This window comes from Acipenser ruthenus, chromosome 47 (genome assembly GCF_902713425.1).
Source record: "Acipenser ruthenus chromosome 47, fAciRut3.2 maternal haplotype, whole genome shotgun sequence".
NCBI classification, from domain to species: Eukaryota; Metazoa; Chordata; class Actinopteri; order Acipenseriformes; family Acipenseridae; genus Acipenser; species Acipenser ruthenus.
This window is the reverse complement of record NC_081235.1, coordinates 1,854,585-1,980,825: the sequence shown is the minus strand read 5'-3', so window position 1 is coordinate 1,980,825 and position 126,241 is coordinate 1,854,585. Positions and strand designations below refer to the sequence as shown.

Below are 126,241 nucleotides of genomic sequence, written 5' to 3'. Positions count from 1 at the left end.
ATAGGTCTCATATGTGAAGTCTGGAATGCATGATATCTGGTATTACATGCGCTTCAAGACGAAGTGCCTCTGTGATTCTTCATGGCTGGCTACAGCCCTGCTGGCTATTTAACCTAAATCAGAGATACCCCGAATATTACTCATTTCATTGAAAGCTGTATCAGTCTTGTAATGGCTTGGCATCTCAGCCCATTGAATTGAATAGCGAGATAAGGGCTGGATGTGAACTGCTAACCTCTGCTTCAACATCTTAATCAAAGAGCAAGCTCTGCGGTGGAGAGGTATCTGCAGCTCTTACACTCCTGTCGGTGTTATTAACTCACACATATTGATAGAATACCCTACAGCAGTACGAACAATAAACACTGTTTTAACATTTAGACACATACAGCATGATTTTCAAAAGTGTCAGAGGGAAAAACAGGTTGCTTTTTTGAAAATACACTCGCATTACAGCTTGTTAAGCAATTGAAATTCAAAATACACTTGCTAATTAAGACATGCCCCCTCTCGTGTCTTATTTAAACTGCGACCGCTGACAGGGCTACTGAGCTGTGATCTGCAATGAGGATATCGAAGCACTTCCAATTCTTCCACTGCAGCACGAGAGGGAAGACACGAGGAAAAAACAACCCTACACTAAACCCAGAATATTTCATCCTCGTCAGACATTTCTAGACCTAACTTTTTTCCAATTGTTGCGACTACATGTGCGCTGCTTCATTGTTTTCCAGTTAACTGCAAGTCCAGACTATTGAAATGTGACTAATTGGCTTGTTAATGAATGTGAAAATCAATTTAATCGTTTCAATTAAATCAGTCATAAGCAGGAGTTGCAAAGGGCGTTGTGAATAGGAGAAAAAAAACCTGCCCCTGTTGAAAATACAGATGTATAATTAGGTGGCAAAAAAACTTGCAGTGCAAATTTAATTAATTAATTTACATTTATATAGCCCCTTTCATCACAAGGACCTCAAGGCGGTTTACAACATTTTACAATATTATACAAAATTTAAAAGGCAAAAATAATTCCTATAAAACAGTTCAAAAGACTAAAACAATACACAGTCAGTGTATCGGTCTAAGTTTGGCTATATTCCTCAAATGATAAAAAGAAAATTTAGTAATTTTTTTAAATATGAGACTCGAATTATAAATTTGGATCAAAAGTGACCCCAAATTCCTCATTTCCAGTTTTAGATTTGGTGACAAACTGCTGAACACTAACTCCTGTAAGTCAATGCTTTTTATCTGGCTCAGACTGCCCAAAAACATAACCTCTGTTTTGTCTGAATTCAACATTAAAAAAATTGAGACATCCAACACTTTATATCAGCAAGGCATGTAAGTAATAGTGCCCCGGTAGAGGGGATGCCTGGATTTACAGACAAGTACAGTTGTGTGTCATCGGTGTAACAATGGAAGCTAACTCCATGTCGCCTAATGGGAACATATATAAAGAAAATAACAAGGGGCCAAAAATAGAACCCTGAGGAACACTGCAGATAGCTTCCGACATTATCCCCAATGGAGACATACTGGAATCTGTTGGAAAGATATGACCTAAACCATGAGAGGACACCACCTGAGAGACCTACCAAGCTTCCAAGACGATTCAATAAAATGAAGTGGTCAACAGTATAAAATGCAGCACTTAGATCAAGGATAATTAAAGTGGAGGAGTCACAGATTATCAACAGATGCATTGCGACCTCTAAAATGCGCCTTCTGAAAATCAGGCTGATAGTCTTTTGAGTGTATTTTGTGTTACCTTTAAGAAGCTGGTAAGAAATCTCCTTAAATGGATATCCAAAAAAAGTTAGCATTTTTCCCCTGGGTCCTCAATAAAATAAACACAAGTCACTGAAGCAATTAGACTGTGCTTTTAAACAGTGGACTGTGATCACAGCGTCATTCCTTGTTATACTAAATTACTTTCCTGTATGGAAATAGAAAGTAGACTTTAGAACAAGAGGCATTTTGGTCACTCAGATTGCATTTCCAGTTTTAGATGGTCTCTCCAGTCCAGGGCAGGCTTGAGGCATGGAGAGTGAACTGCTCCCTCACCCCCTAAGAGAAAGGGTGCTCCCTCCAGTCCAGGGCAGGCTTGAGGCATGGAGACAGAACTGCTCCCTCACCCCCTAAGAGAAAGGGTGCTCCCTCCAGTCCAGGGCAGGCTTGAGGCATGGAGACAGAACTGCTCCCTCACCCCCTAAGAGAAAGGGTGCTCCCTCCAGTCCAGGGCAGGCTTGAGGCATGGAGAGTGAACTGCTCCCTCACCCCCTAAGAGAAAGGGTGCTCCCTCCAGTCCAGGGCAGGCTTGAGGCATGGAGACAGAACTGCTCCCTCACCCCCTAAGAGAAAGGGTGCTCCCTCCAGGCCAGGGCAGGCTTGAGGCATGGAGACAGAACTGCTCCGTCACCTCCTAAGAGAAAGGGTGCTCCCTCCAGTCCAGGGCAGGCTTGAGGCATGGAGACAGAACTGCTCCCTCACCCCCTAAGAGAAAATCCCAAAAGCCCTGTCTTTAGATAAAAGAAGGCTGTTTTGATTTGCTCGTTAAAGTCGGATTATTAATTATTAAATTTCCCATGAAAGAGCATTAAGTGTGTCGTCTTGTATCGACCAGTATCCATTAAATCAGAATAATTGAATAACTGAAAAATATCTTGATGACATTCAGCACTGGGGATTGCTCTTGTCTATGTAAGAGTTTTTTTTTTTACAGATTAATACCCCGTTCAATTTGGAATGTCTCAGAACATAATGTGATTGTGATAAGGGTATGACATACATTTATACAGGCCATTTATACAGTAAACTAGTAATAACAAACATTATTTCAGCTGCCTTACAAATCGCAACATTGTAGGCCAGTCACTGTCCTTCCTCTTCTCTTACCCCCCTGTGAAGGTGATGAAGTGGACGCTCTTACCCCTGTGAAGGAGATGAAGTGGACGCTCTTACCCCTGTGAAGGTGATGAAGTGGACGCTCTTACCCCTGTGAAGGAGATGAAGTGGACGCTCTTACCCCTGTGAAGGTGATGAAGTGGATGCTCTTACCCCTGTGAAGGAGATGAAGTGGACGCTCTTACCCCTGTGAAGGAGATGAAGTGGACGCTCTTACCCCTGTGAAGGAGATGAAGTGGACGCTCTTACCCCTGTGAAGGAGATGAAGTGGATGCTCTTACCCCTGTGAAGGAGATGAAGTGAACGCTCTTACCCCCCTGTGAAGGAGATGAAGTGGACGCTCTTACCCCTGTGAAGGAGATGAAGTGGACGCTCTTACCCCTGTGAAGGTGATGAAGTGGACGCTCTTACCCCTGTGAAGGAGATGAAGTGAACGCTCTTACCCCCCTGTGAAGGAGATGAAGTGGATGCTCTTACCCCCCTGTGAAGGAGATGAAGTGGATGCTCTTACCCCCCTGTGAAGGAGATGAAGTGGACGCTCTTACCCCTGTGAAGGAGATGAAGTGAACGCTCTTACCCCCCTGTGAAGGTGATGAAGTGGACGCTCTTACCCCTGTGAAGGAGATGAAGTGGACGCTCTTACCCCTGTGAAGGAGATGAAGTGGATGCTCTTACCCCCCTGTGAAGGAGATGAAGTGGACGCTCTTACCCCTGTGAAGGTGATGAAGTGGACACTCTTACCCCTGTGAAGGAGATGAAGTGAACGCTCTTACCCCCCTGTGAAGGAGATGAAGTGGATGCTCTTACCCCTGTGAAGGAGATGAAGTGGACGCTCTTACCCCCCTGTGAAGGAGATGAAGTGGACGCTCTTACCCCTGTGAAGGAGATGAAGTGGACGCTCTTACCCCTGTGAAGGAGATGAAGTGGACGCTCTTACCCCTGTGAAGGAGATGAAGTGGACGCTCTTACCCCTGTGAAGGAGATGAAGTGAACGCTCTTACCCCTGTAAAGGAGATGAAGTGGACACTCTTACCCTGTGAAGGAGATGAAGTGGACGCTCTTACCCCTGTGAAGGAGATGAAGTGGACGCTCTTACCCCTGTGAAGGAGATGAAGTGGACGCTCTTACCCCTGTGAAGGAGATGAAGTGAACGCTCTTACCCCCCTGTGAAGGAGATGAAGTGGATGCTCTTACCCCCCTGTGAAGGAGATGAAGTGGATGCTCTTACCCCCCTGTGAAGGAGATGAAGTGGACGCTCTTACCCCTGTGAAGGAGATGAAGTGAACGCTCTTATCCCCCTGTGAAGGTGATGAAGTGGACGCTCTTACCCCTGTGAAGGAGATGAAGTAGACGCTCTTACCCCTGTGAAGGAGATGAAGTGGATGCTCTTACCCCCCTGTGAAGGAGATGAAGTGGACGCTCTTACCCCCCTGTGAAGGAGATGAAGTGGACGCTCTTACCCCTGTGAAGGAGATGAAGTGGACGCTCTTACCCCCCTGTGAAGGAGATGAAGTGGACGCTCTTACCCCCCTGTGAAGGAGATGAAGTGGACGCTCTTACCCCCCTGTGAAGGTGATGAAGTGGATGCTCTTACCCCCCTGTGAAGGAGATGAAGTGAACGCTCTTACCCCCCTGTGAAGGTGATGAAGTGGACACTCTTACCCCCCTGTGAAGGAGATGAAGTGGACGCTCTTACCCCCCTGTGAAGGAGATGAAGTGGACGCTCTTACCCCTGTGAAGGTGATGAAGTGGACGCTCTTACCCCCCTGTGAAGGAGATGAAGTGGACGCTCTTACCCCTGTGAAGGAGATGAAGTGGACGCTCTTACCTCTGTGAAGGAGATGAAGTGGACGCTCTTACCCCCCTGTGAAGGAGATGAAGTGGACGCTCTTACCCCCCTGTGAAGGTGATGAAGTGGATGCTCTTACCCCCCTGTGAAGGTGATGAAGTGGACGCTCTTACCCCCCTGTGAAGGTGATGAAGTGGACGCTCTTACCCCTGTGAAGGTGATGAAGTGGACGCTCTTACCCCCCTGTGAAGGAGATGAAGTGGGCGCTCTTACCCCCCTGTGAAGGTGATGAAGTGGACGCTCTTACCCCTGTGAAGGAGATGAAGTGGACGCGGTCGTACCATCTGTCTGTACTTAGGAACGATTGTCATATATGCAAAAATACTAATTATCTGAAGAACCTCTTAACCAGTTGTCATGTACCTGGTATTAACAGTTACATTAAAAAAGAAACAAGGACCAGGGGTCACAAATGGAGATTAGATAAAGGGGCATTCAGAACAGAAAATAGGAGGCACTTTTTTACACAGGGAATTGTGAGGGTCTGGAACCAACTCCCCAGTAATGTTGTTGAAGCTGACACCCTGGGATCCTTCAAGAAGCTGCTTGATGAGATTCTGGGATCGATAGGCTACTAACAACCAAACGCGCAAGATGATTGATCATCAATTATTCATCAATGCTCAGCCACATTTCCCATGTGGAACCTACATTAAAAATAATACATCTTTATTGAAACACTGCTCACCAAACTGGGACACCTGGCAGGTCTGCTTGACAATTACTGAAAATACCTTATTTGTAAGTATTTCTAAGCTATGTTTTAATTTAAATCTTATATTTGATTGAATTTTTTTCTAATCGGATTTATTGACAAAAACTGACATTAAAAACAGAAATAAATTAAAACTACAAACAAATCCAATCAAATTCTAACCTCCATGTGTGCTGAAAAATTATATTATAATTCATATAACATGGAAGTGAAGTTGAAACCATAACTATAGCAGAATAACGAAACATCAGGTCGCTGCATCACATCAATACCAGGGTCTGCTGTGTGATATAAAGAATGTACAGGTGGCTGCATCACATCAATACCAGGGTCTGCTGTGTGATATAAAGAATGTACAGGTGGCTGCATCACATCAATACCAGGGTCTGCTGTGTGATATAAAGAATGTACAGGTGGCTGCATCACATCAATACCAGGGTCTGCTGTGTGATATAAAGAATGTACAGGTGGCTGCATCACATCAATACCAGGGTCTAATATATTCTAAAGAAAGTTCATCTGGCTGTATTCCCTCGATATCAGGGTATGCTATATATTCTAAAGATATATTGTACCTGTCTGATTTGATACTGTTCTGGACTTTTAAAATGCTTAGGATTTGTATTCAAGCCAAGATAAATTGAGTTTCTAATTGAGTGAAGAAAAAATGATGAAAGATTGGGTTACTCGGTTTGAAGCTCGGTTTGTTTTTTGTTTACTGTACCTCCAGTCAGTCTGGCGTCTCCTCCAACTAATTAAAAGGAATTCAAACAAAAACTTTATTGGGTAACAAGAACAGCAGTAATCCAATCAAAAGCACTTAGCTTATAAAAATCCTCCAAAAAACAATATGTAAGTGAATCAGGCTTTGTGGGAGAAACTAGTTTTTATAGCAAGTTACATTCATCAGTTGCTCAATCATTTGTTGTTAATGGAGCTGCAATTGAATTTATTCTCATTAGAAAGTCCTACAAGTTAGGATTACTGATAGTTTGGAAAAGGAAAAAAAGAGATCAACTTACAGGATCTGTTGGTCTTCATTCGTAACATGCAATTCTAAATCTTAAGATGTGACTTGGGGTGGCAGGGGCTTAGAAACCTAATGTAATCATTTTCAATGTATTCTTTGCTTCTGACCAGCAGATGACCAAATGAGGCCAGGATAGCCAAGCTAAGAAAAATCAAGTGTCAAGCATACCTGATGCTTTCCTATTACTGGCTTTGGATACCAGCAGCTGAGCTGCTCAGAAACTGAAAGTGGGGAAACCGATGTGTAATGAAATAACCCCCAAAAAATACTCTAAAAGAAAAGTGATTTATTACGCTATCCCTGAAAAATAAACACTGAAAGAGCTGGCTTTAATGCAGACTGTGGCAAAGTGGCTTGCAGTGCGCAGGTGTCGAGGTGATGCAGTGCTCAAACAACGACAACAAACCGTGTTCACGGTCCAAACAGTTCTTTAATTGTTTTCATGGTTTGGCACTGTTAAATAATAATGCTAGCAACTACACAGCAATGTGTAGCAGCACAGCTAAGCAAAACAGGGTTTCAGTCCTGAAATAATAACACAAAGATACGGGCACGGCTCCGCGTCCTTTCTCGCGGTGCTCCAGTGCTGGTGGTGAACACAGTTATTTTGTGACTAGTGCAGTATTTGGAATCCGGGTTTTAATGCTGGCTGGAACAGCGACAGCTACCGGTTGTTAGCCGTCTACTAAATACAAATAAACAGTGATTAACAAAACAAATACAAACACTCACGGTTACTTTTGGTTTCGCTCGTCCTTTACAGGTCTTTCCATAACCATAACAAAGGAACAGATTGCTTTGTCACATCACCTGAAATACCCTTAGTCACGCTCCCTTCAATAGCTAGTGCAATCACGTATCCTCCAATCCATGACTGACACATCGCTTACCGTATTAAGGCGATGACTTCTGTATTGTGACTCCGCCCCCTTCCTGAATGGCCGGCTTTTGAATGATCCTGAAATGACCTGCCAAACCATCCAGTACGGGGAACACTCTTCCTGTTATACAGCGCCCTCACAGGTCAGGAGGGAGATTGTTGACTAGGATTAATTCGCTCTGTGTCACAAGACATATTCTCCTGTTAGGATGGACCGTAGACAATCCACTCCCCTCCTTTGGGAGGGTTATTCTGCCATGCTCTTTCATGGACTAACTACCCCATATTCTTGTGGTATATCAATTCAGGGGAGTTCTGAAAACCAGGAATGGTTGCCAGACTAATGTGATTTTCTTAACCTTATTTATTTTGTTTAAAATGCTTCAGAGAAGCTATAAAGAGTTTTTGGTTGAACCCACAAATACCATCCTAGTTGTGCCTAGACCCCACAGATTTGTGTTTTAATGATCCAGAGTACTGGATTGCTCTAATCTCATGCACTTTAATTGCATTTCTCGATTTCCTTATTGCCAGACCCCTTGAAGTGCTGAGCACATCTTCTTGGCAGAGAGCAGGCTTTCTGGCTCATACTATCATTAAGTATTTCCTTTATGAATAATAAATATCAATGCACTTGTGGGCTTCAGTCTACTTTCCATATTTACTCATGTAACTAATATCATTTAAAAGTCTTGTAATCCTGGATGACATATTCATGTGGGAAGCAACTGAAAAGGAGCAAACGGAGTGCTTGGTTATTTAGTCAAAAGTGTAGAGTACAGATCAAAAGAGGATATGAGGATATGTGTAACGTGCTGGGGACACTGCACTTGAAATACTGTGTTCAAATACAAGGACGCTGGGCATTGAAAGTCCAACAAAGAGCAACCAGACTAAGACCAGAGTTTAAATGAACAAGCTATGCAGATAGTTTGAGGGAATTAATTTTATTTAGCCTGGAACAAAGAAGAATTAGGAGGGACTTGATTGAAGTCTGTAAAATCTTAAAAAGATTGTGTTATCTACATCCAATACAGCATAGAAACCAGGACCAGAGGACACAGTTGGAAATTAAGTCAGGTCAGACTTGGGACAGAGAGAAGGAGACATTTCTTTACACAGAGAGTGTGAGAAATGGGTTACCTAGTCATGTTGTTGATGCTGAATCATTGTGCTACTTTAAGACCCAAATTGACAAAGATTTGAGATCAATCAGCTCCTATGATCTCATTCATAACATTTTAGATTCCAGAAGGAGATCTGGTAAAAGAAAATATTCACTCAGCAGCACTGAATATGAAATGTTATTTGATGCTAAATCTCAACACTCCTTGAATAAAAGAAATTACTGTATGAATAACATATCATGTCACTGTATATACCCTCCATCGACAGACACAGTTTCTGGCTGTCTCTAGGGCTTTCCAATCACATACTTGTGACATGCATTCTGGGAGTCTGTCTAATAACTAAACCCAGCTCTGTGTAGACAGGAGCACTCCCAGAGACCGCGGCCTCCCTGTGACTCCCAAAGCCTCCAGGCACTTCCTCAACTGAGCTGAACGAATGACATCACATGTGTCCTCCACACGTACCTATGACATCACTCCTTATATTACCAAGAAATCTGTTTAACCCCAAACCGGGAACTTGAGTCAAACGAGAAACAAGGCCAAGTTGTACTAGCGGTTACATTACAAGAAGTGGCTTCAACTACCTATAGTGGCTCTCCTAAAGATGCAGGGTGACCGCTTGGTCACAGCAGTATGAAGCATTTATAAATCCTATGCCACTGTTTGTTTAACATGGATTTATTTTTTATTTTTAATTCACAGTGTGTACACACATATATATTATATATATATGAGGGGCTTTTTATACTTCTGGGGCTGGAGCCTCATTAATCATCTCTTATTCAATGTACAGCTCGAGAACTCATTCCCATGTGTTTCTGCACTCCCCCACATTACACCGGCAGGGCTTCTGTCCTGCCACAAGGTCACTCAAACAAATACACTGCCAAGCCTGGTATTACACTGAATGTTGAACTGGTCTTCGCAGACGGAAACAAACATTTCCATGTAAAATGAAGAGCAGATGTTCTGAATTAGCCGGAAACGCATGTGGGTAAATGGGCTGAATGTCCCACCCAGACTCACCCATCATCCTAGACAATGGCTATACAGGGTGATTAGAAAGTAGGTTTACCACATCAACACACCATATCATTGATGTGGTAAACTTACTTTCTAATCACCCTGTATTTTGGGGCTCCACTGCACTTTGTCATTGAATCGTTTGTATTTGATGAGCAGATGATTCTTTTTGTAGGAGTACCTGATGTTTAGTAAGCAGTCTAAGTAAATCCCATAAGATTTTTAGGGTTCTCATTTATTATTATGAGGAGCCTCTGTATATGCACTTGTGGTCGGTATACATGTACCAAAAATGGATAATGTTTGTTTAATCATATATGAATGATCTACATTCCCACACACAAGGACAGAGGAGTCAGCAAAATTAGAAACAGATTACTGTACAACCGGATGTAAATGAGAAGTTACACTAATTTATAAAAATGATTTCTATACATTCACAAGGAAAGGTCAGAGCCCCTAGAATGAATCACTGATTACAGGAAACCACAATATGGTTTTAGAGAGGTCTGTGTCTCTGTGAAGGGGAGTCTGCTTCTGAGTGTGTCTCTATGTGGGCTGGGTCAGTCAGTGTGTGTGTGTTTGAGGGGCTGGGTCAGTCAGTGTGTGTGTGTGTGTGTGTGTGTGTGTATGAGGGGCTGGGTCAGTCAATGTGTGTGTGTGTGTGTGTGTATGAGGGGCTGGGTCAGTCAGTGTGTGTGTGTGTGTGTGTGTATGAGGAGCTGGGTCAGTCAGTGTGTGTGTGTGTGTGTGTGTGAGGGGCTGGGTCAGTCAGTGTGTGTGTGTATGAGGAGCTGGGTCAGTCAGTGTGTGTGTGATTGTGTGAGGGGCTGGGTCAGTCAATGTGTGTGTGTGTGTGTATGAGGGGCTGGGTCAGTCAGTGTGTGTGTGTGTGTGTGTGTGTGTGAGGGGTTGGGTCAGTCAATGTGTGTGTATGTGTGTATGTGTGTGTGAGGGGCTGGGTCAGTCAGTGTGTGTGTGTGTGTGTGTATGAGGAGCTGGGTCAGTCAGTTGTGTGTGTGTGTGTGTGTGTGTGTGTGTGAGGGGCTGGGTCAGTCAATGTGTGTGTGTGTGTGTGTGTGAGGGGCTGGGTCAGTCAGTGTGTGTGTGTGTGTGTATGAGGGGCTGGGTCAGTCAGTGTGTGTGTGTGTGTGTGTGAGGGGCTGGGTCAGTCAGTGTGTGTGTGTGTATGAGGAGCTGGGTCAGTCAGTGTGTGTGTGATTGTGTGAGGGGCTGGGTCAGTCAATGTGTGTGTGTGTGTGAGGGGCTGGGTCAGTCAGTGTGTGTATGTGTGTGTGTGAGGGGCTGGGTCAGTCAGTGTGTGTGTGTGTGGGGGGGGGGGGCTGGGTCAGTCAGTGTGTGTGTGTGTGTGTGTGAGGGGCTGGGTCAGTCAGTGTGTGTGTGTGTGTGTGTGTGTGAGGGGCTGGGTCAGTCAGTGTGTGTGTGTGTGTGTGAGGGGCTGGGTCAGTCAGTGTGTGTGTGTGTGTGTGAGGGGCTGGGTCAGTCAGTGTGTGTGTGTGTGTGTGTGAGGGGCTGGGTCAGTCAGTGTGTATGTGTGTGTGTGTGTGTGAGGGGCTAGGTCAGTCAGTGTGTGTGTGTGTGTGTGTGTGTGTGTGTGAGGGGCTGGGTCAGTCAGTGTGTATGTGTGTGTGTGAGGGGCTGGGTCAGTCAGTGTGTGTGTGTGTGTGTGTGTGTGAGGGGCTGGGTCAGTGTGTGTGTGTGTGTGAGGGGCTGGGTCAGTCAGTGTGTGTGTGTGTGTGTGTGTGTGTGAGGGGCTGGGTCAGTGTGTGTGTGTGTGTGAGGGGCTGGGTCAGTCAGTGTGTGTGTGTGTGTGTGTGTGTGTGTGTGAGGGGCTGGGTCAGTCAGGGTGTATCGAGCACTGCAACACGAATCCAGCTGTTTATGAAAGAGGGACACTCCAGAGGGATGGGAAACTCTTTTGGCAGGAGAGTTTCATGGAGTGGAATCTGTGTCCCTGAACTTCATTTCCCTACATGGGCTGCTTTTGTTCAGATGGGAAAATGTTAAACATGCAAATGCATTCAGCTCATCAATCCTCAATTTACTGAAGCTAACATAATACCAAAAGAGGTGTATACTTGGACATATAGTGTGAGCGAGTCCAGCATGCAGATACATGCAGGTATATGTATTTTTGGGACAATGGGTGTGACGTCAGGCCAGAAAATGAATGCATCACCACAATTGCAGACTGGGTTGCAGTTGCGCTGTGGCCTAATGGAGTTCCGTACAGAGTGTACAAGAGTGCTTCAGGAGTTCTACGAATTCTGTGGAAATTGATGAAAGTGGCATGGGAAAAACAGGTTGTACCAAGAGCATGGCGCCGAGCAGGTGGAGTCTTTATACCTAAAGAAAAAGATTCTACAAGCATCAGTCAGTTTCGTCCCATTTCCCTATTAAACGTAGAAGGCAAGATTTTCTTCAGCATTATTGCTCAGAGATTGTCAGCTTACCTATTAAAGAACTGCTTCATTGACACTTCAATACAAAAAGCGGGCATTCCAGGTTTCCCAGGTTGCTTAGAACACATCAATGTGATCTGGCAACAAATTCAATCAGCTAAAAAGGAGAGGAAGGAGCTCCATGTGACATTCCTGGATTTGGCTAATGCATATGGTTCAGTGCCACATGAACTACTTTGGGCAGCATTTGATTTTTTCAGTGTACCGATGACAATAACAAATTTAGTGAAAGCCTATTTTGGAGATTTACAATTCAGTTTTTCAACTTCAGAATTCAGCACTACATGGCAATGCCTAGAGGTTGGAATAATGGCAGGATGCACCATTTCTCCACTGGCTTTTACCATGGCAATGGAAGTAATCATTAGGGCATCAAAATGGGTAGTAGGAGGAGAGCGCTTGGCTTCTGGAATGCGACTACCACCAATTCGAGCATACATGGATGACATGACAACCATGACTACAACAGTAGCCTGCACTAATCGATTATTGGGCAAATTAACCAATAACATTGAATGGGCACGAATGCAATTCAAGCCCACTAAATCAAGGAGCATCTCTATAATTAAAGGCAAAGTAGTAGATAAAACATTCTTCATTAATGGTGAGGCAATACCAACAGTGTCTGAGAAGCCAGTGAAGAGTCTTGGGAGATGGTACGACGGGGATCTAAAGGACACAGTTCGTGTGGGAGAAGTTAGACAACAAGCAGTGGAAGGGTTGAAGAGCATAGACAGCTGCGCTCTACCAGGTAAACTAAAACTCTGGTGCTTTCAGTTTGGTCTACTGCCGAGGTTGCTGTGGCCACTGACTGTGTACGAGGTTTCTTTGACAACAGTAGAGAAGCTGGAAGCTTTAATCAGTTCATACATCAGGAAATGGTTGGGAGTTCCACGCTGCCTCAGCAGAGTGGGACTTTATGGTAAAGGAATACTGCAGCTACCAGTCTCTGCTCTAACCGAGGAGTTTAAGTGCGCCAAGGTCAGACTGGAAATGACATTAGTAGAGTCACGCGATAAATGCGTAAGGGAGGCAGCACCTGTGTTGAAAACTGGAAGAAAGTGGGCGGCAAAGAAAGCTGTGGAAGATGCAAAGGCTGCCCTTCGAATTGGTGATATCATGGGGCAAGTTCAGCATGGAAGAGGGGGTCTTGGTTTCAGTTCAACTCCTCCTACATGGCACAAGGCGGCCCCAGCTCAAAGGAGGAAGCTGGTAGTCAACGAGGTGCAAAAGCAGGAGGAGAGGATGAGGTGTATAAAGGCCATTTCCCAGGCCAAACAGGGAGAATGGATGAGATGGGAGAGTGTGGAACAACGCAAGATTGGCTGGCAAGACCTATGGTCAATGGAACAGAGCAGGATCAGTTTCCTCATCAGGTCAACATATGATGTTCTCCCATCACCACAGAACCTAAACCTCTGGGTAGGAGAGGATCCCTCATGTCCTTTGTGTTCATCACCTGCAACATTAAGGCACATTTTGACAGGATGTAAGGTGGCTCTTAGCCAAGGACGGTTTACTTGGCGCCATGACCAGGTGCTGCGATGTTTGGCCTTAGCATTGGAAGACAAGCGTAACATGACCAATAAGTTGCCACCTGTTCCATCAAAACATTACACACAAAAGACAACATTCCTCCGCCCAGGAGAGCAACCACCAAGAAAAGGTGTTAAAACCAATCCTCGCCCAGGACAATTGGAAGCTGCTAGAGACTGGAATATGCTGGCAGATGTTGGTCAACGGCTTATTTTTCCACCTGAGATTGCCACCACTAACCTTCGACCAGATATTGTCTTGTGGTCTGGATCAGCACGCCTTGTTCACCTGGTAGAGTTAACAGTGCCATGGGAGGATGCTGTAGATGAGGCGTATGAGAGGAAGAAACTGCGGTATGCTCAACTAGCCACTGAAGCGGAACAGCGAGGATGGAGAGTTCGGGTTTACCCAGTGGAAGTGGGTTGTCGAGGATTTGTGGCACGCTCTACAACCCGGTTTCTCAGAGACGTTGGATTCAGTGGCCAAGAGTTGCGTCGCACAGTGAAGAACTTATCTGAAGCAGCAGAGAGGAGCAGCAACTGGCTGTGGTTGAGACGGAAAGATTCTGGCTGGGGACAGGTAAGTAAGCTGGGCTGAGTTGAGTGGGGGACGGAGGGGGGTGATGCTGGGACGCCAGAATCACCGTCGAGCCCTCTTGAGGTGTCGTGGGCTAGTCGACGAAACACTGAGGATGGAAGGTGCCCACTTGAAAACCCCAGAGATGTACCCTACTTAGCTCAATCCAGACGGTTGTCATGCTGATGCGCTGGGGAGGCCGCACTTTGGTTGATCCCCGGAGCCAGCATCGCAGCCGTTGTGTGTGCTGATGCGCCAGGGAGGCAAAATAAGCTGATCCCTGGAGCCAGCATTACACTTCAGCCATTAACACCAGACAGAAGGATATCTACATCATCATATGGAAGGAAACGTAAATGGAGGGAGACACATATGGATCACATTAGTTTACTGTAAAGCTACGTCTTAGTTGGTGCTTATCTTGGCGAGAGCCGAGTTCAAATCAGCATGAAGTTTTAACATCTACTCTCGTGTAATGGAAATCATGAAGATCTGGATACGTCCAGTGACTGCTGTGAATAGTGCAGCTGGCAACAAGGGAAAGACCTTGTGACAGCCTGGAGAGACAGCTGACAGGAGGAAAGAGACCCCATTGGGGCTGGTAAGGGTTAGCTACCCTTGTCGGCAGTATCCAGCTCTGTGTTTACAGGATGCTGGAGACACCCGCCCAAGGCTTCTAAGAAATTAAAGAGAAAAATACCCCTAGAGTCTGCGAGAGCGGGGGCGGAAGATGACTCAACGTTGGACAACACGGTTAACGACTTAGGAACGGAAACGGATATGAGTATGGAGAGTACTTCACAAAAGACTAGTTCAAGATCTGCAGTTAACAAAGACATGGAACTCCAGGTTTGTGTCTGCGGCTGGAGCAAGGCGACAACGGTCAGGGGTTTGAAGATTCATCAAGGGAGAATGAAATGCTTGAGGGAGAAGGGACAAGGGCCTCGCATTGATCAGTACTTCTTACGAAGTCAGTCAAGTCAGTCGAATGAAATCCAGCGACAGGAAGCAAACCACAGTTCGCAGGATATCAGCACCCCTGTCATAGATGTGAGGAGGACTTGCATGGACACAGTTAGTGATGAACCTAATGATCCTTGTGAACCCGGTCAGACAAACCAGCATAAGAGAGAAAAGAACCTCAACGGGCACAAGCCTGGAGTTAAATGGCCAAGAGCTTGTGAGAAAACTGCATGGGACACAGTAAACACAGATCTCTGCGTTGCATTGGAAAGATTAAGTGGAACAGTTGAAAAGAAGCTGGATAAATTTGGGGACATCATCTACGCATATGGAAGTGAGAGGTTTGGAGTTGAAAAAAGGAAGGAAAAAGTACAAACTATTCCTGGAAAGTCTAGACGGCAGCAGGAGATTGAACGCTTAGTTAGAGAAAGGAGACAGCTGAGGAACCAATGGAGAAGAGCAGAACAAAGTCAGAAGGAGGGACTCAATCTCTTACAAAGGGTCATAAAAGATAAGCTTGCAACATTGCGCAGAGCTGAGCGCCTACGGAAACGCTACAAAAAGAAGGAGCGTGCGAGAGCTAACTTTTATAAAGACCCATTCAAATTTGTAAAGAAGTTATTCACCAGTGAGAAGAATGGCACACTAAAAGCATCTAAGGTTGAGCTGGAGAGATATTTGGAGGAAACACATACAGATTCAAAAAGGCAGGAGCCTATGTCAATTCCGTCAGACATCCCACCTATCAATCCACCAGAATACCAAATGGAGGACTGTGCACCTAAGTGGAAAGAAATAGAGCAAGCTGTGAAAAAAGCAAGGGCTTCATCATCTCCAGGGCCTAATGGAGTTCCGTACAGAGTGTACAAGAGTGCTTCAGGAGTTCTACGAATTCTGTGGAAATTGATGAAAGTGGCATGGGAAAAACAGGTTGTACCAAGAGCATGGCGCCGAGCAGGTGGAGTCTTTATACCTAAAGAAAAAGATTCTACAAGCATCAGTCAGTTTCGTCCCATTTCCCTATTAAACGTAGAAGGCAAGATTTTCTTCAGCATTATTGCTCAGAGATTGTCAGCTTACCTATTAAAGAACTGCTTCATTGACACTTCAATACAAAAAGCGGGCATTCCAGGTTTCCCAGGTTGCTTAGAACACATCAATGTGATCTGGCAACAAATTCAATCAGCTAAAAAGGAGAGGAAGGAGCTCCATGTGACATTCCTGGATTTGGCTAATGCATATGGTTCAGTGCCACATGAACTACTTTGGGCAGCATTTGATTTTTTCAGTGTACCGATGACAATAACAAATTTAGTGAAAGCCTATTTTGGAGATTTACAATTCAGTTTTTCAACTTCAGAATTCAGCACTACATGGCAATGCCTAGAGGTTGGAATAATGGCAGGATGCACCATTTCTCCACTGGCTTTTACCATGGCAATGGAAGTAATCATTAGGGCATCAAAATGGGTAGTAGGAGGAGAGCGCTTGGCTTCTGGAATGCGACTACCACCAATTCGAGCATACATGGATGACATGACAACCATGACTACAACAGTAGCCTGCACTAATCGATTATTGGGCAAATTAACCAATAACATTGAATGGGCACGAATGCAATTCAAGCCCACTAAATCAAGGAGCATCTCTATAATTAAAGGCAAAGTAGTAGATAAAACATTCTTCATTAATGGTGAGGCAATACCAACAGTGTCTGAGAAGCCAGTGAAGAGTCTTGGGAGATGGTACGACGGGGATCTAAAGGACACAGTTCGTGTGGGAGAAGTTAGACAACAAGCAGTGGAAGGGTTGAAGAGCATAGACAGCTGCGCTCTACCAGGTAAACTAAAACTCTGGTGCTTTCAGTTTGGTCTACTGCCGAGGTTGCTGTGGCCACTGACTGTGTACGAGGTTTCTTTGACAACAGTAGAGAAGCTGGAAGCTTTAATCAGTTCATACATCAGGAAATGGTTGGGAGTTCCACGCTGCCTCAGCAGAGTGGGACTTTATGGTAAAGGAATACTGCAGCTACCAGTCTCTGCTCTAACCGAGGAGTTTAAGTGCGCCAAGGTCAGACTGGAAATGACATTAGTAGAGTCACGCGATAAATGCGTAAGGGAGGCAGCACCTGTGTTGAAAACTGGAAGAAAGTGGGCGGCAAAGAAAGCTGTGGAAGATGCAAAGGCTGCCCTTCGAATTGGTGATATCATGGGGCAAGTTCAGCATGGAAGAGGGGGTCTTGGTTTCAGTTCAACTCCTCCTACATGGCACAAGGCGGCCCCAGCTCAAAGGAGGAAGCTGGTAGTCAACGAGGTGCAAAAGCAGGAGGAGAGGATGAGGTGTATAAAGGCCATTTCCCAGGCCAAACAGGGAGAATGGATGAGATGGGAGAGTGTGGAACAACGCAAGATTGGCTGGCAAGACCTATGGTCAATGGAACAGAGCAGGATCAGTTTCCTCATCAGGTCAACATATGATGTTCTCCCATCACCACAGAACCTAAACCTCTGGGTAGGAGAGGATCCCTCATGTCCTTTGTGTTCATCACCTGCAACATTAAGGCACATTTTGACAGGATGTAAGGTGGCTCTTAGCCAAGGACGGTTTACTTGGCGCCATGACCAGGTGCTGCGATGTTTGGCCTTAGCATTGGAAGACAAGCGTAACATGACCAATAAGTTGCCACCTGTTCCATCAAAACATTACACACAAAAGACAACATTCCTCCGCCCAGGAGAGCAACCACCAAGAAAAGGTGTTAAAACCAATCCTCGCCCAGGACAATTGGAAGCTGCTAGAGACTGGAATATGCTGGCAGATGTTGGTCAACGGCTTATTTTTCCACCTGAGATTGCCACCACTAACCTTCGACCAGATATTGTCTTGTGGTCTGGATCAGCACGCCTTGTTCACCTGGTAGAGTTAACAGTGCCATGGGAGGATGCTGTAGATGAGGCGTATGAGAGGAAGAAACTGCGGTATGCTCAACTAGCCACTGAAGCGGAACAGCGAGGATGGAGAGTTCGGGTTTACCCAGTGGAAGTGGGTTGTCGAGGATTTGTGGCACGCTCTACAACCCGGTTTCTCAGAGACGTTGGATTCAGTGGCCAAGAGTTGCGTCGCACAGTGAAGAACTTATCTGAAGCAGCAGAGAGGAGCAGCAACTGGCTGTGGTTGAGACGGAAAGATTCTGGCTGGGGACAGGTAAGTAAGCTGGGCTGAGTTGAGTGGGGGACGGAGGGGGGTGATGCTGGGACGCCAGAATCACCGTCGAGCCCTCTTGAGGTGTCGTGGGCTAGTCGACGAAACACTGAGGATGGAAGGTGCCCACTTGAAAACCCCAGAGATGTACCCTACTTAGCTCAATCCAGACGGTTGTCATGCTGATGCGCTGGGGAGGCCGCACTTTGGTTGATCCCCGGAGCCAGCATCGCAGCCGTTGTGTGTGCTGATGCGCCAGGGAGGCAAAATAAGCTGATCCCTGGAGCCAGCATTACACTTCAGCCATTAACACCAGACAGAAGGATATCTACATCATCATATGGAAGGAAACGTAAATGGAGGGAGACACATATGGATCACATTAGTTTACTGTAAAGCTACGTCTTAGTTGGTGCTTATCTTGGCGAGAGCCGAGTTCAAATCAGCATGAAGTTTTAACATCTACTCTCGTGTAATGGAAATCAAAATAAAAGTTTTAAACAAAACAAAACACTGATACAAAACAAAGGGCACGTGGGCCAACATAAACAAATAAAACACAAATACAAACAAGTATCGTGCTGGTATAAAGCCAGCATGAGTAGAAATTGTTTACTTTTTTTAGTTTTCCTTTCTTTACCTCCTCTCTACTCCCGTTCTCCACTCACCATCACTACAACCCCGTTGCAGCCAAAGCTGCAGGTCTTTATAGTGGTGACCGAGGGATCAACTAGCTATTAATTATCTTATTATCCCTCGGGCACGTTCTCACAGGTTTATTAATTCTGTGAAACCAAAACATAATGGCGGACGGCACCTCGCTCATCCTGCCAAAGGGCTTTTCACCGTTATATATACACACACACACACACACACACACACACACACACAGTACATCAATCATAATAAAATAATAAACAGATATGAAACATGCACAGGGGCGGGGAGTACCCTGTCACACACCCCTGCAACCCACCAGAGTCCATCACATAAGGTAAGTCCAGCCATATGTTTTACCGAAATGCATCTCTGGTACATGACATCACAATATAAGAATATTAAAAAACCAACGAACGAGAGGACAACATTCAGCCCATCTATGGTCATCTGGTTCCTAGCAGCTGGTTGATCTCAAAACATTGTCAAGGATCATAGTGATTCAGCATCAACAACATGGCTATGTATCCCTTAGCCATACCCTCACTCCTCTGTGTAAAGTGTCTCCTACTCTGTCCTTTAAGTCCACTTCATTTCCAGCTGTGTCCACTGGTCTTGGTTTTCATGCTTAAAGTATTGGTTAAGGATTGTCAACTCTTTTTAAGATGTTAAACTTCAATCAAGTCCCCCCTAATTCTTCTTTATTCTTGCTTTAAAGAGTAAGTAGCTTTAATTGTTTCTTTCACTGTCCCGTACCTTTTTTATAAGAACATAAGAAAGTTTACAAACGAGAGGAGGCCATTCAGCCCGTCTTGCTTGTTTGGTTGTTAGTAGCTTATTGATCCCAGAATCTCATCAAGAAGCTTCTTGAAGGATCCCAGGGTGTCAGCTTCAACAACATTACTGGGGAGTTGGTTCCAGACCCTCACAATTCTCTGTGTAAAAAAAGTGCCTCCTATTTTCTGTTCTGAATGCCCCTTTATCTAATCTCCATTTGTGACCCCTGGTCCTTGTTTCTTTTTTCAGGTCAAAAAAGTCTCCTGGGTTGACATTGTCTATACCTTTTAGGATTCTGAATGCTTGAATCAGATCACCGCGTAGTCTTCTTTGTTCAAGACTGAATAGATTCAATTATTTTAGCCTGTCTGCATAAGACATGCCTTTTAAACCCGGGATAATTCTGGTTGCTCTTCTTTGCACTCCATACCACTGTTTTCACATTGCACTACTAAAGCTTTCTCTCATTGACCAACCAATGAGCACTGACAATAAGTGAAATGAGCGGAGATTTGTGACGCATGCCAAAATGAAATCTGATCAGAATGAAAGCTTGTGTTCTACTTGTTCCTGTATTATGGCGTGCTGCCTAAAAAATACACTTGTTAGGGGACACAAATGCCCTGTGATAGCGCCGACCTTTCAATCTTGCGTATTAGCAATTTCAGCCAAAGGGCTGTCAATTGAAGAACTTAATTAAGATTAATCAGCTGCTAGGAACGAGCAGTGACGGTCTGAATGGCTTCCTCTTGTTTGCATTCGTAAATCCTAATATAATCATAGGTCGGCAGAAATATCTGTCTTTGTATTAAACAAGTCTTGTACTATTGGCTTTGAATTTATAATTCCTTTCAGAAAAGATGATGTGGGCAAACTCAAATGAAGTCAAAGCTAGGAGCTCAAAGTCTTGACCACTTGAAAGTGGCTCTTGAAAGTGAATTCTTTCAGATTCGTTGTTTAAATCTTCCATACATTACTCTATAAACAAATAGGAAGATGGGATCAGTGAAGTAATCCAGACTTAAACCATCTGTCATTCCCAAGCACAGCTTCTAATGGCATTTCAAAGGCGATGTCATAAAAAAATATGCGAAGCACATTAGGTTTACCTTTCACTGTTGTTCTTATAGCGTGTCCCTACCTAATGGTGTGGACATCATTTCCATTACAATTTCCTCCTGTTGTGTTTATTTGAATGTATACGAGTCGTCTCAAGCCAGTAACTGATGGGGCCTCTTTTCCATTTTAAGAGTTTAACAGAAACTGTTTCAAACACAGTGCTGTCCTTCCAGGCACTTTGCCCACTGAAATGGCTTCGTAGTTTTTTTTGGCTCACAGCGCAACACATGATAAATGATTTTTTTTTTTAATTAAGCAAAGCTAGTTGACAATATACCAAACTGATATAGTGAAGCTTTTCCATTACTAATCAAAATATGTGTTTATTTTTCAGGGGCTCAAATGAGTGTAATAAATCACATACTTTTAAGAGTACGTGCTTGGCTGGGGTTCTTTATTGCAACACCTTGAAATCTGTTAATCAAACAACAGCTTTCAGCACGTTCAGTGTACGAGTCGTTTCTGACCAGCTGAGCTGACGACACACAGGACTGAGTGGAGCAGAGAGATCCAATCTACAATAGGGAAGCGTCGGGTATGATTGACACCCGTTTCATTAGATTTTCCTTGGCTTGGATATCCAATCTACAATAGGGAAGCGTCAGGTATGATTGACCCCCGTTTCATTTGATTTTCCTTGGCTTGGATATCCAATCTACAATAGGGAAGCGTCAGGTATGATTGACACCCGTTTCATTAGATTTTCCTTGGCTTGGATATCCAATCTACAATAGGGAAGCGTCAGGTATGATTGACACCCGTTTCATTTGATTTTCCTCGGCTTGGATATCCAATCTACAATAGGGAAGCGTCAGGTATGATTGACACCCGTTTCATTTGATTTTCCTCGGCTTGGATATCCAATCTACAATAGGGAAGCGTTGGGTATGATTGACACCCGTTTCATTAGATTTTCCTCGGGTTGGATATCCAATCTACAATAGGGAAGCGTCAGGTATGATTGACACCCGTTTCATTTGATTTTCCTCGGCTTGGATATCCAATCTACAATAGGGAAGCGTCGGGTATGATTGACACCCGTTTCATTAGATTTTCCTCGGGTTGGATATCCAATCTACAATAGGGAAGCGTTGGGTATGATTGACACCCGTTTCATTTGATTTTCCTCGGGTTGGATATCCAATCTACAATAGGGAAGCGTTGGGTATGATTGACACCCGTTTCATTAGATTTTCCTCAGCTTGGATATCCAATCTACAATAGGGAAGCGTCAGGTATGATTGACACCCGTTTCATTAGATTTTCCTCGGCTTGGTCAGCTGCTGGTCAGAAGGACAGAATACATTGAAAATGATCACACTGAGAGCAGCAAAGCCCTGTAACCCGGTGCACATTAACAGGTTTCATGATGCTTCAATAAAGAACTTGGCTCAAAAAGAAATACTCTAAAAGGTGTGTGATTTATTACAGTATTTTATGAGCCCTTGAAAAATAAACATGGAAAAGGACCAGTCCTAGCTTTAATATCAATCTGTTTCACCTGTATGTGTTGTGGTTTTAACTTTTAAAATGTTTTGTCATTGACATTCTGAGAAATAATATGAATTAAAGAGAACCTACATTTTATAAAGTGTGATGAACTGAATGTATAAAAAGTGCTTGTTCTTTCAAATAAACATAGTGTTTGTTTTCATGACTTTTGTGTTGTTTCCTCCTCTCCTAAATACATGTGTAGGCTGGAGGCTGGGCGTGAAGCGGCGACCCTGCATGGTACAAGCGAGAGACTTAACCACAAAGGAGTCGGGCCCGTCTGAATCTGTGGTGTCTGAGTTTTAAACCTCATCTCACCAGCAGGGGGCGGGATTCGTAACAGCTTCACACAAGACTGCCCGTTACACACACACTATCCCTCAGCTATAAAGAACCTGTGTTTAATTTATTTACAGGGCATAGTCGATAAACCAGTGTTTCTCAACCTTTTTCGTAACAACGCCCCCTAAGGATCAGCTGAGCTTAGTCATCGCCCCCTTGCCACAGAAAATAAAAAAACAATTCAGAATTATTTCCGATTAACAATGCCGTTTAATTAACATCAATTATTAATTACATTTAATTCCACTAGTTCCAAGAATTACAGAGAAATAATTCATAAAACAAAAATAATTCAACCCCAGTCCCTGGTATAATCAACATGTAGATACATACATAAAATGCTTACTATTATGAAATACTGCCAACATACCTTCTTTCCTTTGAAATCGGGACCCGGTTCCTGCTTTGGAACCGATGAACTGGATACAAATATCAGGGATCCGGTTGCAGTGAGTACTGTTATGTTTTTAGTAAAACTGATTATTAAAACATTAATTTCTGTCAAAATACATTTGATAACTATAATTGACACGTTCACAAAATGCTTATTACTGCAATAACGGGGGGGTTCTTTTTTTTAATGTATTTCCTGGAGAATAATTCAGTCTCACTTTTACATGAAGTGATGAAAACGCTTTGGGTAAAGTGAATCTTCTGTACCTCGAAGGGATCATTCACAAGACAACCCCAAGCCGAACAAGACACGATTTCAGCTATCTAAAAAAGTAATTTAACCCCAAGCCGATGGGGTCGTATTTCAGCTTGGGATCCTAACATACACACTGACCTGTTTGCACAAACCATGTGGTTAAAGATTTTTTAAATTGTAAACTTTGTGAAATTTGCAGTTAACAAGGTTCATATACAAGCACACAATGGCTTTCGCTGTTGTAATAAAACTGTTAGTGTGCAAATTGGAGATTATTGATTATTTTGTTAACTTTAATTATACAGGGCGATTTCATAGATTGCTCAATACTGTCGTAACTCATGCTCACACATTAACAGGGCCCAAAGTTGGCCAAAATCCTTATGGGCATCTGGAACCTAACTTTAAAATCCTTATGGGCATCTGGCTCCTAGCTTTAAAATCCTTATGGGCATCTGGAACCTAACTTTAAAATCCTTATGGGCATCTGGAACCTAACTTTAAAATCCTTATGGGCATCTGGAACCTAGCTTTAAAATCCTTATGGGCATCTGGAACCTAACTTTAAAATCCTTATGGGCATCTGGAACCTAACTTTAAAATCCTTATGGGCATCTGGAACCTAACTTTAAAATCCTTATGGGCATCTGGCTCCTAGCTTTAAAATCCTTATGGGCATCTGGAACCTAACTTTAAAATCCTTATGGGCATCTGGAACCTAACTTTAAAATCCTTATGGGCATGTGGAACCTAACTTTAAAATCCTTATGGGCATCTGGAACCTAACTTTAAAATCCTTATGGGCATCTGGAACCTAGCTTTTAAATCCTTATGGGCATCTGGCTCCTAGCTTTTAAATTGGGCCAGGTAAAATACTATATAGTGACGTCACTGTTTGACGCCCCCCTAGGTCAATACGCGTGCCTTAATCCACTGTAAAACCAGCCAGAATATATTCTTGTTTAATCACCGTTACTAATCAATCTGCCCGAAAAACGTAAATACAGTATGAATTCGCTTGTGTAATTGACCTTTGTCTGCTATGTGAAAGTAAATCTCCGTTTCTGTACACATCCTATGAACGCTGTCAGTGTGGTGTATGAAACAACAAAAAAATCTGTTTGCAATCAGCAGCAATAGCAGCTACTCTGTGGTTTTAATGACAAGGTGTACAAATAAATTAAAATGGATGCTGACATTGAGCATCTTAATTTCAGTAGTTCATTATACAACAGCAGACTTTGAATAAACTTTATGAACACAATGAAAACTGAACAAACAGCACGATTAGCAACAACACGTTGGCTAATGATATTACTTTCGCTAATACATTTTAACACGTAGTACTAAATACAGTAAGTTAGGGTCTACTGAAATCTACACAACGAAGACGCACTGGAATTAAAAAAAAACCAAAAAAAAACAACCGATATTTTGATTGTTTAACATGCAGGCTAGTTAAAAATAAACAGTTGACAAACCAGGACCATTTTTACGGTACATACACTGCGTGTAAATTATTAAGCACATTTTTTCTTATGTGCCGCTGGGATGCTGAACCCAAGCCTGAACAGGGTCACCACGCAGGGAATTCAGAGAAAACCACCTATAATATTATGTGCAGTGAAAAAAAATGTTTTTTTTGGGCAATGTTTAAAGAATTCTTTTTAACGGTTGCAACCAGCTTGTCTGCTTTCGGAAAATTATTTGCCCAGATATTGCTGGCAAGGGCTATTCTGTTGGCATCAGTAACGTGCGGTGATGTCAGTGGTTGGGTAGGCACTGGGCAGTCTCACACCCCAATTTACATAGATTCGATTGGCAGGATTATAGAGATCAGAATTATAATTATGCACGGTTGGGAACGAGACTGTTATTGACGCAGCTCAACGAAAACCCCGATGCAATTACACGATTCAACCGACAGATGGCACTGAATTTCAATACCTACTTTATTATTATCTGACCTCAATGTCAAATTGATGGTGGTTATTGTCCACAAAATAATGTGCTGTAAAGCGTACACACTGATTTAATTCGTACTGTTAGTGTTTTTATATAAATGCCCAAATCTACAGTTAATCTATTACCGTTCTTTAAACATTAGCTCACCAATACCCAAAAATTAAAATGAAAATAAATACTTGCGCTTACATATCTACTTGTATATGAAGTCCATCCTTCTCTCCTTCTGGATGAAGATGTCCGTGACATCATTGTAGAATTGCTCTCTCTTGGCCTGAAGTTTTAAAAGTCTCTACTTTTCAATGGAAATAAGCGCCAGGGATGAGAGCCGCCCTTAATCGGTCCAATTGTGAGTGTGGGTTTTGATCCGTTTAAGTTAACATATAACGTTTTTCATTTTCAGATCGGTTGATGTTAGACTTGTTAGCATTGCTTGGTTGGTTTGCTAAAGAGCGGTAACAAAGACACACCCCCAAAGGCACAGAAGGTCTGTGCCTTTCCAACGGTTGTTCCCACAGCATTTTTTTCCCAAGAACGCATGCGTCAATATTAACTGTGCAGTGGAATTGGTGTAGTCAGGTGACACAGTTAAGGCAGTGACGCGCTGTGCTTTTTTCTCACTCATTGCTGAGACTATAAGGTTGGAACGCGCTTGCGCGACTGAGTAGAGCAGCTTACATTCAAGTTCAATGGTAGGGAAAGGCAGAGCGCAACGCTGCCTCTCGTCTTTTCATCGAATTTTGTATATTACCAAAAAAAATCCACAATGCAGAAATGACTCAGAAATGTCTTCATCTACACAATGTGGGGAAGCTATAAAAAAGGCCAACAAGATGCTCGGATATATTGTGAGAAGTGTTGAATTTAAATCAAGGGAAATAATGTTAAAACTTTACAATGCATTAGTAAGACCTCACCTAGAATATTGTGTTCAGTTCTGGTCACCTCGTTACAAAAACGATATTGCTGCTCTAGAAAGAGTGCAAAGAAGAGCAGCCATAATTATCCCGGGTTTAAAAGGCATGTCGTATGCAGACAGGCTAAAAGAATTGAATCTATTCAGTCTTGAACAAAGAAGACTACGCGGTGATCTGATTCAAGCATTCAAAATCCTAAAAGGTATAGACAATGTCGACCCAGGGGACTTTTTTGACCTGAAAAAATAAATAAGGACCAGGGGTCACAAATGGAGATTAGATAAAGGGGCATTCAGAACAGAAAATAGGAGGCACTTTTTTACACAGAGAATTGTGAGGGTCTGGAACTAACTCATCAGTAATGTTGTTGAAGCTGACACCCTGGGATCCTTTAAGAAGCTGCTTGATGAGATTCTGGGATCAATAAGCTACTAACAACAAAACAAGCAAGATGGGCTGAATGGCCTCCTCTCGTTTGTAAACTTTCTTATGTTCTTATGGCAATCTTTGGGACAGTGCCTGATGATATCCCTCTGTTCAAGGTTCAGTCGAGCTCCCTTTGGGACAGTGCCTGATGATATCCCTCTGTTCAAGGTTCAGTCGAGCTCCCTTTGGGACAGTGCCTGATGATATCCCTCTGTCCAAGCTTCACTGGAGCTCCCTTTGGGACAGTGTCTGATGATTCTCTGTCCAAGCTTCAGTGGAGCTCCCTTTGGGACAGTGTCTGATGATTCTCTGTCCAAGCTTCAGTGGAGCTCCCTTTGGGACAGTGCCTGATGATCCCTCTGCCCAATGTTCAGTCGAGTATCCTGGCTTTTGCGTCACTGTTGGCCCAGTGCCTTATTTTGTTAAATTGGAAGCAAGCTGCTCTCACCCTCATATAGGTTAGAGACATCATGCAATATCTCAAACTGGAGGAAATCGGATATACTCTCAGTGGGTCTAGCGACAAGTTTCATGCTGCATGGCAGCCCTTTTTTTCCTATGCTGACAACCTGAAACTCTCAGCCCTCCCTTAGGCTTTTCCTCTGTGCCTTTTGCAGTAATCTTTGAGACCCAATAACCCCTTTTCTGATTTAACTTGTTTTTATTTATTATTTGTTTTATTTATTTATTTATTTTCGTATGTTATTGTTTTGTTTTTTTGCATGTCTGTACAACAGCTGTGTATTTTGTATTGGATTTTTTTTTTTCGTGGTTTGGTGTGTTGAAACTTAATAAAAAAAATTGAAATAAAGGGTGTGCTTGCTGTCATGGATAGCTCGTATGGTGACGTCAGAACAGGAACTGAATGACAGAGTTGTGCAGTGAATGCGCTGCTTGCGCCGGTTTATTAAATTAACAAATAAAACGTTTAAACAAAACACAAAACACTGAACAAAACAAACGGCACGTTGGCCAAAATAAATAGACAAAACAGACAATGGACGAACCCCAAACAAGTATCATGCTGGTCCTTCCAGCACGAGTAGCAATTGTTATTTTAATTCTCTTCATTTTTATTTCTCCTCTCTCTCTCTCCCATTCTCCACTGTGAACACACCCAACCCATGTGCGTGAAGCACTCTCTTTTATGCAGCTGTGCCGTACTTCGATTGCTAATCAATCATTCACTTGAATCTCGGCACAGTCTGCACGTGGACTAATTGTGCACTTCCCATGCCCTCATACAAATAACCACTTTAATCTGCATGTGAAGTGACTGTGCAATCCCTGTACCTAAATAAAAATATACATTTTAAAATCACCTGTGCTACATAACGCACACTCCGTGCACCAATACATACATACAACATGCAACATAAAACACAAAAATACGCACAGGGGCAGAGCACCCCACCACATATGTCAAACACACAAAAGAAAGTGCAGGTGTGCTGGTTATTGAACATTTAAAGTGAGCAAAAAATACTTCCATTAATAGCTAGTTAACCCCTCGGCCAGAGTATAAAAGCCTGCAACTTTCTTTGTTTGAGGAAGGGTTCACAGTGGAGAACGAGTTTGGAGAGGAGGTAATAGTAAAACACAGAGAATTAACAATTGCTAAACATGCTGGTTAATAAACCAGCACGATACTTGTTATTGTTTATTGCTTGTTTGTTTGGCCAACGTGCCCTTTTATCTTGGAAAAATGCCATCTGTACATTTTCCGTCCACTCATGATGTCGAAGATCTGTCCTCTTCTGTCTCGTCTCCGTTGATGCCTTAAACTCTCCAATCAGACAGGCCATCTCAGGCCCAGACACCATCCAACGCCAAAGAGCTGCAGGATTCTCTGTCATGCCTACAGCTCCCCGCCGTCACCTTTCACAGAGGCATTATTCTGCTCGTGAACGTGGTCAGCTGCAATAGCAGAGAGTCTTTAACTGTAAAGTTTCCCTTGAGAAACTCTGAACAGCTCTGTCAGTACACCAGTCTTCCAGTGACATGATATTCTGTCCTTCTTCCAGGCTGCTGCTGTATTGAGTGTAAGCCAATCATTTGTATAGATGGAAACGTTATTCACAGTAAATCTTCATGGTAATTTGCAGTTTCTCCTCATGTTTATAGTATGAATTCACCATAGTTTTCCAGAGGTATGTGAAATGTGCTTTACCATGCTTTCACTGTGCTGTATTACACTTTGCAGTGCTTGTGCTATGGTTTGCTCTTAATCCAGTATAGAGAGTGCAGACACAGATTGTCACAAGAACAGAGCACATTTATTTTAACAGCCACATGCTCCAGACCAAAAATAGCCGAGTTCCATAACATGCATGTCACTGAATCAGGCTCTTCTATTATTTGGACTGGTTAACCCACAATTCTGTTACAGACTAGTCTTCTACTATGAATGTAACCAAAAATAAAGCTACCAAAAACTTCACAAGTAAATAAAACAAACACCATGCAGGGGGTGTCTACAGCTATCCTCATGAGTGAAAAGATTTGTTTAATTCTAAATTAAATAGCTGAATTCTGAGAATTACTTTCCATAGATCCACTCCCCCTTAGCAAGGTGGTGTAATTTGGAACAGTGTGATTCGCAAGATTCCAAAACGGTAAAAGAAAGAACAGTATTGGACTCTGTTAGTTATTAGTGCCCCTTAGAGTCCTGCATAGAAGACAGATTAAGACCTCGAAGAAACCACTCTCATGGAAACTGTAGGAAAGCAGAAATTGAAAATGTAAAAAATAACCTGTGAATTAGAGATTTCAAATGTTTGAAATTACAATGAAGGCACTGTCTACCAGCTTCTAACTGTAATAAAACCCTGACTGCTTCAGTAAATGACCTTGTCTATATGCTAGTGTCCTCACGTACGACCTGAAGAAATTACACTAACGAGAGGAGACATCTTTGTTTTAAAGTCGTGCTACAGGATAATTCCAGTAAATGATGCTGCAGAATAAATTCCAGTACATTGCTGGTCTTTGCTGGCGATCCCAGAGGGAGCATTGGCTCTGGCGCTAGGTTAGGGAGACATAAAATGGCAGAGTTTCTCCTCATCTACAGTGGACCCTACTGGCCAGGCGCCTGGTAGGCAGACACCTGCAGGGCTGGCCTTTGTCCTCCAGAGGCTGGGAGCTCTCTGACATCCACTCACGGTTCCTGGGTGTAGAAGAGGAGGCTGGCTTGGTTGTGGGATCGGAGGATGTCCACTGAACCTTCAGTTCTCCTGAGTTGTGTGGAGAATTGCTATGGTAAAGGAACATACTTGGACATTCTAAATTGTGGAGAAAATCAGGGGTAAAATAATTGGTCACTAAATAAAAAAGGAGCAGAATTCAGCAAAAAAACTCATTATTTGCACAAACATGCATCTTTGTTGGAATATAGAGTATTGTAAAAACCTCATAGTCAATTCACATAAAGCACAAGATTAAGCCACACCAACTGCAGGTGGAGTTTCACTTTCATCAAACATTCTACAAATCTACAGGTAACTTACACAAGCAAACTGAGAATAAATTAATCTTATTTTATTCTTTATTTTTAAATTAGATTTACAAAAATTGGCTTTTTTTAAGTCTATTTTTAGCAGTCGTATCGGAGGTTGGTTATTATACTGTTTATCATAATTTGAAATAATAACTCTTAAGTGAAATTTGCCCACCTGTTACTCCTTTTCAAAATAATCATCTTAAAATGCTGACACTGCATCATGATATAGAGGAAGGCAATTTACACTCCACAGGTCAGTCTGTGAGTATTCACTGCATCATGATATAGAGGAAGGCAATTTACACTCCACAGGTCAGTCTGTGAGTATTCACTGCATCATGATATAGAGGAAGGCAATTTACACTCCACAGGTCAGTCTGTGAGTATTCACTGCATCATGATACAGAGGAAGGCAATTTACACTCCACAGGTCAGTCTGTGAGTATTCACTGCATCATGATATAGAGGAAGGCAATTTACACTCCACAGGTCAGTCTGTGAGTATTCACTGCATCATGATATAGAGGAAGGCAATTTACACTCCACAGGTCAGTCTGTGAGTATTCACTGCATCATGATATAGAGGAAGGCAATTTACACTCCACAGGTCAGTCTGTGAGTATTCACTGCATCATGATATAGAGGAAGGCAATTTACACTCCACAGGTCAGTCTGTGAGTATTCACTGCATCATGATATAGAGGAAGGCAATTTACACTCCACAGGTCAGTCTGTGAGTATTCACTGCATCATGATATAGAGGAAGGCAATTTACACTCCACAGGTCAGTCTGTGAGTATTCACTGCATCATGATATAGAGGAAGGCAATTTACACTCCACAGGTCAGTCTGTGAGTATTCACTGCATCATGATACAGAGGAAGGCAATTTACACTCCACAGGTCAGTCTGTGAGTATTCACTGCATCATGATATAGAGGAAGGCAATTTACACTCCACAGGTCAGTCTGTGAGTATTCACTGCATCATGATATAGAGGAAGGCAATTTACACTCCACAGGTCAGTCTGTGAGTATTCACTGCATCATGATATAGAGGAAGGCAATTTACACTCCACAGGTCAGTCTGTGAGTATTCACTGCATCATGATATAGAGGAAGGCAATTTACACTCCACAGGTCAGTCTGTGAGTATTCACTGCATCATGATACAGAGGAAGGAAATTTACACTCCACAGGTCAGTCTGTGAGTATTCACTGCATCATGATATAGAGGAAGGCAATTTACACTCCACAGGTCAGTCTGTGAGTATTCATTTGGCAGGGCAGGTGCATTGTGGGGAGGGCCAGATTAACCTATACGCAAATTACGCCATAGCATAGGGACCCCAGCAGAATTGGGCCCCCGCAAGGTCTCCGTTTGTTTGGGACATTTTAGAAAAACTGCATGCGGGCGGATGGGCCCACAAACACAGGAAGAGAGGTGCACAGAAGCTTGTTTTTGGTTAATTTTGTTCTTTGGTTAATTTTGTTCTTTTAATACGGCTAGCTTATGTGTGGTCCAGTGGTTAAAGAAAAAGGCTTGTAACCAGGAGATCCCCGGTTCAAATCCCGGCTCAGCCACTGACTCATCATGTGACCCTGAGCAAGTCATTTAACCTCCTTGTGCGCTGTCTTTCGGGTGAGATGTTGTTGTAAGTGACTCTGCAGCTGATGCATAGTTCACACACCCTAGTCTCTAATTCAGTTCAAAGATGCTTTCTTGTTATTATTGATTGGTACTGAAAAAATGCGTAAATTGAAAATGAAGTAAAAGTTAGTAAATATCACCTTGCAGGTTTTTAACAGGTGCTGTGAAAGAGCGGGCTGGAAATGTCTGCAGCAACTACCCCGCTCTGCTCCCCCGCTCCATATACAACTACCCCGCGCTGCTCCCCCGCTCCATATACAACTACCCCGCTCTGCTCCCCTGCTTCGTATACAACTGCCCCACTCTGCTCCCCCGCTCCATATACAACTGCCCCACTCTGCTCCCCTGCTCCATATACAACTGCCCCACTCTGCTCCCCTGCTCCATATACAATTGGCTCGCTCTGCTCCCCCGCTACATATACAATTGGCTCGCTCTGCTCCCCCGCTCCATATACAATTGGCTCGCTCCGCTCCCCCGCTCCATATACAAATGGCTCGCTCCGCTCCTCCGCTCCATATACAATTGGCTCGCTCCGCTCCCCCGCTCCATATACAATTGGCTCGCTCCGCTCCCCCGCTCCATATACAATTGGCTCGCTCCGCTCCCCCGCTCCATATACAATTGGCTCGCTCCGCTCCTCCGCTCCATATACAATTGGCTCGCTCTGCTCCCCCGCTCCATATACAATTGGCTCGCTCCGCTCCCCCGCTCCATATACAATTGGCTCGCTCCGCTCCTCCGCTCCATATACAATTGGCTCGCTCTGCTCCCCCGCTCCATATACAATTGGCTCGCTCCGCTCCTCCGCTCCATATACAATTGGCTCGCTCTGCTCCCCCACTCCATCTTGCTCCGCTCCCCCGCTCCATATACAATTGGCTCGCTCCGCTCCTCCGCTCCATATACAATTGGCTCGCTCTGCTCCCCCGCTCCATATACAATTGGCTCGCTCCGCTCCCCCGCTCCATATACAATTGGCTCGCTCCGCTCCTCCGCTCCATATACAACTGCCCCACTCTGCTCCCCTGCTCCATATACAACTATCCCGCTCCGCTCCTCTGCTCCATATACAATTGGCTCGCTCTGCTCCCGGTGTCATGTTATTTTTTGGTATGAGTGTGATGGCACGCAAGTATATAAAAATAATCTACAGCCAGTCTTTGCCATTGCAGGCTTTCCAAGACCCTGTAGAGGCCCTGACACCACTCCCGCAAAAGCACTGATCTGGATTACGATTTGGCACTTAGACGGTTTAGCATCACCCTATAGAATTAACTAAGAAACCTGCTGAATCATGTTACGTTAACATATTGAATTACATACCGTTTGTAGTTTTCCATATACTGTACTTAACGAAAAACTGACAAAATCTAACATGAAATACTGTACCACTATTATGGCTTCCAGTAGACTTTTGTGATATCATTTTGTAGTTTCTTTGATTCCATGTTGCTAAATAAAAGATCTAAATGATCTTTTTTTTTAAAATTGTCTCAATGCTAAAATTATAGGTGATGCGAAACTTTTGGCCACAGTTGTACACTTAAATATTACCAAAACAGTCAATGTGTAATTAATCCAGTGCTTCTAAATGTATACTTTGGAACACCCACATGTCGTATAAACACACGTTTATTTTCTCATTTCCCTGTAACTGAGAGGTCCTTGAGATTTAAACTTAATTCTGAAAGGTGTTGGTTCTTTTATTTATTTATTTAAATTTAGTAATCGCCAATTATTTTTTATTATTTTCTCCCAATTTGGCATATCCAATTATTTTTGAGGCTCAGCTCACCGCTACCACCCCTGCGCTGACTCGGGAGTGGCGAAGACGAACACACGCTGTCCTCTGAAGTGTGTGCCGTTAGCCAACCGCTTTTTTTTTTTACACTGCAGACTCACCGTGCAGCCACCCAGAGCTACAGCGTCGGAGGACAACGCAGCTCTGGGCAGCTTACAGGCAAGCCTGCAGGCGCCTGGACAGTCTACAAGGGTCGCTGGTGTGCGCCCTCCCCCCCTGAGCGGCGCTCGGCCAATTGTGCACCACCCCCTGGGAGCTCCTGTCTACGGTTGGCAATAGAATAGCCTGGATTCGAACCGGCGACCTCCAGGCTATAGGGTGCATCCCGGAGTGCCTTTACCAGATGTGCCACTTGGGAGCCCCTTGGTGTTGGTTCTTTTAAACACCCACTCATTAATCTTTTAGATATTTTTTATGAATAAGAACATTTTATGAACAAGAGGAGGTCATTCAGCACATCTGTGCTTGTCCGCTTCTCAGTAGCTGATTGATCCCAAAACTTTGTCAAGTCTTAAAGGATCCCAGTGATTTAGCTTGGAAAAGGTAACATTGATACAGTTCACATAGACTGTTTCGCTGCAAAAGGAAACGTCCTGTATTAGTCAGGACTTGTCTACTGCTTCCCTTGTTATAATATGTCCTGGTCTCCAGCTGCTAGCTTATTTATAAGCCTGATTGGTTTTTCGTGCAGTAGGTCCGTGCTGCTTCCCTCCTTATTCGTGATAATCTCATTAACATCCTTGGTTAGTTAAGGAGACCTGTGTCTGTTTATGTCATGAGGAGACAGGAAACATAGCAGTGCTTACTGAGGAATGTCGTAACATCTAAAACATTAGGAAGATTAAATACATGATTTGATTCTGCCTTGTGGAGTTAAGAGTTTATTATATTGGCAAAATGAGTGAAGCGCCAGATGGTCCTTGATGGGTTGAATGACATCCCAACAGGAGTAGAATGAGTCGAATAGTTAAATAGGTAAAAATAGTCAAATATATCGACTAGTCACTACTTGAAAGAAGAAATCATGCATGTATTTGAGCATGTCTGCTGCTCTATTTGTGAACGTACTGTTTCGTAACACTTTCCTGTTTCTGAACTATATAAAAAACACTTGGAATTTTTAAAACCAGTTTGTTCTAAAATGTCATTTATATGCCAATGGATTGCAAACGCAACTGCTCTTCCCTCCATCTAAAAACGCACGCTTCACAATCACTTCACAATCACTTCACAATCACATCACAATCACTTCACAATCAAATGACGTGCAATCAGTCAATAGCAGAGTAAGGAGGGGGTTAAAATCCTCTATTTCTGTGTGCTGGGTATCATTTTTAAAAGGCAAACGAATGGTAGTGACAGCAGCTTTCTCACATCGGTTTGAGGTTGACTGTCACTTTTCTATTCAACCAGTTCATTATTCAACACATCCCCTACAACACACACAAATGCTGTAATAAAGTTTAGACTTACAAACTGATCCAGAAAAATGTGTTTTAGCGCTAATAGTTAAACAAAACGGAAAATGGATTCATCAATCAGTGGTTTTAACCAATAATGCTGTCCCATAAATAAATGAGAGGCAGTCATCTGTGTGAGGGGGGCATTCTGTGCTACCAGGATCCGTTTTGTACAACTGTTTCAATTGTTCAATTTGTTCTGTAAGCATCCCGAGGGAGTCACACCAGCCCCCTAAATTAAGACAATAGTTTACTGCCTGGTCCGCGGAGGAATCGCAGACTAGCCGGGACTAGTTTACTGCCTGGTCCATGGAGGAATCGCAGACTAGCTGGGACTAGTTTACTGCCTGGTCTGAGGACGAATCGCAGACTAGCCAGGACTAGTTTACTACCTGGTCCGCAGAGGAATCCCAGACTAGCCGGGACTAGTTTACTGCCTGGTCTGAGGAGGAATTGCAGACTAGCTGGGACTAGTTTACTGCCTGGTCTGAGGACGAATCGCAGACTAGCCAGGACTAGTTTACTGGCTGGTCTGAGGAGGAATCGCAGACTAGCCGGGACTAGTTTACTGCCTGGTCCACGGAGGAATCGCAGACTAGCTGGGACTAGTTTACTGCCTGGTCTGAGGAGGAATCGCAGACTAGCCAGGACTAGTTTACTGCCTGGTCCGCAGAAGAATCCCACACTAGCCGGGACTAGTTTACTGCCTGGTCCGCGGAGGAATCGCAGATTAGCTGGGACTAGTTTACTGCCTGGTCCGCGGAGGAATCCCAGACTAGCTGGGAGTGGTTCATGTATAGTCATGAAGGAGCCCTTGCTAAATGAATCCTCATTGTTTGCAATGTTTTACTGGGCTTGCTTTAGAAGTCAACAGGTTGTCACGTGTGAGCGGTGGTTTGCAGTAGCGAAGACCATCGCTGGCTGTGTTTATTATTATTATTATTATTATTTATTTCTTAGCAGACGCCCTTATCCAGGGCGACTTACAATTGTTAGAAGATTTCACATTATTTTTTACATACAATTACCCATTTATACAGTTGGGTTTTTATTGGAGCAATCTAGGTAAAGTACCTTGCTCAAGGGTACAGCAGCAGTGTCCCCTACCAGGGACTGAACCCACGACCCTCCGGTCAAGATCCCTAACCACTACATCACACTGCTGCCTGGTCTTTACAGCTGTTACATTGCAAGCAGGAGGGAGGGAATGGAGCAGGCTGTGAACAGGGCCAATGAGAACAGCTTAAGACTGGGCTCTGGTCTTGAGTTCCGCTGTGCTCCTCAGAAGGTAAAGCAGGGAACTAGGATTGAGATCTGCTGCCTGTATATCTTTCTCTGTGCAGTTATAAAAGCATTTATAAAATGGGTATTTTAAATACTCTATCCTGATTGGTCAAAACAGGTCACATGGGGGTGTTGATATTACAGCATATCACCATGGGTCTGCACTTTTTTTCAAAAACAGGCAAATCACTGGCAGATATCCATACGCCACTAGAATTTAAAAACAGAAACGGCAGACATATTGAAATTTATCGCAATAAACATGACTGACGAGATTTATGTCAATGTTGAACTTTTGGGAAACCGAAGTGTACATGAGATATTGAATGAATCTAAATCGGACACCAATGATCCATTAAAGTAGTGAAATAAAGTAAAAGGATTCTAATAAATTCAAAACTCGCCATTCTGATCCCTCTGTTCCTGCTTCTTGAACTACGGCGTTTCCCTATCCCATTTTGAAAATAGTTTAAAAAATATCTTTACATTTTCAGTTTTTCACAAAAGATTTGGGTCCCTCTAAAAAGAGACTTTGGGGTTAAAAGATGTTTTGTTGCCGTTGCTCCTGGTCTGTCTGTTCTTCAGTCTGCCTGCCTGCTGCCACTGGACCCACCCCCTGCGCAGCTGTGTGATCTGATGCTGAATATTTATAAATTCATCTCGACAATTCCTGCCATACCTTTTAAATGTGTCCAGGTACGATGGTATCATGTCTTCTGCTGTGCCCTGCATTGTTTTAAATTGTTTCTTAACACTGGCCCAGTAGTTCTCCACGTTGCCAAGCTGTAAACTGCAAAGTCAGTTTGATAAGTAACCGGGTATTCCATGCAAATAACGTCTTTCTCGCCACTGTGAAGCTGCAGCACAAATCTGGTATGGATGCCTCCTGTTACTACCCCAGATAACAAAGGATGATTACAAAAAAAACACACTCTCACCTGATACTGTTGCAGGTCTTGTGAGGAAGGGTCTGTGTGATTTAAAGTCAGACTCATCTGTGTCATGATGAAAATGGACAGTAATATTTTACTTTAAAATGTAATGAATAAACCAAGAATTACAAGAAGTGTAACGAATCAAAACTGCACTTTCAATGGCAATGTTCAAATCAACGTCTGAAATTATTTTTTAATTAATGAATTTTTGTTTTTATTTTTTTGTTTTAAGGGAATATTTTTTCTAAGGTCAGGCAGAGGTGGAAGGATAATTAATAAAAATGAATTTTTTGTTAATTAAAACATGTTTTTACGTTTTTTTTTGTAATGTTGGTTGATCTATTTTATAAGCGCAATAAGACACTTCAGGGTGTGGGATATACTCTAATATCCACACGCCCCAGGCGGTTAAGGCCACTCGGCTTCACCTCGTGACTTATAACGCACCCAGGGCGTGTGGATATTAGAGTATATCCCACACCCTGTCGTGCCTTATTGCTTACGTGTTCAAGCTGTGTGAAGTGACCTCGTCGACATAAGCATGTGTCATTGACATTTCAGTCGGCACTGAGAGATGGGCAAAGAGGCAGCTTGACTGATATTTGTGAAAACGAGCTCCAGGACATTTCAGTGTTGTGATACGAAGCAGAGGTTGACATTAACGGGAGTGACAGCAACAGGTTTGACTAGATATTGTGTTAGAACCTGAATATGAATGAATGGCTCAAAATGTCTTGGAAGATACAGCTTTCCACGTGAATGCTTCAATGTGTAACGCATCCAGGCCCGCATCATTTAGTATTCGCTGTCACATGTGAACAGACTGGGTCATAATCATTAACGAAGACAGTGAAACAAATAAAGGGGAAAAAAATGATTGCGTTAACAATAACCGAAACGAAAACGGAATTTAAACAGAAATGAACACAACAAAAACCAAAGAGAAATAATAATAATAATAATAATGCTGAATGTGTTTTCTGTTGCTTGCAAGCAGGTAATAAATGATTCTTTTCATACCGCCGTTTCTCATTGGGTGATTCACACGTCAGTAAACATCACATAATAATATATGCTTTATCCGCACTATGACAGGCCACATGGCGCAAGTTTACTTGGGAGGAGTGCAGCGCGTGTATCAGAACTTGTCGAGTTACACAAACTTACACGTCTGTTCTGGACAAAAGAGCTTCATTGTGGTTTTCATAAGTCATAGACAAAAGCAACAGAAACACAGAGGACTGACACAGTGAAATCTATGGAACTGGAACTGATATTAATGAAACTGAAATTAAAATAGGAATTATCATAACGAAAACTGAAATAGAAATTGAATAACATTCATAGCCAAACTAAAACTGCAAGTGGAACTGAAAAATGTTATAAAATGGAATAGAAATGGAAACTAAATAACACTGCACATGTTTTGCTGTTTGAAGAGTTAGTCCTATCTGATATACCACCTTGAGAAAATGGCAGAAGACAATCCTGTATTTAAGAGATGAGCTACATTATTGCTATTCCAGACTAATAGGATTACAATCCATTATACAGGAAGAATGGGGAAAATACATCACACAAATTACATTAATACCGCATCTCATCTGCCTGTGGTACAATTCAATTGTTAGCACATAGCCTGCAGTAATATTGATCCCCATGCACACTTAGATATTAATTATCTATTTCCTCTGTTACTGATGGTTTAAAAGTGAACCTCAAACCCAGCAATTGTTTTTCTACTCCCTTCTTGTGTGAGTCTGATAGACAGCAGGGTTACTTTCACATTAGGGGGAGCATGATCACTCATTTGACAGAGTTCAATAGTTGAGGTAAAATACCTGAACAGTCAACAAGTCGCCACTTAAAAACAATATGAATAAATCATGTATTTCCTAATGTCTGACGCTCTATGTGTGAATGTTCAGTAATGCTGTGCTGTTTATGCACTATAGTTGAAACTGCTTGGAATTGTTTTAAAACTATTTGTTCTAAAATGTCATTTTTGCATTAATGGTTCACAATGACTTCACAGTGACTTCACAATGACTTCACAATGACTTCACAATGACTTCACAATCATGTGACATGCGATCAGTCCACTACCAGCTTCTGAAGTCCACTGTCAGTTCGATGCTACCCTTAATACATACAAGATTACTGTACGACTGTCCTTGCTGATATAATGACTGGCTTACCATTCATATCTGTAAAGACAGCAAAGTAATTGTTTCTGATCAAATACCCTGGCAAGGCATCTCAGCCCATTAAACTGAATAGAGAGGCAAGGCTGGGCATGAACCAGTAACCCCAGACTTTGCAGACCATGGTAAGACTCTGTGGTTTATTACTGGCTAGCTTAACTTCTCTTTGAATGACTGAATACAATGGCTCTGTTACACATCTAGAAGAGTTTACAGGTGACATTCCTATGCTTGTATTTCACATTTGTGAAGATAATACCCTTTTCACAAGAAAGCAAGCTATATATATATTCAAATAAAGCTATACAAAAACAAATACTTTAAAATCGTGCTCCTTTGTATTTTAAACTGGTCATGTGACCCCTGAATGCATATTTTTCTTCCCAGGTCTCATTAACTCAAATCCAACGAAAGAAGGACCAGGAAAATCCCACTGAATATGATGTACTGTAGGATTTATCCGAATGGTTGGATAAGTATGCCACAGTAAAACAATTGCTACGCGTGCAGGAAGCACGGTGCTTGTTTGATGAAGGTAGTTTTGTGTTGTGAGATTTTGTTTTTGTTCAACCCTTTTGTTTTGCTCTGTGAGCGCTGTTTTGTTTAATTATTTTATTTTAAATAAATACACGCTCACTAGCGCTTTCAACCCGCAATAACCTGTGTGCATCTCTGTGTCAGTTTCCTGGTCTGGGACGTCATTAACCTGCCGTCCTGTCACAGGGAGGTAAAACCGGCAAGGACTGTTTCTCCACAGCGCACTACAGCGGCCCCTACTGGCCAGTGCCTGCTGAGCTCAAGCATACACCTGCAGGGCTGGCATGAGTGAATCAGGGTTCAAATAATTAGGCACTCCAAATTAAAAAAAATAACCCCCACCCCCCAGCACAATAAAGAGTAACTGGTTAATCCACTCTGGTTAAAATGTAATGGTCTAATCTATAAGAATTACACTCTCTGTACAACAACAACTAGTTGTAGCGCTAGAAAGCTGTAAAGTTTTACAGTCACTCCTCTTAAAAGCAGGACTCTGGGGGTTACAGTGTGTAATTATCCTGTGTAGCACCAGGTTTGACGCAGTTCTTTATGTTCCTAGGTGAAGGCAAGGACATTCCAGCTAAATTAGTTTATTTCAGTTCCTGCAAGGCACAAAGCAAGCATTCTCACACAGACAGCCGCTGCTTTCACCCGCAGATCTCCTTCTGGGAGTTTTCAAGTGAACATTTATTCCAAAAATCACTGATCTATAAGTTAATTCAAGATTCATCACATTTATGAAATTAATGAAATACAGGAATCCGTCGCATATTCGCCTGCCGTGGGACCAGAGTAAGGGCGGATATGTAAAAAGGCGGATAAATGAATCCTGTTTTAAATACCATTATACACAGCTGTAACAAGTATTATTATAGCGACCTGGACAACTGGGGGCTCAGAAGAGCCGTTGCTGTGGTTGTTATGTGTTGTACGTGTTGTGTGTATTGTTGAACTGGTATGCATGCGAGTGTGTATGCGCAGCCGGGAGTGAATTGGGTTAGTTAGATTGCACGGCTCTGTGTGTGTGAAGGGTGGATGAGGAGCTGTTAAAAAAGTGTGTGACAGTTTTTTGAGTGAGAAACAGTACCTGCCTACAGTGTGAGACTGGAAGCCAGCTACAGTTGTTTATGGTTAATAAATAAAAGACACTCACCTTGTCAATGACTTTATTGCTGGCGCTGTAAAGAGACAGCGGTACATTATATTCACACAATTATTGTTTTGAGATTCAGCTTTTATAAGGGACCTCCCCTAAATCCCTTGTTTAGAAAGATGCAGTGTATTAATGCTTGTGACAGAGTAGCCGTCTGCAGTGTGGGTGCGTGCATTCACTGCTGAGTGACAGACAGGAGAGGGAGGTTGAAGTTGATACGCCCCCCGCAGGCGAACAGGATTTATTTACATATCAAGTCAACACACTGAACAGCTCACGTGACACTTCCAGCAATGGTTGCGCACGGAGCACATACAACACAGTGTACAAAAACTCTGGTGGATCAACAATCTCTGAACTAATCTTCTCTGTTCAATAATAAACTAACGTTGCTGAAGTGATTGATCATGGCGGGTAAACGGTTAGGGCGGATATGAGACGGGCGGATACGCGACGGATTACTGTAGTATATTAGCAAGTAATATGTCAATATACAGTGCCTTGCGAAAGTATTCGGCCCCCTTGAACTTTGCGACCTTTTGCCACATTTCAGGCTTCAAACATAAAGATATGAAACTGTAATTTTTTGTGAAGAATCAACAACAAGTGGGACACAATCATGAAGTGGAACGAAATTTATTGGATATTTCAAACTTTTTTAACAAATAAAAGACTGAAAAATTGGGCGTGCAAAATTATTCAGCCCCCTTAAGTTAATACTTTGTAGCGCCACCTTTTGCTGCGATTACAGCTGTAAGTTGCTTGGGGTATGTCTCTATCAGTTTTGCACATCGAGAGACTGAAATTTTTGCCCATTCCTCCTTGCAAAACAGCTCGAGCTCAGTGAGGTTGGATGGAGAGCATTTGTGAACAGCAGTTTTCAGTTCTTTCCACAGATTCTCGATTGGATTCAGGTCTGGACTTTGACTTGGCCATTCTAACACCTGGATATGTTTATTTGTGAACCATTCCATTGTAGATTTTGCTTTATGTTTTGGATCATTGTCTTGTTGGAAGACAAATCTCCGTCCCAGTCTCAGGTCTTTTGCAGACTCCATCAGGTTTTCTTCCAGAATGGTCCTGTATTTGGCTCCATCCATCTTCCCATCAATTTTAACCATCTTCCCTGTCCCTGCTGAAGAAAAGCAGGCCCAAACCATGATGCTGCCACCACCATGTTTGACAGTGGGGATGGTGTGTTCAGGGTGATGAGCTGTGTTGCTTTTACGCCAAACATAACGTTTTGCATTGTTGCCAAAAAGTTCGATTTTGGTTTCATCTGACCAGAGCACCTTCTTCCACATGTTTGGTGTGTCTCCCAGGTGGCTTGTGGCAAACTGTAAACGACACTTTTTATGGATATCTTTAAGAAATGGCTTTCTTCTTGCCACTCTTCCATAAAGGCCAGATTTGTGCAGTATACGACTGATTGTTGTCCTATGGACAGAGTCTCCCACCTCAGCTGTAGATCTCTGCAGTTCATCCAGAGTGATCATGGGCCTCTTGGCTGAATCTCTGATCAGTCTTCTCCTTGTATGAGCTGAAAGTTAAGAGGGACGGCCAGGTCTTGGTAGATTTGCAGTGGTCTGATACTCCTTCCATTTCAATATTATCGCTTGCACAGTGCTCCTTGGGATGTTTAAAGCTTGGGAAATCTTTTTGTATCCAAATCCGGCTTTAAACTTCTCCACAACAGTATCTCGGACCTGCCTGGTGTGTTCCTTGTTCTTCATGATGCTCTCTGCGCTTTAAACGGACCTCTGAGACTATCACAGTGCAGGTGCATTTATACGGAGACTTGATTACACACAGGTGGATTCTATTTATCATCATTAGTCATTTAGGTCAACATTGGATCATTCAGAGATCCTCACTGAACTTCTGGAGAGAGTTTGCTGCACTGAAAGTAAAGGGGCTGAATAATTTTGCACGCCCAATTTTTCAGTTTTTTATTTGTTAAAAAAGTTTGAAATATCCAATAAATTTTGTTCCACTTCATGATTGTGTCCCACTTGTTGTTGATTCTTCACAAAAAATTACAGTTTCATATCTTTATGTTTGAAGCCTGAAATGTGGCAAAAGGTCGCAAAGTTCAAGGGGGCCGAATACTTTCGCAAGGCACTGTAATTGATATACAGAAATGATTTTCTTAATACACTCAGAAAAGTGTTTGACTTTGTGGCGGAAAAAAAACGTCGGGATAAGTGTCAGGTTAAAACTGGCTGAGACAGCAAATTTCAAACTGTGGGGAGAACTTTTCATTTTCGCAGTCTCTGAGTTGGGGTACATTGTCTTATAAAATGGTACATTAGAGGATAAACGACAAAGCTCTGCTGAATACAGTAACAAGCAAGTGCTGATGGATCCATAATCCACAAAAGCAAATACTTCATAAAATGAAAACAAAACAAACAAAAAAAGTAGCTCCTACTTTTGCGATGTTCTAATTGTTTCCAGGTAAACTGACTAAGTTCTGTGTGTTTCTGCTCTGACCACCCAAACACTGCGCTTAATCTTAAATGATTAAACCAGCATTTCATTTCAAAAGAGCAAGGAATGTAAACAATACTTCAGAGTCGTATTAAAGCAACACAGACAGAAAATGAAATAAATGATATGGTCACAATAATGAATTTCAATTCTAGTCCCACAAATAAAGCACAAGAATAAAGCAATAAATAACAAATGTATAATAATGTTCGACTGCATATAGACCTTAGGCCATGTGTAACTCTTGTTATAAAAGTATAAAGAATATTTTAAAACACTACCATTGCATACATTGTTCGTATGGGCAGGCCACAGTACAGCTCAAAAGTGTACAATAATACTAATTTAACCAGCACAGACAGAAAATTAAAACTCCAAGACATACACTAATATTATAAAGCACATTAATAAAGCATGTATACTAGTCAGATAGAAGTAATACAAATGAACATTTACCATTCACGAAGCAGCAAACACTTTTGGAGTTGTTCGGTTCTTGAAATTAAGTCATCCAGGAGACTCGCGATGTCCAATTCAGCAGTAAGGTTCTTTCGAATGTGCAGAACTGCCAAGTGATTGAGACGTTCTTGGCCCATTGTGGTTCACAAATAGTTTTTTAGTCTTCGTAGGCAACTGAATGATGGCTCAGCAGTGCAGGTTGCAGTCGGAATTGTGTTGAACAATTTCAAGAGAATAATTAATTCTGACATGACCACTCACTCCAATCTTCGTTTTCCTTCAGAAATTGCTTCACTTCGCTCACCGAATTAAGCAGGTGACCCAGCATTTCTAAGTGAAGAGATAGCCTCTCCATGTTAATATCACCTTGGAAAGCTTCACTGATAGGGGTGATATCCTGTTTTAAGCCACTTACTGCATCAGTTATATGCTTCTCCAATTTCACTGCAAATGTGAAGCTTTCTGATGAACACCTCTGCCCAATTGCAACTTTGCAAGCATCAATTATCCCGATATATGTTTGATGAAAATAGTCTTTGGGGTTACTGAAGGTGTGAGGAGAGCTTCCATCATCCAGCTGTCTCGGTGGCTTGCGTTTTCTCGGAAGTGCAGGATCTTCTAAATACAGATTTTTTGCCTTATCTACTGTCGTCAAGGGCGTAGGTTTGGTTTGAACATTGGTGGGGACACAATTTTTTAGGGGGGCGGAGTCACGGTCGCTAGGGGGGTTCAGGGGCGTGCCCCCCCGGGAAGACATTTTTTAGGAGACAGCTGTTAAATGGTAACTTCTGGTGGCTTGAAATGAATGCTGGACATGAATCGAGGACAATCTGATTGACATGAAGTTGGCTGGTATACACTTAAAACACTATGATAAAGTGTCCCTCCTGGAAGCTGGTTTGACATCCCTGCTATAGAATTACTAATAACCTGAATTATAACCTATCCCAGCCTTACTGTAAGCTACCAATACCCCTGGCGCTACAAGCATGAGCACATGCACGCTTACGTGCTCTGCCTGCCACTCCTGTGTCTGTGCTGCTGCTCGTACCTGGGTGCATTGCTTCATTCACCTGATAAAATAATAAATTGATGCATGTCATATAGAGAGAAAATATATGGCTATGCTAACTTTATTTGCTGAGTATTACTATACAGCATTAGCCTACTATTATATCACAATGTGCCTCAAACAATAATATATCTCAAAACTGAGTCTAACACTTTCACTGTTATAATCACTAAGCCATTACAGACCTCACCTGAGACCCTGTTGCTCCACCTGCCTCTGTACTGCTTTTACCAGGTTGCACTGCTTCACTCGCCTGATAAAATGATAAATTGATGCATGCTGTTTAGAGAGAAAGTATGACTGCTAACTTCATTAGTAAATTATTTTTACATTTGCTATGAGAATCATTATCAATTGTGTTTATTACTTTAATAACATCTTCCTACTTACACTTTGACTTTTTGTAAAAAAAACTTCCTTATGTCCATCTTTCTTTTTTTGGTTGCTATTATGCTTGTCACCAAAAGCCAAATTGAAGTGATTAGCTAACGTTAGTTGAATGACGATATCAAAACATGCTCACGCACACTCACACTCACACACTCTCTCTCTCTCTCTCTCTCTCACACACACACATAATGATTTAGCTGTGAAACAAGCTAGCTAGCCACCAAGGACGTGGGGTTAGCAGCTAGCAATGGGTCGCTAACGTAATAGGTAGGTAGGTCGGTAGGTTTATTTACTCAAACTATGTTGCTGACGACATGACAATACCTTCAGCCGCGGTACTTGGCTTTCATTCAGTCAGTGGGTCACACTCATATCAGACTGACCTGCAAGCGGCAACTTCAGATGAGCGTCTTTCCAGAGTCCAGCCTAAGCCAGCGGTTCTCAACCTTTTTTTTACTCACGCCGCACTGAAATTTATTTGTATATCTGTCGTCGTCGTCGTCCCCCCCCCCGTCCCCCCGATTAATTTGACTTTTTATATATTTTTTATTACTGCCTATATAATATTGTGCATTTATTTAGCCGCCTGGATAGTCACACTGTCCATTCAATCAAATACATATGTTCGTGTTCGCTTTTTACACACACGATACAAGAATATCAAGCAAGGAGTAAGTTAGTTACAACGGGAGGAAGGAGGAGGATTGAAATAATGTGACAACGCATTAACCAACAAACACAAACTAAATATCGAATTAAACTGATTATATTTATTATTTTTTTAAATAAATGTGAAAATTGTGGCACAATATACACCGTTTAAGAATGACTAGAATTTTTTTTTATTTTAAACCCGGAGATTTACCTTTCACGCCCGAGTCCTTGTGCACTTTCGCACTTCAATGAAAACAACACACTCTGCTGGTCCCTGACCTCAGCCACGCACTGAGTCCGTGTTACAGTAATGCATTATGGAAGGGCCTAAGCCAATCAAATTAGCGGTTTTTTTTTTGTTTGTTTTTTTGGAGGAGGGAGGAGTAACGAGAGGGGGAATCTTGAGAGAGTTAACCCTTTGTGGAGCGGATAAAATGACTTGACAAAAGACGTTTCAGATTTATCAAAATTATTGGTAGGGACAATTCAACGGTCCCTTGACATTGGTAGGGACATGTCCCTACCGTCCCTAGCTAAATCTACGCCGGTGACTGTCGTTTTCCAAAAGTGATTGTATGATGAGTCGGTGTGCATCCCACTCAACACCTCTTGCAGCAGGTCAGCTTTCTTGAGAACGCTGGACAACAACACATTTGGGCTCTGAATTTTTGCATTAGCTTCTTCTAACGGACCCATGGCTTTTACAAGAACTGTTATGAAAGTAAGAAAGATTGCAGTTGCTTCCAGAATCCACTGCATTTTGCGCCAAATTCATCAGAAGAGTGGCTAAATTCATCCAGGCAGTTCATCATGGCCTTGTAGTTGTTGAGCAATTATTTTATGCTGCTGATCCTCAGTCTCCATCTTGTTGGGCACAGTGGGTGTAAAGAAAGCTCCCCTTCACTCTGAAACTCTTTGAATGCTGCCATACGCTTAGGTGACTCCCTGATGGCATTAAGGAGATCTTTCATCATCAAAAAACAATCACGACACGCTGGGATATTTTGTACTAAGGGCATCCTGGGTGGCAAGATTAAGGGAATGTGCAGCACAGTGAATAAATCCGGCTTTTGTGTGTTCGGAAAAATGTTTACCACAACACTGAAACACGACACTTCCGAGTATAGAGGCCACTGTCATTTTGTCCATGCAACGCCATTCCTTGCCGAGTTAGGTATTGAACACTGGTAAAAACTTTGTGCAGGGCATTCCTAGCTGATTGGGATTCTTTTTTGTAACTGGCTGACATTAATGCAGAAACATTTACCTGAGATTGCAGAGACGCATCCTTGTGACATGATGATTTTTCGTGTGATGTAAAACCACACGATGCATGTCTCCAATCTTGAAATCCGGACGAAATAAAAGTTGGTTCAGCCTTTGTAGAAAATGTTAAGAGCTTCTTTTCTGAACAGGTTTTGCACAAAAACTTTTGTCTGATTCGTTATTATACTCCAGCCACGTAAATTGTGATAACCACGACTGTTGAAAACTCCTTTCTTATCTTGTACATTCATTGCATCTTTCTTTTGTATTACTTCAGTTTGCAAGGTGGGTGTCGTGACTGTCACTTTGATTACTTACCTTTTTCCGCTTCTTTTTCTTTCGGTAACTTTATTAAGTATTTATCCATTTTATTTTTTAGTATTGGTCTCATGAATCGAGAATTAACATGGATAAAACAATGCAACTACAGCGAGCCACAACTTTACAAGGCCAGTTAAAAAACAAGGGGGGAGTAAAAAGCAGCGCTTGCCTGTTTTAGCACATCATATTTAGTTGTATTCTTGTACATATTTTATATTAAACACTTCATTTTTAAAGACTAGAAAATAATCAAGTGTAGTCTGAACTGTTAAACATAAACACCTCAAACTACCCGGCGAATTGAGTTGCATGATTTTTTTCCTCAGGCGCTCATATGGACACCTTTCAAATGAAGCCGGATCAGGGCCTCATTTTTAAAAGCGATTCAAGCTTTTTTTCACGTCGTGGTTGCATCTCTTTTAAAAATGAGGCCCTCAGTCACGAGCAACAGCTCCCAAATGCTAAGCGTGCCCCCCAAGCTGACACTTAGCGTTCATCTGTGAATGGAAGTATTGTTCACATCAAAATGTGTGTAAACTATAAGCTCAAACATTGGTGGAGCGGGGCCCAGGTTCCTCGATATTGGTGGAGTGCGGGCACCAAGGACACATATAACTCGTCGTCTATGCCTGTGCCTGAGTTCCATTGCTTATTAATTATTCAATCGAGCCCGGGCACATTCTGCATGAGAGTTTTTAATTTGCGTGGCTGACAGCCAATTTGTTATAATCATTAGCTGCCGACCACGCATTCTCACGAGTTGCCTGGCAGAGACGAGCTGCTAACACCGCCTCTGCCAGAACACATTTACACAACCCCAAACAATACACACAATAACAACACTAAACCAACATTCTTTTAAATAAATACAATACACCACAATACATTTATCAGCAGTGCTTTGCCCTGCCCCCTCTTTACCCGCAGAGCTCTGCCCTGCACCGGTGACAGTGAGCGGTGTTGACTTCATCAAGAGTTCATTGATAACCTGGAGGAATAAGCATTTCAGGATTCCAGCAATAAAACAAATAGAAAAAACAAATAAATTTGCACAATATCAGCGCAAATATAATCACCATGAGACTGTGAATAAAACTAGAATTACACGTACCTGTTCGTCTCATGTATGCAGTATTCTGCCTTTGCTTTATCCTATTCGTTAAAGAATTAAAAAGCCTAAAGCAAAAAATCTCGAATTGAAGCTTTTCAATCTGACATGAATCGTTTCAAAGTGCACCAAATCTTAATCCAACATGCAAGAATCCCAAACTGATTTTTTATTCCAAATCAACCCGACATGAAAAGTGTGATATGAAAGGGTTGTTGTTTTTTCTTTAGTCAGTTTTGCTTTGCCGCATGGTTACACTCAACAGAGTGCCTTTTGATAACCTACACTCACGACGACTGAGATTCGGAACATATCATCAGCTTTCTTGTTTTTCAGATAGTGTATAGCAACGTTCTGTGATACATTTTCTGAATTTCTTTTACCTTAATTCCTCAGTTGATTTACGACTAAGATATGTGAACAAAATATCAAAACAATTGATATTATGTTTAAAACAACATTTCAGCAATACATGTAGCATAGGAGACAGCAATGGTTAGTCATGTGCTTGTTGTAAATTCTAAAGGGTGTTTATTAACACTAAGGTCAGGTGAGGCACAGACAATGGTGCCTGAATTTGAGGTTGTATTATGTCAGTACCATACAACTCTCTGGTCTTTTCAGTGCTTGCCTGTACTTTGCTTTATTACACTGCTATGCTTTTACTATGGGGAACTTTTATAAGGGATAACCCAGCTCCAGGAAAGTTTAGTACATATTTTATATTAAACACTTAAAAAAAACTGAAACAAGATATCCAGCCACTTAGTGTTGTGTGGAGAGAAAGAGAGAAGAAGAGAAGAGAGCCTGCTATGCTTTTCAGAAGCGATTCCCGGGGTTATTGCATTCCAAGTGTGTTATGCCTCTGGCTTTGCGCTTTCCCTGGAGAGCTGATGTTTTTCTTGCAGCGGAGGATCTGTTTCCTGTGCAGTGTGCTGGCCAGCTTTCTGTCCATATTGCTTAATATCAAAATGTCTATTTGAAGAACCAGTTGCAGATCTAACAACGTGTTCTTTTAAAATGAAAATGCAGGAACAATTATTCAAATAAAGTTTGATCTTTTTTACATCTATCAGAGCAGACTTTTTAAAAAAAAAAACATTATTTTAGTAACACAGATAAAGAACTGTGAATACAAATAACATCTGGCCAATATTAAATAAGATTAAATCAGCAATTAATAAAACATTCACATGGTTTGGAGAAAACATGTTAAATACAAGCATTTAGTGGCCAAAATACACAATTTCTGTTAGTTTAACAAACAATGTTTATAAAGTATTGGTGCCGTGCTTTAGATTAAGGACAAGCATTTAGTAAACTTTAACCACTTTTTAACAAAACAAAAAGCAAAATATACAATTTCTAGTCATTTAATATATTAAAAAAACATGTTTTATTTGACCTTTCAGATGTTTATGATAATTCTTAACAGTATTTTACATCTGTCTTGCATATTTCCTTCAGCTCAGACAGATTGGATACAGCTTTCTTTCAGATCAGTCTAAAGCATTTCAATTGGATTGAGATCTGGTGTTTGTGAAGGCCATTCCAGAACTTTTATCTTTCTTTTCTCCAAGAATTCTTAGCTGTATGATTTGGGTCGTTTCCATGTTGGAAGACAAACTCTCTTCCAATCAGCCTTCGAGCAGATGGTATCATTGTATTTGTTTTGATACATGGCTGCATTCATTCGATCTCAATCACATGAATGTCTCCAGTCTCTGAACTGCTGAAACTCGCCCATATCATGATTAAACTGTGTTTAACTGTAGGTACAAGGTTTTCTTCATTGATGGCTTTCCCTTTATTCTCCAAACATACTGTCCATTTTTGGGGAAAAGATCAATTTTAGTCTCTGGACCAGAGAATTTTGTTGAAGAATGCGTCAGATTCCTTTAAAAATTTATTGGCAAATTTCAAATGGTTTGTTTTATGAATTCTATTTAAAAGTGGTTTGCAGTGAGGCCTACGTGCATACAACTATTCTGTGTTTTGTGTCTTTTGTACAGTCTTTCCGTGCACTATTCTGCCTGATGCTTCTAAATCTTTCTTTTAGTCTTTGGCTCTTAATTGCTACATTAGCTGCTCGGTCGATTCTCCTAAATTATGTTCCCGTCATTTTCTTTGGATGTGAATAATTTTCCAGTCCAGTGGGATGGCTCCTTTATTTATAGATTTGTTGAATATTTCCCCCCCTCCCACTCCCTGCAGGGTGCAGCACTGCCCGTGTTGGTCCTAACCAACCCCCCACCCTCCACTCCCTGCAGAGTGCAGCACTGCCCATGTTGGTGCTGACCCCCCCCTCCACTCCCTGCAGAGTGCAGCACTGCCCGTGTTGGTCCCGACCCCCCCCCCCCCCCCCCAACCACTCCCTGCAGAGTGCAGCACTGCCCGTGTTGGTCCTAACCAACCCGCCACCCTCCACTCCCTGACAACCACCACCAAACACCAATTTAAATATACATAAATATACATATTCCTCCCCTTGTGCGACGCACACAAGGCCATTCCATGGCCACCTCCCCTCTTAAAGTCCCAAAAGTCCCGGATAGAGTCCTGCCACCAGCACAGAGGCAACCATGGGGCTACAGGCGGCCGCAACTCCCCGGGGCCCAGCCTCAAAAGACCCCCAGATGATGGGAACCGACCTCCAGGCTGCGGAGGCGGTAACAGCAGGCCTCCCGGTGTACAGGCAATCCCAGGCAAAGGCGAGCTGGTGACCCCAGACGAAGCAGGACAGGCAGCAACCCCAGGCGACGGCGAGCAGGTCTCCTCTGGCGACGACGAGCAGACATCCCCAGGTGATGCAGGAGGTGCAGCCCCAGCAGTGCAGGCTTGGCAGACCTATGTGGTGCAGGTACAGCAGCACTAGGTGCAGAACAGGGCAGGTGCGGACCCTCGGGAGGAGACGGCAGCAGCGGACCCTCGGGAGGCGACGGCAGCAGCGGACCCTCGGGAGGAGACGGCAGCAAAAGCTTTCTGGAAATCTAAATAAACCATGTCATATGCTTTGCAATTATCCATTGTTGATGTTACATCGTCAAAGAAATCAAGCAGGTTAGTTAGACACGATCTCCCTTTCCTAAAACCATGCTAACTGTCTCCCAGGATATTGTTACCATATAGGTAATTTTCCATTTTGGATCTTATTATAGTTTCCATAAGTTTACATATAATAGAAGTCAGGCTTATTGGTCTGTAGTTACCTGGTTCGGTTTTGTCTCCCTTTTTGTGGATCGGTATTACGTTTGCAATTCTCCAGTCTGTCGGTGCAACCCCTGTGTCAAGAGACTGTTGCATAATCTTGGTTAGTGGTTTGTAAATAACTTCTTTCATTTCTTTGAGTACTATTGGGAGGATCTCATCCGGCCCAGGGGATTTGTTTATTTTAAGAGCTCCTAGTCCCTTTAACACTTCTGCCTCCGTTATGCTAAAGTTATTTAAGCTGTATTTCCAGCTGTCCATATGCTCCTTTGCAAGGTGCCGGCAGCATCCCAGAAAATACCACAGTTTTGGTCTTGTCCTTTAATTTCCTTCCTAGCTCTCTGAATTTGTTTTACAGGGATCTTGGTCTGTCTCTTCCAATGTTGTTTGTACCAATGTGGACGACTACTACCGGGTTGTCTCCTGTTCGTTCTAGGAGCCTGTCCACGTTCTCAGTGATGTGAGTGACAGAGGAAGGCAGCACTCTGTTGTAGTAAGGGAGTCCAAGCTGCGAACTGAACTTGCTGTGTATCGCGTAAGTGAATACTGCACTATTCTCCTGCTGCATGTCATTCAACAAATGTTTAAATTAAAGTGCTGCCCCCGTTCCCGCTTTCTTCCATGCAATATGTCAGAATCTAAAACATGCTATTAAAAACTGAAGCAATACTTCAATAGCTGCTATCTTTCAAGATACCTTGCAGGATATTGTAAACATCCGGTTCACAGACCATATAAACAAACCAAGTGGACTTGCAAACTGCATTGTGAACAGAAACGAACTCGGTCCTGAAAGAAATGGAAAAGGACTAAAAAAACTTTGCAGATGAACAACAAGCACATTGATACATTGTTTCAAATGACCCAGACCGAGTCCGTTTGGAATGGACCCAGTGTGAAAGTAACCTATAAGAAAGTGGTGAGCTCAGGCAGACACCTGCAGGCCTAGCCTTTGTCCACCTGGGGCCGGTAGCTCGCTGATATTCGCTCTTGAGTTCCTGCGCGTAAAGAGACAATTAGCTTGGGGATCAGAGGACCGCCATTGATCATCAGTTCTCTTGAGCTGTTGTGGGGAATTGCTGCTGTGAGGGAATTTATTTGGACAAATTGAGGAGAAAATTGGGCAATCAATCACCTTCTTCAGGTGAAAATTTAAAATGTAATGAAATCATACAATTTTTGTCTGGATGTTTTTTATGGTCCCACAACATGCATCTTGTTGATGTTTGGAATAAGTTTGTACATCAGTTGCTGAATTTGAAACCAACTTCTGATACTGTGCTGTCTGGCATTTAGATAATTAACGAATGACATGAAGCCAGTTGGCCCATCAGTGCTTGTAGCTACAGTAGGTGTTCCCAAATTTTCAGCAGCAACAACATGGATGGACTACCCATTCCACACACACCTACCTTCCCTCAGAATCCGTCCCCACTTCTCTCGCCTCTCGGGTCGTGATAATATTTATATTATCCCAACCTGTTTAATACTGTCATTTCTTTTACATACTTGATCTGAAACAGATGGCTGTTTAAGTCACTCTGTGGAAGAGTGCCAGGAAGCTTGTGCCTGCAGCTAAAACAACCTTGACCAACGTACACAAACTGGGAAGCCAGTAATGGCTGGTTTCTGGTGAAGCAGAATACACAGAAGGCTATTTTAGAATGTAGAACAACCCAGTAATCTTATTTTAGGACAGGTTTAAGACCATGTACTTCATCCTTTGGCTGACTTAAATAGAGAGGTGACTGGACAAGGAACCTCGAGTGTTATCGTTTAAACTAGGCCTATGTTTAATCTCTGTTCCAAGTCAATCTGCCAGAAAAGACAGAAATACAGTATTCATTTATGTATTTTAACTTTTTTCTGCTTGATGAAAACAAATCTCCATTCTAGTACACACCCTCTGAATGTTGTCTGTCAATGTAGACTCATGCCCAGTTTCCACTGCCTGGCACTCTCGGCTACAGCTGCCCCCGGCAGTATATCTCATACTTGATGCAGCCAAACTGCCTAAAAAGGAAGTGCATCATCACATAGCCAAGAGGTGCATGTAGAAGAAACCAACAGGGAAATCGCTATCATTGTGGTTGACTTTCTTTCATATAGATAAAGCACATACATGATATTTTCTTCATTGTTTTTCTTTAAGCTTAATTGTATTCACTGAAAGCAGAAAACTTTGTTAGATTGAACAATGTTCTTCCTGCTTCGGCACACAAGACAAAAGCCTGAAGTTAATCACTTTTTTTATTCATGATAAACACAATGACAAAACCTGGCTGTTTGTTTGGCTGTGCTCTCCTTCTCAACCAGATTCCTTTTTATTTGTAATGAGACTATGGTTAAATTTGTTACGACTGGTTTCTTTAAAACAAAACAATATGATCCTCCAGTGACACATGGTAATAATTTCCGAGGTTGGCCAGGTTTGGAAAAGCACTGAAACACTCTGCGGCTAGCCGAAGCCTGTAGCGTCAGGCAGTAACAAGGACGTCTGCTTCCTCGCTGTCCTATACCTTCATTCTACCTATTTACATTTACTATAGCAAGTAAAGTACTTTCAGCATATCATAACAACACGGGCACTGTGCTCTCTTCTCTATCAAAGCCAGGACGCTTTGCATAAACTTTATGAAGACTGTGAACAGGTTACTGAACACAGCCAGACCAACATTAACATATGTGGCTACAATATTTTTTTTAAATGTATTTATTTTACTTCTGCTGATATTTTTGGACCTAATAGTAACTTAAATACTGAAACGTACACAACTACATGAACGTGCACTCAAATCCTAATTAAAAAAATAAAAAAGTTACCTGTACCTTTAAGAGGTAGACAAAATCAAACAGTTCACAAACCTTGCTCGCTTTTGTGCATGTGGTACCTGAACTGAAGAACAACTCTGTGTAAGTAGAAGATTTTTTTTTAGTGTTGAGTTATTATTCATGCTATTGGAAATACCCACAACGCGACATCATTCAACGCTGGGATAATGAAGCCCTCAGGCTATCAGACCACAGATGAAATTCAGGGCAAACTGCATTACTTGTGGAACATCGAGGAAAACTTTTGTATTCATTCACAAAAGTAGTGCTGCATAAAATCATGAAAAAAACAAAAAGAAAAACTTGAAATGTTGTTTTTTGTAACACAGTCATTTTCTAATAGCAACAGAGCCCTCAAGAGGGCTTGCATTTACCGGCACGAGGCAGGCCTTGCCAGACGGTAAAGGCCTCTTCGGGTTCTAGTGCTAAATCAGGTCATTTGAATTTTGAAGGAGAATTTCTCTCCCTAAAAGAAAACTTAATGTAAACCAAAATGGTCTGAAAGGTATTAACTAAATAGCTTGACAAGAAGGCGAGACCCACTGGGACCCCCAATTAAACTAAACTTTTAAGGGTGCCACTTTTCTGCCTCTCCTGAATAAAAATAAATAAATAAGCAAGGAGTCTAACGATCTTCACCATAAAAAGAATCCCAGTGATAATGTTGGCAGTGCCAAAACAAGACAAAAACGTTGATTTTAAAGCTTTAGTAAGCAGTCAGTCCTTTAATCTCTATGGACTTACATGCTGCAATCATTTCTGAAAAATCAGCGGTTACATTAGTGGCACTCTGCTAGTGTTCATTAATATTTCAATACGCACTGAAACTAAAAACACCCTTTGAGTTCCTGAACAACAGCATTTTTAAAACACACTTTGGTGAACATTGAAAACTCATAAATACCCTTTTTTTACCACAGTACATTTGTAGTCATTTTGTAGTTTTCCCATGCTTTCTCCATGGTTAAAACATAAGAACATAAGAAAGTTTACAAACGAGGGGAGGCCATTCGGCCCATCTTGCTCGTTTGGTTGTTAGTAGCTTATTGATCCCAGAATCTCATCAAGCAGCTTCTTGAAGGATCCCAAGGTGTCAGCTTCAACAACATTACTGGTTCCATAGTTGGTTCCAGACCCTCACAATTCTCTGTGTAAAAAAGTGCCTCCTATTTTCTGTTCTGAATGCCCCTTTATCTAATATCCATTTGTGACCCCTGGTCCTTGTTTCTTTTTTCAGGTCGAAAAAGTCCCCTCGGTCGACATTGTCTATACCTTTTAGGATTCTGAATGCTTGAATCAGATCACCGCGTAGTCTTCTTTGTTCAAGACTGAATAGATTAAATTCTTTTAGCCTGTCTGCATACAACATGCCTTTTAAAACCAGGATAATTCTGGTCTGGTTGTACTATGCATTTACCACAGTTTATCATGTTTTGTTTTTCAATATGCTTTACCATATACTTCTAGGCTTACAATGTTTATATATGTTTTACTATGCTTTCACTGTGCTTTATTACACTTTGCTTTGCTTTTACTATGGGAAACTTTTCTAAGGGTAACTTCTGAGGAATTGACAGCTGGTGTTTGTATAGGATGCTTGATGAGCTACCAGCCCTGAAGGACAAACGTCAACCCTGCAGGTGTCTGCATGAGCTCACAGGGTGCCTGGCCAGGGGGGCCGCTACCTTCAACAATCACTGGAATTGAACTACACCATTACAACTCAACTATCATCTGGGAAGCTCGCACAGGTGCACAGGCGAGACTATAATCAAAGCATGTCATCCGGGAAGCTCGCACAGGTGCACAGGCGAGACTATAATCAAAGTATGTCATCCGGGAAGCTCACACAGGTGCACAGGCGAGCCTATAATCAAAGCATGTCATCCGGGAAGCTCACACAGGTGCACAGGCGAGACTATAATCAAAGCATGTCATCCGGGAAGCTCGCACAGGTGCACAGGCGAGACTATAATCAAAGCATGTCATCCGGGAAGCTCGCACAGGTGCACAGGCGAGACTATAATCAAAGCATGTCATCCAGGAAGCTCGCACAGGTGCACAGGCGAGACTATTACCAAAGCATGTCATCCGGGAAGCTCGCACAGGTGCACAGGCGAGACTATAATCAAAGTATGTCATCCGGGAAGCTCACACAGGTGCACAGGCGAGACTATAATCAAAGCATGTCATCCGGGAAGCTCGCACAGGTGCACAGGCGAGACTATAATCAAAGCATTTCATCCGGGAAGCTCGCACAGGTGCACAGGCGAGGCTATAATCAAAGCAGCCTCACTCTCTTACCTTTAGTCTCAAATTGATGATGCAAAAAGCCCTTCTGAACTAAGGCAACTAGAAATGGTCCTCAGCAGCAACAATAAGTCTCAATGTTGTCATGAAAACCAGAAACAAGGCAGGAGCTGGAACCTAATGACATGAATGACACATGAGGAGGAGATTCATCCGTGTTACCCTTTTCCATCCACCCGAAGCTAACAAAATCATTTCAGAAATCTCACTTGTTTTGTACTTCCATTACCTACATAGCTCTCAAATGTGCAATTTTAAGAGAAATACGTGTTATAGTATTTTCAATTTAAAAGAATCGGACTCTCAGTTTCCATGCCTTATTGTGGAGTTATCTGTTTACACTTCCTGGGTCATTTCAGCAGTGTCTTCTGGGTCGTTTTACTGGCTGAAAGCATGTCAGTGAATAGGGGAGCAGCTGATAACCACAGGAAAGAGGCCAGTGAAGGGAAGTGCATGACCTGTAAGAGTGATGGGATTATTCTGTTAACTACAATCACCTTAAATGGGTCGGACTATCATTCCTTTCAGTCTAAAACAATACTCTTACTATCTTGCATGTATGGTTTAATACTGATGTATTTCTATCAATTTATAAGGACTAATGATAATCTGCAGTAGCAACACAAGGCATTGAGGTTAACCAGAAGAAATACTAAGATGGACATATATTAGCAATCTAAATTAAGAGTCTCTAAACTGTGGGTAATGGATACACTGTCAGTATCCTGTCAGTAATGCTGACAGGATACTGACAGTGTATCCTGGACATATATTAGCAATCTAAATTAAGAGTCTCTAAACTGTGGGTAATGGATACACTGTCAGTATCCTGTCAGTAATGCTGGCTCAGCAGGTACAGAGATTGTTCAAATGGAAAATGTACTGAAAGGCTTTACTGGTCACCATCACTATACAGATCAGCATCACTTTATAGATCACCATCACTTTACAGATCACCATCACTTTATAGATCACCATCACTTTATAGATCACCATCACTTTACAGATCACCATCACTTTACAGATCACCATCACTTTATAGATCACTATCACTTTATAGATCACCATCACTTTACAGATCAACATCACTTTACAGATCACCATCACTTTACAGATCACCATCACTTTATAGATCACCATCACTTTACAGATCACCATCACTTTACAGATCACCATCACTTTACAGATCACCATCACTTTATAGATCACCATCACTTTATAGATCACCATCACTTTACAGATCACCATCACTTTATAGATCACCATCACTTTATAGATCACCATCACTTTACAGATCACCATCACTTGCTGGTCATTAATATGAGAGGGCCTGGGGTGCAGTGGAAAAAGCCAATGACGGTGAACAGTAAGAAATGCTCCCCTTATGGGTCATCAGGTTACGCTTGTTCTTTAAGCCTGCTCTGTGGATTCATGTAGAGGACTTCAGTCTCCAGTGCAATTTCATAAGTATCAATGCTCATTACAAACAAAGATGACATTTCCTTTACATTACTGTAAAAACAAACATGATTGTTTTGGAAAAATACTTTTTTTACACTTTAATTGTTCATTTCTGACAACTGAACTTTAAAAACTCGAATAAATTATACAGCCAGAGGAAATAAATACATGAATGGCGCGAAGCCTACCACGAATTATGTATTGTTGCATAAAACATCGTTTTTGTATCCTTGTCTGTGGAAAATACATTATATATATATATATATAGTAATAAAACATACTTTTTTTAAAAAATTTCATATATTTGAATGGAAAAGAAGCAGCTCAACAGGAAACGGTATAAAATAAAGAAATACAGGTGTACTCACGTTATCTGGGCGGAGGAGGGGATGACTTACTGTTCCGTTTTCTCATCATGCCAAATTCACACGCTTATCTTTTAATGACGGAAGATGTGCTTATCACAAACAACGGGACAATTCCTCCAAAACCTGCAACGTTTCAAAACACACAACCTGAGGTGTTAATTAGTTACCAGCCAGCCGTGGCCAGACGCAGCAACCTTTACACCGCGGCAGCACTTCGGCCTCTCCGGTCTCGTGGTTCACTCGCTCGGCAGTCTGGGGACAGAGAAGTCGCGACTAGGTACACAGGTAAGAAACCAAACATTTTGTTCTTTTTTTTGTACTAACTGTCGACCACATATTGTCAATAAATAACTACTGAAATAGTTCACATTTCTTAAGATTTGCAAGGTCTTGGAAACTGAATGTTAAAGTACAATAAATGGTCCTTTTTGTAATTTATTATCAAAGTGCACAAACCTAAGTGTAAAAATAAATATTTACATAGCTAAGTAGTTAAATTTTAGGTAACAGGATAATGAGCAAATGTGCATTCTATAAATAGTTAATGATGATGTATTTTACAGGTAGTTTTGTTTGAAAACAGTATAATGCAAGTTTTTTTTTTTTTATCATGCACAGGCGCTTATCTGAGACTTCACTCTGGAAGGTGTCATTATAATGGCTGTGTTCACTGTGTACATTACATTTACTGAATGAACATACAAAGCTGACTACTTGTACTTTCATGCCACTGTCTTCCTCATTCTAAATATTAAGACAAAGCTGCCCTCTGGTAGAATGAAGCACTGACTGGTACATGTTTGTCTACAAAGCCACTCTGGGTAAGCTAGTATATGATCTTATCAGTGCCACTGTAAACTTTACATTCTGTAATTCCTGAGGTACACACAGAAATCGGTGAAAAGAAAAAAAAGCTTTTAGCTACAGAAGGATCTGAGTCGCAGTAGCTAGCTTTGCATGATCTGAAGCAGGTCATTCATTCTTATGTAAGGCGTTCCCGTTTTACCTACTGTTGAAATGCTTTTGTGAAATTGCAGATTTAGATGACAGTATTTTACTTGGGCAGGTTTTATTTAAAAAGTTCAATTGTAATCCAAGGGACTTCCTTGTGAAATAGACACACTGGACTAGTTGTGCAGTATTGCAATAGCTTCAAATGCAGTGCTCTCTTGTGATGCTGTTTGCTGTCATTCTGAGTCGTTATTACTGCAGATACTCGCACTGCGTGCTTTTTGTTTTGTATTTTCCGATGAGTCTATGCAGGTGTTTCACCCGAGTTTAGGAGCTTCTCCTAAGTTCTAGTTGTTTGCCATAGATATACACAGGCTTGACCAGTCAAAGTGTCTTTGCACAAGTCTGACACTTTGTTTTGCTGCAATACACAGCTGTGCACTAGATGGTGCTGCTGCTCAGTAATCTGAAGACACTTTTATTGATCTGTCCTATTTTACATATGTGAAGCAACAAAAACTGAAGAACATGAGACAATTAACAAACAAGAGGAAGCCATTTGGCTCATCTGCTTCCTAGTAGCTGATTGATCTCAAAAGGCAACCCATTCCATCCCCTCACCACTGTCTGTGTAAAGAAGTATCTCCTACCCTCTGTCCTAAATCTCCACCAAATTTCAAACTGTGTCCTTTGTATCTCAGTGCTGTTCTTGACATAGTCACTAGGATTAACATTGTTGACGCATTGGACTTCTTTGTTCTAGACTACATAGATTCAGTTCCTTCCACCTATCTACCTTTTTACCCTGGGATTAGTCTAGTAGCTCTTTGCAGTACTCCAAAGTTTGAATGCTCTTTTTGTAATGCACAGAGAAAAACTGACCTCACTATTGCATTATAAACTCCTTATAACATCCCATGGTTTGTACTCTCTTACCTTAATGAGTCACTGACCTATGAGAGTACTATTTGACAGCAACTTGCCCAAAGCAACATAACATGCTCCAATGGATCCCTCGAGCTATTTTAAATCTCAGAATCTGTGAATATATTGAGGCTGCTGCCTTGCCACAGTGTTCGGACCTGTCTACCTGACTGCAATAGAGATGCGTGTTAGGTTGATCATGTGATGTGACAGTACTATTAACCTGAGGGAGCAGCACTATTGAGAACAGTCTAGCAGAAATGGGGAGAGATCTAGCAGCGCTGGAAAGAGGCATGCTAGTGGGTGCAGGTAGAGCGGGTGCCACGGCAACAAGTCCTGTTGGTTCGGCTGCTCCAAGAGTCACCAGAGTGGATCAGCAATGACAAAGGGAAAGACAAAGGGAAAGCTATGGTTGCAAACAGTGACAGACAGAGGGGAAACATGGGTAAAGAGGCTTGTCAGGTCTGAAATATACATGACTGAATGGATCCACTGAGACACCTATCAACACCTTGTGGAGTCTATGGCATGTCAAGTTGTGACCATGGCAAATAGAACCTGATAGTCGGTACAGTTCCTAATAAAGTGGCCAGGCAGTGTATGTAACACTTACATTTTCTTGGATGACAGTCATGGTGTTCTGCGTATGTACTATTTACAGCTGTGAGAAACTGACATACTTGTATTTTATATACCTGAGCCATACTGAGTTCAATTTGTTTTGGTTCTTCACTAACAGACAAGCACAAAGGCCTCAGAATGAGTTTTCAACAAGCTTGCTTTCTTTCCCAGGATGCTGGAATGTGCCGTCCTCACCCTTGGGCCATGGGCTGCTTAGACAAAATCTGTTGTGTTATTTCACAGCTTATGTGTTCCAGAGGGGGTGTATTTGGACCTGGTTGAAAAAGAGCTTAATGACTTCCATCTGAGTTCAGCATTCCTTTGTCTTGTAGCCAGATAGTGGCTATGCAATGGGGCAATGGTGGGGCAATGGTAGCACAAGGGCAGAAATAACAGGGTTAGGCTGTGTGGGAGGGTGGAGTGGAGCTAATACCATTGTGACCAAGGTGTGTGAATGAAAGTCTAAACAAGTTCAAGTTAACAGTGCTGTGTTCAAAGCACCAATCAAAGGTTGCTTGTAAGGGGCTGTTGCAAGCAGAATTATATCCAGGAATGTAGGAGTTGATCACTTCTCAGATTCTAGTAAAGGTTCTTCCCTTGCATGCAGACAGATACACAGGATTGGGTTCAAACAGTAGCAGCTCCTCTTGGAATCACCTGCTCACCTGCCATGTCCAGATCTGAACCCAGTACAGGCTGCCTTGGGTGAATGGGATTGGCGAGGCAAATTTTGTTGAAGAAAAATAGTAAAATGATTCCTACACATTTTAGTGTAAAAAAAAAATATATACTGTGTATATATATATATATATATATATATATATATATATATATATATATATATATATATATATATATATATATATATATATATATATATATATTGTAAAAGGTTCACCCTCACTCGGGTTCGTTGCCCCTTTAAGAATAGACCCGGCACACAGAAATGGATTTTTTCCAGCGCGTTTGCGCTATTTTTTTAATGAACACAAAACAAAACAAATACAAACAAAATAAACACCTAGCTCCTCTTGAGCACTAACTCGACTTTCAGGAACACCCTGACTAACGCGGGACAGCTACGCTGTTTACCCGTCTTCACAAAACACACTGGCTTTTTTACAGCACTTACTTTTTCCTCTCTTCCTTTGGCTACTCGGAGACAGCGCACCTACTGCCTCCTTCCACTCAGCAGCCCCGAGCAGACTGCTTGCTCTCCTTTTAAACTTCCGCACCTGGATCTAAATTTTAATAATGCCCAGGTGCGGATAATAATTAATAATCAAACAATTAAAGCAAACAATAAGCAAATCAATTGAAACAATAAAGCAATACAAATCCAACAAAAAGGTGCATTTCCACATGTTTTTTTTTTCTTGCAGGGAGGTTAACCCCCTCCCTGCCGTCTCTCACAACCCGCTATATTACACATCCCCCCCCTTGTCTTTCCAAGACACCGGCCATGAGACGGCCACCTCCTCCCCTAAAACACAACCACCCACCCTCGAGTCCATAAATGTCAATTTTCGCCCTCCTCCACGGGCGAACTCGAGGGTGGATCGGTCCACGTCCTGGGTCAGCCAGGTAGGGACCGCGCACCGGCGACGAGGGACCCCACCGGTTTGTCAGGGCCGACCGGCACGACAACCGGGGCACTGGAGGCTGCAGTAGCGGGCAGAGGTCTGCAGCTGGGACCCAGTGCAGCGACGTCCGGTCAGCAAGGGGGAGCGACGTAGCGACCAGGGGAAGCGTACGCGACGTCTGGGAGCAGCACAGCGACGTCTTAATGTCCGGGAGGAGCGGAGCAGGGGACCAGGTGGAGAACTGTGCCCGATCCTGCCGACTCCTGGGCTCCAGGTCAAGTGAAGGGAGGTCCAGGCTAACCGACAGGGTGTCCAGGAGCAAGGGGTAAGGGACTGGACGCAGCGACGCCGGACTGGACCGTAGGGGTGGTGGTCGGGGCTGTGGTGGAGGTACGCTTTTCACCTCCCTAGGCTCCGGAAGCGGCAGCTCCTCCCCTCTGGGCTCCAGCAGCGGCAGCTCCTCCCCTCTGGGCTCCGGCAGCGGCAGCTCCTCCCCTCTGGGCTCTGGCAGCGGCAGCTCCTCCCCTCTGGGCTCTGGCAGCGGCAGCTCCTCCCCTCTGGGCTCTGGCAGCGGCAGCTCCTCCCCTCTGGGCTCTGGCAGCGGCGGCTCCTCCCCTCTGGGCTCTGGCAGCGGCGGCTCCTCCCCTCTGGGCTCTGGAAGCGGCGGCTCCTCCCCTCTGGGCTCTGGCAGCGGCGGCTCCTCCCCTCTGGGCTCCGGCAGCGGCAGCTCCTCCCCCTCTGGCTCTCGGGACGGTAGCTCCACCCCCTCTGGCTCTCGGGACGGTAGCTCCACCCCCTCTGGCTCTCGGGACGGCAGCTCCCACTTTTGTAGCAGCCGCTCCAGTTCCGTTGGCTCCCGCTCTTGTATTATCAACGGGGCCCCGCCCAGCTCCTGTCTCTGCCTCTCCATCTTCTTAATCTGCTCCACCTGAGCAGCGGTGTTTTTATTGAACATCTCAATTAATTCTTTAAAATCCATTTGGGTCTCCAGGGGCGCCCACAACCGCTGCCACCAAATGTAAACGATTCGCACCCACTTGAGTTCGTTGCCCCTTTAAGAATAGACCCGGCACACAGAAATGGATTTTTCAAAGCGCGTTTGCGCAATTTTTTTTAATAAACAGAAAACACAGCAAATACAAAAATCAAAATAACACCTAGCTCTTCCGGAGCACTAACTCGACTTTCAGGAACACCCTGACTAACGCGGGACAGCTACGCTGTTTACCCGTCTTCACAAAACACACTGGCTTTTTTACAGCACTTACTTTTTCCTCTCTTCCTTTGGCTACTCGGAGACAGCGCACCTACTGCCTCCTTCCACTCAGCAGCCCCGAGCAGACTGCTTGCTCTCCTTTTAAACTTCCGCACCTGGATCTAAATTTTAATAATGCCCAGGTGCGGATAATAATTAATAATCAAACAATTAAAGCAAACAATAAGCAAATCAATTGAAACAATAAAGCAATACAAATCCAACAAAAAGGTGCATTTCCACATGTTTTTTTTTTCTTGCAGGGAGGTTAACCCCCTCCCTGCCGTCTCTCACAACCCGCTATATTACAATATATATATATATATATATATATATATATATATATATATATATATATATATATATATATATATATATATATATATATATACATACACTACAGGTCAAAAGTTTTAGAACAGCTCCATTTTTCCAGTTTTTATTGACATTTACGCAGTTTAATGTCTCAATGTACTCTGAAATTAAAGCATAGAACAAATAAACAATTGGAGATAAAAAAGAAATCATGGAATCGTTTTGTTTAACAAAATTTAATCTGAATTTTTGACTCATCAAAGTAGCCACCTTTTGCAGATATTACAGCCGAACACACTCGTGACATTCTTTCTACAATGGAAATCAAATATTGTTCGGAAAGTTCTTCCCATCGCTGTTGCAGAAGTTCCCACAAATGTGTTGCACTTGTAGGTTGCTTTGCTTTCACCCTTTTGTCCAGTTCATCCCAAACCAGCTTGATGGGGTTTAAGTCTGGAGACTGTGCTGGCCATTCCATGATTTGAAGCCTACCGTCTTGTTGTTTTCTTCCAAGGTAGTTCTGACATAGCCTGGAGGTATGTTTTGGGTCATTATCTTGCTTTAGGATGAACCCCTGACCAACTAGGCGTATACCAGAGGGTATTGCATGGCGCTGCTAAATGCTGTGGTAGCAGTTTTGGTTCAGGGTGCCACTCACTCTGTGCAAGTCGCCGACTCTGGATCTAGCAAAAGAGCCCCAGACCATCACGCTTCCTCCTCCATGTTTGACAGTTGGTGTCACACACCGAGGAACCATCCTTTCGCCTACTCGACGGCGTACAAAAACCCTGCGTGATGAATCAAAATTTGAAATCTTCGGTTCATCTGTCCATAAGACAGTCTTCAGTAGTCCACTGGCGGTGCTTCATGGCCCAGGCAAGCCTCTTTTTCTTATTTTGCCATCTTAGCAATGGCTTTCTTACTGCCACTCGACCTGTCAAACCTGCAGCTCGAAGTCTTCTCTTCACAGTTGAAATTGAGACTTGCTTACTTCGACCAGTGTTAAGCTGTGCTTGAAGCTGTTGTCCTGTGAGCCACCTATCACGCAAGCTGTTGACGCTCAGAAACTTGTCTTCTGATTCTGTTGTGGCTTTGGGTCTGCCAGACCTCCTGTCAGAGTTTCCTCTAGTTTCCAAGTGCCTTTTGATGATGTAGGAAACTGTACTCACTTACACCTTGGCTTTCTTTGCAATTTCTCTAAAGGAAAGACCTATACTTTTAGGGTTATAATGGTCTGTCTGTCTTCCTTTGTTAATTGCCTTTTTCTCGCCATTATGAGAGCAATATACTACTTCCTGCAGTACAATACTGTCCAAATAATGCTTAAGAGGGTGTAGTAACACAGTCTGTTCCAACACTGCTTTTATACAGACAGAGGGTTTGTAAGTAATCAACAAAAGTTGGGACACCTGTAGGAATTGTTAGCATCAACTTTCAAGGCTTAATTTACTTCCATTGCTGCAGAACAGCTGTAAGTTGTTAACCCATTACTTGTTCCCTGAAAAAGGCCTTTTTGTATAACTCTGAACTGTATATTATTTTTCAGTTTTTGGTAACGAAAACTTTTTTTGTTTAACCTCTGGCAGTTTACCGCTTACCTTTGTACCATTTCAGGTTATTCACTGGACTTGAACTGCTTAAATTTCAATAAAAACTGGAAAAATTGGGGTGTTCTAAAACTTTTGACCGGTAGTGTATATATATATAATAATGAGAATATTGTAAAACCATAAAAAAATATTATTTATAATTGGTCCCTCCTGGTAAAGGCATGACCGCGTGGTGAGCTGGGTGAGTCATACAGGGGAGTTCAGGTTCATATCTTGGTTGTAAAAGGCATTTACTAGGGAGCGTTCGCCAGGAAAAAAAAAGTCTACTAAGGATCGCAGTGTATCCAGATCAACAATGCTGGTTTTGTGTGCCCAAAATACGCCACTCATTTCAGTTAGCAGCGTTGTAGTAGGAGGGAGCATGTACTGGGTATACGGCAATGTTTAGAATAAAAACTCTTTCTCCTGGTGAATGTTCCTGAGTAAAAGTTGAAAAAAACAGCATATTTACTCATGATGTGTGAATAAAAAAATACCAAGACTGTCGGGAATATGTTGGAAAAATAAATCTGCGATACGGACGAGACACGAGATACAGCAAAGGTAAAGTACTGTGTTTCTTGTAAACACTGCAGGGGGTTTGTGACACTTCAATAGCCACTGATTTTAATTCCCCCTCCTTTTTCAGGTTAACCAATGAATGCACATGTGAACTTTCCTCAGATCCAGAAACACAATGTCAGCAGAGCCGCAGCAGAGTCCTGTGCTGGACGGGCTGTGTCAGACCCAACTCCCAGTGAAGACAAGGAGACCAAGCAAGAAGGGTAGGAGTTCATTTAAAGTGACAACAATTCCATGCGCTTCTCTACCATTCACTTCCATTTACTATATAAGCCTCAGATGTGTAGTTTTGATATTATTGAATTTAAAATGTTCATTTAAAAATATCTGGTACAACACTAGTTCAATTGGTTTGCAAGATTGTCTTCCACTGCCTTGGCCATCTAGAGAGTGAAATTGTCCCCCCACCTTCAGTAACTAACTTGCTTCATGAATGATTGACATGCTTTGCAGTCATTAAGATGCTTTAATCCTTGCATTGAGTTAAGCACAGGTAAAAGTGGTAATCCCAGACAGAAACCCGCAAGACTCCATTGAAAGGTCAGCAGTAAGATTTTTCTCTTCTAAACCCATGCGGACTCCTGGACTGTGATCAGGACAGTGCCTTGTTGACTTTTCTCCTGCTTATTTCTCATGATTTTTCACCCTGCTACATGGTTACTGTAGCATGCCAGGGTAAAACTCCCATAGAAAAGGGTGCTGTAATAAGGCTTAAAAAGGCTTGCTAAGTGAATCACAAAAAGGTATGGCAGTGCATGGTAAGAAACCTAAAAGTGAAAGCCTAGGGTCCCTGAGTGGCTTGCCTGGTAAGAGCACGGCCGTGTGGTGTGCAGGGTGAGTCATACAGTAAAGGGAGCGCAGGTTCCTGGCTCTGCAAAGTCACCAGTCTTCGCTGGGGATTCCACAGGGAGCATTGGCTCTAGCTCTCCCATGAGTTAGGGAGGCAAGACCAGCAGGGACAATTGGCTTAACATGGGATCAGAGGACGCCCGCTGACCTTCAGGTCTCCTGAGCAGCTGTGTGGAGCGTTTCTGGAGTGACATTGGAGAGAAAATTGAGGGTTAAATAATTGGGCAGTCTAAATAAAAAAAAATAAAAATATAAAGTTCCTAAAAGTATGTAAATATAGGGAAAGCGTGATACACTGTGAAGCTCTGCTGCTAGTATTTGTGCTCTCCCAGGGTAATGGCGTGTCTGGAAAAGTTTACAGTGCTGGAGAGGATATTTGAGCAGTTTGATGCAGCTGTGTTGAGTCTGGTTCATTAAGAGCTTCTTCAGCTGCAGCTTGTACTCTGGGTGAACTTTCGCTCTTTGATAACAATCACAACTTCTTATTGGAAAGTGATCTGTTTCCGGTTTTCTCAGCTTGAGAAAGTTCTGATGCTATTAAAAGATCATTCTGAAATGGAGTGGAGTTTACAGTGAGTAACGAGTGTTGGGTAAATGTATACCATGAGTCACTTTTAGTCATCAATGAGAACTCTATGGAAATGCGTTGTATAGTATGACAGAGTATGGCATGGACTGTATACCGAATACATCAGTTGGCTGCAAAGTGAGGTTTAAGATGCACTTTCCTCATGTTCATGACACATTGATCTAGCATTTAAATTCTGTCTGCATTAGTTATTAAAGATGTAATATGCCCAAAGCCGTTTTTTTTTTTTTCGTCATTCATTAGCTGCCGTGTACGACAGCTTGATTGAGTTCAATCTGCATGTCGAACAGGACAAAACCCCATACACAGCATTTGAAAGAACAAGCTATGTGCCTCCTCCCAACAACCACATGGCTGTATTCATCCATCAGATCTTTCTCATGCTAGTAAAAATATCTGTTGCTGTATTTATAATGCAACTTTCCAAAGTGAAAAGTTTCAGACAGTTTAAAACATTACATGCTACAATGCATTTACTGGCACGTTAAACCCACGTTCATTTTTAAAGCACATTTTTAATTTACTACTAAAATGATTCATGTTCGTGTAGCATGAAGTTTTTTTTTGTTTACTTTTGAGTGCTCCGCTATTTTCTCCCCAGTTTAAATATTTCCTTACAGCAGCAACTCCTACAACAGCTCAAGTAAACTGAGTGTCCTCCGATCCCCAAGCTTGAGCTCACTGGTTGCCTGGTGAGCTGAGAGAAACGGTCCCTGGCATTTTAGCCACCCAAACTTGTAGGAGCGCTCGAGCCAATGTGACTCTCCCTGTAGAATCACCATCAAACAAGCAGGACACAAACCTGCAACCCTTGCTTGCAGTGTGCATGGACTGCGGTTTGCGCACAGCCTATGCTCTGTTAAGCATTTGAACACTCTTTGTCAGGCTTATATAGATTAATTCAACATTTAAAAATAACAACATTTTTCCAACGGAGTTGATACTAAAAATGCTCAATTGCACATGATTTAGATGCAACTTGGAAAGATAAACACATAGAGGAGCACACCGCTGGAAAGATAAACACATAGAGGAACACACCGCTGGAAAGATAAACACATAGAGGAGCACACCGCTGGAAAGATAAACACATAGAGGAACACACCGCTGGAAAGATAAACACATAGAGGAACACACTGCTGGAAAGATAAACACATAGAGGAACACACCGCTGGAAAGATAAACACATAGAGGAGCACACCGCTGGAAAGATAAACACATAGAGGAACACACCGCTGGAAAGATAAACACATAGAGGAACACACTGCTGGAAAGATAAACACATAGAGGAACACACCGCTGGAAAGATAAACACATAGAGGAGCACACCGCTGGAAAGATAAACACATAGAGGAGCACACCGCTGGAAAGATAAACACATGAGGAACACATCGCTGGAAAGATAAACACATAGAGGAACACACCGCTGTTTATTAACAAGCTGAATTCCCTTTGGCAGTCCAGCTGGTTGCCAAGATTCTCTTGTCGTGTCGTGTCAAAGAAAACATACCTTTTATTAGCACCAGAAACATCAAAGCAGGGGTTCAATTTAAAATAATATTCTGGCATATAGACCATAGGAAATGTTTTGGTCTGCATTGAGATCAATCTAGCATAGTAATAAAAAGATATCTGTTAAACATCATTCAGTGCCACGTTGTTTTTAACTTCAATGATTCACACTTCGTATTGAAACCCATTCAATCTGTTTTGATTCACTCGTATATTATATTATATTATGCTACCGGGATGCTTTGTTCTGTTAGGCTCATAAAATGAATAAATACATTTAAAATGTCAATATCGTACATAAACCAAACCCATTACATCTTACTGACGAAAGGTCCCACCAGCACCCCCAAGTGAACCCTGTTCCAATAATCTGCTCTCATGCTACTGTGTTTGCTTGTATTTTGTATGTTTTGCCCCAGAGTTGGCAAGCCATATGCAGTTCCAACAAGCATTCACGAAGATATTGGTGTTCTCTTACTGTGCTGTGATTTTCTTTATTAACAGGCTGCTCCCGTCATTTAGGAACACAGTACTGTATGTTTATAAGTGGCTAATCAAGTTGATAGTCCCAACAAAGATATAAGTTGATTATAACAAACAGATGAAAAGCTGATACTGTATTAAAATAATCTGTACAGAACCTGCTGTGGTTTAAACATTTAAAATGCTTTGACATTCTGAGAGCCTAATTGAAAACACAAGGGTTGCTCAAGTTCAAGTAAAATGAAAAGCAATTCAGAATATTTCCTTTTTTTAGACCATGACCTTGAACATATCTTTTTAAAAATGTTCTCCAACTCCCCAAAGCTTTTTGGCTTGCTTTCCCAGTACCAGTTTGTAGGCCCGATATCTACAAAATCCAATACACTCAGTTTTATACAAATATCTGTAACCTGTGAAGTACTCAGTGATTATTATTATGAGCCCCTCTGCATGTAAAGCTATGTCAATGACATTTTATTGTGTCTCTTATTTATCTTGAAAGAGGAATGAAAGAGCTAGTATTGGGTCTTTCTAAGCTATATTCAGCCTGTCTGTGCCACTTCAGTGTAGTGCATCATCTAATGATAAAACTGGTACCTTGCTTTGGACCACTGCTATGATACACTGACATAATATCAAAGCAAATTTCACTTATTAGTATGCTACAGTTTCATGGCTTTTTCTTCACTTATTTTCAGTAAAACCAAACACAGTCTGCACTCACATATCCGAGCCTATACAATCTGGACTCCAGTGACGGTTAAACGACTGTGATACATATCTGATTATTTCATTTTGGCCCGTTCCAACCCTTGTACGTTTCAGGGAACACAAAAGATACAATATCAAAAATACAGTGTACATCGCTGAAAAGACTGTGCTTTAAAATAAGTACGCTTCCATTTAGATGTACTGTAGTTGGTTTTGTTGGTACAGTACTATATTTTCAACAGAAGTATTTTAATTCAGAACGATATGATTCTGAAAATGTTACTTGCCAAAAGAGATGACACGCACGTGGACTGTAATACAGTACATACCTTTAAATCTGGTATGTATTGTAGCAGTATGTAATATTCCCCATTAACGACCCAACAACAAAATGAAATCTAAATGTTACCCATGCACAGAACTGCGTAAAACGTAAAAGGCAATGCAATTTAGCAAAGGTTTAAAAACAATACCAGTTTCAAGAATTAAAACAGTATCCAAAGTCAGTATTCAAAATTGCAGAATATAGTGCTCGATAAGGCTCTAATGTCACAGTTCACTTGCAAATGAAAATGCACAAAAGCAACTAAAGCAAAAAGCATCACAGTATCTAAACGTGTTTAATGATTAACTGTTTTACATTACTTGTTCGCTTTGTTTTTGCTGCCTTTTCGTCATGTGAAATTGGAGTGTGTAACAAACAGCACAATAAAGACAGACTGATTTGGCTTGCGAGAAAAAAAAAAACCCCAGGCTGACAGATAAACAAGTACATTATAGCATTGAAGAGATGCGCTCAGTATCAGAAAACTGGTGACGGATAAACAAGTACATTGTAGCATTGAAGAGATGTGCTCAGTATCAGAAAACTGGTGACGGATAAACAAGTACACTGTAACATTGAAGAGATGGGCTCAGTATCAGAAAACTGGTGACGGATAAACAAGTACATTGTAGCATTGAAGAGATGGGCTCAGTATCAGAAAACTGGTGACGGATAAACAAGTACACTGTAACATTGAAGAGATGGGCTCAGTATCAGAAAACTGGTGACAGATAAACAAGTACATTGTAGCATTGAAGAGATGGGCTCAGTATCAGAAAACTGGTGACGGATAAACAAGTACATTGTAGCACTGAAGAGATGGGCTCAGTATCAGAAAGCTGGTGACGGATAAACAAGTACATTGTAACATTGAAGAGATGGGCTCAGTATCAGAAAACTGGTGACGGATAAACAAGTACATTGTAGCATTGAAGAGATGGGCTCAGTATCAGAAAACTGGTGACGGATAAACAAGTACATTGTAGCATTGAAGAGATGGGCTCAGTATCAGAAAACTGGTGACGGATAAACAAGGACATTGTAGCATTGAAGAGATGGGCTCAGTATCAGAAAACTGGTGACGGATAAACAAGGACATTGTAGCATTGAAGAGATGCGCTCAGTATCAGAAAACTGGTGACGGAGTCAGAAATGCTGTGTGACGGGTAAGCGCATTAATTTGTTACATATGTATAATGGGGATTGATTTTATTCTTAATACAAGGCTGGTAAAACGCGACTGATGTGTATCTGAGTAACGGTTATCTGAGTGCTCACTGTATTAACTTTTGTACAAATTCATTTCCCAAGCAGACCCAGATTTACTTTGAATTGTGTAATTGTTAATCCTTTGTGAATTATAGTTTGAAATTCAAGTTGTTACATTATAAGGTTATACTGATGGATGATGTTAAACAACATTTTCTTATGTTCTTAGGAGGTTGTGTGGTCCAGTGGTTAAAGAAAAGGGCTTGTAACCAGGAGATCCCCAGTTCAAATCCCACCTCAGCCACTGACTCATTGTGTGACCCTGAGCAAGTCACTTAACCTCCTTGTGCTCCATCTTTCGGGTGAGACGTAGTTGTAAGTGACTCTGCAGCTGATGCATAGTTCACACACCCTAGTCTCTGTAAGTCGCCTTGGATAAAGGCGTCTGCTAAATAAACAAATAATAATAATATGTAAAAAGAACATGAGAACTCCAGCATTACTGAATGAGGAGGGTATCTACGGGAAAACAAAAACACAGTAAGAAAACTTGTAGATAAGTTAAAATGTTAATAATAAAAAAATAAAGATGGTTGAAGTCCTACGCGCACACAGTGGCGTTGCTGCATTGTGACAGCACTGAAGTATTTAATTTCCTCACAGCTGTAAAATGCTGAGACAGTTGTATCTGATTTTTCATGATAAATAATTAACCAATCTAGGCAGTAAAGGCACAACTTCCTTATTGTCCCTGATAGTAGATATCAAAGGAAAGCAAGGTGTTTACAATTTCCAAATTACATTTAAACTTCTGAATTGCGATGAACTGTGAAAGTAAGCGATTAACCAAGGAGCCAAAGGACATTATATACAATACAATATTGCTGTATGGATGAGCCATGACATATATATATCACATGTCATGGTTTTTCATACGGGGTGATTCATAATTCATGCCACATTGTCAGAGGGTACGTCACCTGGAGGATGGTAATGTAAAGTAGTCCCTCGCAGAATCAGCCCCTGCTTACTAGACGATGGTATATAAAGTAATCCCTCTCAGAATCAGCCCCTGCTTACTGGAGGAAGGTATATAAAGTAATCCCTCTCAGAATCAGCCCCTGCTTACTAGAGAATGGTAATGTAAAGTAGTCCCTCGCAGAATCAGTCCCTGCTTGCTGGAGGAAGGTATATAAAGTAATCCCTCTCAGAATCAGCCCCTGCTTACTAGAGAATGGTAATGTAAAGTAATCCCTCTCAGAATCAGCCCCTGCTTACTAGACGATGGTATTTAAAGTAGTCCCTCGCAGAATCAGCCCCTGCTTGCTGGAGGAAGGTATATAAAGTAATCCCTCTCAGAATCAGCCCCTGCTTACTAGAGAATGGTAATGTAAAGTAGTCCCTCGCAGAATCAGTCCCTGCTTGCTGGAGGAAGGTATATAAAGTAATCCCTCTCAGAATCAGCCCCTGCTTACTAGAGAATGGTAATGTAAAGTAGTCCCTCGCAGAATCAGTCCCTGCTTGCTGGAGGAAGGTATATAAAGTAATCCCTCTCAGAATCAGCCCCTGCTTACTAGAGAATGGTAATGTAAAGTAGTCCCTCGCAGAATCAGTCCCTGCTTGCTGGAGGAAGGTATATAAAGTAATCCCTCTCAGAATCAGTCCCTGCTTGCTGGAGGAAGGTATATAAAGTAATCCCTCTCAGAATCAGCCCCTGCTTACTAGAGAATGGTAATGTAAAGTAGTCCCTCGCAGAATCAGTCCCTGCTTACTAGAGGATGGTATATAAAGTAATCCCTCGCAAAATCAGCCCCTGCTTGCAGAATTGAGTGCAGAGCAGAACTACATTGTTCTTCAGTGGTACCTATTACTGCTGTTAAGTGGCACTAAAGTAGTGCATATCAAAAGTATGGTAAAAGTGAAATACATTGCAGTAATTGCAGTGTGCATTATAATGCAGTGAGCAGTTTTGTTGAGGTTGACTGACAGTGAGGTTCTGGAGAAGTTAAACAGAGACGTGTTGAGGTGTTGAGCAGAGACGCAGGCAGAGCGTTTGGAGGAATAAATAAGGGTGCAGAGTGCGATTATTGTACCAGGGAAACAGTGATTTCAAATGTCAACTTCATTTACCAAAGTGTATAAAACATCTAAATAAGCAGCTATATTTTTAGATTTTCAAACTGCGCTGAAAACATTAGAATAATGAAAAATGTACTACATTTTGTCAGCAAATGTGTAGCTTCTAAAGACATAGGGGCTATTCTGCATTGGCTGATGAAGGATACATTACATAAAACTTAAAGTTTAAAAAAATATTGTTTTTTTATTTTATTTCTAAAGCCATTTTATAAGTGCAATAACTCTGTATCTTGGTCTCAAGCAGCCAGGCATGAGTAAGTAGGCCTATTAATACAACACTATTGTTCATTCAAAAATCATTGCTGCACAATTGGACAAATTCTTTGCAGAAAATACATTTTCCTCTTTGCAGATTTTAGGAAATTTGAGTGCAGATTTGCGTGGGGACCAGTAAAGGAAACATACGACAGAGACTCTCTGTGATGCACTGCTTGGCCATCAGGTTGATCAATAATGTCAGCATTCAAATAGAATTGACATCTATGCAAAGCAACACAATACTATCCCTATTACACATCCAAAGTTGGTATTTTGTGAATGTCAATGTTTTATAAATACAGTTTGCTTTAAAGGATACGTAACATGCTTAACAATAGAATGTATTTGGTCACTAACCAGGCAATAAAAATGTGCATTATAAATATCATATGGGAGATCCTGAAATTGAAGAAGGAATCTATGAAAAAGACCTAGGAGTTTATGTTGACTCAGAAATGTCTCCATCTAGACAATGTGGGGAAGCTATAAAAAAAAGGCCAACAAGATGCTCGGATATATTGTGAGAAGTGTTGAATTTAAGTCAAGGGAAGTAATGTTAAAACTTTACAATGCATTAGTAAGACCTCACCTATAATATTGTGTTCAGTTCTGGTCACCTTGTTACAAAAAGGATATTGCTGCTGTAGAAAGAGTGCAAAGAAGAGCAATCAGAATTATCCCGGGTTTAAAAGGCATGTCATATGCAGACAGGCTTAAAGAATTGAATCTATTCAGTCTTGAACAAAGAAGATTATGCGGTGATCTGATTCAAGCATTCAAAATCTTAAAAGGTATAGACAATGTCAACCCAGGGGACTTTTTTGACCTGAAAAAAGAAACAAGGACCAGAGGTCACAAATGGAGATTAGATAAAGGGGCATTCAGAACAGAAAATAGGAGGCACTTTTTTACACAGAGAATTGTGAGGGTCTGGAACCAACACCCCAGTAATGTTGTTGAAGCTGACACCCTGGGTTACTTCAAGAAGCTGCTTGATGAGATTCTGGTATCAATAAGCTACTAACAACCAAACGAGCAAGATGGGCTGAATGGCCCCCTCTCGTTTGTAAACTTTCTTATGTTCTTATGTTGTTTCTAACTGGTCACTAACCTCAAAAAGGAACTTCCTTCAAAAAGGAACAAGGAAATGTAACCACATGGTATAAATCCTAGAAATGTAACCACATGGTATAAATCCTAGTATCTCTCAATGTACCAGTGAAGGCAGGACTCAAACATTCTTCTATTAGGGGTTCCCTGAGAGACTTCCCTGGTAAAGGCACAGCCGTGTGGTGTGTAGGGTGAGTCGTACAGTCAGGGGAGCGCAGGGGTCCCTGAGAGTCTTCCCTGGTAAAGGCACGGCCGCGTGGTGTGCAGGGTGAGTCATACAGTCAGGGGAGTGCAGAGGTCCCCGAGCGTTTCCCCTGGTAAAGGCAAGGCCGCGTGGTGTGCAGGGTGAGTCATACAGTCATGGGAGTGCAGGGGTCCCTGAGAGTCTTCCCTGGTGAAGGCACGGCCGCGTGGTGTGCAGGGGGAGACATACAGTCAGGGGAGTGCAGGGGTCCCTGAGAGTCTTCCCTGGTAAAGGCACGGCCGCGTGGTGTGCAGGGTGAGTCATACAGTCAGGGGAGTGCAGGGGTCCCTGAGAGTCAATTCCCTTTTTTGTAAATTCTCTTGTTCTATCTCTGTTTCCATCTCCTCCTGTCAGTGTAGTACTGTTAACACTGTTTCCTGTGCTCAGGGCTTGTGTCAGTGTAGTACTGTTAACACTGTTTCCTGTGCTCAGGGCTTGTGTCAGTGTAGTACTGTCAACACTGTTTCCTGTGCCCAGGGCTTGTGTCAGTGTAGTACTGTTAACACTGTTTCCTGTGCTCAGGGTTTGTGAAGACAGCTGAGTACCTGACAGCCAGGTTCCAAGGCGAGGGGGTTCGTTACAAGGCTAAACTAATCGGCATTGATACAGTGCCTGAAGCACAGGGAGACAAAATGTGTCTGGACTCCATGATGAAGCTCAAGGTAAACAGAAACTCCCTGGGTTTGTGCTCTGAATTAATACCCAGGACTCCAACAGGGAACGGTTCATTGTGTATTGATACACTGTTATTCATTCTTATCTGATGTTTCACACTGTGATAGAGATTGCTCATCATACATAATGTTACAGGCAGAGGGCAGAGTCTGCGTACGAGTGATTATACAACAAGCGTTGAGATCTCTAGCATCGAAAAACTTTTTTGTTCGTGGAATAACTTCAGAGCTCAGTTTTTTTTACAATGATTAAATTTAAACTTATAAATAACAAACGACAAAACTATGAGGGTGAATATAACGAGTGCATTGCTAAAGAACTGGATATACTGGATGTAGGTTTATTTCTTTCTGTGAGTATTAAAGATATATAGGCATAAATCATGTTCCACAAAATTGAATTGTTATAATGTACGCAAGTTTTATACAAAGCAAAGCAATGACTATACATAAAATACAGTTTATCAAAAATAACCCAGTTACATTTCAGATTTCATCAGTGTCTCTGGTGTGAGAGATCATTTCAGATTTCATCAGTGTCTCTGGTGTGAGAGATCATTTCAGATTTCATCAGTGTCTCTGGTGTGAGAGATCATTTCAGATTTCATCAGTGTCTCTGGTGTGAGAGATCATTTCAGATTTCATCAGTGTCTCTGGTGTGAGAGATCATTTCAGATTTCATCAGTGTCTCTGGTGTGAGAGATCATTTCAGATTTCATCAGTGTCTCTGGTGTGAGAGATCATTTCAGATTTCATCAGTGTCTCTGGTGTGAGAGATCATTTCAGATTTCATCAGTGTCTCTGGTGTGAGAGATCATTTCAGATTTCATCAGTATCTCTGGTGTGAGAGATCATTTCAGATTTCATCAGTGTCTCTGGTGTGAGAGATCATTTCAGATTTCATCAGTGTCTCTGGTATGAGAGATCATTTCAGATTTAATCAGTGTCTCTGGTGTGAGAGATCATTTCAGATTTCATCAGTGTCTCAAGTCATGGCTTCACATGTGGTGTGTGGCAGCCTTTATAACCCTGTATTATACACTGCCTTTATAACCCTGTATTATACACTATGTATCACGAAGAACCATCTCTATCACAATATGAAATACATGAACATTTAGGGAATCCAGATCCATTTGTTTTCTATGTAGTCCACTATTGTGTTCATTAAAAAATGGGAAATGGTTGATGAATGCAATACCGCGAATTGTAAAATGATTGTGCAAATGTACCATGGCAAACTTTATAAGGGACTAAATGACCTAGGAAGTAAAACAGTAACAATACTACCTAAAAGTAAGACCCTGTAACTTACCAAAGTATGGTAGCATATTCTTTTTGAATGAGTTATTGGGAGGACTGGTTTTGCACCACAGATAACATGTATACATTGTTTTCTGATTCTCAATAACTCGTAGGACTGTGTTGTGTTTCTCAGGGGCGAGAGGTGGCAGCTCGTAACTCTGGACAGCACAAGCAGAGGATCTGGTTAAAGGTGTCTGCGGCAGAAATTCAAATCATTGATGAGAAGTCAGGGGTAGGTATTTGTGGCCAAGGTTCCCCTGTTTATTATTTTCTTGTAGTAAGGCACATATAGGGTATAACTCATTCAGTTTGGTATATATAGGGGTGTGTGTGAAAGGTTGCAGTAACTCATTCAGTTTGGTATCTATAGGGGTGTGTGTGAAAGGCTGCAGTAACTCATTCAGTTTGGTATCTATAGGGGTGTGTGTGAAAGGTTGCAGTAACTCATTCAGTTTGGTTTTATACAGGTGTGTGTGAAAGGCTGCAGTAACTCATTCAGTTTGGTATCTATAGGGGTGTGTGTGAAAGGCTGCAGTAACTCATTCAGTTTGGTATCTATAGGGGTGTGTATGAAAGGCTGCAGTAACTCATTCAGTTTGGTTTTATACAGGTGTGTGTGAAAGGCTGCAGTAACTCATTCAGTTTGGTATCTATACAGGTGTGTGTGAAAGGCTGCAGTAACTCATTCAGTTTGGTATCTATAGGGGTGTGTGTGAAAGGTTGCAGTAACTCATTCAGTTTGGTATCTATAGGGGTGTGTGTGAAAGGTTGCAGTAACTCATTCAGTTTGGTTTTATACAGGTGTGTGTGAAAGGCTGCAGTAACTCATTCAGTTTGGTTTTATACAGGTGTGTGTGAAAGGCTGCAGTAACTCATTCAGTTTGGTATATATAGGGGTGTGTGTGAAAGGTTGCAGTAACTCATTCAGTTTGGTATCTATAGGGGTGTGTGTGAAAGGCTGCAGTAACTCATTCAGTTTGGTTTTATACGGGGGGGTGTGAAAGGCTGCAGTAACTCATTCAGTTTGGTTTCTATACAGGTGTGTGTGAAAGGCTGCAGTAACTCATTCAGTTTGGTTTCTATACAGGTGTGTGTGAAAGGCTGCAGTAACTCATTCAGTTTGGTATCTATAGGGGTGTGTGTGAAAGGCTGCAGTAACTCATTCAGTTTGGTATCTATAGGGGTGTGTGTGAAAGGTTGCAGTAACTCATTCAGTTTGGTATCTATAGGGGTGTGTGTGAAAGGTTGCAGTAACTCATTCAGTTTGGTTTTATACAGGTGTGTGTGAAAGGCTGCAGTAACTCATTCAGTTTGGTATCTATAGGGGTGTGTGTGAAAGGCTGCAGTAACTCATTCAGTTTGGTTTTATACAGGTGTGTGTGAAAGGCTGCAGTAACTCATTCAGTTTGGTATATATAGGGGTGTGTGTGAAAGGTTGCAGTAACTCATTCAGTTTGGTATCTATAGGGGTGTGTGTGAAAGGCTGCAGTAACTCATTCAGTTTGGTATCTATAGGGGTGTGTGTGAAAGGTTGCAGTAACTCATTCAGTTTGGTATCTATAGGGGTGTGTGTGAAAGGCTGCAGTAACTCATTCAGTTTGGTATCTATAGGGGTGTGTGTGAAAGGCTGCAGTAACTCATTCAGTTTGGTATCTATAGGGGTGTGTGTGAAAGGTTGCAGTAACTCATTCAGTTTGGTATCTATAGGGGTGTGTGTGAAAGGCTGCAGTAACTCATTCAGTTTGGTTTTATACAGGTGTGTGTGAAAGGCTGCAGTAACTCATTCAGTTTGGTATATATAGGGGTGTGTGTGAAAGGTTGCAGTAACTCATTCAGTTTGGTATCTATAGGGGTGTGTGTGAAAGGCTGCAGTAACTCATTCAGTTTGGTATCTATAGGGGTGTGTGTGAAAGGTTGCAGTAACTCATTCAGTTTGGTTTTATACGGGGGGGTGTGAAAGGCTGCAGTAACTCATTCAGTTTGGTATCTATAGGGGTGTGTGTGAAAGGCTGCAGTAACTCATTCAGTTTGGTATCTATAGGGGTGTGTGTGAAAGGTTGCAGTAACTCATTCAGTTTGGTATCTATAGGGGTGTGTGTGAAAGGCTGCAGTAACTCATTCAGTTTGGTTTCTATACAGGTGTGTGTGAAAGGCTGCAGTAACTCATTCAGTTTGGTATCTATAGGGGTGTGTGTGAAAGGCTGCAGTAACTCATTCAGTTTGGTTTTATACGGGGGGGTGTGAAAGGCTGCAGTAACTCATTCAGTTTGGTTTCTATACAGGTGTGTGTGAAAGGCTGCAGTAACTCATTCAGTTTGGTTTCTATACAGGTGTGTGTGAAAGGCTGCAGTAACTCATTCAGTTTGGTATCTATAGGGGTGTGTGTGAAAGGCTGCAGTAACTCATTCAGTTTGGTATCTATAGGGGTGTGTGTGAAAGGCTGCAGTAACTCATTCAGTTTGGTATCTATAGGGGTGTGTGTGAAAGGCTGCAGTAACTCATTCAGTTTGGTTTTATACGGGGGGGGTGTGAAAGGCTGCAGTAACTCATTCAGTTTGGTATCTATAGGGGTGTGTGTGAAAGGCTGCAGTAACTCATTCAGTTTGGTATATATAGGGGTGTGTGTGAAAGGTTGCAGTAACTCATTCAGTTTGGTATCTATAGGGGTGTGTGTGAAAGGCTGCAGTAACTCATTCAGTTTGGTATCTATAGGGGTGTGTGTGAAAGGTTGCAGTAACTCATTCAGTTTGGTATCTATAGGGGTGTGTGTGAAAGGCTGCAGTAACTCATTCAGTTTGGTATCTATAGGGGTGTGTGTGAAAGGCTGCAGTAACTCATTCAGTTTGGTATCTATAGGGGTGTGTGTGAAAGGTTGCAGTAACTCATTCAGTTTGGTATCTATAGGGGTGTGTGTGAAAGGCTGCAGTAACTCATTCAGTTTGGTTTCTATACAGGTGTGTGTGAAAGGCTGCAGTAACTCATTCAGTTTGGTATCTATAGGGGTGTGTGTGAAAGGCTGCAGTAACTCATTCAGTTTGGTTTTATACGGGGGGGTGTGAAAGGCTGCAGTAACTCATTCAGTTTGGTTTCTATACAGGTGTGTGTGAAAGGCTGCAGTAACTCATTCAGTTTGGTTTCTATACAGGTGTGTGTGAAAGGCTGCAGTAACTCATTCAGTTTGGTATCTATAGGGGTGTGTGTGAAAGGCTGCAGTAACTCATTCAGTTTGGTATCTATAGGGGTGTGTGTGAAAGGCTGCAGTAACTCATTCAGTTTGGTATCTATAGGGGTGTGTGTGAAAGGCTGCAGTCACTCATTCAGTTTGGTTTTATACAGGTGTGTGTGAAAGGCTGCAGTAACTCATTCAGTTTGGTTTTATACGGGGGGGGTGTGAAAGGCTGCAGTAACTCATTCAGTTTGGTATCTATAGGGGTGTGTGTGAAAGGCTGCAGTCACTCATTCAGTTTGGTTTTATAAAGGTGTGTGTGAAAGGCTGTAGTAACTCATTCAGTTTGGTTTTATATGGGGGGGGGTGTGAAAGGCTGCAGTAACTCATTCAGTTTGGTATCTATAGGGGTGTGTGTGAAAGGCTGCAGTAACTCATTCAGTTTGGTTTCTATACAGGTGTGTGTGAAAGGCTGCAGTAACTCATTCAGTTTGGTTTTATACGGGGGGGGTGTGAAAGGCTGCAGTAACTCATTCAGTTTGGTATCTATAGGGGTGTGTGTGAAAGGTTGCAGTAACTCATTCAGTTTGGTTTTATACGGGGGGGTGTGAAAGGCTGCAGTAACTCATTCAGTTTGGTTTTATACAGGTGTGTGTGAAAGGCTGCAGTAACTCATTCAGTTTGGTTTCTATACAGGTGTGTGTGAAAGGCTGCAGTAACTCATTCAGTTTGGTTTTATACGGGGGGGGGTGTGAAAGGCTGCAGTAACTCATTCAGTTTGGTATCTATAGGGGTGTGTGTGAAAGGTTGCAGTAACTCATTCAGTTTGGTTTTATACGGGGGGGTGTGAAAGGCTGCAGTAACTCATTCAGTTTGGTTTTATACGGGGGGGGGTGTGAAAGGCTGCAGTAACTCATTCAGTTTGGTATCTATAGGGGTGTGTGTGAAAGGTTGCAGTAACTCATTCAGTTTGGTTTTATACGGGGGGGTGTGAAAGGCTGCAGTAACTCATTCAGTTTGGTTTTATACAGGTGTGTGTGAAAGGCTGCAGTAACTCATTCAGTTTGGTTTCTATACAGGTGTGTGTGAAAGGCTGCAGTAACTCATTCAGTTTGGTTTTATACGGGGGGGGGGTGTGAAAGGCTGCAGTAACTCATTCAGTTTGGTATCTATAGGGGTGTGTGTGAAAGGCTGCAGTAACTCATTCAGTTTGGTTTTATACGGGGGGTGTGTGAAAGGCTGCAGTAACTCATTCAGTTTGGTATCTATAGGGGTGTGTGTGAAAGGCTGCAGTAACTCATTCAGTTTGGTTTTATACGGGGGGGTGTGAAAGGCTGCAGTAACTCATTCAGTTTGGTTTTATACGGGGGGGGGGGGTGTGAAAGGCTGCAGCCAGCATGGAAAGGCAGAGTAGAACCCCCTGGAACTCCTGGGGATTCCTGTGTTTTGCTTGTTTTGTTCATTATTGATAACCAGGGATCCTAGGAATCCGTTTGCTGCAGAGTAACGCAGAAAAAAAAGATTCTTTTGTTTTACACTTGGGGAGGGGCAAAAAACATGCAAGGCTTTTTTTTGTTTGTTTGTTAATAACCAAATCAATACACATATAATATATAAACATTAACACAGACAACTTTGCTTTAAAATAAAACTGCTTCCGGTATTCAAGCAGTTCACTTCAGTTAGTATCCAGAGCTTTTCAAAGATACCGAAGGCGGGACCGAGGACGTCACTCCATGGAGGGGCCTATTGGCAGCTTTGATATAAAATACTCAGCGAATACCTGACAAGCAGGCATATCCCAAAAGTATTGATTTGGCGGTCATCTTCGAATTGAAAGGGGACCATTAATTTTCCAGTTTCAAAATTAGGCACTTTTATGTTTTGCAGACTTCAGAATTGCATATTTTTTAAAAAAGTTTTTATATTTCATGTGATTGGCATTGCACTTTATATATTTCATGTGATTGGCATTGCACTTTATATATTTCATGTGATTGGCATTGCACTTTATATATTTCATGTGATTGGCATTGCACTTTATATATTTCATGTGATTGGCATTGCACTTTATATATTTCATGTGATTGGCATTGCACTGTATATATTTCATGTGATTGGCATTGCACTTTATATATTTCATGTGATTGGCATTGCACTTTATATATTTTTCCCTCCATAATAAATTATATTCTCCCGATTGTGGAGCTGCCATATAAAAATGTGAGGAACACCATCAGTGTGTCCATCTGTCTGCGGTTATTACATAGCCTATATTGTTCTTATACAGTTCTACGGTTGTGCACCGTACAGCGCTGTGAACACGGTTGACATTTTCTACACTCTTAAGGATAGTTCATCCACTACAGGGTGGTCCGTCGTCAGCCCCATTGAGACTCACTCATATGTGTTAGTGGGTTGCTTTGAACTCCCTATGAGATATTCAGATGTAAACAAACCCAGTATAAAGCTAATTTGATACGAATCACATGCAAAGTTTGAAATGTGCGAGTGCACCGTACACGACATCGTAGGAACCTGTTAAAAACCTGTTCATTGCAGGATGATATTTCCTAAATTGTACTTTATTTTCAATTGACGCATTTTTTCAGTACCAACCAATTTTCTTTGCTGATCATAGCTGGGCATGAGGCTTGTTAAACTGTGTTTGCCTCTATTGCCTTGTACCATATGACAGAAATCACATGCAAGTGATAATAATAAAATCTCACTGTTGTTAATGATCATTTTAATTGACATTCAAACATCAGTGGGAACATAGAACACAAAATGATGCAATGTGGATCACAGCCATAAAAAAAAGCTTCAGTCCCAGGCAGTAAAGTACAAAAGCATTAGCAAGTGCATAAGGTTAATGGATCAGTGGTTTTGTTAGTTTACCAGAAAGTCCAGCACCTAATATATACAATAGCAGCAGAATTATATATGTATAGCAAATGATATATATATAGCAAAACAAAAACAATGTGTTTTTTTTTGTTTTTTTTTCCAAACCTGTTCGTAGATTCCTTCTACGGACCAGTAGACCAGTAGAACAAAACAATGCAGTTTAACAAATAAAGGGAATAGATTTTCTGTCCTTTTTTTTGTAGCGAGAGAAACAAACACTATGAACTTAAACCGTTCATCCACATTTGAATTTCCTTCAGCCTCCTGCATTGTACACATTTACCTTTACCTGCCTTTTTTCTACAATTCCAACCCCCAAGTAAATGAAAAAGGAAAGTTTCTAAAATGTAAAGAGGCATGCAATGCACATTTAAGACAGGACAGGTTTTTAAATTGGCCCTAAAACTGAAATAAATGAATACGTAAATTGAGCCTGATTCATACATTTGATCCTGCAGACTGGTGCCTCTGATGTAGCAGGACTAGCGATGGATCTCTCCCAGGAGGTAGAGGGCGTAGGGCATTTGGTATTGTACATTAGCAGGCTTGCTTGAGAGACTCAGAGACCAGGTATGCTGTAATCGAGAGAAATGCTTAGCCTTCATAAAAGAACAATATTAACTGAAAGCAAGCTTCTGTGCACCTGTCTTCCTGTGTGTGTGTGGGCCCGTCTGCCCACATGCAGTTTTTGTAAAATGTCCCAAACAAACGGCGACCTCGTAGGGGCCCCAATTAAGCTTGTAACTTGCTTAAAATTTGAAAGTGTAACCATTTTTATTTTATTTATTTATTTAGCAAATGCGTTTATCCAACTGCACTTATACGTGCTTCACTGTAATACAAGGTTACAGTTCAAGAATAATTAAAGTTATAAACTAAAATACAACATAGAGACACAACAAGTGTAATAAGAACAACAATTAATACTTCCTGTGTTAACTGTTACCCACTAGTACTGTTTGTGTGTCTTATAATGTGGCAGGGAAACCCATTTTTAGCCTTTTATTTTACACACAGAATAACACAGTTTCTATTTTTTTTATTGGAGAATCTAATATTTTTACTGCGGTAAACTAGGATCCCTGTTGATAAATAAGTGTGCCACTACGTACTCCGTTAGTGTGGCATCTGCTTGACCATCAGCCAGCCTGTGACACTGCTGTATGGACTGTGCATCTGGAATTTCTACTAGAACTTTGAAGTTTTCTTTTTTAAGAAAAGGAGCTGCAATCCACAATGAGCACACACAGGTAAAAGAATAAGAAACTAAAAACATACAGCGCCACTTTCTGACCTGTGTTATAACAAAATAATTCCATAAATCGCACCAGTTTTGCACCTCCATTAGCTACACAGGCCTCAAATGTTATTAAAAAAAACCATCTGGTACTTCATTAAGTTGCTTGCCTTGCCTGCCAGGAAGTCTGTTCCTGCTTTACTTCCTTGATCACTCCAGCAGTGTCTTTCGGGTCATGTCACTGGCTGAAAGCTTGTCAGTCAATATGGGAAGCCGGTTATTGACAGGAAAGAATCCAGTGAAAGAGTGGGGACAATTCCCCCTGCAGGCCCCAGGGAGTGCAAGATAGGCTAAAAGCATGGCTTGCAAACAGAGATTTATTTAACCTTGTGCAGTGCCAGATAATGTTTTAAAATGGAAATACTTGTTTGCTAAAACACGTGCCTCTTTCAAAATTGCACATTTGAGAGCTGCATATCGAATGGAGTGCACTGCAGGTAAGGGTTATGGAATTCTGTTCAGAGCTGCATATCGAATGGAGTGCACTGCAGGTAGGGGTTATGGAATTCTTTTCAGAGCTGCATATCGAATGGAGTGCACTGCAGGTAAGGGTTATGGAATTCTGTTCAGAGCTGCATATCGAATGGAGTGCACTGCAGGTAAGGGTTATGGAATTCTGTTCAGAGCTGCATATCGAATGGAGTGCACTGCAGGTAAGGGTTATGGAATTCTGTTCAGAGCTGCATATCGAATGGAGTGCACTGCAGGTAAGGGTTATGGAATTCTGTTCAGAGCTGCATATCGAATGGAGTGCACTGCAGGTAAGGGTTATGGAATTATTTTCAGAGCTGCAATCACTAATTGAGTCTGACGGTGTCAACCTTCTCACAACTAGAATTAATGCCAAGTTTAAAATACATGTTTTGGGTAATAATTCGTAATCATAGCAACATGTTTCAATCAGACATCCATACACAAATCAAAGTACTAAAAATACAGCATACATTTGCTGGAATCCCTTGACTCGCACGTTGGAGAGTCAGTTTCACTGGGAAGAAGGGTCTCAGTTAAGCTGTGGTGACGTGTTACATGTGAGAAATCCCTCTGATTTTTTCTTTTAAATTTTTTGTGTGGTTTCATATTACAAGCTCTGGCCTGATTCACAAGGCACAAAGCCAGATACTAAGCACTGATAAGCCTGTTCTTTAGTTAAAACTATAACCAGACTTTTCAGGAGCTTACAAAGTACCCTAATTAAATCTCTCACTTTTATGAAAATGTGTAAAATGCCTACAGTAATCTGACTGTTAAAACGATGTGCATGACTTTGCCCAGAAGAAATTACTGGTATATTAAACTAATTAAAACTTAAAACTAAAAATATTACCTTTCAATTGATATTAACCAGTACTTCATATTTACTACCATATTCAGCAGTACACAATACCGTTTGTTGTTAGGTAGTAAACAATCAGCTTTATAAGGAAAAAATATTTACACAGAGCATTCAAATACATACATGCTCTCTAAAGGGCGAGTGATTTATTGACCCCTGAAAAATAAATGGAAAAAAGGAGCAAATAAGTCAAGTTGTCCAGCAAAATACAGAGCTCCTCAATATGACTCAATATGAATCTGGCACTACACTAGGTTATCAGCACTTCAGTACCTCAAACAATCCGAGTACCTTAGCTATCACTTACTGCATTTATATAGCGCTTTTTATACAAAAATATCGCAAAGCACTGTACAGTACATAGCAGAAAAAAACAACAAACCACAATACATTTGTATAGCATGTCACACATACAACTGCCACAATCAGACCATTTTTAAATAACATATATAAATAACAGTATACACATAATACAAAAGCAGCAATTTTAAAGTTACATTAAAACCCACCAAGATAAGAAAGCCATTTTGTAAATGTGCGTTTTTAGTCTTGACGTTACACATGGTCTGCTGAAAAATGACACTGGGTGTGTTCAGTAACTGAGCGGCTCAGAGCAGCTCAGTGACAGAACCCTCTTAACAGCATGCTCAGCTCCACTCCCTCTGAGCAGCTCAGTGACAGAACCCTCTTAACAGCATGCTCAGCTCCACTCCCTCTGAGCAGCTCAGTGACAGAACCCTCTTAACAGCATGCTCAGCCCTGCTCCCTCTGAGCAGCTCAGTGACAGAACCCTCTTAACAGCATGCTCAGCTCCACTTCCCCTGAGCAGCTCTGTGACAGAGCCTTCTTAACAGCATGCTCAGCTCCACTCCCTCTGAGCAGCTCAGTGACAGAACCCTCTTAACAGCATGCTCAGCTCCACTCCCTCTGAGCAGCTCAGTGACAGAACCCTCTTAACAGCATGCTCAGCTCCGCTCCCTCTGAGCAGCTCAGTAACAGAGCCCTCTTAACAGCATGCTCAGCTCCACTCCCCCTGAGCAGCTCAGTGACAGAACCCTCTTAACAGCATGCTCAGCTCCGCTCCCTCTGAGCAGCTCAGTGACAGAACCCTCTTAACAACATGCTCAGCTCTGCTCCCTCTGAACAGCTCAGTGACAGAACCCTCTTAACAGCATGCTCAGTCCTGCTCCCCCTGAACAGCTAACATCCTGACAAAGTGTGCTGGCTTTTCTGTTCCGTACCACATCATGGATTGTTATTGTGTTACTTGTTTGACAATATGGGCAATAATTCTTATACTATTGGTGCACTACAGCGGACATTTTGAAAAGAGCTTTGAAACAGACTTTAAAGTTGTAAATATTAAAAGTTGTCAGGATATTAACAATGTAAAGAAAAAGTACAGTGTGTTATTTAAGCAGTTGTAGCTACACGTGGGGACGTGTAACACTATATTTTTTGGAACCCCGCTACTTACTCTTTTTATTATTTGTTACTTATTATTTTGTTAGTTACAGTTACCTTTAAAGTGTTACAGAACCATCTGCAAAGTTTACATTATCTTCGCTGGGTCCCGTGTTTGTATCACAGTGTTATATTTTTAAACATACTGCTGACTTTTTTAAAAAATTTCTAATCACACATCATGGGTCATAAAATCCAATGGGTAATACATTTCTCAGCATTCACACGGGAGCATTCGTCAGGAGAATGAAACATCTCTTCCAAGGATCGCAGTGTATCCAGAGCAGGCTCCCTTCTGCAGCAACGCTGCTTTTCTGTTCCAACAACATGACACTCATTTCAGTCACCAGCATTTTGTTCCTGAGTAAAAGTTAAAAAATACTAAAAGTTGAAAAACAGTAATTCTATTTTTTTTTTTAATACCTGTGATGTAACTTTTGGGAATATGTTGAAACAAAAAGTTGCGATATGGACAACATGTGACACAGCAAAGTTAAATGCAGTGTCTCTTGTAATTGCTGCAATGAGTTCTGTAACACTTTAATAGCCACTGGTTCTAATTCCCCCTCCTTGTTGAGGATTGCAATGAAACTCTGTGATTCTCTTTATTCTCCTGCAGCATGCAGCACACACGCACCCAAACAAGCACATCTCTTTCATTAAGAAGGATGAGACTGACCCAAGAGCCTTCGCCTATGTGTTTGCACAGGACGGAACCTACACGCTGCTCTCTATCAAAACAGCAAACTCGGTAAGACACCAGGCAGTTACACAGCTTTAACATCCATTTTCCTTCATGTCGTTGGCTGATACCTTTGTTAAACCTCATCCATTTTCCTTCATGTCGTTGGCTGATACCTTTGTTAAACCTCATTCATTTTCCTTCATGTCGTTGGCTGATACCTTTGTTAAACCTCATTCATTTTCCTTCATGTCGTTGGCTGATACCTTTGTTAAACCTCATTCATTTTCCTTCATGTCGTTGGCTGATACCTTTGTTAAACCTCATTCATTTTCCTTCATGTCGTTGGCTGATACCTTTGTTAAACCTCATTCATTTTCCTTCATGTCGTTGGCTGATACCTTTGTTAAACCTCATTCATTTTCCTTCATGTCGTTGGCTGATACCTTTGTTAAACCTCATTCATTTTCCTTCATGTCGTTGGCTGATACCTTTGTTAAACCTCATTCATTTTCCTTCATGTCGTTGAGATACCTTTGTTACAAACCCCATTCATTTTCTTTCATGTCATCAACTTCCCCTTTTGGTTCCTCGCTATTAATTCTGAATATGCTAAATTATACACCCTCACAACCGTGATAATGAATCGGATCTCTCCATTGCCGTGGGATATGTCACGGTACACTACAGCTTTTGATTTCTATAGTGTATGAAATGGAACTAGTTTAATTTAAGATGAAAAAAAAACATTCCATCACCACGGCAATCGTGGAGCCTACTACTGAAGAGAGCAAAGTTAAAAGCACCGATGTGTAGGGTATCCGAGGGGCGGAAGCAAAAGAAATTCAACAGAACCTGCTGAAGGTATTTCTTATAAAGTCAGAATGTATAATAATGAAGATTTGTTTAAGTGCAGTGAATTTGGAGGCAGCCATTCTAAAATAAAGGACTCAGTCTCGCCGTTTATTAGGATTTGGAATGTTTACCACCTTGTACAATTACAAAAATATCTCTCAAATCCAACACTGATACCTCAATTGAGCATGTTTGGGATGAACTTGAACATCGTCATCCTGGTCCTCTGAAATAAGAATGCCTGAATGGATCCCTGAAGACACCTTCCAGCACCGGTACCATCTTGTGTACAGATTTCATAGAATACACGTCTAAATGAAAACGTTAAAAAAGGCTCCCTTTGGTGTTTAATACTTACTCCAGGCTGCTGTACTGTCTATTACAGGGTTAAAGGAGTAATACATGAGTAATATCAGCACGAGAAGAAAACCCAAACACAGACACATACCGGCTCTATTTATAACACTCACTGTCTGGCTCTATTCCTTTATAACACTCACTGTCTGGCTCTATTGCTTTATAACACTCACTGTCTGGTTCTATTGTTTATAACACTTACTGTCTGGCTCTATTCCTTTATAACACTCACTGTCTGGTTCTATTGTTTATAACACTTACTGTCTGGCTCTATTCCTTTATAACACTCACTGTCTGGTTCTATTGTTTATAACAGTCACTGTCTGGCTCTATTCCTTTATAACACTCACTGTCTGGTTCTATTGTTTATAACAGTCACTGTCTGGCTCTATTCCTTTATAACACTCACTGTGGCTCTATTGTTTATAACACTCACTGCCTGGCTCTATTGTTTATAACAGTCACTGTCTGGTTCTATTCCTTTATAACACACACTGTCTAGCTCTATTGCTTTCAGTGTTTTCTTCCTGGAAATGAGACTTACTGTAAGCTTGTCCCTTTCTCATGTTACCTCAGGCCGACCCTGTTGTAGAGGACCTTCGAGATGTGTGTCAGATTGCTGCCAAGTTAAATGAGGTAAGATGTGTTTGTAGCATTGGAAAAAGTCTGAGGTTTGGCACTGTATCGTGAGATGAGACCAAGCAAATGACAGGAGCTAAACATTGTTCCAGAATGTTATCCTCCATGCACATACATTCATTATACAGGTCTCAATTGAGTAGTTTTGAAACAAATACTTGCTTTAGTAAACATGTATTTTCCTTTTAAAAAATCTGCAACCATTAGGTTAAAGAAAATCTGTTTGCAAGTTGTGCTTTTAGACTTGTGCACTTCCTGGGTCACCTGGAGGGTGAAATGGTCCTGCCTTTCACTGCCGCCTTCTCTGTAAAATAACAATCAGCTGCTTCCATGATTGACTAACATGACCCAGAAGATACTGCCATGTGAAATTACCAAGGGAGTAAAGCAGTAAAAGGTAAGGCAAGCAAACTGAGAACTAAGTGTAGTACCAGATGCCTGTTATAAAATGAAGATACATGTTTGGGTCAATGTCATTCACTGAGCATGTTATTACCATCAAAACTACATTGACGAGTTTGTAAAGTACATTTTGCTTACTGGAAACCACTTTCAAGTCATATTACATTATTGTAAAGTCATAAATCTTACCTGTTATGCATTTCCATTCACTATATGTGTCCCAGATGTGGAGTTTGGAAAGAAACACATGATATCGCAAAGCATGTGAATGTGCTGGTCTACATACTAGATTACTTCCCAATACACAGTAAGCAATGAACATACAGCAATGTGCAATAGTTTAAAGGAGCTTGTTATCCATATAAAATTACATTTGCACATTTTTGTTTGCTGTGAAGTTGCAGGACGGTAAGAGCTTGCAATTAGCTATAACAATACGCAATATATCTTTAAAAGCAGCCAGATGGTTTGTGACCGAGAGTGTCAAACAAAATGCTTCTCCACACTGTGAGTGGGTTTAATGTGTGTTGGGGACAGCACTCAACATTGATTTTACATTATATACAGCAAGCCACAGCACTTAATGTACAGAGTACTTTATAGTTTAAGAAGCTTGTTATCTTTATGAAAGTACAGCACAGTTATTTTGGCAATGACTGTTGGGCTGGCGGACAGGCGTCACAGAGTCTCACATACCCAGTAACACATTCATTTTGTGATCATAGACGTCAGAATCGAATGAAAAAATCGGATGTCTATATTATATTTATAAAAGTATGCACATGCATGTTTTCAGATTAGCAAAGAGAAAAGATGAAGGATCCCAAGTGATTTGAATATTGAAGGCATGTTCATGTGGAGTGCAGGGTGAGTTGTGCGCTGAATTGGTCGGGCCCACAGAGGGCACAGTATTGGCCATTGCACACCACAGCAACCCCTACTGGTCAGGAGCAGACCTCCAAGCTGAAGTCTCCAGGGTTCAGTAAACCATTTCATAACACTACTGATATTCATTCAATTGTCAAATACCACTGATAATATGAAGACAATATTTTATAATAGATCTAAAGTATGACAATAACAGTGTTGATGGCTACTGTCTTCAATGCAGTGCTTTTGCTTTGTAAGAAGTGCTGTAGAAATAAGCACTGTGTTAGAAAACAAGCAATTGACTCTTGGTTTCAGGCGAATCCAGTTTTATTTCAGCTGAATTGGGAAACACATCAATTAAAATAACAAAAGGTGGGATCCCTCCGAGTGGCTCACCTGGTAGAGGCACAACCATGTGGTGTGCAGGGTGAGGCACACAGTCAGAGTGCAGGTTCCTGGCTGTGCCGAGTTGCAGCTCTTCCGCTAGGTTAGGGAAGCAAAATCAGCAGGGACTGCTTCTCCTCACTGCAGCGAACCCTACTGGCAAGGCGTCCGGTGCGCTCAAGCAGACTCCTGCAGAGCTGGCCTTGGTCCTCCAGCGGCCGGCAGCTCACATCCGCTGTGGAGCTCCTGGGTGTAAAGAGGGGACTGGCTTGGGGATCGGAGGACACTGCTGACCTTCAGTTCTCCTGTTGGGAGGGAATGGCAGCAGTGAGGGACTGTAATTGGACATTCTCAATTGGGGAGAAAATCGTGGGTAAAATAATTGCCCATGTTTTCATGTCTGTACAAAACTGGTTATTGTATTATGACAGCATAAAGCAGTATAACACTTACTAGCCTCAAATTCTGCATGCTGTTGTAAAGTATAGATGAATCTGCTGTTGGGTTGTAGCCAGCACTGTGTTATTACCCGTAGGCAACAGTAAACAGAGACCAGTTAAGCTGATCAGTAGCATCTGTTTTCTCTTATCTACATGGATAACTAATGCCTGCTGTTTGGTAAATTCATCTATGGTTGTACCGTCATTTCTGTGTGCGGAACAAGACAAAGCAAACCATGTTGCATCTCTTTACATAAACTAAGAGGCACTGTGTAGCTGGCACCCTCTACTGGCGAAACAAACTCTTGCATCTAGCAACTAATTTAAATCCTATCACCTCAAAAAGCACCGAAGGCCATATTCTTAACAGCACTGTTTTAAGGATTTTTTTAAGGACTGGGTTTTGAAGCGTGCTTATAAAAAACATTATTTTAGGTCAAATGATGAAATTAATCAATATGGGCTTAAAAACAGTTCTTGTGTGAAGAGGCCCTTGATGTTTTTGGTCAATCCTAGAGATCCTAGTTATTGGTTATCTTGTTCTTGATATCATCTGTGACAGCATATGAACCACCTCCTCCAAACTCTTCAGGTGCCTGTAGCTAATAAAATAATTCCTTAAATCTTACTGGTCATGTACTTCCATTCCCTGTATAGTTTCCACATGTATGCAGTTTGCAGAAGCACATGTCATCGCATTTTAATGTAAACAACTATCTGGTACCTCACATATAAATCATAGGTAAATCAACTTCAGTGTTTCGATATTGACAACACAGGACACAGCAAGCTAACATGTAGCGTCCAGAGGTTCTACAAATATAGCCTATGGTAGCGCATGCTTGAGAAGAGGTTATCCTGCAGCTATTAGTAATGTTCTGCATCCCCTGCTCCTGCTCAGCACTCTGAGCAGCTGTTTCCCACCAGGGACCTGTTCTTGCTGAATTAATGCGTGTACGCTCGACGCCTGTGGTAGTTCCCTCAAAGGTGAAAGAACTTCCATTGTTTAATATACTGAAGAAATATCATGATAATCATGTTTGTGACGGTCATGTAACAGTGAAAGGATCAGCGCCGCTGCTACCGAGATGTTCTTCTCTCTTCCACAAAGAGATTGTGGAGCGCTGGTGAGCGCCACACAGTGACACTGGCATCAGAAGCACCCCTTCTATTGGGAGAGGGGACAGAGGTGTGGCTTTATTCTTAAAAAGCCAACAAGCAAAAAGCAGATCAAGAAATAAAGAAAGAGGTTCCTGATTCTACAGCTAATCCCAAAAGCAAAGGGAGCTGCTGCAGTGAGGGAACCGCAACTGGACATTCAAAATTGGGGAGAAAAACGGGGCTGAAATAATTTAGCTAAATTCCTTTTTACTTTTTGTTCTAGGTAAATGGTGATGACATAACAACACAGGTAAGAAGTTTTGCAGTTCCATTTCAAGTACGAAATGTAACCATTACTGAATGGGTTTTTACCTCCTAAAGATCCAAATCCTGAACACTTTATACCAAAGCTGCTCTTTGAACCTGTGACGCAGTCATGATCCCGCCCCCGAGGGATCAAATGCACTGCAGTCACATATCTCAGCGCCATTTCAAGCAGATAACGGCTGTACAACCCTATATTGTACATTGCATTGCTTGCTCCTTGCATCATGCCTTCCCTGGAGATATATACGGTCAGTCTGCCTATGGAGGACTAGCACGGCAGGTGCGCATCCTGCCTGGGGCCAGAGCATGCCAAGGAGGCACTGGTTAATCGCAGCTTTTGCAAATTCTGTGCCACTTTCTCCAAGCGCACGCTTGAGAAACGGTGATCCTGCAGCTCTAAGGAACGTTCTGCATCCCTTACTCCTGCTCAGCAGTCTTCCACCATCGCCCTCTCTTAGACAGGTTGCTGCGTCCTCATCCCATGGCTCTGTGCCAGTGGAGAGCGGACTATGCACCCGAGAAAGTAGCACAGGCAGGAACCCGTCTTCATGGTCTTCCTCATCCTCCTCGGGCTCTGCCTCTCTTTCCCCTCTCCCGCAGAAGAGGAAGAAGAGTCGCCGTTCCAAGCGATTTGCAGGCTCGGAGCAGATGGAGAAAGTCTGGGCAGCTGTTTCCCACCAGGATGCCGGATGTAGAAGGCAGTTAAAGATGTTGACAATACAGCGGCTGTTGCAGTCAATCAGGCCAGGCGACGTTCACCATGGCTCCATGTGCCTTCTTGAAGTGCCTGGAAGCTGTTTTGACCCCATTGAGACTCAAAGGCATCAGAGCACTCAACTATCTGGACGACTGGCTAATTTGTGCCGAGTCTCCAGCACAGGCAGAGGCCCACACGGAACTTGTCACCGGCCACCTCAACGGTTAGGCCTTAAGATGAATCATGTGAAGAACCAGCTCACACCTTTCCAGACAGTCTTCTATCTCGGAGTGTGCTTGGACTCCGGGTCCATGCTGGCCACTGTGTCGGACAGCAGAACACAGAGAGTAGCTGCCTGTTTGGAGCTCTTTCAGTTCAACAAATCACTAACGATAACGACATTCCAGAAATTTCTGGGCCTCATGGCAGCTGCTTCCCAGACCCGTCCATTGGGTCTCCTGCATATGCGCCCTCTGCAGGCCTGGTTCAATTGCAGGGTCTACCAGCCCACGTTGAACCGTGACAGCCTGTTGACAGTGTCCCACCTCCGTCTAAGGGAACTCTCTTGGTGGAAACCAGCCCATCTACGCTTAGTGCAGGGCAGTGTGACCAGAAGGGAGGTTGTCACCACGGACGTGTCCAGCCTGGGATTGGGCACTGTGTGGAATGGCCAAGGCATGCAAGGTGTGTGGAACCTACATGGAAGGGTCTCTACATCAATGTTTTAGACCTGCAGGCAGTTTACCTAGCCTTGCAGAATTTTTTGCAGGTGGCCTGTGGTCGCCCAGTTTCAATCGCTTGGCTCACAAGCTTTTGCTGTGAGCGCACAAGAACCTCCTTTCACTTCATGCAGTTCATCTGCCAGGGGTAATGAATTGGGCTGCGGACCCCCTTTCAAAGTCCCTGACGGCTCAAATGGAGCCGTTTAGACGCCAGACTCGGAGCAGAAGGCTCGATGGGTCGGGCTGCCATAAGGTAGATAAACCTCTTTGCCTCCCAGGAATCAACCCACTGTCCCCTCTGGTTCTCCATAATAAGAGGTGTGGAATAGATGCCTTGGCACACCAGTGGCCTATCTGTTATACGCCTTCCTGCGGTGTATGAAGAAAATCAGGCATGACCGGGCAAAGGTGCTCTTAGTAGCCCCATACTGGCCCAGGAGAATCTGGGTTTCAACCCTGATACAGCTCCTGTTCAGCCAGGTGTGGGAGACCTTATGGCAGACCGACCCATCGTGCCTTCTGCTCTGGGTCTGGCCCCTAAATGGCTCCATTTGAGCCGTCAGGGACTTTCCAACAGGGTATTGACACCATACAGAATGCCAGGGCAGTGTCCACTGGTTTCCAGTATGCCTACCTCATGGGTTTGACCTCATGACTTTTATATGGCAGTTATGCTGCAATATTTGCAGGACCTTTTTGATGAGGGGAAATCCCCCATCCACGTTAAAGGTTTATCTGGCAGCTATTTCAGCTTGCCATGTCAAGAATCACTCTGTCTCTCCAGGGGCTCACTTCCTGGCAGGGCAATTTTTGAAAGGGACTCTGCCGCTTCATCCGCCTATGAAGGACATTGTCCCTCGCTGGAGGTTAAACGTGGTGCTTAATACACTCATGAACCTCAATTTGAACCCCTGCATTCAGCTGAGCTGAAATTGCTGTCTGTTAAAGTGGCTTGCTATCACCTCTGCAAAGCGAATGAGTGAGATACAGGCATTCTTTCACGAAAACCTGCTTATTTTTTTTTTACAGAGGCCAGGATAATGGTTGTGCTCCATACCAATCCTGCCTTCTTGATGAAGACTATCGCTATTTTCCATGTCAAGCAGTCTGTGGAAATTCCACCCACCTCCTTTCCAGTCTGACAGGGAGCGACAGCTCCATACCCTCTGCCCAGCATTATGTTGACAGGACAAAAAGTTGGAGGCAGTTCGAGAAATGTTTTGTCTGCTATGGGGCAGAGTCCCATGGTCAAGCGTTGTCTAAGTAGCGACTGTCCAAGTGGATTGCAGACACGGTCAAGACTGCCTATGAGCTGGCCAATCTCACTGCCCATTCCACCAGGGGCTTTGCAACTTCATGGGCTTTAGTCCAGGGTGCATCTGTCAAGGACATATGCAATGCGGCGGTGTGGGCTACTCCCCAAACCTTCGTTAGGTTCTACAGACTAAATGTCATGGATCCTCAAAATCGTGTTTTTGGAACTAGAGTGTTAAGGACAGCTTCCCAGTCAACCCTTACAACACAGGCATAGAGGTGAAATTCTACCTCAATTATTCACCCTAGCTACTTGTTACTGGGGTACCGAATGGTGACGCACAAGGCAGCCTCTCGGCTTAGCCTTGTAGCATTCCGGTCATTCTGCAGTCATGCCCTTGCTACGGATTGGGTATACTCACCGTTCAGTAATGGTTACATTCCGTACTTGAAAGGGAACGTTAGGTTATTATCATAACCCTGGTTCCCTGAAATAGAAATGTAACATTAACCTTCAAGGTCGCTGCATGCATTATTCACAGCAGGCTTGAAGGAAAAATGCCGCTGAGATCTGTGACTGCTTTTGATCCCTTGGGGGCGGGGTCATGACTTTGTCACAGGCTCAGAGAGCAGCTTTGGTATATAGTGTTCAGGATTCAGGTCTGTAGGAGGTAAACACCCATTTGGTAATGGTTACATTTCTATTTCAGGGAACCAGGGTTATGATAATAACCTAACGTTTTCCCATGGTTATACTTTGCAGTTGCCATAGTTTACCATGGTCTATTTTGTATATACTTTATTATACCTCTCTGAGCTTTACCGTGCTTTACCTATGCTTTACTAAGGGAACTCAGAACCAATGTTTAATATCTTTAACAGAATGCTGATTGCCTACTCCTGGATGAAGAGGTGACACAAGTCCAAACGGTAAGAGAACAGTTCTGTAACAATGGTTTGAATCACCTCCCATGAGACTGTTATAATTCTTCTAATGCTGGCATGCTTGTCTACTTTTAGGGGATTGATGAGATAGACCTGTTCAACCCATTGCCTTCATCTGCAGATTCAGACACTAACAAGGTAAGAACAGTCCTGTCAAACACATCTTGTACATCTCTGTTGCTTTTCCGATGGTTATACCATGCATTCACTAGAGTTTAGCGTGGTTTGCCATGTTTTTTATAAGCTTTACCATACCTCTCTGGGTTTTACCATGCTTTATTATACTTTGCTATGCTTTTTACTAAGTGCTCTTGTGTTAGAGACAATTTTTTAGCTAAAGCAACACAAGTGGTATACATCACTGTTAGAATTGTTTTTACCTTTGCACTTCAGAGTATGTGTATCTGGTATGTGAGTCCAATGTGTGTGCTGTGCTTTGTCTAGGCATCGCCAAGCAGTGAGCTTTCATCTCTCTTCCCCCCTTCCTCTCCCTTCACCCTGCCGCAAGCTCAGCCTCTACCCGGGAGCCCAGTCAGCCCCCTGGAGCTCTACCACACAGGTACGCAGCAGAGCCAGCACACTGATCCCAGGGTTAAGGAATGATGAAGGAACTGTCCATCTATTCAGGAATTAGGGGGGAGTTGATAAAGTGAAGTCTAGCCCACAGCTCACAAACCAGAGGACACAGAAACTAAGTGGATTTAGGGTAGGGGCTAGGAGACATTTCTTTATAAGGGTCACCAATTATTTGGCATCCTTTATAACCACACAACAGAAAAAGGATGGCTGTTTTATTAAAAATGTAGTACTAGAGGTGCAAAACAATTACATCCCAAAAGTAGACAAATCTAAATCTAAAACAAAATGGCCAAAATGTTTAATAGATCAATTAAAATATTCAGCGAAAAAAGGCACTTTACAGAGCATTTAAGGGACCAAAAACAAAGTACACAGAAAGAGTACTTGGAACTGCAAACACAAGTCAAAAAGGAAGTTAGAAAGGCCAAGAGAGAGATGGAAATGAATATTGAAAAAAAAAGATAGAAAACATTCCAAAATGTTTTTCCAATATTATAACAGCAAGAGAACATTCAAAGAGGAGGTTAAATGTCTAAGAGACACAAATGGCAAAATCCTGGATAAAGAAAAAAAAAATATTAAATGATTACTTTTCACAGGTTTTTAGAAAGGAGGACACGGACAACATGCCCCACATGTCAACCTGTTCCTGTCCAATTTTAAATAACTTTAGCATAACAGAGGCAGAAGTGTTAAAGGGACTAGGAGCTCTTAAAATAAACAAATTCCCTGGGCCGGATGAGATCCTCCCAATAGTACTCAAAGAAATGAAAAGTTATTTACAAACCGCTAACCAAGATCATGCAACAGTCTCTTGACACAGGGGTTGTACCGACAGACTGGAAAATTGCAAACGTAATACCGATCCACAAAAAGGGAGACAAAACCGAACCAGGTAACTACAGACCAATAAGCCTGACTTCTATTATATGTAAACTTATGGAAACTATAATAAGATCTAAAATGGAAAATTACCTATATGGTAACAATATCCTGGGAGACAGTCAGCATGGTTTTAGGAAAGGGAGTGAGTGTCTAACTAACCTGCTTGATTTTTTTGAGGATTGTCACAAGGCTGGCTGAGTGGTGACACGTCAGACCCGGAAGAAACACACAGACAGACGGTGGTGATGAGTAATGCTGAGTGCAATGGTGGCACTCAGCGTTTATTAAACGAAATAAAAGGTTTAAACAGACAGAACACAAAACAGGACACGGCACTTACGCCAAAATAAATATATAAACAAAAACGGACTAAACAGTAAACAGACAAACAAACAAACACGGTGAGCAGATACTTTTAACTATTCTTTTTATAATTCACAATTACCTCCGTCTCCAATCCCGTTCTCCACTCACCGAACACCCAACCCTGAGTGAGTGAAAACATGCTGCTTTTATGCAGTTGTACCGAGACTCGATTGCTAGTCAATCATTCAATTGGAATCTCGGTACAACTGCACGTGAATTAATTAAAGTGTACTCCCGTGACCACACATTACATTTTAACCAGCACGTGAAGTGATTTGTGCCATCCTCGTGCCTAAATACAAATCTACATTTTTAAATACACGTGAAACACAGACCCGTTTATATCCCGTGTACCATCTCTATACACCAACATTTACACGCAACACGTACAACACAGAAATGCACACAGGGGCGGAGCACATTGCCACAAGGATGCAACATCGACAATGGATAATTGCAAAGCATACGACATGGTTTATTTAGATTTCCAGAAAGCTTTTGACAAAGTCCCGCATAAAAGATTAATTCTCAAACTGAACGCAGTAGGGATTCAAGGAAATGCATGCACATGGATTAGGGAGTGGTTAACATGTAGAAAACAGAAAGTACTAATTAGAGGAGAAACCTCAAAATGGAGCGAGGTAACCAGTGGTGTACCACAAGGATCAGTATTAGGTCCTCTGCTATTCCTAATCTACATTAATGATTTAGATTCTGGTATAGTTAGCAAACTTGTTAAATTTGCAGACGACACAAAAATAGTAGGAGTGGCAAACACTGTTGCAGCAGCAAAGGTCATTCAAAATGATCTAGACAACATTCAGAACTGGGCAGACACATGGCAAATGACATTTAATAGAGAAAAGTGTAAAGTATTGCATGCAGGCAATAAAAATGTGCATAATAAATATCATATGGGAGATACTGAAATTGAAGAAGGAAACTATGAAAAAGACCTAGGAGTTTATGTTGACTCAGAAATGTCTTCATCTAGACAATGTGGGGAAGCTATAAAAAAGGCCAACAAGATGCTCAGATATATTGTGAGAAGTGTTGAATTTAAATCAAGGGAAGTAATGTTAAAACTTTACAATGCATTAGTAAGACCTCACCTAGAATATTGTGTTCAGTTCTGGTCACCTCGTTACAAAAAGGATGTTGCTGCTGTAGAAAGAAGAGCAACCAGAATTATCCTTGGTTTAAAAGGCATGTCGTATGCAGAAAGGCTCAAAGAATTGTATCTATTCAGTCTTGAACAAAGAAGACTACGCGACGATCTGATTCAAACATTCAAAATCCTAAAAGGTATAGACAATGTCGACCCTGTGGACTTTTTTGACCTGCAAAAAGAAACAAGGACCAGGGGTCACAATGGAGATTAGATAAAGGGGCATTCAGAACAGAAAATAGGAGACACTTTTTTACACAGAGAATTGTGAGGGTATGGAACCAACTCCCCAGTAATGTTGTTGAAGCTGACACCCTGGGATCCTACAAGAAGCTGCTTGATGAGATTGTGGGATCAATAAGCTACTAACAACCAAACGAGCAAGATGGGCTGAATGGCCTCCTCTCATCTGTAAACTTTCTTATGTTCTTATGTTCTTATTAATCAGCTGTTTTCTTCTCTATTCTGGGTTGATACAGGATATTGCTTTAAAACAGGAGTCGAGATTTCTAGTTGTTGTTTTTAAACAATTTAAATAGGCCATAGTGTGTAATTAAATATTTGATTTGTGGAACAAAACAACAAATGAATTAATTCAGTGAATGGGTTGATCATTTCTGGTTGGTAACTATTTTGGTGTGCTCGTTCGAAACAAATGTGTGATTTGTTTGTCATGTCTTTCCAGTTAACCTTGGCAGGGGGAAAGAATACAGCAAGTAAACTGCAATTTAGCAAACCTGTGGCTATAGAGTTTATCTTTAATCATTTTATACAGCTGATCCTTTTTCATAAATCTCACATCTTACTACTGATAACTTTTTTTGTAATGGGGTCCTTTCTGAAAATGTCACATAATAACTTTGTTTGTATGAAATCTTGTGATTGTTATACAGGATTGGGGCAGCAGGGGGTGCTGTGTACACAGTTATTCACTGTTCTCCCCTTAAAGATTTTTTTTTCTGTAAAATATGTTCAGTGAATACATTATTCATATAGTTATTATATGAATACCAGAACCTGTCCAGATTGACTGTATATTATGAGGTGGACAGCTGTAACATTTAAGAGGGGCGTGACTGAAGTCTTTAAAACCTTAAAAGGACATAGTTAACCCTAAACAATAAGCACAGTACAAAAACCGGGCTCAGAGTGGCGTAGACGTTAGACAGAGGGACGGAGACACTTCTTCACACAGAGGGGGTGGAATGGGCTACCTAGTCATGTTGAATGTCCTCCTCTCGTTTGTAAATGTTCTTATGTGCACAATTTGTAAATCTAGCAGTGTTCCAGCAGTCTGCCACAAATGATGAGCCCAGATATTGCATTCAGAATTCACTAGCTGAAGCCTTTCAATTCCAAAGGTTTTGTGTGCATACCAAAGAACCTCTGCTGAAACATTCTGGCTTTTAAATGACCAGTGGCTAAGTGGAAAAGTAACTGGAATCACCAGCCTGTCATACTGCTCAAATGAAAACACCACAACATCAGGCACTGCCTGAGAGGACTGAAATGACAGTTTCCCTGTTTTAAAAACCCTTGTTTGTTACCCTCAGGGACACACCAGCCAGTGTGGGCTGCACAGATGGCCTCCTCATTCAACCACTTGAGCCAAGTTCAAACTGCGCCCTTTGGGCAACCCACAGCAACCGCCTGGATCCAACAGGCACCATTTGGGACACCCAATCCCAGTCAGCTAGGCCCCTGGGGAGCCCAAGCCTCGCCTACCCAGCCTGCCCCATGGGGAGGCCCAGGCCCAACCTCACCTACCCAGCCAGACCCCTGGGGAGCCACAGCCTCACCTACACAGCCAGACCCCTGGGGAGCCACAGCCTTGCCTACACAGCTAACCCCACGGGAAGCAAGTGGTCCATTGAGCCAGCCTGGAGCTGTCCCCGGGGTCTGGGCCCAGTCAGCGCCCACTCAACCTGGACAGCGGGTACCTGGGGTATGGGGGCAGCCGGGCTCCATCACCCCCTTCCCAGCCTCTGCCCCTCCCCCTGTTCCAGAGCAGGGCTTCTCCCCTCTCAGTTCATCCACGGAAACCACCAAGTCGGTCCTGTGGCAGACCTCTGCTGTGAGTCAGCATGTTTTTATTTTCCATACGTACAGTATTACTGCAACGAAGTTGAATACAGTGCTGTGTTTTATACACAATAACTTTGTGATTAAGTTTTACTTGTTTTCTGTCAATAGGACTTGAAAATGTGCAATTCTGGAAAAATTTAAATATTGATAGTTCCTGTTGTGGAGCTTGTATGAGTGCACATTAACTTACCTGCCCCTGCTACTAAACCATTTAAGCTGCAATTTCATATATTAAGTGTTGTGGAAACTGTGGGCAAAATCTAACACCATTCACTTTGACCTGTGACCTAAGATGGTTGCCAAATTGGGCTGACTTTTTGGTTGTGGATGATAAAGACATAAGGCTTTGAGATGCTGCCATCATACTCGTACACAGCTGTACTCTGTGATTCTCTAGGGCAAGTTCAATCGTGGGTGTCATACAAGTTTTGTATCACTGAATAGAATTAACTAATTTTGCTTCATAAAGTCAAATGAAACCTGCTGAATAATGTTACATTAACATATTGAATTACATAGCGCTTTGTAGTTTTCCATATACATATGAAAAACTGACAGATTAAAAAATATGACATTTCTAAATCTAACATTAAATACTGTACTGTTATTTTGTAGTTTCTTTGATTACATGATGTTAAATAAAAGATCTAAATTATGTTCATATCGTTTTTTTTTTTTTAATGATGCCTCAATCCTAAAATTCTAGGTGATGCAAAATGTTTGGCCATAGCTGTACTGTATGTAAACCCTTCATGCTAAATGTGTTTGTGACCATGACATTGGCCTCTGATCCAGTATGGCTGCCTTATTGAGGTCATGTGACTTTTGAAGCTGCATAGAGACAGTACACTTTGAGTTCTTATTGTTCACTGTATTCTTTGATTTTCCAGAAAAGTAATTTGTCTAGCCAGTCATGGGCTACACACAGACCTAAGTGACAGAGGCAGCTTGGTGCAGTGTGTGCTGATATACTCTGACATGCTTTTAATATTCTCTAGAGCTCCAGTTTGTTGGAGAAGGACCCCTATGCAGCCCTGCGCATACTCAGTACAGAATCAAGCTCAGACATATGGTAAGCATGTTTATTTCTGAAGGAAAGAATAGAAAATTACCGAATCAGGCTCTCTAAAAAGTTGTCAAGTAATCAATCAGTTTTATTTCTGATAAGTTAAAGTTGTGTTGATTTTTATGTTTTGTTTTTTAACCCCTTCCCTTTCTCATGATGTTTCATTCTGAGTGGTTTTATTGCAGTGACTGAACTACCATGTGTTCTTTATGTTTTAAAGTCTGTTGCTTTGTCTTTGAGTTCAGGAGCTGTTCTTCAGTTCTAGTTGCTGCCAGATCAATGTCTTCAGTGCCCTGGGGCCGGTTTTTAATCTGGATCAAAGTGATCCGGATTTTGTAATCCTATATTTTGTGACCGAGATTACTTTTATCTGGATGATTTTGATCCGGTTTTTCAGAAAATGTCACTGCTGGATTACATTTGTCCAGGCAACAAATAATCACGATTACGAAATCCAGATTTTTTTAATAGGCTAGTTCTTATAGTTTTTTTCTTTTTTTTAAGAGGCCTTATTTATGATATAACCTAATTTAACAAAATAAATAAGATTGTGGTAATAATGATTAATACACAACACTATTTATTTTGTTTTATATTATTATTTTTAACAAAATCAAAATCACTTTTAATGTTAGTGCACATATAACGCATGTAAATAATGGTTATTTTTTGTATGTCTACTTAGCAGAAATTAAATCTAAACTGAATAAAAATAACACTTTTGAAAAAAGGATATGTGTTTTTAGACATCTTCATCGTCTTCCTCGTCGGTCGGGAGTCCAGTATCTCTCAGACGAGTTTAAGGAGGTGTATGTGAAGGCGCATGCGAATGCTTTTATATGAAAGCTATACCACTAAATACGCATTTTCCTTTTTGCTTGCATGGATACAAAACTTAAATAAATATGTAAATATTATATTCTAACACTCTATTTGGACATATAGTGTGTGTTTGCTATGACAATTCAAACACAATATCGATGTTCTATGATCATTTAAAAGCTAAATCCAACTCTGCAGTAGGATCACAATAATCCTGGTATTTTGGATCAAAGTAATCCTGATCTCCTCTTTAAATTCTCAAATGCCCAATTGCACAATATAATCCAGGTCAAACGTGGAAATCTGATTACCCAAGTTTTGAAAAACCGGCCCATGTAGATCACTGTCTACAATGGTAAGCACCAGTGCCATCTAGTGCCATAAAGAAACACTGACCTGTATTACATATCTTTAGCAGGCAACAAGAACTGAAGTGCAGCTCCTGAAGTGGGATGAAAGGACCTTCACACAATCTGATCACAAACACAGTATATGAGTGATTCCAACAAGAAACACTCGGAATGATTGCAAACATAAAAAAAAAAAAAAAAAAACAGGAATAGGAAATCCAATGCGAAGCTACTAAACATTTACATTTTTACACAACAGGAAACAAATCATAACAAACCAAAAGTCACCTTTTTTTGTTTATTGATTTATTACAGATGATTTCCAGCACTCCTAGGACATCGTCCACACTTACGTTTTCAACAAGCAAGAAAAGAAAATACTTTTCGTGATGTCAGCTCCACACCTGTAGAACTGCCTGATCAAGTAATCATTTATAGAAAACAATTTGTAGCTCACAGAATAATCCCATATTATTAGTGGACTTCCATTCATTATGGGGTTTCAAATGTGCACCTTTAAAAGAAACGCAGGGCTCCCGAGTGGCGCATCCAGTAAAGGCGCTCCACGTGGAGTGCAGGATGCCTCTATAGTCTGGACGTCGCGAGTTCGAGTCCAGGCTGTTCCTTTGCCGACCGTGGACGGGAGCTTCCAGGGGGCGGCACTCAATTGGCCGAGCACCGCCCGGGGGGAGGGAGGGCTAGGTTGGCCAGGGTGTCCTCGGCTCACCGCGCACCAGCGACCCCTGTAGTCTGGCCGGGCGCCTGTGGGCTTGCCTGTAAGATGCCCGAGAGCTGCGTTGTTCTCCGACGCTGTAGCTCTTGGGTGGCTGCATGCTGAGTCCGCAGTGTGAAAAAAAGCGGTCAGCTGACGGCACACGCTTTGGAGGACAGCGTGTGTTCGTCTTCGACCTCTCGAGTCAGCGTAGGGGTGATAGCGGTGAGCTGAGCCTAAAAATAATTGGCCATTTCCAAATTGGGGAGAAAATAATAAAAATAATTGGCAACGACAAAATTAAAAAAAAAAAAGAAAAGAAACACAGAACAGAGTAAACATTTTCATTTAAAAAAAATGGGCAGAGGAAACAGAACACACCAGTGCTGCCTCATTGTAAAAAGATGTGAGGACGAAAGACATGAGGTTAAAACAGCAGCACAGCTCCAGAAGCTGCTGGCACTGGAGGTGGCCAATCAGCTAGCGGGCTAACACAGGGGTCAAGAGCCAGGGCTTCAAGCCATAGCCAGAATTAGAGAAATATTTAGATATTAAACACAACTTTCTAAAAGAAAGTTGAGTAGAATTCAGTTTACCCAAAAGCCATCAGCCTGTAATCTGCTGGTACACCCCTGACTGCTGACACGATCCGCAAAGCTAGCACACATCCGTTATTATGATATTGTTGGCATTGTGGGTGACTTGCGCATTGATTGAATGGAAGTGCTTTCAGTGCGAGACTCATTTGCATGTTATCTCACGCTCATAAACAGCCTTGCTTATCTCGCACATTAAAAAAATCTGAAAAAACAGGATATAGAAGTAAATGTGTCATACATACCATGCTGTATAACACGAAGATAACAGTGATGCAAGAGTTTCAAAAAGGGAAGTACTTGCATAGTGCTGTTTTGTACTTGATCCAGTTTTGTGAGCAAGAGAATTTAAATGGCTTCTTTCTGTCATAAACCACCCAGCTGATTCCCCTGTTGACTGGCATGCTCTCAGCCAGTAACATAACGCAGAAGACACTACTGAGATTAAATGACCCAGGATGTTCAACAGATTTCCTGAGAATAAGGCATAGGAACTGAGAACTTTCTTTAACCTGAAAAAATAGCAAGTAAATCTGTGTTTGCTTAATGTGTTTCTTTCGAAATGTCACATTTGAGCCCCCTGTTCTAGGTGAGATGATGGAATTGTTTTGTTAGCTGAAATTACTTCACACAGTGAGCAGCTTTACCCAGTGAGCAGCTTTACCCAGTGAGCAGCTTTACCCAGGTGAGCAGCTTCACCCAGGTGAGCAGCTTTACCCAGGTGAGCAGCTTCACCCAGGTGAGCAGCTTTACCCAGGTGAGCAGCTTTACCCAGGTGAGCAGCTTTACCCAGGGAGCAGCTTTACCCAGGTGAGCAGCTTTACCCAGTGAGCAGCTTTACACAGGTGAGCAGCTTTACCCAGGTGAGCAGCTTCACCCAGGTGAGCAGCTTCACCCAGGTGAGCAGCTTTACCCAGTGAGCAGCTTTACCCAGGTGAGCAGCGTTACCCAGGTGAGCAGCTTCACCCAGGTGAGCAGCTTTACCCAGGTGAGCAGCTTTACCCAGTGAGCAGCTTTACCCAGGTGAGCAGCGTTACCCAGGTGAGCAGCGTTACCCAGGTGAGCAGCTTTACCCAGGTGAGCAGCTTTACCCAGGTAAGCAGCTTTACCCAGTGAGCAGCTTTACCCAGTGAGCAGCTTTACACAGGTGAGCAGCTTTACCCAGGTGAGCAGCTTTACACAATGGGAATTTGGCCTTTTTGAAATAATTGGTATTATTATTTTTATCTTAGTAAATGTCTCTCTTTGTATTTGAACTGCACTATTGAGATGTACCTGTGCTGACCCTGTGGGCACAAAGTGAATAAATTAAACTAAACTAAACTAAATGAAAGAACGAAACAGAAACAATAATAATTATAAAAAAAGTTCCTTTTAAATTCGTGAGGCACATATTCACAGGGATGTAATTATTTACATACCACGGTTTTCTCGTCCAGTTCCTCAAAATACTTCATGCCTTTGTTTAGAAATGCCATTTTCTTAAAAATATATAACAAACTTCAGAAAACAACGCTTGTCATTAACATTACTTCACCGTGGAGTTGATACCATACCATACCACACCCACTACAGCATGAAAAACAGAGTGCACCAATGAAGTGCCAGATCGTCCAAGAATAAAACCCGCCCCAGTGTCAATCTTTCTGTTGCACCAATTAGAAAAGCTACTTGGAAGCAATTAGCAAACCCCTTCCTTTTTATAATATCTGCCCTTACTGTTGCACCACAGAAGTTGGAAAGGCGACGGACTGACTGTATATGGAAATAAATTACTAAAACGAATACAGCTTGCATTAATATTGAATGAAATAATAATTGTTAACAATAATGATAATGGAATGTGCTTTGTTAACAGAGGAAATGAAATCTTGTGTGATCTTGTTTTTCCTGACATGATGCTCAATAAATGAAACTGAGAACACTGTCTCTGTGATCATTGTATTGATTGTTGTAACATTTCGGCTGATTTCACAGGTCCTCAGTAGCACTAATCCTGGATTACTTTACCTACAGTAACATGTAGCCCCAAATCAGTGCCAATCAGGTGACTGGCTTTGAGCTTGTCTGTAGAATCCTAAGTGCCTGGACTGCACAGCCTTCCTCATATGTGTTTCCCCAATATTAGCACTAGCTACAGGTTTACTACTTGCTCTAGGTCAGATTCACTCCAATTCAGACCATGTGACCTACTGCACAGGATGTGATTCTTTCTGTACCCGGATGCAGCAGTTTAAACTTCCAGGGAATCTGCTTTAATTACACAAATACCTTGCTTTTTGGATTTTGGGTTTAAACTCAGAGGTATTCTAGAGGACTATATTGCTCACTTACTTTTATGAACATATGAGGCATGACGGGGTACACCAGGGTACCTCGTAAAATGACTGCTCCTGCTATCACATTTACAAAACAGAAAAAAAGGTTTTGAAAATATATATATATATATTTAGACAAGAGCAACAATATTATATGCAATGTTATATGAACTCTCTGGTTCAATAGGCTCCGGCACTTTGTTTTGAACCCCTGCTTTAAGTTTGCAGTGGAAAAAAAAGAAAAAACTAAAGGTTGTTGTCATGTCTTCTTGATTGATAAAACACTGATCCAAGCAATCTTTCATTGTCTGTGGGTTAAATCCTGATTTTACACAATGTTGGGAGACGTGTGCAGACGGGGAAATGCACACTAGATTTTAAATAACAGAAGGGTAAGCTATTGTTTATTACACTCAAACGTAAGCCTACTACAATCAAGGCTTGCTAAATTATCTGTAATGTGATATTCTGTAATGTGATACTCTGTAATGTGATATTCTGTTACATGATATTTTGTAACAATTGTAAGTTGCCCTGGATAAGGGTGTCTGCTAAGAAAATAAGGCGGTTGCCACTAAAACAAAGACTTTTTTGATATACTGATGTACCGCGTAATGTGTCATATTCAGAATCGCACATGTATCAAGCATCTGGTTGACTGGAAGTGTTGCATTGAATTATCTGCAAAGAGCGTTTCATAAATATTCTTCACAAACAGCTTTAAATCCTGTAAATTACCGTAAAAAAAATATAACTCACCTTAACCAATGCTTTTAAAAAAAAGAGTCCCGGTCAAAACTAAAAAATGTCATGTAAATTAATAATTTTACTAATGGTTTAGCAAGGGGGGAAATGTCTCAAAGGAAGTACAAAGAGTTGATGGAATAATGGAATTTTATTATAAAAAATTGGAAGCAATACATTTTAAACAATTCACAAATGGAGGCAAAAAGAAAACCGACATTACTGCTGAAACAGGAACTGAAAAAAAGACAAGCACTGTATGACAGCGGTGGGAACTGTAAAATAGAAAATAAGGAGATTTTAAAAATTGCAACAGAGTTTTATATTAATTTATTTAAAAGGGAAAAATAGAGAACGAAAAAAATTTAAATAAATAAAATAGATGAAAAAGTTAAAAATCTGGGCGATCCCATTGCACTGGGGCAGATGGAGGAGGAAATAAAACAGGCAAGGAACAATAGATCAATTACGAATTTTATAAGCATTTTAGCAATATTTTAAGCCCAGTTTTAACAGACTTTTTAAAAAGATTTTTTAGATAAAGGCTGCCTACCTGTTTCTTTTTAAGAGGCATTGGTTATTATTTAAGAAAGGGGACAAGAAGAATATTGCAAATTGGAGACCCATACGTTTATTATGCAACGATTTAAAAATTCTCGCTAAGGTTTTAGTAAATTGGTTGGAAAAAGTGATGGATGTTTTAATATCAAAATTGCAGTATTGTGGGGTGCCTGGGTGAGAAATATTTGTGATTGTAGTATAACACAGAAGCATCCCATGTACATATATAAGCTTGGACCAAGGATGAATCATGAATATCTTTTCACAGTTTTAAAGTGTTATTGTTTTTATTGATTGGATACACATTTTGTACACGCTTTCTTTTAGTAGATTTATTAATGGCTTCGTGAGTATCTGTGTTTATGTCCAAGCAGGGGTGAGGCACGGGTGTCCTTTAAGTCCTCCTTTCTACTTTTTAGCTATTGACCCACTTTTAAGAGCAATTCAAAACTCCCGCAGTTTTAAAAGTTATAACCGTCAGCCCAGGGGTTTCTTGTAAAATTACAGCATACACTGATGATATTTTCTTATATATTGAGGAAGAAAAATTAGCAAAAAATGTACTCAGTGTATTTAATAATTTCCAGGAGGTGTCAAACTCCAACATTAATTGGAAAAAAATCAGCAGCATTTTTGACTGGAGAGACTAATCCTGATTTTAAAGTGCCAATGGATTTGGAAATAAAGAAAGATGGGATAAAAAATTTTACGGGTGCATTTTAACAACGATGGATCAGGAAGACAAAACTAAGTTGTGTAAAGCAACAAGAGTACCCTTTTTAGAAAGTTGTTTCAATCAAAACACTTTCATTACCTTTGCATTTATATTGGACTTTTATATTCCTGTACCAAGTGACATTATGATCAAATTTCATAGACTGGTTTTTAATTTATTTTGGGGAGTACGAGTCGATTGTACAAAGAGAAACACTGTGTGCTTACCGAGAAAATTGGCTGGAATGGGGCTTTTAAACTTTGAAGGGTTTTTAAGCTGCGTTTTTGTCCTTTTTAATGTAAAAACCTGTTTTACAAAGATTTTATTGATGGAGGTGGAATTATGAATGGATGATTTTTAAATGTTAAAAAAAGCCCCAAAAAAGGACGATTATATTTCCAAGTAGGGTACCAAAAAATGTCATGTTGAGAAATGTATGTAAATAGTTACGTGGGGAGGAGGTTAAAAAGCTAAATGCAAAGAAACTGTATGCAATTGTGATGGAAAAATATAAAGGAATAATAACGTGGAATTGTAATGTAACTGTGGGAAACAAAAATGTAAAAATGTAAATAATATTAGAATACCCGAGAAGACGCTAGATATAGTTTGGTTATGTGCGCATGGGAAATGCATCCTGACTGCACTGGAGAGGAAATGGAGAGGAAGGGGAAACACTAATTATGGGAGTGTGGCAAAGTGCCCCCCCCTGTGTATGTTATGTTACGTGTTGTGTGTAAATGTTGGTGTATAGGCATTGGTACACGGGATATAAGCGGTCTGTGTTTCACGTGTGTGTAAATTGTATATTTGTATTTAGGCACGGGGATGGCACATCACATCACGTGCAAGTAAAAAGTAATATGTGAGCACGGGGAATTGCACTTTAATTAATTCACGTGCAGTTGTACCGAGATTCCAATTGAATGATTGACTAGCAATCGAATCTCGGTACAACTGCATAAAAGCTGCATGTTTTCACTCACTGGGGGTTGGTGTTCGGTGAGTGGAGAACGGGTTAGTAGACGGAGGGTATTGTAATAAGTAGTAAAAGAAGCTCACCGTGTTTGTCTGTGTAATCCGTTTTGTTTGTCTGTTTATTTTGGCTCAAGTGCCGTGTCCTGTTTTGTGTTCTGTTTGTTAAACCTTTTTATTTATTTGTTATTAAACGCTGAGTGCAACCATCGCACTCAGTTTCTCATCATCACCGTCTGTCTGTGTGTTTCTCTCTCTCTCTGGTCTGAGTTCCTCCCTGCAGCCGTCTTTGTCACAGGGAGACTAACTTCCCAAACATAAACTGGGACCACATGACAGCAATTCAGACATGGGAATGATAAAGTTAGTGCAAGATTCTATCACAAATGGTGAATGCCCTGACTAGATACAATTCATGTCTAGATTTGGTATTAACAAACAATGAAGCAAGGATACACAACTTACAGGTAATAGAACCACTAGGAATAAGTGACTATAATATGATAAAGTTTGTGGCAAATAAATCAAGGGCAGTACATAAATCTAAGACAGTGGTTTACAATTTCAGGAGAGCAGACTACAAAGGAATGCAACAGGGGTTTCTAAACACAGACTGGGATAGAATACTAATAGATAATGAAGCTGAAAACAATTGGATTAAATGTAGGTATATAATGTTACAATTGCAGGATACATTTATCCCCAGAAAAAGAAAAGGTAAACTTAAGAATAAGAAACCATGATGGGTAAATTGATCTATTAGGCTAGGAATTAAAAATAAGACAGTTATATCTTTCTATTAAATCAAAGGGAACAGCTTCACAAATAGAACACAGAGAGGCCTGTAGAGACCTTAAAAAGCAGACTAGGAGAGCCAAAAGGGAATTAGAGACACCAGTAGTGGCAGAAAGTAAACTTCATCCAAAAGGGTTTTTTCAATATGTTAATGCTAAGAGGAAACTGAAAGAGGAAGTCAGTAGTTTTCATGATAGCAGTGCTGACTTAGTGACTAAAGACTACCAAATCGCAGATGTACTTAATCAATACTTTGTACAAGTATTTACAAAGGAGGATTTATGCAATATGCCAAGGTTAACAGAATGTACACAAACATCATTACCAGAGTTTATTATAAAAGAGAATGAAGTACTAACAGCACTTAAAATAAACAAATCCTCAGGGCCCGATGGAATCTGGCCAGGAGTCCTCAGGGAAATTAGAGAACAGATTTTTAAACCAATATGTTATATATTCAATAAATCTATAAATAATGTATCCATCCCACTGGACTGGAAAATTGGCAATGTCGTTCCTATATTTAAAAAGGGAGACAAATGTGACCCTGGGAACCAGAGACCTCTAAGTTTAACATCAATCATGTAAAATCATGGAAACTATAATAAGGACCAAAATGGAGAGATATTTATATAGTAACAACATTGTAGTTGACAGTCAACATGGCTTTAGAAGGGTTCATCTTGTTTAACTAGTTTACTAGATTACTTTCAGATGACTACTAGAGTCAACAAGGACAGTGTGTATGACATAATCGACTTAGATTTTCAAAAAGCATTTGACAAAGTAGCACACGAAAGACTACACTTAAAGATTAAATCAGTAGAAATAAATGATAAAGTAGCAGCATGGAGTCATGACGGGTAATGGGACCATTGCTATTCTTAATCTATATAAATGACTTGGATCAAGACATAATCAGTTTGCATATTTGCAGATGACACAAAACTGGGAGGGGTAGCCATCTTCCAATCAGCAACTTTAATAATACAAAGAGATTTAGACAAGATTCACGCTTGGGCTGACACATGACAGATGAAGTTTAATGTGAATAAATACAAAGTCACACATCGGGTGCAAAAACATTAGAGGCAAGTACAGCATGAATAGTAATGAAATAGAGGAGGCTATGTATGAAAAGGACTTGGGGTTAGTAGTGGATGAATCTCTTAAGCCAACCAGACAGTGTGGAGAAGCTATAAAAAAGGCAAATAGAATGTTATGTTATATAGCGAAGACAGTTTAATTCAAATCTAGAGAAGTTATATTAAAGTTATACAATGCACTGGTAGGACCACACCTAGAATACTGTGTACAGTGCCGGTCCCCTTATCATAAGAAAGACATTGAAGCATTGGAGAGTATGGAGGAGAGCAACGCGATTAATTCCAGGACTGAAGGGTATGTCATATGAAGACAGACTGAAAGAGCTGAATCTGTACAGCCCAGAAAGGAGAGCCAGAGGCGACAGTAGAGGTATTTAAAATTGTCAAGGGGTTTAACAAAGTAACTGCTGAGAATTATTTTTCATAGGTCACAGAGAACAGAACCAGGGGCCAGAGGTGGAAGCTGAAGAAGGGCATATTCAGAACCGATAGGAGGAGCTTTTTCACAGAAAAGGTGAACCATTGGAACTGTCTGCTGAAGCAGAGACTATCGGATCCTTAAAGAACAGACTGGATGCTGTCATGAACAATACTGTATAATCCTCTCTGTGACCATAATAAGACTGGAGGAAGGGCGGTCCATTTAGCCACAGATTCCCAGAGGTTTCATTTCCCCTACTAATTAAATAGGTTTTTTTGTTTTTCCTCTGCTGAGTGTGAACGGACCGCACTTGCATTAAGCGAGCGAGCGACCATAGGTGGGCTGAATGGCCTTTTCTCGTGCTAGAATTTCTTATGTTCTTATGTAATACCTCTGTTCTCCATCGGGACCTGTGAACACCAGCGCGATGTTGTTGTTTTTGTGGCTGAAGCATTCACCAAGTATAGATGAAGTAACATTCAGGTAGACCACAGGGTTCAGTCCAATAACACGGTCACAAGTCCAGAGTGAGTGCTCTTAATGAAAGTGGTGATTTACAGGTTTATTCGTGTACAATGGTGAAGTGTAGTCTGGGTTTAATTGCTGGTGGTTTAGCTACAGCTCCCGGAGGTTAACCTTCTATAATGACAAGTACAGACAGTTAGAAACAAACAAAACACTTAACACCATGATACGCTTATCACAGTCCATTTCCTTTCTCAATCATTCTCACAACCGCATCAAAGTAGCAGATTACATCATTACATCACCAATTATACCCTTAGTCACACCCCCTGCTATAGCTAGTTCAGTCACAGCTCCTCCAACCCATGACTGACACATTGTGTACTGCTTTTGGGGAATGGCTGGCTTCCATCTGACCCTGGAATGAACCGTCAGATCAACCAGTACGAGGCACTCTGTTCCTGTTAGACAGCGCCCTCACAGATCGGGAGGGAGATTGTTGACTAGGATTCATTCGTTCTCTGTCACAGATACTTTTGAGTGGTGTGTTATATTTACGTTATATTGTGTGATATTATATTCTGATTTATGAATTGCAGAGTGCAAATAAGTAGGCTGATTATTCCTCAGTTTGTTTCCTTTTGGAGTGTCCTCAAATCCCTGCCTTGTTCAGATATAGTTTTAACCCAAGGGATGGTTTTATATATCTGTATTAATAAAGTAATTACCTTTTGTTTCAACTTCTTGCCTTGTTCAGTCCTTGTTCTCCCCCCACACCGGACCCTCCGGTTGAACAAAGGTGGTGCCAGCAAAAATTGCTACTGATGTGTTTGTAACATGAATTGAGGAACCAGAGGGTTCATTACATAGGTACCAAGATGTGATGGCCATATGGAAAGCCAAATTATCATGTAGCAATATATCAAATTGCATTTTAAGATATCTTGAAATATTTAAAGATATTTGTAAATCATTTGCAGAGATCTTTAAATAAATTTGAGATCTCTAAATTAACCTCTTTGAAGATATTTCAGTTGCATAGTACGACAAACTGTCATTTAAAGATATTTCTAAATAACTTCCTGTTCATTTAGAGCAGAGGTTTTCAAACTGGGGGGCATAACAAGGTTATCAGGGGGGCGCAAGCCCTGACTGATAAATATGTTTCTGACTTTTTGAAGATTGTAAAACAAGGTGCATCGTACCAAAGCTTTATTGAACAATATTCCGACGCACGTCATCGCCCCCTAACGCCCAAACCAACGTGTGAACGTAGAGACGTGAACGTGACTCGGATGTTATTTGTTCTCACTAGTGATCAGTTGTGTTAACGTTAGACAGCAAACAATAGAAAGAATGGAGCTTTTGTGTAACATTGAGGATATTGATCCAGATGAAGGAGCAGGTAAAGCTGGGCAAAAAACAAAAACAAACAGGAAATACCAACCCTCCTATTGGTTCTGATGAACATCAGTGACCACAATGTGTCGTTTGTGTGGCTGTTCTTGTCAATGACAGCATGAAACAAACTAAAAGTAACACCATCAGGAGACCAAACATCCTGCCCTCAAAGATAAGCCACGAGATTGTTTTGAACGAAAGCTCTTTCAATTCAAGGGAGGTTAATCAAAGAAAACAGCGCTACACCTGCCAAAGCACGAAGCATCATACACTGTCTCCTACCAAACTATATAACAAGAAGAGGAAAACCTCATCCGATTGGTGCAGATCTTGTGCTGCCAGCAGTGATTGAAATGGCATCGATAGTTGCTGATCAGTTAAGTCTCATTCCACTATCTGACAAAGCGGACAGCCGCAGAATCGCTGATATGGCAGAAGACACTAAGGAGCAGCTTGTTGAAGCAGTGAGGCAAAACCCCTTTTTCATGCTACAAAATCAATTAGAGTACCAATAGTGGTAATGCAGCCCAAATAATGGTTTATGTTGTATGTTTCTGATGAACTCTCACTCCCCACTTCTCCAGCACTGACTCGACCAGCGCTTTCAGGTTTTACTGGGCCATTTGGCTGACATATTTGATAAGCTCAATGAACTTAACCTTTCTTTGCAAGGTTAGAACTAACATTTAAAGCACAGGAAAAAGTAAAGAGCTTTTCCCCAAAATGTTTTGCTTTAGAGTAGCTGTGTGATGCAAGACAATGTAACTATATTCCCGACACTGTCGTCTGTCATTATGGATTGTGGAATGTCAGTCCTGGAAGTTAAAGATGTGATAGTGGAGCATTTGTCTCAGCTTTGCATGCAATTCAGAGTATATTTTCCCGAAAGCGAGGTAAATGAATTGCAGGATTTTGCCTGGGTTTGAAATCAGTTTTCAGAGAACTTTGTAGCAAAGGCCAAAATTGCTGTGCATCTTACAGAGAATTTGATTGACGTTGCTGATGATAATTTCAAAGTCATGCCTGTTGATCAGCTGTGGCTCTCAATTCGAAAGAGTTCACTGAATTGACACAAACAGCCGTCGAAATACTTGTTCACTTTGCCTTAACATATCTGTGTGAAACAGGGTTTTCTTTGCTTATTTACAATCAAGAACAAGTACAGAAATCGTTTAATGTAGAGACAGATCTCAGGTTGAAACTCTTTGAAATCAAGCCGAGATACTACAAACTGTGCGCTCGCACGCAGGCTCATCCTGCGCACCGAGGTCAATATGACTCATTAGGTGTTCTTTTATATTCAAGTTTAAGCATTTGAATAGTGGTACTGTGGTATGTTGCTTTCTGTCTTCAGAAAAATATGTTATATGTTGGGAAAATCTTTTTTTCTAAATCCTGCACTGTTTATTAGAAGGGGGAAGTCCACATGGGGCATGCATCTCAGAAGGGGGCACAGCAAAAAAAGTTTGGGAACCTCTGATTTAAAGATATCTTGAAATGACTTCCGGTTTATTTAGAGATATCTGTAAATGACTTCCTGTGAAAATGCACTGTGTTTTGAATGATTTCCTGTCCATTTAGTGACATCTCTAAAAGAACAGGAAGTCATTTCAAGATATCTTAAGTTGCATTTCAGATATCTGAATTATTTAAAGATATCTCAAACATTTTGAGAGCTTAATGATTTAAAGAAGCAATGGTGAAGTGTTGTCTCCGACAGGCCACAGCAATGGTAGAGTGAAACCGGAGGTCCATTTAAAAGCTTATGTTCCAAGTGTTGATATAACCCATATATCCTATAGCTCTATCATATACTGCTTTATTATTAATACACCTGTTAAAAGTCCAGTTATATTTGTTCTCTACTCATTACCAACCTTTATTTAGTCCATTGTCAATTTTATTGAAAAGAGGGAAAAGGTACGTGTGATGTCATGAGTAGGGTTACTCCATGATGTGTTGAGGAATACAAAAGCTTTGTGCTCTGATTGGCTGAAAGATCCTAAGCAGTCTAGAATTCAATTTTATTATTATTATTATTATTTATTTCTTAGCAGACGCCCTTATCCAGGGCGACTTACAGTCGTAAACAAATACAAACATTGGATTGGACAAACATTGGATCTACACAAGGACATCTTTCTTTCTAAACTGCACCTTCGAGACTGTTCCTATAAACAGCAGTGCAAGGTCATTGTATGTTAGCTACACTAAGAATGAATGTACAGTACACCATAGGTCTTCTGCAACTTAATGTTACTGAGAAAGTGTTGCAGTAAAATTAATTCAGTTAAGTACTATATGAAATTAACCTCAAAAGGAAATTGATGACTCAAATGACCACAAACCTGTATAATTATATTCGCTTAATTTGAAATGCAGGCTGAAGGTCTGTTGTGGTAGTGAGGTTTTTATTTACTGTATTTATTTAGCAGATCGAACACAGTACAAACAATTGTCACCTCACTCCCTAGCAGCTCCCTATCTTGAGAAAGGTCAGTCTGAATGAAAACTGCCTGTTGGAAAAATGAGGACCAAATGCAACTTTTATTTACCGCTTGTGGCATTGTGACTATCTTGCATATACATCACCCACCCGATACATCGCGGGTGTCAGGGTCCAAGACAAACCCTCTATATATCGAGGGCCACGATATAGTGAGAGACCCACAGAAAAACACATAGGCTAACAAATAAATACTGTAAAACCACTCCCTCGTTTTATCGGTGGCGTCAGGGTCCAGTATAAATCCTCTACGCAACCCGCTTTTTCTAATTTTTCGTATAAAAAGCAGCACACCGTTTTAATTCGTACTGGGGAGGGTAATTGCTTCTCATCAACTTCAGTCTCCAATTTATTTCATTAATCTTCCTCTCCTTTCTCAAATGCACAAACCGCTGCATTGAAAGAATCCATTGCCAACATAGGAGGCTTGTTGCTAGGGAGCTGACGTCACTGCCCTGTGACTTCTGCTAGTGCATTGCTTAAAAAACCCTCACATTTCAGCTTAAGATTCGTGTCAGAATTTTAACTGGTGCTACAGTATCTAAAATGTTAGTCATGGAGGTGTTGTAGGTGTTAACTAACTCATCCTCTGATACAGACTGAGTAACTGGCGATACATTCAGTGTTTGCTCCGGGACTTACAGACTGAGGGTCAATGTGGCCCCATCTCAAAATTTTAGGGGGACATTTTCTTTGATTCAGAACCAACCACCATTTCTTATTTTTGTTTGTTTTAAATATGCCAACAGAGTTTACTGACCTTTTGTTTCTGAACAAAAAATAAAACTGTAAAGCTGTAGATACAACCAAGGTGTCTCTACAATACTCACTGTCACTTTTGGGGAAAATACTGAGAAATGTGTCACAGTGATACTTGTGTATCACTGCGTAGGATCTTAATTGTACCAAATCACATTAGAACAGGGGTTTTCAATCTTTTTAAGCTGCGTTCCAAAAAATGTAGTCCACCGCGTACCCCAATCTGAGATAGAGTCATAATAAAATGAAAACAGAAAAAAGGTCTGTACAATGACATGATACAACAAAACTCACAAGCCTTGGAGTGTGTGATGGATACAATTATAAAAGTTACAGTATTGTAACAGAAATAAATATATTTACTTTTGGATAAAAATAGTCCCTCAAATAGGTTTCTAGTTGTTGGAAACATCAATGTAATTTTATTGTAATTACTAATTAATTAAAATCAACAAAGCCTCAGTGCTAGCCTCAATCACTCAGAAATGACACAGGACTATGCAGTGCTACCAAATGTCAATCATGTATTTTTATTGATAATAAAATTACAGAAAATAAGGCAAAGAAAAGTTCACTATCCAGGGATCTCTACAGCTGACCTCATTACAAAAACATATTATTGGCATTTTTTAATTCTTGGTGACTAAAACGTACAGTACTGATGCTAATTAAAAAAATAATAATAATAAAACGCTAGTATCAGTGTGATGGATGTTCCTTTTTGTTACCACACAAATCACTGATAATGGCAGGGAAATTGGAGAGAGCTTCAGTCGCAAGACATTTTTGGCGTTTTTAATCTCGGACGGTATTCCGTCTTGATCGCCCTTTGCTAGTAATGTTCTAGCACTGAGCCAACAATCCATATTTTTTCACTGATTTGAAAGCTAAAAACTCTTATTCTCACACCAGATGTAACAGCTTGTCAAATTAGACCGCATGGCAATACTTTGGTTTCTGATTGGCCATACATTCTGTATTTTGAAACCAATAGTACTTAAGTTACAAAAAACTTTAATCGGGTCAGTGAAAAAAAACAAATATCGATTTGCAGGCACGAACGCACACAGGAAATAAAATGAGTTAAAGACTAGGCTTTTTTAATGTTATCCCAAAGACAGACTGCAGTAAACACCCAACTGTTTATATGACATTTAAACAACATGGCTTATTTAAAACGTACATATTTAATATGTAAATTAATCATGTGTGCACCTAACGCTGTCATAGCATTTTATCAGTCTGGTGTTGACGATTAAAGGTTGATTACATGACAAAAGTTTGCAATAGATTGGCAAGTGGTACTAAATAAACATTTTGGACAGTTTTTGCTTTATTTTATATCTGCTTCAGGTACTATATTTAATTTTTTTCAAGGTTAAACGATGGCCTGAGTTACATAGAACACTAGAAATAAAATGTCAAATATACAATATGTATTTCGTTGGTTTTGTGGATTTGCTATATTTTAACATATTTTTAATACTGCACATAATGATATGGTTTTGAAAATGCTACTTACCAAAACCGTGACTGTGCGTGAACTGTATTACATAATAATTTCCTTTATTCCGATTCCAGTGGTGTTTTCTCAGTGCAGGATGTATTATATACAGTACTGTATAAAATCACATACACTGTATATCTTTTTTTTAATCATGCCTTTATAGGCCTACTGGCGAAATGGCCAAGAGACAGTTGGTGCTTAACACATACGGAATTATTTTGGCCCTGAATTTTAGCATTTTTTGCCATAGAAAAGACAAATTTCACATATTTTATAACGTTACCGTAGGCTATTTATTGATTTATTTATTTATTTATTTTAAAATCAATGATGCGGTTTTCGTTTCACAAATCTACTGCACTTTGTCTATAAACTGCACTGCAGTATGCAGAAGTACACATTTCTCCCATTCACTTGCTAGGTCACTCCATATGTCCAAACATCAGACAGATATTTTGTCTAGCAAATAGATAGGTTTACAGCGGATGAAATTCACAGTATTTTTAAGCACAAATATAATAGCCTACATTCCAACAGTCACTGCCGAAGCTGATTACTTATTCTTCCAGAAGTAATGGTCGGGTGTAACAGGGGTACAAGGTTATATTTGTGCTAGGCCATGTTATTAATAAGCCTAACGTTGTCGTCCAGGCTTTACTGTGAAACTGATTGTAACCAGGGAGGGTGTGAGCGCATTCTACTGGACTGGAGAATAATGGCACAGGGGTTTAATTATGAAAACGCAAGTGTAAACAAACAAGTAAAAAAGGTTAGCCTGTCGTCAGACATGTCTGGACTAGAAGCCTTCACAATGCAAGAAGACGCGACATGTGGACCTTTACTGTTTTACAATTACAGAATTGGTGACAATTACTAAGTTTAGGTAAAAACAAAAGTATAGTTTAATAGTGCAGGCATATTATTATTGCTGTTATTGTTATGGTTTGTTTGTTTATAAATATAGCGGTGGAGCCGTGTTTTCTTATTATTTTGTATTGTTTAGCAGCGTGGATGGGAAGCCCCATCTACATTAAAAACCTTGTGCAGAAGGTGACCATCTCCCGAGTTAATTCATTGTTTAATTGTTGCTAATCGGGAGATGGTCACCTGTATATAAGCCTGCAGCTCTCCCAGCTCTAGGTGGGTGTTCGAGACGAGGAACGGGAGCGGGAGAGGAGTTTAAAAGTAAAATGAATATATACACAGGATCAGTGAAAGCAATTTGCTCAGCCTGACCTGGGTTTTGTGTTTGTGATTTGTTTTTGTTTATCATTTTATTTTTGCTTCTGGCCTGACGTCACCACTATGTCCATCCTGCCACAGGACCCTAAAGTCCTCAATAACTATAGGCCAATCTCCAACCTACCATTCTTAGATAAGGTTCTAGAGAGAGTTGTTGCAATTCAATTACAAACATTTCTAACTCTTAATGGTATATTCGAGAAGGTTCAGTCTGGTTTTCGTGCTGCACGTAGCACCGAGACGGCTCTTGTCAGAGTTGTGAATGATCTGTTGATAAGCTCTGACTCAGGCTTTCCATCCGTTTTAATTCTTCTAGATCTAAGTGCTGCCTTTAATACTGTAGACCATTCCATCCTACTGAATCATCTTGAAAGCACAGTGGGACTGTCTGGCCTTGCCCAATCCTGGTTCAAATCTTATCTTTCTGATAGGTTTCAGTTTGTCTCTATTGGGAGGTAGAATCGGCATTATCGGAAGTTGTCTGTGGTGTTCCACAGGGCTCCATTCTAGGTCCCCTGTTGTTTTCATTATATTTGCTACCGTTAGGTGACATTATCCGCAGACATGGAGTGAACTTCCATTGCTATGCTGATGATATCCAGCTATATCTGTCCCTAAAGCCAGGAATTTCTTCTGCCTGGGTGTTATTAGCTACTTGACTAACAGATATCAAACACTGTATGTCACAGAATTTTCTAATGTTGAATTCAGATAAAACAGAGGTTATACTAGTGGGATCACAGAACCAACTAAAAGGAAATGTGGGATTACATGAGCTCGACCCTTGTAGTCTCTCATCAAAATTTAAACTAGAAATTAAAGAGTTTGGGGGTCATCCTTGATCCTGATCTATCATTTGAGCTCATATTAGGGAAGTTACTAAATCTTTTTACCATTTGAGAACTATAGCCAAACTTTAGACCAATTATTTCCGTATCTGATGCAGAGAGACTAATGCATGCCTTTGTTTCATCTAGAATTGATTATTGTGATGCACTTTTTTTCTGGTGTCCCAAAACGTGTGGTATCCCGCTTGCAGCTTGTTCAAAATACCACCGCTAGAATTCTGACTAAAACCAGGAAAAGTGAACATATTACCCCTGATTTGGCCTCTTGCACTGGCTCCCTGTAGAGTATAGAATTGATTTTAAGATTTTGCTGTTAACTTACAAGGCCCTGAATGGATTAGCACCGAGTTATTTGCAAGACTTACTGACCCCGTATCTTCCAAACCGCACTCTGAGATCACAGAATGCGGAGCTGCTGGTTATTCCTAGTGTCAACAAAATCAACACGGGAGGTAGAGCTTAATTAAATTATGGAATACTCTGCCTTTGTTTGTCAGGGAAGCTGGGACTGTTAAAATGTTCAAGTCAAGACTAAAAACACACTTTTATAGAATGGCTTTCTTATCTTAGTTGGTTTTAATGCAACTTTAAGATTGCTGCTTTTGTATTATTATGTGTATGTTGTTATTTAAATCTGTTATACAAGTCTGATTGTGGCAGTTGTATGTGTGACATGCTATACAAATGTATTGTGGTTTGTTCTTTTTCTGCTATGTACTGTACAGTGCTTTGCGATACCTTTGTATAAAAAGCACTATATAAATGCAATAAATAAATGAATGAATTAATTAATTTAAGCCCACCACACAACATATAAATTGTCTTACAAGGCTCCTCCCCCTCTTGGCAATTTATAACCCCCCCCCCCACCCCAAAACGCATGTTACAATAAGAGTTAGAGTAACACAGTAAAACACAATGAAAGTCGCACTTCCCTGATTTCCAGACCAAGATAAAAAGCCCAATTGTCCCATAAATGGCTGAAAATTGTAACCATGAGAAGTGAAAGAGATTCTTTATGATCCCATAAACAATCCCAGGAGCTCCCCTGCTCCAGTTTAAAACTACAGTCCTTCTCTCGTTCCCAACAACACGCAACAGTTGTCTGCGCTGCCAGTTTCACCCATTGAAACATGTTCTCAGTCCTTTTCCCCTGTGCAATTATAACCCATAACTGGCAACCGGTGTGGATTTGCACATCGGTACCATTCTGGCCCCAAGTCATTGTCATGGTGCAGGCTGCTCACATTGGCATGGTGCTGGCTGCTCACATTGGCACGGAGCAGGCTGCTCACATTGGCACGGCGCTGGCTGCTCACATTGGCACGGTGCTGGCTGCTCACATTGTCACGGTGCTGGCTGCTCACATTGTCACGGTGCTGGCTGCTCACATTGGCATGGTGCTGGCTGCTCACATTGGCACGGCGCTGGCTGCTCACATTGTCACGGTGCTGGCTGCTCACATTGGCACGGCGCTGGCTGCTCACATTGTCACGGTGCTGGCTGCTCACATTGTCACGGTGCTGGCTGCTCACATTGGCATGGTGCTGGCTGCTCACATTGGCACGGCGCTGGCTGCTCACATTGGCACGGCGCTGGCTGCTCACATTGGCACGGCGCTGGCTGCTCACATTGGCACGGTGCAGGCTGCTCACATTGTCACGGTGCTGGCTGCTCACATTGGCATGGTGCTGGCTGCTCACATTGGCATGGTGCTGGCTGCTCACATTGGCATGGTGCTGGCTGCTCACATTGGCATGGTGCTGGCTGCTCACATTGTCACGGCGCTGGCTGCTCACATTGGGTGCTGGCTGCTCACATTGGCACGGCGCTGGCTGCTCACATTGGCACGGCGCTGGCTGCTCACATTGGCACGGCGCTGGCTGCTCACATTGGCACGGCGCTGGCTGCTCACATTGGCACGGCGCTGGCTGCTCACATTGGCACGGCGCTGGCTGCTCACATTGGCACGGCGCTGGCTGCTCACATTGGCATGGTGCTGGCTGCTCACATTGGCATGGTGCTGGCTGCTCACATTGGCACGGTGCTGGCTGCCCACATTGGCATGGCGCTGGCTGCTCACATTGGCACGGTGCTGGCTGCCCACATTGGCATGGCGCTGGCTGCTCACATTGACACGGTGCTGGCTGTTCACATTGGGTGCTGGCTGCTCACATTGGCATGGTGCTGGCTGCTCACATTGGCACGGTGCTGGCTGCCCACATTGGCATGGCGCTGGCTGCTCACATTGGCACGGTGCTGGCTGCCCACATTGGCATGGCGCTGGCTGCTCACATTGACACGGTGCTGGCTGTTCACATTGGGTGCTGGCTGCTCACATTGGCATGGTGCTGGCTGCTCACATTGGCATGGCGCTGGCTGCTCACATTGACACGGTGCTGGCTGTTCACATTGGGTGCTGGCTGCCCACATTGGCCAAGTGCTAGCTGCTCACATTAAAAATAAATAAATAAAAAAGAAAACTATGCATTTCCAAGACTCACAAAAAATACCAAAAAAATAAAAAATGAAGAATCTTATAACTGAAATGATTAGTTATCACTTGACAAATGAGTTCCCTCTGAATCTCGCAGCTGCCGCTTCTCACAGCAGCTGTCCTCGTCAAATCACAGTACGAAGATGTCGATCATGATTATGATTGGTACAGTGGCCAGGAAAAGTCGGGTACAGAGAATCTGCGGATCAGTGCTCGTTTTTTTTCCTTCAGCACTTACACAAAGAATTTAAAAAATATCTGTAATGCAGTTTTATATATGTAATCAGGTATTTAGCATGTACAGTAGCTAAAGATAATCTAAATGTTGTTTTCAAAGAGAATTTGAAGAAAACTTTTGTGATATTTTCTTAACGGTCTTTATTTTTATTTTTACTGAAAACATACCTAATGACAGAATACACGTGGTGTGTCTTCATCTTTGTGATGATATTTATTTATTGATTGTTGCGAATCAAATTTGATTACACAGAGTGGGGCCCTCACTGGCCCATGCATCAGCCCAGCTATAGTGATTGCGGGTACACCCGTGTTGGGCCAGTGCGGGTTTTACAAG

General features: G+C 41.6%; 1 protein-coding gene across 2 annotated transcripts; it reads left to right on the top strand.

Annotated features, from left to right (window-relative positions):
• The first annotated feature begins 59,123 nt into the window (after positions 1-59,123).
• Positions 59,124-108,731, top strand: LOC117970566 (disabled homolog 2-like). Of its 2 annotated transcripts, XM_059014286.1 has the most exons (12): positions 59,124-59,387; positions 66,990-67,125; positions 76,874-77,013; positions 78,464-78,562; positions 89,123-89,254; positions 90,974-91,033; positions 98,116-98,163; positions 98,254-98,316; positions 98,623-98,737; positions 102,730-103,250; positions 104,260-104,333; positions 105,815-108,731. In XM_059014286.1, coding segments are annotated over exons 2-12 (1,341 nt in total). In that variant the 5' UTR covers positions 59,124-59,387; positions 66,990-67,037; the 3' UTR covers positions 105,816-108,731. The 2 variants fall into 2 exon arrangements, with proteins under 2 accessions (XP_058870269.1, XP_058870268.1); XM_059014285.1 differs by lacking the exons at positions 104,260-104,333; positions 105,815-108,731 and having other exon boundaries at positions 102,730-103,764.
• Positions 108,732-126,241: the final 17,510 nt, after the last annotated feature.

What these genes read in the sequence shown, in the direction of transcription:
- LOC117970566 (XM_059014285.1), top strand. Translation starts at nt 67,038, where the DNA reads ATGTCAGCAGAGCCGCAGCAGAGTCCTGTGCTGGACGGGCTGTGTCAG. An exon ending in AGGTGACACAAGTCCAAACG is followed by an intron (nt 98,164 to 98,253) that starts GTAAGAGAACAG and finishes GTCTACTTTTAG; the next exon opens with GGGATTGATGAGATAGACCT. An exon ending in CCTGGAGCTCTACCACACAG is followed by an intron (nt 98,738 to 102,729) that starts GTACGCAGCAGA and finishes TGTTACCCTCAG; the next exon opens with GGACACACCAGCCAGTGTGG.